Here is a 139,520-nt window from a genome sequence, read left to right as displayed (position 1 = left end):
GCTTTTTTAATTTTATAATTTACTTAATAATTTGGGAAAAATTTAAACAACGTGACATCAGGACGGACAAGGCGACAGCTGTTTCGATTATACCTTGTAAAGCTCTTCAAAGCCTTTTCTCCCGGGAGTGGGAGTCAAACCCGCACTCCTACGATAGTTGAAATGGTTAAAAACGCATTCAGCCACGTCATGCCTTAGTTGTTGTCGCAGAACGTCTCATCTACCCTATACAACAATACGCTCACACGCTCTATAATCTATTGCGATCTATCAATTTGTATTCCTACATTCCATCATTCGCTTTATGTGGTATCAAACGTTCCTGTACATACATGAACATAGCACGTATACATTTATAATTCATTTGAAGTTTACTCATACATTTATATATCCGTTTATGTGAATACATAATTCGCTTATTCTATTATATTCTATTTGTTTCCACAATGTAAAATTGAAGTCAGAAAAAACATACACATATGTACTTTCCCGTTACCTTGAATTCATGTGAAAATATAATATACAATTTTTGACGCTGTGAGCTTGCTCTGTTTGTACATGACTAATTCGAATTAATCGTTGGTCAGCAACCAGAGAAGACACAGCAAAATAAACCGTTCAGCGTACACGACGCATATCCATTAAAACTGAGTTTTATTGTACGCGTTAAATTTGCTAAATTAAGGACCAACGACTACAATTTTATTTTGCTTGTTAAAGTATAAGTCTTACGATTTTATTTTGCTTGTATAAATTCGCTAATTTTATTTTGCTTGTACAATTTTATTTTGCTTGTACAATTTATTTGTTTGGCAATTACAGAGGAATCAGGAGAAATTATAAGTGTTTCTGTAGCCATGGCAAGTCCCACTCAAATTGACGTACACACGTCTGTTGCCAACAATGCCGAAGCTGCCGAAGCTTCTGGAAATGCCACGCCGGGTATGCCATCCCACAATGTATTTGATTTCCACGCCATGGAACAACGACTTGCATCGTTTGAAAGCCAATTACAAGCCACGCAGGTACAGCTTAGGGATTGTGACGTGCAAAACGAGTCCCTTAGTGCAGCTCTTCAGAGAAGCGGTAGCTCCGCAGTCACATGCGCCAGCAGCGTAGTCGAGCAGTCGCAGCCAGCACTGCTTCCGTCAACGCAATCACCTCTGTTAGCCACGCAGCCGAATTTAAGTCAGCCAATTTCTCACCCTAGTTATGGTACCACGCCGCAGCCAATGATTTATAGTACAGCCAACAATATATATAGCGCATTTCATGTCAACGATGCATTCGTAAGGCACTCGCCGAATTTATATATGCCGCCTCTAACGCCAACGCACATACGTCGTATTCATCGCAAACAGTCTTTATGCCAAGAAAATTGTTAGACCTACCGGAGTTTAGTGGTCGCCCTGAAGAGTGGCCAATATTTTACACTGCATTTACCGAATCTACGTCAACGTATGGTTACACGAAGTTCGACAACAACCAACGTCTACAAAAGTGTTTGAAGGGTGATGCGCGCGAAGCTGTGAAGTCTTTATTGATACACCCAAACAATGTAAATTGCATAATAGAGCAATTGAAATGTAAATTCGGTCGCCCAGAGCAGCTCATCCGTAGCCAGCTGATGCAAGTAAGGGAAATTGCGCCAATTCCTGAAAACGCGTAAAACAAGTTGATTCCATTCGCGACTAAGGTAAAAAACATTTGTGCCTTCTTGCAATCAGCGAACGCCGACCATCATTTAGCCAATCCGACACTACTCGATGATTTGATCTCCAAACTTCCAATGAGCAAGCGCATTGAATGGGGAAGGTATGCCAACACCATACAGCCACGCGCCATCACAGTGCATTTCAGCGATTGGGTAAGTTCACTTGCCGATATTATTTGTTCGATACATGATGAAAACCACTTTGTCGCCCGTGATACAAAACGCCGAGTACTGCTCCATGTAGATGACAAACAGCCACGGAAGAAATGTCCGATATGCCAGAGCCAACATAAGCCCTATGACTGTAAACGCCTCATTGAAGCTTCCGTGAACGAAAGATGGGCTGAAGTCAAATCTCGCCGTTTGTGTTTTGCATGCCTCAATGCAGGTCACATCACGCGTGATTGTAAGCAACGAACAGCTTGTGGTATCGACGGATGCAGCCGCATTCATAACAAGCTCCTTCGCGAGAACAAGCCAGCTCAAACAAAATCGTCATCGAAGAAGGCCTCAACGCCTGTTGTAATAAACCAGTCTCCACCAGCAGTGCAAATGAATAGCCACCAGTCTAGCGAAAATGGAGCTGCAGTATTAAGTTGCGCCATCAATACGAAACAACATAAGCTCCTCTTCCGTATTCTTCCAGTAACGGTATATGAAGGACAGAAAAAAATCGATACGTATGCCCTTTTGGATGAAGGTTCATCTATCACTATGATCGACAAAAGCCTTGCCGAGCAATTAAATCTACGTGGACAACCACACAGTCTCAACGTCCAATGGTTTGGTGGACATGCCGTACAAGAGCCAACGACCCTAGTAGACCTATACATAAGCGGCGCAAGTGTGAAAAAGAAGTTTAAGATGCGCAGCGTTTACGCCGTCGAAAATCTTCAGTTACCAACACAAAGCCTTACTCACGCCGACCTACTTTGTGATACGAAACATCAGCTTCCTATACAGCCACAGTCTGGCGCTGTACCAAAGTTGCTCATCGGCATAGATAACTGCCATTTGGGAATTACATCCACGACTATCGCCATGCGAAAGAATGGACCGTACGCCGCCAATACAGAGCTGGGGTGGGTAGTGTTTGTTCCAACTAGCCCACGTCCGCCTGAGCAGTCCATATGTTTACATGTAGATAGAAGCGCTGATGATACACTGCACAACATGGTTGCTAAATTTTTTGAAATTGAAAGTTTTGGCGTACGCGCTGCCACGCCAGTTGAATGTAAAGACTATGTTCGAGCAAGAGCCATATTAGAATCTACAACCAGCCGCGTCGATGGAAGATTTCAAACCGGACTAATATGGAGGAAAGACGAAGTTTGTTTGCCAAACAGTTACAATATGGCGCTGAAGAGACTGGAAAGCGTTGAAAAACGCATGAGTCGGGACGAAAGTTTTGCTTCGGCAAATAAACTTATGATATCCTCATACGTCGAGAAAGGGTATGCCCGTAAGCTGACACCACTCGCTGCCGCTTCGATAACGCCTCGAACCTGGTACTTACCACACTTTGCAGTGGTGAACGCAAATAAACCAAACAAGATACGAATAGTTTTTGACGCTGCTGCGGAAGTCAATGGTGTATCCCTAAATCGCTATCTGCTCAAAGGCCGCAGGAATACAAATCTTTACCGTCAATTCTTTTCCATTTTCGTGAACGTGCCGTGGGCGTGTGCGGTGATATCAAAGAAATGTTTCACCAAGTGCTGATACGTCCAGAAGACAGATGTGCCCAGCGTTTCTTATGGAGAGATGGTGAGAACAAAAATTCGCCAGATGTGTATGAGATGTGTGTGATGACATTTGGAGCCGCTTGCTCACCTTGCGCGGCACAATACGTTAAGACGCGAAATGCGCTTGAATATAATGTCGAAGATCCATACGCAGCCCGTGCAGTAAAAGCTATATTAAATTTTCATTATGTGGATGATTTTGTTGACAGCTTCGACACCGAAAATGAAGCTATCGCCGTTGCAACAAAGGTACGAGATATACATTTAAATGCTGGCTTCGAGCTACGGAATTTTACATCGTTCTCCGCTAAGGTTGTCACCGCTTTGGACGGCGTGGATCAAACGAAAACCATGGGTATAAAAGAAGGTAAATTATTAGAAAAGGTGCTTGGGCTTCATTGGCAGCCGAGTATAGATTGTTTTAACTGCGTATTGAAATTTCACAAAGTAAATGCATCTGTTATTAAAGGTGACAGACCACCAACCAAAAGAGAGCTTCTTAGTGTGGTCATGTCAATATTTGATCCACTAGGGTTCATTAGTCACTACGTCATTGGTGCGAAGCTGCTAATGCGCGAAACGTGGCGTAAACAAACGCATTGGGATGAGCCATTGCCTGATAAGATAATTGAATCGTGGGAAAAATGGCGTAAACAATTACCAGCAGTGACAGCATTATCACGTTCCACGATTTTACTTTACCATTGGTAAACCAGAGGAATTGCAGCTGCATGACTTTGTGGACGCCAGCGAGACCGCATTCTCCGCTGTTGCCTACTGGAGAGCAAAAAACCATTACGATGAAATTAGTGTCGCCTTCGTCAGCGCAAATGTGCTCCACTAAAGCCCCTCACCGTACCACGCCTAGAACTCCAGGCAGCAGTCCTAGGAACTCGACTTATGTAGACCGTACGTGAAGAACACGAAGTAGTCATTAAACAGTTTTTCCTCTGGAGTGACTCAAAAACTGTCATAAACTGGATTCGAAGCGAAACAAGAAGATACAAGCCATTTGTTGAACATAGGATTTCCGAAATCCTAAATGCCACAAATTTAAATAATTAGAGATGGATACGTACAAATGAAAACGTAGCTGATGAAGCTACGCGAGTTAATCACAAAAGAACATTTGATCAGAACAGTCGCTGGGTAAATGACCCCTCATTTCTGCGCCAACCAGAAAGTGAATGGCCCTCTGAAGGCATTGGGGAAATTAACCTTGATCACGTCAATGATGAGCTTCGGCCGCAATACGCCTTGAACGTTGTAAGTTGCAAATTTATAAATTTTACTAATTTTTCTTCTCTCACCAGGTTGATAAGAACTACAGCCTGGGTGATCTTGTTTACCAAAATTTGTCGCCGCCAAGTTGAAAAACGAAATAATTGCTATGGTTTGACTGTCAGCGACTTGGAAGCCGCGAAACGGCTATTACATTGCATTGTTCAAAACGAAGCTTTCGGGATGGAAATACAGCAAATTCGTAGTGGGCAGGAAATATCTTGTCAAAGTTCTTTGCTACAGCTCTTGCCATATCTCGACGAAGAAGGGATCTTACGTGTATCAGGGCGCATCGAAGCCGACAGTTGGTTGCCAGTAAACATGAGACATCCCATCCGTCATGAGGTCATGGGGCACCAAAACACCGAAGCAACATTATGTGCCGTACGAAACAATTATTGGGTACCACGTCTAAGGAGTATTTTACGTAGCGTTGTCGCTAGTTGCCAAGTCTGCCGCATTCGAAAAACAAACCCTGTGCCTCCGCTAATGGGACCCCTTCCTGTCGACCGTCTTACACCATACGTTAGGCCATTTACGTACACTGGCCTAGACTATTTCGGTCCATTAAACGTCACTGTTCGACGCAGCACTGAAAAAAGGTGGGTGGCTATCTTTACTTGCCTTACTATAAGAGCGGTTCATTTGGAAATAGCTCATGATCTAAGCACCGACTCTTGTATAGCGGTCATAAGAAATTTCATAAACCGTAGAGGTGTGCCCTTAAGGATCCGATCAGATAACGGGAAAAATTTCATTGGCGTTAATAACGAAGCAAAACGATTCACCGAAGTCTTCGATTGCGAAAGGGTACAGGGCGAATTATCGAATCGGGGTGTCAAATGGGTTTTCAACTCAGTGTTTAACCCAGCTGAAGGAGGAGTTTGGGAACGACTGGTGCAATCAGTGAAGAACGTTTTGCGTCAAACCGTCAAAGAAGTTGCACCAAGAGAACATACCCTTAACTGTTTTTTGATCGAGGCGGAAAACATTGTCAACTCCCGTCCATTAACACATTTGCCAATCGATGCACAGCAAGAACAGCCCTTAACGCCAAACGATTTTTTGTTGCTATCGCCTAACATTGCACAGACGCCTGGAGCAGACGAAGTATTGACTGATACTTGCGCTTTACGACAGCAGTGGCGGATCGCTCGTCAGTTAAGAGATCATTTTTGGATACGTTGGATAGCAGAATATCTTCCAACACTGACCCGTCGTGTCAAATAGTGCCAAAGAAGAAACCCGATAAGCAAAGGAGACCTGGTATTCATATGTGATCCCAACGTACCACGAAGGGAATGGTGTCGTGGTGTTGTAGAGGAATTATATCCTGGCCGAGATGGTGAAATAAGACAAGTTGAGGTGCGAACAACAACAGGAGTGAAACGCCGAGCAGTGTCCAAGTTAGCCGTTCTGGACGTGGTCTGAAGTTAGTGAATCGTGGTGATTCACGGGGGTGGGAATGTCGCAGAACGTCTCATCTACTCTATACCACAATACGCTCACACGCTCTATAATCTATTGCGATCTATCAATTTGTATTCCTACATTCCATCATTCGCTTTATGTGGTATCAAACGTACCTATACATACATGAACATAGCACGTATACATTTATAATTCATTTGAAGTTTACTCATACATTTATATATCCGTTTATGTAAATACATAATTCGCTTATTCTATTATATTCTATTTGTTTCCACAATGTAAAATTGAAGTCAGAAAAAACATACACATATGTACTTTCCCGTTACCTTGAATTCATGTGAAAATATTATATACAATTTTTGACGCTGTGAGCTTGCTCTGTTTGTACATGACTAATTCGAATTAATCGTTGGTCAGCAACCAGAGAAGACACAGCAAATTAAACCGTTCAGCGTACACGACGCATATCCATTAAAACTGAGTTTTATTGTACGCGTTAAATTTGCTAAATTAAGGACCAACGATTACAGTTGTTGTAAAGTTTTTCCCAATTGCCTTCTTTTTGCATATTTTAATCTTTTACACATTGCATACTTCGTATGAAATTATGTGTTAAAGCTATGCTTGGTACGGCGGTTTTCAAAGAAACTTTGGTATTTTTGCTGCTTTTGTTCTATTTATAGAACTAAAATGAATTAACCAATTTTGTCTGTTTGTATGATTTAATTGGGGATTGCCCGTATTGCTTTTTTAAATGTATTTATTTGAAGCAATTTTTTAATTTTATAATTTAATAATTTGGGAGAAATTTAAACAACGTGACATCAGGACGAACAAAGCGACAGCTGTTTCGATTATACCTTGTAAATCTCTTCAAAGCCGTTTCTCTAAATTATAAAATTAAAAAATTGCTTCAAGTAAATGTTTTCATACTGTGACGAATTTGCTGCAAATCCTCTTACTTGCAATCCTCTGCTAAGTTCGAATCACTAAACTGTTGAATAAATAACTCCAATATTGAACAATGGAAAAATGGCCATTATTAAAGTATTTCACAATAACACTTATACTTTGCTACTCGCTGGCTTAATAACCAAACTGATTGATAACTCAAATGAAACTCTACTATTGGCCGCCAGATCGCGTGCTTAATCAAACTGATTGATAGCTCAACTCAAACTGACTTACAGCGCCTCTACATCTGTTGCCTTTTATACCCTTTGGTTTCCTCGTTCGCATTTTTCCAGAATGTACTAGCATTGTCCATGAGCTCTCAAACTTCTCAGCTATAACTAAAATTGCACAATTTTATACATCTTTTAGGCGCTTCCAGAATCTACTAGTCCAGTAGCTCTCAAACTTCTCAGATATATGCATGTGTTTGCGCATTGACTCTCCGCTGCTCGTATTCGTACATGGTACATATGTGTAGACGCAATTATTTATTCGTTTATGTAGATACATAAAGATTGAATTATTGATGTGAATGTTTGTAGTTTACAGTCTCTCGCGCGCACATAGGCGTATAAGTAAATGCATCTGTGTGTGACATCTCTCTGGGCTGCCTTATATATGTGTATACTTGATTTGATTATTAACGTAAATACTGCTTGGAATGGCCTTAGCATCGCCTTAGTGATGGGATAACTTAGTGATGCTAATATCCGTGACACTGCCCTCCACCTAAGTCTGATCGTCCCGATCAGACAAATCTCTCGATCTAAACGTTGCTAGCCTTTCCAAATAGACCACTTTCATTTTGGTTCGTGGTTTACCGATGGTTTGTATGCGGTACACTACATCGTTGATCCGTTTTACAACTTTGTATGGGCCTTCCCAATTACACTGCAATTTCGGGGACAAACCTTTTTTACGTTGTGGGTTGTATAACAGCACCAAATCTCCTTCCTGAAAACCTTCTGAATTAATTGCTTTATCATATCTGGCTTTCATCTTGCCACTCATAATCTTTGTTCGTTGCCTTATCAGATAATGTATTTCTCTTAGCTCTTCTTCCAAATCACTATTGGATTTCCTGACATTTCTCTCCGCATTGGCATCTATCCCAAACTTCAAATCAGCTGGCAGTCTAAGGTCATTGTCAAAAATTACTTTTGCAGGGGTTTGGCCCGTTGTCTCATGCACTGCTGATCGGTAAGCCATCAAGAATAATGGTATGCGGGTATCCCATTCTTTATGGTACTTGTCTACTACTTTCCTTAAGTGCTCCTCCAATGTTCTATTGAATCGTTCTACCATACCATCGGATTGAGGATGCAATGCAGTTGTCCGTGTTTTTCGAATGCCCAATGACTTACACATTTCCTGGAACACAGCTGATTCGAAATTCCTGCCTTGGTCAGAATGTAACTCCATTGGTACACCATACCTTGCAACCCATTCGTTTTTAACCACTTCTGCTACTGTTTCTGCTTCTTGGTTTGGGATTGGGTATACCTATGGCCATTTACTGAAATAATCCATAACCACCAGTACGTATTTGTTTCCGCGGTTGCTAGTAGGAAATGGACCTGCGACATCCATGGCGATCCTTTCAAATGGCGCACCTGAGTTATATTGCTTCATCTGGCCATGACTTCGTGTTCTGGGCCCTTTCGCTCTGCTGCAAACCTCGCAGTTCGCAATCCACTCAGTGACCGACTGACGGCAACCAACCCAATAGAATCTCTGTTTAATCTTCTCGAGCGTCTTCGTGATTCTAAGATGACCTCCGCTTGGACCATTATGCAGCTCGCTGAGCACGTCAGGAATCCTCTTTCTGGGAACAACTATCAGTTTATTTTTGTATTTACCATCCTCACTCTCCCATACTCGATGAAGGCAACCGGATATCAATTCTAAACTGTTCCACTGTGCCCAATATGACTTCGCAATGGGACTCTCTGCTGACATCTCTTCTCTGTTTGGTCTTTCATTTCGTTCGAGCCCTTGCATAACACGTGACAGATCAGCATCTTCTAGCTGGCACTTTCTTAGCTGTTCCTTGGCCCATTCATCTGTACATGTTATATTCATTAGCCGGACATCTATAATGTCTTCTTTAGCCTCGGCTTTTGAACAGTGCTTGCATTCCAAACTACATGGTCTTCGTGACATTGCATCAGCATTTCCATGAGTACTACCTTTTCAATGCTCAATGGGAAAGTCATAGCTTTGTAGTCGCTCGATCCACCGTGCCAATTGTCCTTCCGGATTACGGAACTGCAGAAGCCATTTTAGCGCTGCGTGATCTGTCCTGACACGGAATCGCTAGCCGTATTTGTGGTATTTGTGAAAATGTTTAATGCACTCTACCAATGCCAACAGCTCTCTCCGCGTAACGCAGTAGTTCCTCTCTGGTTTTCCAATCGAACGGCTGTAATATGCAACTACCTTCTCCTGTCCATCGACCAGTTGTGATAAAACGCCTCCTATAGCATATCCACTCGCATCTGTATCTAGAATAAATGTTGCTCCTGGAATCGGATATGCTAACATTGGGGCAGTGCACAAACGCTCCTTCAATGTTTGGAAAGCCACTTCTTGCTCCTTCTTCCATTCAAAAGCTTTTTTCTTCTTGGAAGCTCATGGAGGCTATGGGCTACGCTGGAAAAATTTGGTACAAATCGGCGGTAATATGTGCACAGCCTAAGAAAACTTCTCAATTCATGTAGGTTCTGTGGTCTTGGCCAATCCTTTACTGCCTCTATCTTTTCATTCGCTGTACAGACACCTTCTGTAGTTACCTTGTGGCCCAAATAATTTACTTCCTTTTTAAACAGCGTACACTTTTTGGGACTTAACTTCAGACCAGCGCCAGCTATTCTCTGGAAAACTTCCTCCAAGTTCTTAAGATGTTCATCAAAACTCTTTCCCAATACGATGATGTCGTCCAGGTACACCAAGCATGTTTTCCAATGTAGTCCTTTCAGTACCTGGTCCATGAGTCTCTCAAAAGTAGCTGGTGCATTACAAAGTCCAAAAGGCATCACTGCAAATTGCCAAAGACCATCACCGACACTGAAGGCTGTTTTCTTTTTATCTTCCTCCTTCACCTCAACTTGCCAGTAGCCGCTTTTCAAGTCCAGTGTAGAAAACCATTTCGTACCAGAGAGCGAGTCCAGAGTGTCGTCGATTCTTGGCAATCCTTTTTCGTAACGTCATTCAACTTCCGGTAGTCAACGCAAAACCTCATGTTTCCATCCTTCTTCTTTACAAGTACTACCGGTGAGCTCCAGGGACTAGCTGATGGTTCGATGACGCCGCTGTCGCTCATTTCTTGTATAATTTGACTCACCACTTCCCGCTTCGCCAGTGGAACACTACGTGGAGCTTGACGTATCGGCCTCGCGTCTCCAGTGTCAATTTGATGTTTCACAACATTGGTGCGGCCTGGTTTGGAACGATCCTGGTCAAATATGTTTGCGTACTTTAGGAGCAGTTGCTTTGCCTTACTGTGATAATCTTCCTCTAGCCCCTCCGTCCATTCCGTGATGTCATTTGAAAGATCAGTGTTACTAGATGAAACGTGTTCCTGGAGCTGTTCACAGTTAATAATTACTTCAGCCTCTTGGCATCTTCCCAAAATAGCTCCTTTAGTCAGTTTGAGTGGTGACTTGAACTCATTGAGTACTCTTACCGGAATACGTCCATCTTGTTTTGTCATAGCCAGGGTTTTTCCTACAAGTATGTTCAGTGCTGATTTGTTTGCTACTTCGACAACCCACAATTTGTTTGTCCCACAATCTCCATCAACCTTTGCCCAGATGACTGCTTCGGATTTTGGTGGTATTCGCTGACTCTCTTCCACCAGCACTCGTTTACTGCTGTAGCCTCTCTCGTAGCCGAAATTAAGTGGTACATCCATGTTCTTATATCGCATCGTCTTGCTTTGCATGTCGATCTTGATGCCCTGGTCGATTAAGAAGTCCACTCCAATTATGATTTCATCAACAATCTCTGCCACTATAAAATTGTGTACTACCGTGATGTTCCCAATTGCGACTTCACATGATACTTCTCCTAGAACCGTGCTGTCTTCTCCAGTGGCTGTACGCAATCTTGCTCCATGCAATGGTCTTATCTTCTTGTTGACTAAATCCGCTCGAATGATGGAATGAGATGCACCCGTATCTACAGTCAGTAAACGTTCCTTTCCATCCACATGTCCTCCGACAGTAAGATTGTTTGACCTTCTTCCAATTTGTGAGATAGAGATTATGGGGCATTCAATTGAGGGAGCCAGCTGTCGCTCCTTGCGGCTGACTCGCTTTAGTTTAACGATTGAGTGGACTTGGAGATTTGCTCATCTCCTTCAGCTCTGCGTTTACGGCCACCCACAATGTTGGAGCTATTAGGACCGCTGCTGCAATGTCGTGCAATATGACCTGGGTTGCCGCTCTTGAAACATTTAATAACTCCGGCATTTTTCTGTTGTGATCCCTTTAGTGCTTCCAAAATTGTGTCTACCCAATCTGGTCTTTCCACTTCCACACGATGAGCTTTGTATGCTGGTTTACTCAATAGTGAGGCCGTTTCGTGTGTCAATGCATGTGATACCGTTTCAGCAAATGTGAGCTTTGGGTTTGCGTATGTAGCTCGCTTCGTTTCCACGTCCCGTATGCCATTTATAAAACTCTGGATTTTTACCCTCTCGGTGTATTCCACGGGTGCATCCGCATTCGCGAGATGAGCCAACCTCTCAACATCCGAGGCAAACTCCTGCAAAGTCTCATTCGCTCTTTGGTGACGGTTTTGCAACTCAATTTGGAATATCTGTTTCCTATGCTCGCTTCCATAACGTCTCTCGACAGCGGCCATCAATGCTTCATAGTTGTTCCGCTCTCCTTCGGGAATCGTCTGTAGGATTTCGGCTGCTGGCCCTTTCAATGCCACGAACAGAGCTGCAACTTTATCTTCAGCATTCCAGCTGTTCGCTGCCGACGTCTTCTCAAATTGGAGCTTAAATACCTGGAATGGAACGGAACCATCAAACGTTGGGGATTTTACCTTCAGAGTAGACATTGAAGTGATTGGACGGTTCAATTGTAACTCCTGAATCCGATCCTTCAAAGCATCTATTTCGGCCTCCATTTTATCTTGTCGCCCACTGAACCCTTCCTGAAACTGCGTTAGTTTCTCTTCCATACGCGATTCTAGTTGTGCAGAGATCTGCGATGATATCTGTGTTGAAATTTGTGTCGACATTTCTGATATACGTGCCTCTTGTGCTTCAATTTTAGATGTTATTTCTGACGACATTTCTGAGATACGTGTCTCCTGTGATTCAATCTTCGCTGTTATATGTGTCTCTTGGGATTCCATCTGTGATGACATATACGTTTTCTGTTCTTCCAGTTGTGATGACAGTTGAGATGTTATTTCTGTCCTTTGCGATTCCAGTTGGGATGCCAATTGCGACGACATTGATGCTACTGTCGATGTTGGTGCAGATATTGCAGCCAATATCATGTTCAAGTCTGTGCTGCTAACCGTCTGCGATGTTTCGTTTTTCTCTTAAATTTTCGTTGTCTCCTCGCCATCAAGATGAAAGACATACTCTTCCACATCAATTCCTTCTGCTTCCATTGCCTCTCGTAGCCGTGCCTGAAGTTCAAGTTTAACGCCGCTTGTATTCAATCCACGGCTCTCCAACTCCTTCTTCAGTTGCTGGATCTTCAATTCACTGAACTTTGCCATGACCTTGTTGTCCTCTGGAATTTATCCAACAATTCCTCTTCTGACACCAATTGTAACGAATTTGCTGCAAATCCTCTTATTTGCAATCCTCTGCTAAGTTCGAATCACTAAACTGTTGAATAAATAACTCCAATATTGAACAATGGAAAAATGGCCTTTATTAAAGTACTTCACAATAACACTTATACTTTGCTACTCGCTGGCTTAATAACCAAACTGATTGATAACTCAAATGAAACTCTACTATTGGCCGCCAGATCGCGTGCTTAATCAAACTGATTGATAGCTCAACTCAAACTGAATTACAGCGCCTCTACATCTGTTGCCTTTTATACCCTTTGGTTTCCTTGTTCTCATTTTTCCAGAATGTACTAGCATTGTCCATGAGCTCTCAAACTTCTCAGCTATAACTAAAATTGCACAATTGTATACATCTTTTAGGCGCTTCCAGAATCTACTAGTCCAGTAGCTCTCAAACTTCTCAGATATATGCATGTGTTTGCGCATTGACTCTCCGCTGCTCGTATTCGTACATGGTACATATGTGTAGATACATAAAGATTGAATTATTGATGTGAATGTTTGTAGTTTACTGTCTCTCGCGCGCACATGGGCGTATAAGTAAATGCATCTGTGTGTGACATCTCTCTGGGCTGCCTTATATATGTGTATACTTGATTTGATTATTAACGTAAATACTGCTTGGCGTAGTGTTAGCATCGCCTTAGTGATGGGATAACTTAGTGATGCTAATATCCGTGACAATACATTTAAAAAAGCAATACGTGCAATCCCTAATAATTCGAAGCTTTTTGGCCAAAAAAAATGATTTTTTCAGTTGCGACCTCTTTAAAACCTGAGATACGACTTTATTAACGACTTCGCTCAGATACGGCCTTATTAACAAAGCTTTTAAGTTACGACCCTTCTATTAAAATAGGTCAATAAGTATACTTGTATATTTCAATGCATAAATGCATAAATATATAGGTAACAATCACACTAGCAGTCTATATAACGTTTAAAAGTGGTTTAACCAATTTTTTGACATTAATCGTGTAACTGCATGAAAAAGGCATCAAGTAATCGTCAAAGGCATAGGTGCATATAAAACCAATCGCGAATACTAGTAAAGTATTCGCTGCATTCAAGCAAATTCACCACAGGCAGTACATGCTTTGACATCAACAGTCACCAATACCACGATACGTGAATCATGCCTTGAATCGCACTCGCATTTTTGGTGCACAGTGCTGATTCACCAATCGTTTTTTTGGGAGTGGCCCATTTTGGCTTTTGATTGCAATCATACAGATCACTGGCATACACACTCCCTATGGAAACGCGAGTCACTCTAGCTCAAATTCGATCTGTAACAGGTTAAACTCTTACCTATCCAGAATCAACCCCGACATACAAAATGTATGTCCTGCTTGTAATGTGTCTCACATGACACCAAACATCTCTTCAATTGTAATGTGGAACCAACGCCTCTAACACCCCTTTCATTATGGTCCACCCGTGTTGAAACAGCAAGTTTCTTTGGACTCCCGTTAGAGGATATTGATGACAATTTGTGATCGGTCACACCTATTGGTTGGGCGAAGCACTGCTACAACAACAACGTGTACACGTACACATTAAAGCTAGCAACACTTATGTAGAAGGCGACGAAGAGCTATCTCACACACACAGATGTGGTCATCAGCCGAAGTAGTTACTCACACATACACACGTATATGGCTATAAATTACAAATATGCATGTATTCATATAACTAATTAACAAGCAGCAGATACAAGAGTTCTAGAAGGTGAAACGTCTAGACATTTGGAGAAATATGCGGACGAGGCAACAGAGAGTATAAAAACAGCGCAAGCTGAGTAATAACTAATCAGTTTTGATTTAAACACGCTATTGGTTGTGAAGTATAATTGTGGAGTATTACTCCCAAAGTAATCTAAATAAAGGCAGTTTGCAATACTGAATATTGGAGTGATTTATTCAACACTTTAGCGATACGAACGTTAGCAGAAGGTGCATAAAAATCTTAATTCCCCAGAATTCGTTACAATTGGTGTCAGAAGAGGAATTGTTGAATAAATTCCGAAGATTTCGAATACAACTTGGACATGGCTAAGTTAAGTGAATTGAACATCGAACAACTAAAAAAGGAATTGGAGAACCGGGGATTGAATACAACCGGCAATAAGATTGAACTTCAAGCACGGCTGCGAGAGGTTATGGAGTCGGAAGGAATTAATGTGGACGAGTATGTCCTTCCATCCTGAAGGGGGCGAGACATTAACCAAAATGGAAGAGAAAAATTAAACATCGCAGACAGTTACGAGCACAGACTTGAACATGGTATGGGCTGCAATATCTGCACAAACATCGACAGTGTCATCGCAACTGGAGGAACAAAAGACATTTCGTTAGCTTAATGTGAAAATGTGCTAAGTCACTTTTTTTGAAAAATTGTATTTTAATGCAGTTTTAAAACTGAATTCAAAATACATCGATCACAAAAAAAAAATATTTTTATTTTTCATTTTTACGTGCTGTTGGCAATGGTGTGTAAATGTGCTAAGTCGTCAGCTATTAAAAAGAATGTTCTAAGTCAACCTGTCAATAATATCAATCTGAATTGCTAGTCATTTCTTTGTGCGCGCATTTTATTTATTTATTTAATTCATTCAGTCTTTGGGGAGTGTTGCCGATGTTGATGGTCCTTTGCCGGATATGAACATCTCGGGAATGATTTATATGACCACATTAAAAATCGCGCGATTTTTTATTAAACATTTTCATGTTTTATGATACGAAAATTTAAGAAATATAATCAAAGAATATAAATGAAGTTTTATAATAGTAAATTAAAAAAAAAAAAAAGAATATTTGTATTTTTTTAACCAAAGGTCCCGCAGGCGAAACTTTTTAATAAAAAATCGCGCGAATTTTATCGTTTTATATATTGATATATATGTCATAATACTTATTTGGTCGAACCTCGTGAGGTAGTATCAAACGAACGTGTTCCGAATATTCTAAATTAACGGTTTATCCGGAACACTTCTATGAATACTTAAACAGAAAAGAGCTTTCCGAAATTTCAGAATAAAAAGGTAAATAGTACCTGTGTAGCAGGACAGCAACAAAAGCTTAACCCTTCTGTCAATGTCAAGGCCGGAATATAAAGTTCTAAGAAAATAAGCAGTTTTCTTTAATTTTTTTGTAGAGTATCACCTATGCCGGCTGCTAGTTCGAATTTGTCCTATCTCAAAATACTTTTTAAAAATTTCCCATTTCAGGATTTCACAGAAACGGCCTATATTAGAATTAGGTTGAAGAACACCTTATCTTAGAACGATTCTTATTTACTCCCTCTTATGTTAAAATCCATTAAACTTATGCTCAGGTAGGGAGTTTTTGAAACAAATTTTGAGATAGTGTATTTTTGAATAAAATCTGACATACGACATCCTTCAAACAAGTTCTGAAGGAGTGAACAAACCAATATAACTCTATATCTATTCACGAAATATTTAGTAGAAAATGAATTACTTCCCCCAAAACCTGTTGGCATTTACAAATTAATTATCACTACAAATATACTACAAAAGGTAATTTTCTAATAAAATTTTCGCTGAAGGCGATTGAATTATTCCCCTTTTTCCTTACTTCGTAAAAGCAACCCGTTCACATTTTTAAATTTGGGAGTGTCAAAGCTCTGTCATCATTGGAGAACAAACCTGTACTAATTGAATCATGGTGTAGCGCAACCCTCTCAAGGGGTTGCCAGCGCAATATATAGCTTCTCCTACCCAATTGTCAATCTCACCTACCCGTGGCGAATCCTGTTTCATTGACAACCGTGGCTCTGGCGATCCCAAATTCCCCATGGAACTAGGGGGTGGGGAGCGCGGGATGACCTGGAAGGTTTAATGTGGTCATATAAATCATTCCCGAGATGTTCGGGCTAGTACCTTAATAGTGCTTTGTTACCGGAACGTACCGGATATATATCCGGCAAAACACCATCAACATCGGCCACACTCCCCAAAGACTGAATGAATTAAATAAATAAATAAAATAATAATTTTAGTTGTTATATCGGCCTACTGGTTTGTAAGATCGCGGGTTCGAATCGAGCTCAAGGCCTAACAATAATTTTTTATCATTATTATTATGATAAATTTTTTCTTAATTGAAAATGTTACTAAATTAGAATAGAAGAAAGAAAAGATTTAGACAACTGCCAAGGCTCGTTGTATAGATCCATTTCGGGAACTGCTAAATTCCTTCATCGGAACCCTGCTATAACCATTCAGCCATCACAGCGGTTTTTTGTTTTTCTTCATTAATCCTACTTCTATTCTGGTTCGTGCCAATTGATATTCACAACACTGCGAAATCTGTTGCAGAATGGATGTGAAAATTGGACTTGTTTGATGGCAATGCTGCCATAGTGTCATATTTTATTGACACTTTTTCCCCGTGCTCTGGGATGTATTAACAATTTTTGTTGTTATATCGGACTACTGATTTGTAAGATCACGGGTTCGAATCGAGCTCAAGGCCTAACAATAATTTTTTATCATTATTATTGTTATGATACATTTTTTCTTAATTGAAAAAGTTTTTAAATTAGAATAGAAGAAAGAAAAAATTTAGACAACTGCCAAAGCTCGTTGTATAGATCCATTTCGGGAACTGCTAAATTCCTTCATCGGCAACGTTTAGGCGCCGCTGCTATAACCATTCAGCCATCACAGCAGTTTTTTGTTTGTCTTCATTAATCCTACTTCTATTCTTTTATCATAACAATAATAATGATAAAAAATTATTGTTCGGCCTTGAGCTCGATTCGAACCTGCGATCTTATAAATAAAATAATTTAAAAAAAATTTTAAGTTAAACGGGTTTATTGAAAACAATACTTACATTAATTAGTAATAATACTAAAAGATAGAAAATAATTAGGTAGGTCCTAGGTACTAGTCAGCACACTCATCACCAATCTAGAGCGTTGATCAGACAATTAAATAAAAGCGTATATATATATATTTATATATGCATACTTTCGATCATGTAGGATAATCCGCTATCCCGGCATTTAGCTTTATCCCAGTTTTCGGGAGCCCTAATATACATAGTGAACAGTGTACCTAATCTCGTACATATGTACGTTTGTTGTATGCCTGCCGTTCGCTTTACCTATTGAATTCAATCATTTGTGTTTATGCGTGTGTGCGCTGTCGCTTGGTTCTGCTGGTGCGTTGGCCTCGCTTGATGTTTTCGACTTCTGCTTATGGCGTGCGTTGGTGTGTCGTATGCTTCTACGTAAGTATGTATAGAAAAAGTCCAATTAGTAGCGGCGCTTATTTTGGCGACTTGCTGCTGATCTCCGTTTATTCAAATTATTATGTATGTTGTATTTGTAGTTGAGTGCACTGGATGCGCAAAGGGTTGGTTGACCGGCGCAATTTTATGTCTTGTGCGTATCCACTTCCCTTCCAAATGTTTTAGTGTATGTTAGGGTGACCTATATTTGTGGGCGAAAATGTAAATATTTTGCTTGTGTGCAAAAGTGTGCAAGTCTGGTTTGTCCTTCAATTTAGTAAATATTAATTCAATATACAACAGCATATATGTATTTTGACGTGTAATTCATAAGGATATAGCTTATGTCATAAAAATGTATAAATGTTAAATTCAGGGTTATAAATTCAATTATTGTATAAAATGTATGTGGAAAATGAATATGTAAGTATATGTTGTGAGGGTACAAAACCCTCGGTTTTGGGGTCCTCACACTTCCCCCTCACCTACCCCAGCGAAGCTTACGGTCACCATGCCGTTGCGCGTGATCCGTACGCGGAAGTAGTGCCCGCCCATTCTCCGTATTGTTTTGCCCTTCAGCGTCTCTGTATGCTACCAGCTGTTGGCTTGTACTTTGGCTCTCGCCTTGTTGTCTCTCGGTCTCTTCGCTGACTCGTGTAAGCGTACCACATGTGGCTACCTTGCTGTTCTCTCTCTGTTGTTGTACCCCGGAAATATTGTTTGCTGTTCGATTGGACGATATTGACGCGATTTGATGTTCACTAGCGTTCTTCTTGTTGCTCTGTTTATGACTTTGCTTCCTGGATTCCTTGTTGTTGGCGGCGTTGTTGCGTGGTATGCTTTCAGCTCACTTAAGTGGGCTGTCCTCCTCTTTCCTCGCTCCGTTGTCTGTGATTAATACCTTTGGAATGTCAAATCGTGCCAAACTCTCTCTCTAAATCCTCTTATTACGCTCTCTGTTGTTGCCTTTCTAATTGCCATTATCTCCACCCATTTTGAAAATCTGTCAACGAAAACTAATGCCATTGTATTATCATGTTTTGAGCGTGGCATTGGACCAACAAAGTTTGCACACACTGTTGACCACGGTTCTTCTGGAATTTTAGTTAGCATCTTACCAGCGGCCTGTTGTTGACTAGGCTTGTATACCTGACATCCATGACATTGTTGTACGTACTTTCTTATGTCTCTGAACATTCCGGGCCAGTAATATCGCGTCGTCGCTCGTGCAATCGATTTTCGAACGCCCATGTGTCCGGCGCTTGGTGTGTCATGAATTTCCGCCAGCACTCTGCGTCTCTGTGGGGTCGTTAAACATAGCTTTCACGGTACTGCGTCTTCACCACCAACTTGACTCTCTATTCTCCTGTATAGCTTTCCGTCCTCGATCACATAGTCTGGGAATTTCTCCGGAGCCTTTCTCATCTCTGCAATCTTCGTCTTTGCCTTGCTCTACCGTCAACGTGCTTAGTTGCTCGTCCATCGGTTGCCTCGAAAGTGCATCTGCCACCACGTGTAACTTTCCCTTTGGATTCTTCGGGTAACACCTTTGTTTTATGGGCGGTCGTCTCTCATCGCTACCTTGCGCGTGGCCACGTTGGATACACCTGACATTTCCTCGAACATTTGTAATACTTTGTTGAGAAATTTACTCACCGACACGTCTGTATTCGCAACTTTTAGGCTGTTATCTTTGTGACTACTTCCATTTCTACTTTCGACCATTGTTGTACATGTGACCGCTTCCTCCTGATTGTCTGCGTTCAAGGTTAGCGTTTGTTCTCCACATCTCATCTCCACGTTCACCTTCGCTAGGTAAGCCGTTCCAAACACTACTTCGTCGACTAGTCCTGGTAGGATTAGCAGTTCATTTCGCAGCACTTGGTTACCCATTCTCACTTCTGCATCTACCGCTTCTATGATCGTATTAGGTCTGCCATCTCCCAGTATCACTCGCGTTTCTGTCGTCTTGAATATAACTGTCTTCAGCCTTCTTGCCATTGTTCGTCTCACAAAGCTTGGCTCGCCCCTGTATCGATTGCGGCCACCACCTCCTCGCCATTCAACGTGATGTTTGCCAAGATCCGGCCCTTTGTCTGTCTTAACGTGTTTAGTTTTGCCGAGGTTGCGTTTGGGGAGACCACACTCCTCGGTGCCAATGAGGTCTCTGGCCGTTTCCCTGCGTTCGTCTACAACAGTTTCGTGTGCCTAGCTTTCCGCATGTCCAGCAGAATTCGATGCGAGCGCTACGGCAACCGTTTGCGACATGGCCGCCTCCTCCGCATCGTCTGTACTTGAATTGATGTATCTTGGGGCCGGGTCTGACTTCAGGGATGGTTGTTCCTCTGCTCGCTGTTCTCGCTCCTCCACCTGTATGTATTGGTAACGTTCTTCTGGAAGCCGTGGTACAAATGGTCTTGCCGTTGGTCGCATCGGATCTCTGTTAGGGGTGATATTTTCGTAATCCTCTAATAAACTTACCAATTCTTCCAGGCTGCTGATCTTGTCTCTTTTAACATACAGTTGGTCTTCTCTGTGGGAGTTGCGGTATATGCGGTTTAACTTCTGATCTTCGGTGTAGGCGGCATGTCGCATCAGCCCTTGTGGTGCTAGCACATAATCCTTGAACTTCTCTCCTGGTCTTTGCATGTGTGCTTGTATCTTGTCGTCCAACTGTTCGAAGTATCTGGAGCTGAGGAAAAATTTTAGGAAATCCTTCTTGAACGAGTCCCACTCTTTCCAGCTCCGGTTGTTATTTCAGTACCAAACCAACGCTTTGTCCTTGAGTAGTTCCGGCAATGCTCTTGGTATCGAGTTGACGTTTATTTCGTATCCCTCTGCTAGTTCTTCAACGAGTTCGATGAACCCTAGAGCATCCTTGCCCCCGTCGTATTTTAAACCCCATTTTCTTACCCGGTCCATAGTTGTTGCGTATGTGCCTGGTTGTTCCATCGCATATAGTGGTGGTTGTGGGACTCCGTGTTGGTTGGATGCGCCGCGTGTATTCTCGTCATCCGTTTTAGTAGCACTTGGAGATGTCGACCGACTACTTGCCTGTGGTATGTTTAGTGTAGATGTCGTCCGTGCGTGTTGTAGAGCTAGGTCTGTAAGCCTCTTCTGCCATTTATCGTTGTCCTTCTCTGCCTGTATGAACGTCGCCAGTCGCTTCCTTAGTTCGTCTACCGTTCCTGTATCATCCAGCCCGAACTACGAGTTGTAACTTACCAGCTCCTCTCGGGTGAGGTAATATACCCATTACACCTTTACCATTGTCTTATTTGTGTATACTTTCCAAGTTACTTTCTGTGCTTAGCCTTCGTTGTTTTGCTTTCCGTATATCCTTGGTACCTTGTTACTGCTCGGGCGCCATATGTGTTTTTGTGTATCGTCCCTGCTCGGGCGCCATATGTGACGGACTTATTTTTGCTGAGGTATGCCCAGTCCGTCCAGGGTTCCCATAGTTGGTGGGAGAACCTATTCCGATTGAAATAAATAAACAAAGGAGTTCTGAAAATACGTTATAAAATTTATTTAAAAATTCAATATCCCTTAATAGTCTCTGGCCCTGTCTCTATAAGGGTAGCTGAGGTAGAACCCCTCTGCTAAGCTCTCCGTCAGTTGGAGTAGAAACCACCTACTGAATATAAAACTAATCACGAAATGAAGTAGAAACCTTCAGGTCGTGTTCTGGTCAGTGGTAGAAGCCCACTGACTCATATGCCTATCTCCAGCTTCTGATCTTACAAGCCAATTTGTCGCTCTTATATACAATTTCGTACGCCGGCGGACGGTTATTTCCTAAAAACAATTCTTTAGCAACAATTCCTCCGTTATAAAATTATGTAGGACTGCGCGCAGGCAGTTAGTAATTTTACAATAACAATTATAACAATTATAAAAGGTAGAAATGCAAAAATCTAATACTAGTCTAACGCTACTTTCGCTGCATTCTATTAGTATATACATACGCTTACATGCTAACAGACGTTTTCCCTTCTTCCATTATCATGCTTATGGTTTGTACATATATATATATATATATTATCCCAGTTTTCGGGAGCCCTAATATACATAGCGAACAGTGTACCTAACCTCGTACATACGTTTGTTGTATGCCTGCCGTGTTTTCCAATCTTCGCTTTACCTATTGAATTAAATCATTTGTGTTTATGCGTGTGTGCGCGGTCGCTTGGTTCTACTGGTGCGTTGGCCTCGCTTGACGTTTTCGACTTCTGCTTATGGCGTGCGTTGGTGTGTCGTATGCTTGTACGTAAGTATGTATAGAGAAATTCCAATTAGTAGCGGCGCTTATTTTGGCGACTTGCTGCTGATCTCCGTTTATTCAAATTATTATGTATGTTGTATTTGTAGTTGAGTGCACAGGATGCGCAAAGGGTTGGTTGACCGGCGCAATTTTATGTCTTGTGCGTATCCACTTCCCTTCCAAATGTTTTAGTGTATGTTAGGGTGACCTATATTTGAAATTTATGTGGGCGAAAATGTAGACATTTTCCTTGTGTGCAAAATGCACAAGTTTGGTTTGCCCTTCAATTTAGTAAATAATAATTCAATATACAACAGCATATAAGTATTTTGACGTGTAATTCATAAAGATATAGTACATGTCATAAAAATGTATTATTGTATAAAATGTATGTTGAAAATGAATATGTAAGTATATGTTGTGAGGGTACAAAACCTTCGGTTTCCTCACAACATATATCCTCAACTTAAGTATGAGGTAAGAATCATTTCAAATGAGTGTTTATGCCCCTAGTACCTACTAAAGGATTTTGCATCACTGATTTCGCTTATTCTTTCAGCCAATCGCCAAATAAAATTTTTTTTAAACCGGCGCCTTTTTTGGGTATTTTGCTTTTTTAAACAACTTGAGGACAATTTGAAAACATTGTATTATGTGTTCCAAATATGAGCCAAATCGGACCACAAATACGATTTTTGTGAATATCTCGATCCATGCGCCACCTAGCGGCGATTTTTTTCTTATTATTGCATTGTCATCGGGTTCTGAACTATATTCCAAGCTTCAATCTTGTAGCTTATCGGGAAGTTACTTAAATTTTAATTACAAAAGGCCGTGCAGCCTGTCAAGTCAACCTAAATAAAACCGTTTAATAAATAAATAAAATGCGCGCACAAAGAAATGACTAGCAATTCAGATTAATATTATTGACAGGTTGACTTAGCACATTCTTTTTAACAGCCGACGACTTTAGCATGTATGACACTACTTATAACGTAGTGTCATATAGGTATTAGCACATTTACACATCATTGCCAAAAGCACGTAAAAATGAAAAATAAAAATATTTTTTTTTTGTGATCGATGTATTTTGAATTCAGGTTTAAAACTGCATTAAAATACAATTTTTCAAAAAAAGTGACTTAGCACATTTTCAAATTAAGCTAACGAAATGTCTTTTGTTCCTCCAGTTGTGATGACACTGTCGATGTTTGTGCAGATATTGCAGCCAATATCGTGTTCAAGTCTGTGCTCGTAACTGTCTGCGATGTTTCATTTTTCTCTTCCATTTTGGTTAATGTCTCGCCCCCTTCAGGATGGAAGACATACTCGTCCACATTAATTCCTTCCGACTCCATAACCTCTCGTAGCCGTGCTTTAAGTTCAATCTTATTGCCGGTTGTATTCAATCCCCGGTTCTCCAATTCCTTTTTTAGTTGTTCGATCTTCAATTCACTTAACTTCGCCATGTCCAAGTTGTATTCGAAATCTTCGGAATTTATTCAACAATTTCTCTTCTGACAGCAATTGTAACGAATTCTGGGGAATTCAGATTTTTATGCACCTTCTGCTAACGTTTGAATCGATAAACTGTTGAATAAATCCTTCCAATATTCAGTATTGCAAACTGGTATTTATTTAGATTACTTTGTGAGTAGTACTTCACAATTATACTTCACAACAAATACCGTGTTTAAATCAAAACTGATTAGTTATTACTCAGCTTGCGCTGCTTTTATACTCTCTGTTGCCTCGTCCGCATATTTCTCCAAAGGTCTAGATGTTTCACCTTCTAGAACTCTTTTGTATCTCCTGCCTGGTAGACAGCTATATACATGTAGCGATACCTGTTGGTTTTTAACTTGTTTTTCTCTTTTAATAATTTTATAATTTGATCAAATTACTTTTTGCTTGTAATTTTAAATTGAAAAAATAAAGTTAGTTGGATTTAAGATTTCAGAATATTTACAATAACTAATATTGGATACGTATCCTATAATTGGTGACCCCGAACGCTTTATCCAGCTACACAACTTTCCTCGGCAATTCAAAGTTCCTTAAGAGAATTGTCATCAACTTTTAATTATTTAATCTCCGTTTTCCTTTGTTCAACGTGATGTTCACATCTCCTCCAATGACCCGCAGCGTTACACGAGCACTGAATGCTTCAAGAGATCAGAATGCAGATCCAGAAGAAGAATTTTCTGATGCAAGCAACGTTGTGAATGCAGATTCACATCAAGCAAGCGGATTCGCAACTCGCTTTCTCGTTCCAAAATTACAAGGCTATGAAATCAATAACGTGGAATCATGGTTTCGGCGCTTATAATAATTTTTTATGCTTCAAGGAATCAGTTCTTTGCCATCATCACAACAAGATGATGAAAAGTTTCACCTGACAATCATCAATTTGGATGAGCGGTTATATGATCAAGCATATGATGTGATTACAAATCCTTCTACAAACGAAAAATGTAGGATGCTTAAAGATACAATTTTAGCCAAGTTTTCTTCATCGTCCGTCGCAAGTTTGGAGCAATTGGTATCAGGTATTCAACTCGGAGATAACAAACCCAGCCACATGCTAACCCAGCTGCAACGTACAAATGTAAGAAGAGACCAACAATTAATCAAGGATTTTTGGTTGCAGCGTCTGCCAACTGCTGCGCGTGCGGTCATCGCTGGCGTTGCTAAGAGCAGTCCAATGATGTCCATTGAAGATTTTGCTCTTGTAGCCGACGAAATTAATGACAACATTAAGAAGAATGAAATAGCTGAAATCGATTTTCAATCTTCCTCTTCGAACATCAAGGCCATTCGAGACAACAGCAGATCCTTATCCGAACGCATGGCAAAAATTGAAAATTCGTTAACTCGTTTGGAAAAGATGTTCAACAGTGATCAAGCTCATCCTGACACTCGAAGAGAATCAAAATCATATTCTCAGGAAGCTGAATCTAAAGTTTGCTGGTATCACAACAAATTCGGGGAAAGTGCAACACAATGCAAAGCACCGTGCTCTTTCAGCTCAAAAAACTGAATAGGTTGGCGATGTATGCTTCAAACATCGCCAAAGATAAAAAACACAACATTTAGTCAACAACAATAATCATCTCACTTCATCTATTCGCCTCTTCGTTAAAGATCGATCCTCGGAACGAAAGTTTTTAATTGATACTGGAGCAGACGTTTCCGTAGTCAGTGCATCTTCGTTTCAGAGCTCACATTCAAAAACATCATCATCTCAACTTTACGCAGCGAATAACACAGCTATTTCTACTTTTGGAACCACTCATTTATCAATTGACTTGGGTTTGGGGCAGTCTTTCCAGTGGAAATTTGTCATCGCACAATCCAATCACAACATCATTGGTGCAGGCTTTCTCTATTATTTTGGTTTACTAATTGATGTCAAAAATTCTCTTGATTGACAATCTCACCCAATTAAAAACAAGATGTCTTCATGCTTGTGGCATTGGAACAATATCAATAAAATCATTTGATTCATCGTGCAGGTATTCCGTTCTTTTATTGAAATTTCCTGATATTACTCAACTCAATAAGATTGCTGCGCTACCAGTTGAGTTTTCAACAACGCATGTGATCGAAACTCGCGGAGCACTTGTAACTGCCAAACCTCGAAGACTTACGGATGAAAAGCTGCAAGCGGCAAAGGAAGAATTTGCCTTTCTAACGAAAGTTGGCATTTGTAGACCATCAAAAAGTCCTTATGCATCACCCTTGCATATGGTTCGTAAATCTAATGGTACATGGCGTCCTTGCGGAGACTATCGTGCACTTAATGCACAAACTGTTCCAGATAAGTATCCACTTCCCCATATCCAGGATTTCAGCAACATAATGTACGGTAAGTCTATTTTTAGCAAAATAGATTTGAATAGAGCATATAATCAAATACCCATCCGTGAGCAAGATATTCCGAAGACAGCGATAATTACTCCGTTTGGTCTTTTTGAGTTTACGCATATGACATTCGGTCTCTGTAATGCTGCTCAAACTTTCCAGCGATTTATGAACGAAGTTTTGAGAGATTTAGACTTCACATTTTCATATCTTGATGATATCTGCATCGCATCTGAATCACCTTCTGAACATATCAACCATCTTCAACAAGTTTTTGAACGACTTCAAAATGTTCAGTTAACAGTTAATCCATCTAAGTGTGAGTTTGGATAAAGGGAACTAATTTTTTTAGGGCATCTCATCTCATCGGAAGAGATTCGTCCCTGTCCAAAAAAATTTATGTAATCAAAAATTATCCACTTCCTACAGTTGCTATGGAGCTAAAAATTTTTTAAATATGATAAACTTTTACAGAAGATTTATTCCTCGCGCTATTGAACATCAACAACCTCTCATTGATTTAATTAAGGGTAACAAAAAGAAGGACAAGACTCCAATTAAATGGGACTCGAAAACTCTTCAAAACTTTGATGCGTGCAAACAGGCACTAATTAATGCAACGCTTTTAGCACACCCCAAGTTGAATGCGGAGATCGTTTTATGCACAGATGCAAGTGAAACAGCTGTCGGGGCTGTTTTACATCAGATTAATGCTGGGTTAACTCAGCCTCTTGGGTTTTTCTCCAAGAAACTTTCGAATGCCCAAAAAAAGTATAGCACTTATGACCGCGAACTGCTTGCCATTTATCTTGGTATTAAGTACTTTCGGTTTGCATTTGAAGGCAGAGATTTTGAAATATGGACTGATCATAAGCCCCTTTCATTTGCTTTCACTAAAAAACATGACTTCATCTCCACGTCAAATTAGGCATCTCGATTTCATTGGACAGTTTTCTACTCGTATCGTATATGTACCAGGCGGAAAAAATATAACTGCGGATACGTTATCTCGCATCGAGTCTTTAAAATCAGATCGCGACGTTATTAATTTAGAACATATGGCAGATGCTCAGCGAAATTGTCCAGAATTACAGATTTTTCTTAACTCCTCTACCACTTCTCTAAAACTTAAATCTATTCAGCTGCCAAATTGTTCAAAACCAATTGTACGCGCGGCCTTTTGTTCCGAAGTCGTTCAGGGAGAAGGTTATATTGAAATTTCACAATATTGCACATACCAGCGCCAGATCCAATTTCAACACTATTCGACAATGTTTTGTATGGCCACATATGCAGGTTTGTAGATGGCGGCATTCAATGTCAACGGTCTAAGGTTAGTAGGCATTCTGCATCACCGTTTGGAAAATATTGTCTGCCATCACAAAGATTTAAACATATCAATATAGATCTTATTAGTCCACTGCCACCATCAAATGGTTTTCTATATTGCCTTACAATCATTGATCGCTATACCAGGTGGCCAGAAGCAATTCCTATCACAGATATTAGCGCAAGAACTGTTGCAAAAGCATTAATTGATGGTTGGATTTCACGTTTTGGAGTACCGGTTCGTTTAACTATTGATCAAGGAAGACAGTTCAGTTCAAATATTTTTAGTGAACTTTCTCTGATTCTCGGCATTGATCATCTTCGTACCACCGCTTACCATCCTCAGTCTAACGGAATTATTGAACGATGGCATAGAACTGTGAAAGCGTCGTTAATGTGTTTTAATAGGTTAAAATGGACTGAGCATTTACCGATTGTCCTGTTGGGATTAAGATCAACATTCAAGCCAGACATCGGATCAAGTCCATCACAAATGGTTTACGGGACTGTACTTAAATTACCTGGCGAAATGTTTATCGATAGTCATTTCAAACCACAGGAAGAGTTTGTTAAGGAATTTACTCAGCTAATCAAAACCATCCGACCTGCAGACGCAGCTCATCATTCGACTACAAAACCGTTTGTTAATGAAAAATTAAATGATGTGACGCATGTGTTTGTTCGTGTGGATAAAATACGTTCATCACTCACACCACCATACGACGGACCATATGAAATTAAAAAACGTTTTCCCAAGTTCTATACTATTTTGGTTGGAGATCGAAGTTTGAATATCTCTATTGACAGATTGAAGCCTGCTTTCATTACAATAGAAAAATCTGGAAGTCTGCAAGAAAGTTAATCAAACATTTCGACTTTCAAACATTTTATTTATTGAAAGTCTGGCGGGGAATACTGTTGCGATACCTGTTGGTTTTTAACTTGCTATTCTCTTTTAATAATTTTATAATTTGATCAAATTACTTTTTGCTTGTAATTTCAAATTGAAAAAATAAAGTTAGTTGGATTTAAGATTTCAGAATATTTACAATAATTCATATTGGATATGTATCCTATATAAATGCATATCTGTAGTCCACGCCTTTCCCATAGCCATATACGTGTGTATGTGTGAGTAACTACTTACATGTGTGTGTGTGAGATATCTCTTCGTTGAATTGTATGTATGTTTGTAAATGATGACTGATGTATTCATGTACACAAGTGTGGCTGCTTCATGTTTTTGTTGTTGCGTGATGTCAACATTCGCCACAGTATATTAAAAAGAAAATAATTAATTTTTTTAATAACTATTGTGACGAATTTAGGGAAATTCCGCTTATTTGAAACCTTCTGCTAACGTTCGAATCGCTAAACTGTTGAATAAATCACTCCAGTATTAAGTATAGCAAACTGCCTTTATTTAGATTACTTTGGGAGTACTACTTCACACTTATACTTCACAATCAATAGCGTGTTTAAATCAAAACTGATTAATTATTACTCAGCTTACGCTGCTTTCATACTCTCTGTTGCCTCGCCCGCATATTTCTCCAAAGGTCTAGACGTTTCACCTTCTAGAACTCTTGTATCTCCTGCTTGGTAAACAGCTATATACATGTATATCTGTTGTCCACGCCTCTCCCATAGCCATATGCGTGTGTATGTGTGAGTAACTACTTCGGCTGATGACCACATCTGTGTGTGTGAGATAGCTCTTCGTCGCCTTCTACATAAGTGTTGCTAGCTTTAATGTTTACGTGTACATGTTGTTGTTGTAGCAGAGCTTCGCCCCATCCAATAGGTGTGACCGATCACAAATTTTCATCAATATCCTCTAACGGGAGTCCAAGGAAACTTGCTATTTCAACACGGGTGTACCATAATGAGAGGGTTGTTAGAGGCGTTGGTTCCACATTACAATTGAAGAGATGGTTGGTGTCATGTGGGGACACATTGGAAGCAGGGCATACATTTTGTATGTCGGGGTTGATTCTGTATAGGTAAGAGTTTAACCTGTTACAGTATCCAGAAGGAAGTTGAGCTAGAGTGACTCGCGTTTCCCTAGGGAGTGTGTATTCCTCTTCTGCAAATTTAGGGTATTGTTCTTTGAGTACAGGATTCACCGGGCAATTCTGTAGAGGTCCGACGCCTGTTTATGGAGTTCACTGAGGACCTGCTTGTGTTGTTGTTGTAGCGATAAGGACACTCCCCGAAGGCCTGGGGGAGTGTTATCGAGTTGATGGTCCTTTGCCGGATGCAGATCCGGTACGTTCCGGTACCAAGCCCGACCATCTCGGGTAGGGATTCAAGGGGTTGTGTAGCTCAACCCTCTCAAGGGGTTGCCAGCGCAATATATAGCTTCTTCAACCCAATTGTCAACCTCACCTACCCGCGGCGAATCCTGTTTCATTAACAGACGAGGCTCTGGCGACCCCAAGCTCCTCATGGAACTATGGGGTGGCCTTGACGGTTTACTGTGGCCATATAAATCGTTCCCGAGAGCGTCGGGCTAGTGCCTAATAGTGCTTTTTTACCGGAACGTACCGGATCTATACCCGGCAAAGGACCATCAACATCGATAACACTCCCCAAAGCCTTCGGGGAGTGTTGTAGCGATAAGGTTGCTCTCCGAAGGCTTTGGGGAGTGTTATCAGTGTGATGGTCCTTTGTCGGATACACATCTGGTACGCTCCGGTACCACGGCACCATTAAGGTGCTAGCCCGACCATCTCGGGAACGATGTATGTGGCCACATTAAACCTTCAGGTCGCCTCTTACGATAGGCATACCTACCGCGGGTATATTCTGATCCCCTAACCCGCTCGGGGATTGTCTTTATCGTTAATACAACAACAACAATACCATCTCGGGAACGATTTGTTATGACCACATGCGACCTTCTAGGCCATCCCGCCATGGAATATAATAGAGTAGCCTTGCAACCGGATGCCATTATCCTTAAAATTGTGTGAGCCTAGGTAGACTCCATATCGTACCAAGATAAGACCTTGTGATGTTTGTATATACTACACCAGAGCAGCAGTAGCAATAAATGGGTGTCAATATGAATAGATTGCAGAGTCGAGTCAATGCTTAAAGAGTGATAGTAATGCTTTGAGCCATATATGAGCAAGTGGTATTTTAGAGCGCAGTTAATAGCAAAATAACAACTACGTACGAACAGCTTTTTGAAGCAGAGCGGTAGGGTATTGTCTTCCGTAGTTATTTCGGAATAATTTCAGTCACTCCTAGACGGTTTTAGAGACTATTTCGTTGTCATTTCGGGATGGTTGAGAGCCATATCGGGATGGTTGTAGGGACTGTCGGGATCATTTGGGGACTATTTCGTAGTACTTCTTTCGAGGTAAATTTGTGGTCTTTTTCTGTGTCATTTAGGGATCACTTTGTGGTAATTTCGGGATGATTTTTGAAAATATTTCGGGACTCTTCATGGTAGGTCAGAACGATTTTTAGAAAGATTAGAGGAATGGCCATTAGAAATAGTTTCAAAATGGTTAGAAATAATATCGAAATAAAAATCATAAATAATTCCGAACACGTTTGGTAATTAAAAGCCCTTAGTATTGTAACAAATTTACTGCAAATCCTCTTATTTGCCTTTTTGCTAAGTTCGTATCACTAAACTGTTGAATAAATAACTCCAATATTGAATAATGGAAAAATGGCCTTTATTGAAGTACTTCACAATATACTTATACTTTGCAACTAGCTTGCTTAATAACTAAATTGATTGATAGTTCAAATGAAACTTTACTATTGCCCGCCAGATTGCGTGCTTAATCAATAACTGCTTGATAGCTCAACTCAAACTGAATTTCAGCGCCTCTACATTTGCTGCCTTATATACTCTCTGATTTCAACGTTCGCATCTTCTAGGCGCTTCCAGAATCTACTAGTTTCCATTAGCTGTAACTACAATTGCACGATTTTATAGCTTTTCTCATTGCATACTTTCAGGAGTATCTCAGATATATGCATGGGTTTGTGCATTGACTCTCCGCTGCTCGTATACGTACGCGGTACATATGTGTAGACGCAATTATTGTTTCGTTTATGTAGGTACATAATGATTGAATTATTGATGTGAATTCGCGTCACTGCTTAGCCTTCCCAACTGCACCGATATTTGGATGGAACACCTTTCCGCCGGTAAGGGTTGTATAGCAGTACCAAATCTCCCTCCCGGAAACCTTCCAAATTATTTTCCTTGTCGTACCTGTGTTTCATCTTACTACTCATTATCCTGGATCGTTCCCTCGCACTCTGTTGCTTGGCCAATGAACTACTTCGTAGAGCTTGCGCTTGACGGATTGGCTTCGCATAATCAGTATCGTTCCCACGTTTCACAAAAGTAGTGCGCTCCGGCTTGAAACTACCCTCGCATTCTTTCTCGGAAATTCGTTGCTTCGTTTTCCTGCGTCTTTTAGGTTTTGCCAATGCCAGTGTTTCTCTCGCCGGTACTTTTAATTTTACTTTATTTGGCCCATTCGACCTATTAACCTTTGCCTTTGACTTCTGTGGTTTTTGTCGAGTTGTTGTTGTTGTTGTTGTAGCAATGCTCGCCCCACCTAATAGCCGCGACCGATCACAAATTGTCATCAATATCCTCTAACGGGAGTCCAAGGAAACTTGCCGTTTCAACAGGGGCGGACCATAAGGAAAGGGGTGTTAGAGGCGTTGGTTCCACATTACAATTAAAGAGATGGTTGGTGTCATGTGGGGACACATTGCAAGCGGGGCATACATTTTGTATGTCGGGGTTGATTCTGGATAGGTAAGAGTTTAACCTGTTACAGTATCCAGAACGAAGTTGAGCACGCGTGTCACGTTTCCCTGGGGAGTATGCGTTCCTCTTCCGCGAGTTCTGGATATTTTTCTTCAAGTACTGGATTCACCGGGCAATTCCCGACATAGAGGTCCGACGCCTGTCTATGGAGTTCACCAAGGACCTGCTTGTGTTTTTTCGCTTCATACGGCTGGGTTCTCAGGTGCCGTATTTCCTCAAAATGCTTACGGAGATGACTCCTTAGGCCCCTAGGCGGTGCTGGTTCGTCAATCAGATGTCTGTTGGGATGCCTAGGTTTCTGGGTATTCAACAGGAACTGTTTGGTCAGCATCTCATTTCTCTCCCTGATGGGGAGTATTCTCGCCTCATTATGCAGATGGTGTTCTGGGGACATAAGAAGACAGCCCGTGGCGATTCTGAGAGCAGTATTTTGGCAGGCCTGTAGTTTCTTCCAGTGGGTAGTTTTTAGGCTTTGGCGACCATATGGGTGACGCGTAGCACGTAATCAATAGGCTGGCTAATTGCTTTGTATGTGGTCATGAGCGTTTCTTTATCTTTTCCCCAGGTACTGCCAGCAAGGGATTTGAGGATTTTATTACGGCTCTGAATTCTCGGAACAATTGCGGTTGCGTGCGCACCAAAATGTAGATCCTGATCAAACGTCACACCCAAGATTTTGGGGTGTAGGACAGTCGGTAGCGTAGTGCCATCGACGTGGATGTTCAATATGGTCGACATTTGGGGCGTCCATGTTGTAAATAAGGTCGCGGAAGATTTAGTCGGTGACAATGCCAGGTTTCGCGAGGCGAAAAAACTGGAGAAATCAGGGAGATAGCCGTTTATTTTATTGCATAGCTCATCGATCTCTGGGCATGGGCCTGTGGCCATTATTGTGCAGTCATCGGCGTAGGAAACGATTGTGACTCCTTCCGGTGGTGAAGGTAGCTTAGATATGTAGAAATTAAACAAAAGTGGGGATAGGACACCACCCTGTGGCACCCCTTGTTTAATTCTCCTTGGTTTTGATGTTTCGTTTCTGAATTGCACCGATGCCTGCCGACTACCCAGATAATTTGCGGTCCACTTTTTAAGACATGGGGGAAGGGTAGACCCTTCCAGGTCTTGCAGTAATGAGCCATGGTTGACCGTATCAAAGGCTTTTGATAGGTCTAGCGCTACGAGTACTGTTCTATGGTGGGGGTATTGATTCAAACCGCAATTTATCTGGGTGCTAATGACATTTTGCGCGGAGGTAGTGCTATGTAGTTTTCTGAAGCCATGCTGATGAGGGGCTAGCTGCAAATGTGCTTGGAAATAAGGGAGCAAAATCGCTTCAATCGTCTTTGCCACTGGCGATAGGAGAGATATCGGACGATATGACTCACCTACGTTAGCTGGTTTCCCAGGCTTTAGTAGCGGGACCACCTTGGCCATTTTCCATTTCTCGGGTATGGCAAAGGTGGAGAGAGACAGGTTGAAGACATGCGCTAAATATTTGAAACCCTCTTTCCCTAGGTTTTTAAGCATCGGCATGGCTATGCCGTCTGGGCCCACTGCTTTGGATGGTTTAGCACGACCAATGGCGTCCTCAACCTCTCTAGCGGTGATGGTGATTGGTGACGCGCTGAATTTGTCGAGTCTTCTCCACCAGTACTCGATTACTACTGAACCCTTTCTCCAACTTGAAGTTAAGTGGTATATCCTGGTTCTCATAACGCATCACCCTTCTCTGCATATCGATCTTGATGTCATGGTCAACCAAGAAGTCCACTCCCAATATGACTTCTTCAACGATCTTCGCCACAACGAATTTGTGTAGAACCATGACCTTCCCAATTGGGACTTCACATATCACTTCTCCCTGGACTTGGTTATACTCGCCTGTGACCGTACGCAACCTTGCTCCAGGTAACGGTTTTACTCTCCTGTTGACTAAATCAGATCGAATCAAGGAATGAGATGCGCCCGTATCTACAGTCAGTACACGCTCCTTGCCATCCACATTCCCTCTGACGGTAAGACTGCTTGATTTCCTTCCAATTTGCGACACAGATATCACAGGAAATTCAATAGCTGGAGGTAGCTCTCGATTTTTACATCTGGCACGCTCTTGCTCATCTCCTCCAGCTGTGCGTTTGCGGCCACTCAAGTTGGAACTACCAGCACCAAGATCGGAATGACGTGCAATGTGACCGGGCTTCCCGCGCTTGAAACATTTCATAACTCCAGTTTTTCTGTTGTGATCCCTTCAGTGCTTCCAAAATTGTGTCCACCCAATCTGGTCTTTCTACTTCCACACGGCGTGCTTTGAAAACTGGCTTACACAGAAGCGACGCTGTTTCCTGAATGAGAGCTTGTGACACCGTTTCTGCGAATGTTGGCTTTGGGTTTGCGTATGTAGCTCACTTTGTTTCGGCGTCCCTTATGCCATTTATAAAACTCTGGATTTTTACCCTCTCGGTGTATTCCACGGGTGCGTCCGCATTTGCAAGATGAGCCAATCTTTCAATATCTGAAGCAAACTACTGCAATGTCTCATTTGCTTTTTAGTAGCGGTTTTGCAACTCAATTTGGAATATCTGTTTTCTATGCTCGCTTCCATAACGTCGTTCTACAGCAGCCATCAATGCTTCATAACTGTTCCGTTCGTACTCTGGAATCCTCTGTAAGATTTCGGCAGCTGGTCCTTTCAATGCTACGAATAGTGCAGCAACTTTATCTTCAGCACTCCAGTTGTTCACTGCTGCGGTCTTCTCAAACTGAAGCTTAAAGACCTGGAAAGGAATAGAACTGTCAAAGGATGGTGTTTTTATCTTTGGATTGCTTGCTGAAACAGCTGGACGATGTAATTGCAACTCCTGTATACGACCTCTCAAAGCATCCACCTCGGCTTCGATTTTTTCCTCAAACTGCGTTATTTTCTCGTCCATACGCGCTTCGAGTTTTGATGATATACACGCCTCCTGCGCTTCGAGTTGTACTGTTATACGTGGCTCTTGTTCTTTCAGTTGTGTTTCCATCTTTGATGTTATTCGTGTCTCTTGGGATTCCATCTGTGATGACATATACGTTTTCTGTTCTTCTAGTTGAGATGACATATAAGTTTTCTGTTCTTCTAGTTGAGATGCCAGTTGAGATGTTATATCTGTCTTTTGCGATTCCAGTTGAGAAGCCACTGTCGATGTTTGAGCAGATATTGCAGCCAAAATCATGTTCAAGTCTGTGCTCGTAACTGTCTGCGTAACTATCTCTTCCATTTTTGTTGTTTCCTCGCCTTCAAGATGAAAGTCATACTCTTCCACGTCAATTCCTTCTAATGCCTCTCGTAGTCGTGCCTGAAGTTCGAGTTTAATGCCGGTTGTATTCAATCCACGGCTCTCCAACTCCTTCTTCAGTTGCTGGATCTTCAATTCACTGAACTTTGCCATGTCCTAGTTGTATTCCCAATCTTCGGAATTTATTCAACAATTCCTCTTCTGACACCAATTGTAACGAATTTACTGCAAATCCTCTTATTTGCCCTTTTGCTAAGTTCGTATCACTAAACTGTTGAATAAATAACTCCAATATTGAATAATGGAAAAATGACCTTTATTAAAGTACTTCACAATAACACATACTTTGCAACTAGCTTGCTTAATAACCAAACTGATTGATAGTTCAAATGAAACTTTACTATTGCCCGCCAGATTGCGTGCTTAATCAATAACTGCTTGATAGCTCAACTCAAACTGAATTCCAGCGCCTCTACATTTGCTGCCTCATATACTCTCTGATTTCAACGTTCGCATCTTCTAGGCGCTTCCAGAATCTACTAGTTGCCATTAGCTCTCAAACTTCTCAGCTGTAACTACAATTGCACGATTTTATGGCTTTTCTCATTGCATACTTTCAGGAGTATCTCAGATATATGCATGTGTTTGTGCATTGACTCTCCGCTGCTCGTATACGTACACGGTACATATGTGTAGACGCAATTATTGTTTCTTTATGTAGATACATAATGATTGAATTATTGATATGAATTCGCGTCACTGCTTAGCATCGGCTTAGAGATAGCAGCACCCCTTAGTTTTGCTAATATTCGTAACAGTATGCAATACCGAAAAATATGCGATTTTGAAAATAGAATGATCGTTGAGTTGCGATTATTCGAATAATCTAAATAAATCAACTATTCGAATAGAGAAATCGTTCCCGAGATGGTCGGGCCAGCACCTTAATGATTCTGTGTTACCGGAGCGTACCGGATCTGTAAACGGCAAAGGACCATCACATCGATCACTCCCTAAACCATCGGGGAGCAACCGTATCGCTACAACAACAACAACAATAGAGAAATTCGATTAGTAAAAGTACAAAAATCTAAAATCGATAAATATAATATTAACAGGTTAAACTCTTATTGTCCAGAATCAACCCTGACATAGGTAATGTATGTCCTGCATGCGATGTGTCCCCACATGACACCAACCATCCTTTTAATTGTAATGTGGAACCTACGCATTTAACACCAATCTCCCTATGGTCCGCCCTTGTTGAAACTGCCAGTTTCCTTAGACTCCCGTTCGAGGAATTTGATGACAATTTGTGAGTGACCCTAAAAAATATGCTCAAATGGTGTATTTCGCTTTTTAGTTTTTTGTTCCTTGTCATTTTGATTTGAATATTTTTATTATTATATATTAATACAAAGAAGATGGTAGTAACAACTTATTTGGAAAAATTCTTCTTTATATCTTTGGGCTTAAATCGATCAAGTACAGATGACTTGCTGGCCTCAAGCGGTATAAAATCAACATCACTTGTTTGATGTTGTTTAACGACCGCTTTCTTTGATTTCTGAATACCCTTAAGAAACTCCTGTAAAATATTTAAAACACAAATGCATAAAGATTTGTTAGGCATTAGTTATTTGCTAGTACGTACTTTTCTTTTAAGGTCCTTAACAATTTGCTTGTTTCGTGATGCCTTCGCACTTCCTCCCCTTCCCTTCATTTTGTGACGTGATTTGAAGTCTAATTTAGGTGGTTTTAAATGGAATAATGCTCGCTTGGCATCTACTTTTTCTTGCAATGTAGGCACATCGACTGCAGCAATTTCATTTGGATCCAAAGTTATTAATTCTGGAGGTATCTTCTCTAATAGTGCGTGTACTTCATGTTCTCTTCGTTGTGACTTAGATTGGTATGGATTGTCTTCTAAAGCATCGTAATTTGGTTCACCAGACCCAGGAACAAGTAATGATTGGAACCCTTTTGCGGTAGATATGCCAAGGACATCTTCATATGGACAGAAACGCATTCCATGTACGAATGCATCACATCTCTGCCGTAGATATGGAGTTTTTGCCTTCTCGCCCAACAGTAAATCGGATTGTATCTCACAATAATAGCCCTTTAATGATAAATCTTATAAGTTTATGACCTTGTTTGCCAAAAGATAGTAGGGGGACTCATTAAACCTTATAAAGTGTGTAAACGTTAAAATTATCTAGTGCGTAAATGAACTGTCAACTGTTTATGAAAAATCGTTTACACAATTTGTATACATTTACGCGCACATTTCGTCGTGTAAACGCGGTAAACTCAAAGCAATGCAACCTTGCAGACATAACAGCAGTCATTTTCATGAGAAATCTCCAAAATCAGCACGTCATTCATCATACACCTTACAACTTTATATGCTCTAATGACTCCCCCTTCATTTGTGTACTTTACTCCTAGTCCGAAAATTAGTAACTAGACTTCCCATATAAATTTTTTACAGATGCCGATTTTTTTCTAAATTTATTTATTTATTAGTCTACAAATTTAGCAAGTAATCAGACTAAATATAGCTACGGATTTACTGTACAGACACATACAAAGTGAATAAAATTAATATTATAAAATAATATTATATGTAACCGCTCCCCTAGCTAGCTGGGGAGAAGGGGAAACGGTTGTGGCATGATTTACCCTTTAATTTGCCTGGACGACGGGCGGGTACCTTCGGGCTACTTGTCCCCCCATTCGCCCTGGTCAGGTGAGGATTGGCCCGCCATCCATACGACCACATGACCCCCTATCCACAGTTCTGGCTTCGGCCGTGAACCGATGCGTGCGCAGATGGGGCTGCCGCTGTGCCTTTAAGGTGCACTTCCCCTCCGCCCACGGATCGATCTTCGGAGTTTCGGCTGGAACCGCCCGCCCTCAATGAGCACCATCTGTCTAGTGTGTAGATATAGATGCGGCGCACAGTGTTTCGTGTAGAACAAGCTAGCTGGACAAAAACAAAGTTCTTATTCCAAAAAAAGTGTAATGAGAAATGAAAGAAAACAAACAAAATAACGGGATTTTTGCTTTTTTTGATATTTTTGCTCATATGTATTGAGTAATAGAAGTAAGAAGGCAGGAGTGGCCGTAAAATTCATTGATTAATTTGCAAAATTCTTGTTGAATATTAAGCTTCATATTTCTTTTATGTGTACACTTTTATATAATTTTTTGATGGATTCTAAGCTCGAAGGTAAGTAAAATTTTTTTAATAGTAAATCTTTCGCAATTAGAGTATTTTCAATATATTTAACAATCCGTTATTAAGAAGAAAAGGTATTTTTTCTCTATATTTTTAACTTTAGGGACAAAAAAGTTACATACATCCGCGGACATCCGGGCTAAATTTTACATATGGCAAGTATTCTCTAATAGTCGAAAGAAAAAACCATTGCGAATTCTTTGCACATCTATTTTTAATTTTTTTTTTTAGTTTTTTTAGCTTTCTCTACATATAAAATAGGATGTATGTACGTACCAGCTCCGACGAGAGATTTGAACCTTTAAAGCTGATCCACAAACGGCAAAACCAATTCCCAGGTACAGGGAACAAACACGTAGCCATAAAACACACAAAAATAAACGCGCAAGGTCAATAAGAGCACACCAAAAGCAAAAAGGCGAAGATCACTGACTTCAACCTGCCACAACCTACCGCACCAGTCACCAAGGCATAACAACAGGTACATACAAAGCAATTCTAATGCAGGTATAACCACACAGGAACGCTACACAAAACAACCCCATTTGGCCATATACGCCAATACCTGAATGTAATATAAATACTGCACAACTGATAACAAATCAGAACGATCAACGACACTTAAGATGGCAGCACAACAATCATCAACTATTCACCCTGTCGGAAAATCAACAACACAAAGCAGTTTAGTTATAACCGTACCAAGAACGGAGTTTTTTGACATTTGGGTTCAACATTCAAAAGAAACCAGATATAAAGAATTGTTTAGTTTTGTTGTACTTATGTACGATTTAAGCGAAACAGCCGAGTATTCGATAAATAGTTTAAGCTTACAAATATCGGCACATTCGTCGAAGCTGGATCAAAAGTGGAACACTTCTGGAAGACATAAGGAGCGATTTTTGAATAAAAACTCGGAGTGGCTTCCGGGTCCGGACTTCACATTTACAATAATGGTGGATTCAAAGTTGCCATCATACCAACCAACAACTTCTTCAGGTAACCCCGGAAGACGAAAGGACTTTGTTAGCTGCAGTGAAAAAACGGCGTCGAGTGGATGACCGCTTGCAATCTAGAAGTCCTAGTGAGTTACTTTATGCGGCAGAAGTATCAACGCGTATGTCCGGCAACAGAAATGTTGCTAACATTATAAAAAATTCACAGGAAACCACTCAAATATCCGGCAAAAAGATGACATGTGAGCCAGATGCAAGATGCTTGAGCAATGTAGAAGCTTTAGCATACTACGTAGATAGCAAATCAACGACTCATGGGTACAAAACGACTCGGAAGTGGAGCATGAAGGCAGGCCATAAGGTTTATCCATCATTTTATAGTCTAAGAAAAGCTAAGGCAGAGTGCTATCCAAATGAAATTGATGTGGGTGAAACACGTGCGGAAATTAAAGTCCAGTCCGATAAAACTGTTGAGCGTTTAGTTTTAGCAAATCAAGAAGTTTTTGTTAGTTTATTACCTACAAATTTGACGTATACTTTAATCAGCAAGTGGGGTTGCGATGGCAGCTCTGGCCATATCACATATAAGCAAAAGTTTACATGCAGTTCTGACACTGATGAGTTTTTGTTTATATTTTCTTTCGTTCCTCTTCAATTACAGGATGAAAAAGGTAACATTGTTTGGCAGAATCCTCGACCTTCTTCTACCATGTATTGCAGTCCAATTAAATTGATTTTTTCTAAAGAAACAAAAGATTTTATTGTTTTTGAAACGAACAAAGTTTTAGAGGAAATAAATGCGTTGTTGCCAACAAAGAACATGCTCGAAGAATACGAAGTTTCCGTAAATCACAATATGCTTCTAACAATGATTGACGGAAAAGTTTGCAATGGTTTGACTGAAACTTCTTCCGCACAAAAGTGTTATATTTGTGGTGCCACTCCAAAAGATATGAATAATGAGTTACGGGACTTTACGCCTAACCGAGATAATCTTGGTTTTGGTTTGTCTACTCTCCATGCATAGATAAGATGTTTTGAATGCTTGCTTCACATAAGTTATCGCCTCGAAGTAAAAAAAAAGCAGCTTAGGAATGAGGCAGATAAAGAGAGTGTAAAGCTACGTTCCAACGAAATCCAGAATAAATTTAAAAGTGTACTTGGATTGATAGTAGATAAACCAAAACCAGGTTTCGGCAATACCAATAACGGCAACACTGCTCGTAGGTTTTTCGAAAATTCTGAGGCTAGTGCTGAGATAACAAGATTGCATGTAACGCTTATCAAAAAATTCGACACTCTCCTTCGCGCATTAGCATCTGGGTACAATATAAATATCCAAAGATTTGAAAAATTTGCGGTCGAGACTAAAAAACATTACATAGATCTCTATCCATGATTTAATATGCCTGTTACAGTTCATAAAATCTTAGTGCATAGTACTGATATTACAAAATCAGCAATTTTACCTATTGGTCAACTTTCTGAGGAAGCACAGGAAGCCCGTAACAAAGATTTGAGACGATTCAGAGATGATAACACACAAAAGCAGTCACGTGAAGCCACGAATAGAGATCTTATGAATATGTTGCTTATAACATCGGATCCTTTAGTTAACAGTTTTAGGGAGATACCTAAGAAAAAATTTAAAAGTCTGACCTCAGAAGTCTTAAATTTACTGTCCCCCGATAATGTTGAGGAGTCAATGAATACCCCAGTTGTTTCACAGTAGTGTTGCTGATGCTCATGACTATTCCACAAGTGACTCATCGAATGAAAGTGATGATAGCGAATAATAACATAATTATAAAAGATAACCTACCCTATAACTTTTTGTTGGATCAGGTTTTATTTAATTTAAATCTATTGTCTTTTCTACTTTGTATGATACTTTACTTTTAAGTTTTTGTAATAAGTAATTTTCACATAATGAATTTAATTATTTACATTGTTATTATTATTATTGTAATTCACTTTTACATTCCTGACTGGTACTATAAAATAATTTTGTAAAAATTGTAGTGCCAGGATAAATACTCAAATAAATACAAAATATGTATGTACATATGTACAGTCACTCACATAAATAAATAGACACCCTTTTTTGGACAATTCTTACAATTTTCGCTTTCTCAAATTTATTTTAACTAATTTCCCATACGAAAATTTGTCACGATCTCTAACAAAAACTAAATTATATTTAAAAAATGTTTGAAAAATTCGACGAATTTTCATAAAAAATTTTAATTTTTTTCCGAATTTTTAGAATTTTTTAAAGTATTGAGATTTGTAGTCCATTCAATTTGAGTACAATAAAGTAATATTCTTAAGTCCTTTAAATTTTTTTGGATCTATGTCACTTATTCACATGAGTTACTGTATATGAAATAAGCAAATGCATGCATATGAAGTAAAATTTTGGAAAAAAATAAAAAAAAGAACATATGGCTGAAAAAAATGACGTAGTTGTAATAAATGACTGCATATGAAACGGAAAATCTCATAAAATAATTTTGTCCAGCTAGCTTGTTCTACACGAAACACTGTGCGGCGTGTGCAGCGGTGAGTCAGCAATAATGGAGTCTTTGCAGTAGTTTTAGATCACCGACCCGACCATACCACCGACGACTCCTCATGAAGAAGCAACCGGCCGCTGCAAAGGTAAAACACATCACGGGTATTCGTCCCCTTCCCACTCCGCGCAGGTACGCGCTCCGTAGCCCACTGCCACCGCTATCACATCGTCGCCCGTCCGTTGCCGCCATTGTTAACATACCGCTGTGCTGATCTCGAACCCTCTGCTGCTTCGAAGAACTTTGGCCGTCCTCTACCATATCACCGCGCTGATTTTTTCGCTGCTACGACGACCGTTGGCCATCCACTACCATACCGCCGTGCTGATTCCACCACTGCTACGACGACCATTGGCCGTCCGCTACGTTGCCACAGTTCAGCTGCCGTGCTGATCCCGCGACTGCTACGACGCCAGTTGGCCGTCCGCTAACCTACCGCCGTTCAGTCATCGTGCTGATCCCGCCACTGCTACGACGACCGTTGCCCGCGTCCGCTCCTTCCTTCCCCGTCCCCTTGGCAAATACTAGAAGTTTTAGCTTAACTGCCGCCTCGAGATCCGACCACTCTGCCGCTCCTTATAGCTGGAGCCTTGACCTGGCGAGCACAGGACACGAACACAGAACGTGCTCAACCGTTTCTTCCGGCAGCTCGCACTTGCTACATCTGTGGCTACTAACGAGGCCTAACATATAAGCATGTAAAGCCAGATGGCAGTGTCTAGTTAGTAAGGCCATCGTGAGCCTTAGGTCTTCTCTCTTCAGAGATATAAGCCACTTTGTGAATCTAATATCGTAGGATTTGCACATGATCTTAGAAATTTTGCAGCTTCGCGCTTCAGTCCACGTCTTTCCTGCTTGATGGATCATATGCAACTCCTGTCTCTTTTTGATTTCTCCCAAACGGATTGGGACGTCTACCGTCGATTCAGCGAGCGCTGCACTCACCTTTTCCAACTCGTCGGCCTTTTCGTTATCTTCTATCCCTTTATGGCCAGGACCCCAGTATAGATGTATGGTCGGGCCTGAGCGAAGATTTCCAATTCTTTTTGGCATTCCAGGACACTTCTGGATGAAGTGCTGTGTGAGATTATTGCCTTAATTGCCGCCACTTCCTCTACGGCTATAATTTCCGCCCGAAAGACGCTGCAGTAATCTGACAGCCTGTAGGATCTACTTATTTCTGGATCAACACAGTAAACAGCAGACCCGACCCCTTTCGTTAGTTTAGAACCATCGGTATACATAAGTATATTTCTGCACCCTGGCGCCAACCCTCGGCTCAATTGTTTCCCCAATATCTCTTTCAAGCTCATGCACGGGACCATATACCCCGTTTGCCTGATATTAGATGGCGCTTTACTACCATGGCCATATGGTTTACACTCAAGCTACACCGAGGCTTCAAGCCTTGTTGCAGCTGCTAACGATTTTTGGCCATTAGATCTGCAGGCAGGGTGTGTAGAATGGCACGCAATGCTGCTGTCGGGGTAGTTTTCAGGGCTCCCATTATGCCAATCATTGATGATCTGCATACCACCTCTAGCTACATGGTATGTCCACTTTTGTGTGTGGTTGTCCACCAAACAAGGACCTCATATTTAGTAAAGTATGGGTTTAAAAATTGTAAATACCAAATGAAAGAGTTTGGGTGATGGGCCCACGTGTATCCTAGCATCCTCCTGCATGCATTCAGTGCCGTCGAGGCCATGATTCAATTAAACAAGGTTTCGGATGTAGCTTTTATAAAAATTTGACACTCCGCAATCATGGTTATTTTCAAGGAGAGAAGTGGTAAAAATTAAATCCCCATTTTCAAAAAAATTCTACAAAAATATATGAAAAATAGTATGTAGGATTATCTTAAAATAAAATATAAATTTTGAATTTAAAAGAGTGAACTAGCAAAACAGCAAGTTATCTTTTTAACTCAGAAGGACTTAGAGGGCAACCAATAGAGCTAATAATGGAATACAGTGAAGCATTAAATCGCGTTTAGGAAATTTGCACTGTAAAATTTTAGTTGCAACTTTTTATTTTTAATTTTGCAAGAGTATTTCATCCACTTTTGAGAAAGAAAGATTAATAAAGCTTTAGCCAAGGGCTTTGTTAGAGACTGTGGCCGAAGTAAACTACCTGTCACATTTGACACAGAGTTGCTATGGAGGGAAAATGCTGGTGTAAATTCTAAGATGTATATATATATACATACGTACGACCGACGAGCTTGCAAATATGAAGCCAAAAACACAAGCAGGTCCTCAGTGAACTCTACAAACAGGCGTCGGACCTTTATGCCAGGAATTGCCCGGTGAATCCAGTACTCAAAGAACAATACCCAAAACTTGCGGAATAGGAACGCACACTCCCCAGGGAAACGCGAGTCACTCTAGCTCAACTTCGATCTGGATACTGTAAGAGGTTAAACTCTTATCTATCCAGAATCAACCCCGACATACAAAATGTATGCCCTGGTTGCAATCAATATATCCCCACATGACACCAACCATCTCTTTAATTGTAATGTGGAACCAACGCCTCTAACACCCCTCTCATTATGGTCCACGCCTGTTGAAACAGCAAGTTTCCTTTTGACGAATGTTATTAAAATAAACAATCAAAACGGAGGGGAGGGGGCGCTTTAGTCATTTAGTCCCCACTAATTCGTGTGTGCATTTCTCTGCGCTCCCTTTCACCATGAATCAATTTCGTCATAACTATAAAGACCATCTTACTTATAGCAACCCAACAATCTATTTGTGCGCACATTCGGGGAACTAAATTCCTAATGGAAGGCTCCTCTTCAAAAACTCTGTGTACAGAGTGTATTTCGCCGTCAAAACGAGTTCTGCGCTTTCCAATTCGGAGGGACAGTGTAGACAAAAAGGTCCCTCCTCTATACCGCGCTTATGTAGATATTCCTTGAAGCCGCCGTGCCCGCTCAATATCTGTGTGAACATCCTGCTTAGTTTGCCGTGTTTTTGCTCGTACCATTCCGCTATATTCCGAGCTAACATGAAGGTCCAGCGCCCATTTCTCGATTCTTCCCACCGTTCTTGCAACCCAACTATTGTTCGTGACCTTGCGCTTTTCTTAGCATCTTCACATAGTCGGCTGGTTCCAACGCATACCTATCGGCCATTTCATCTGAGAGTAGATCTACTGGGATTTTCCTGGATAAAACATGGATCGCGTCGTCGGACACCTTCCGATAAGCACATGCTATTCGTATAGCAGTAATACGGTAGGCTCCTGGTATAAACTTTTTGGTGGACCATTTTAGATTCGTGCCATACTGGTGCTACATATATTATTATCGAACTGGTTACGTTGGATAATAGCTGACGGGTAGCTTCGCCTGTGCCGCCGATGTTGGGCATTATTCCCGTTAGTAACTCTAGAAACTCTCTTCCCCACCGCCCTGAAGTGCTCCTTAAAAATTAGTTTTGAGTCAATGTCTACTCATAGATATTTTAAGAAAAGCTTTGAATTTATTCGATAATCTCCTATGGCAGTTTCGCCACCGAACTGTCAAGCCGTACGGTCGCATTTAATTCGTTTGGGATTTATACTCTCCACTTTCTGTTCGCGCTACTTAATCTAAATTTGCTTTTTAAAAGTTTTCCACGAGCTTTTTTTATTCTTTTGATAAAACTTTAAATTTAAAATTTTATTTAATAAAGTCGTAACATCCATCAAAATGCCCCTCGGGGCCAACAAGCTGGGGGATAATAGGTTTGCACCTTTATCTCCAGCTCCTAAAAACAAAAGGAAAAAATCAATAACCTCAACATTTTACTTGTTGCCGGAATTACCTATAACAAAGAGGGATGATCCTAAGTATCTGGTAATAAAATCAAAGGACGACAAAAAACCGATCTCATCCACGTCTTGTTTTGCTGTCTACAAAGGTATACAATCAATTAGTAAAGACGTCAACAACATCACATCTCTTCGAGATGGTAGTCTACTACTACTCGTAAAAAACCAAAAAATTGCCGACAAATTTCTCTCAACTAAACACCTGCCCGGCGCTGGTGCTGTTGAAATTTCACTTTATCACTCACTTAATTCAGTAAAGGGAACGATTTATGTTCCATTTATCTGCCAACTTGCTGATAAGGAAATAATTGATAAAGATCAAGGCGTTACTGTAGTTCACAAATTCACCAAACTAAACAATGGCAAGCGGGAGCCTACTGCCGCAATACTTCTAACATTTGATAAATACACTTTGCCTAGTCGTATTGAAGTTGCCTGGCGACCCCGTCCCTATTACTCAAATCCCATGCGCTGCAAAAATTGCCAATTGTTAAGTCACACTACCAAACGCTGCAACAATACCCCATCCTGCATGATCTGCAACCTTCCCCCTAACCATTCCTCCCCCTCTGATTATACTAGGGTGAAATGTGCAAATTTCGGTGGTGAACATCCTGCTTCTTCTAATGACTGTCTAAAATTTGTCCAATCTAAGGAAATACTCAAAATTAAAACTATTCACAAATGCTCAATTAGCGAAGCCATCAGCCTATATAACACTCAAACTCCAACTTCTCCTACACAATTTTCTTACGCCAACATAACTGCTCCGAGCAACAATTCCACCAAAAATAAAAACCACTTACAATAGCTTTTATTTAAGAAAACAACTTACTCTCAAACGACTCCAACCTCAACATTATAGCTAAAACTTCAAACAACAACAACACCCTATCTAATTCCAACAACCATTCAATGCCTACAGAATGCATTAATACTCCATATCCCTCAGTATACTCCCTCAATAACTATCCTTCCCCTCCCTTCTCTCCACTCTCCCTATCCTCATCTCCTGCCATTAATTTGCCTCCGCCTCTGTGCCTTCACCATCTCCCTTTCCCACCTCAAACATCCCATCGCTCATGGAAACATAATTCTTGACTAATTGTTCTTTTCTTTTTCTTTTCGTGATGTTAACTGTCTTTCAATGGAACATTAACGGTTACATAAATAACTACTTTGAACTTTAATTAAAGAACACAACCCCTCTGTTATACTATTAAATGAAATACATATAGCAAACAATAAAACAGCTAATACTCCAAAATCCTAGATTGATCACTTCTATAACCTTCCGTCTAACACATCAAGCAAGCAAGGTATCGCAATCCTGATTAGAAGGAACATCCCACATAACATTCTCCCTACATCTCCTTCGAACATCTTGTCCCTTTCCCTTGATATGTCCTCCCCTTTAAAATCAATCTAATTTGTGGCTATTCCCCGCCACACCAAACACTTACTTCACCCGATTTCCTGAACCTTCTCCCACCTGGCTCTACTCCTTTCTTTCGTGCTGGTGACTTCAATACCTGATGTCCTCTTTGGGGTTCTCCCTCAACTAACATCAAAGGCCGAGCAATTGAAGCTGTACTTAGCTCCGACTGTTTCGTACTTAACGATGGTTCTCCTACTCACTTTTCAACTCATTCCACTTTTACTCATATTGACCTTACATTCTGTTCTACCTCACTATCCCCCAAAGTTGATAGACGTCGTATAGATGATCTACATGGAAGCGATCATTTTCCTATCAAAGCTAACGTTTCCTACCAAAATTCAACTTTCTCTAAACCCAGAATATTCATTAAAACTTTGTCAGCTAACTGGCATAAATTCGAAGAATTTTGTTTGAAGTACTCAGATACTCTTCCTTCTTCTAATAACATAAATCAAGAAACTTCCAGGATTCAAAAAATTATAAGATCTGCAGCCAACCAATCCATTCCACAATCCTCTCCTAAACCCCGTAATTACAACGCTCCTTGGGGGATAATGAACTTTCTTCTCATAGACTTCACAAACAAAAAGCTTGGCATCATTACAAACATAACCGCTCCCCATCGAATCTTGTAGCATTCTTGTAGCAAACATCAATAAAACAATTAGGGTCCTTCATATACAAGCAAAAGGCCGACTCAACGTACTCGAAAACATGGAAATCTACAAACAGAAAACATTCGACGGAATAATAAACGAACAGATAAACACAATTTCTGACACAATATTTGAGCCTTTAAAACTTGTTTACAAGAAACAAAGTAATCACACAGATACAACAGACGAAAACACAACAACATATAAGCACAAAACAATAAACGCACCAAAACAACAAACACACAAAGAAGGTCAAACGACTAGAATTACTAACTTTTACCTGTCTCAGTCAGCCACACAAATCGCTCAGTAAAAACGACCCTCGGTTATGAATGAACACACAGTACATGCATCAATTTTGACAATACCTGCTCATGTACCTACGAACTATAAATACAAGACAAACGACAACAACAGATCAGAACGAAAATCGACACTGATGATGGCACAACGCCGAAACCGGTTTGTCTCGAAACCAAATTTGACAAACGATGACGGAAAATATATAATAATAATATACATCATTTATCCACCCAGTCGGAAATTCAACAAAACAAAATAAGTCATAAAAGGAATACATAGATTTACATAAGTGCGCCACTTATCATAGCAGTGCGTCTATCAGTACATTAGTATCTTCGACTAATGAAAACATAATAACTGCATCTGTAGAAGCGAAAGAAGCTTCTACTTCGTCTGGTATTTATTACAGTGATTATGTTGCATACGTTCAAAGACACTTAACACAGAAGGCGCCTACAATTTTAGTCGAGGTGCATCTAATTGTAACAACAGGCATTCATTACCGTTTACATCGGTCAAAAAACATACGCGCTAACAGCACAAATTTTAATAAATCTATAGGATCGGCACTACCAGCAACAACACAGCGTATCAGTATCAGTACGAGCAGTAGTAGCAGCAGTAGCTCAGGCAAACGAAATAGTAATTTACTAAACTATTTTCGAAAAACACGTAGAATAAGTCATAACCGTAACTCAGCGTCCAACAAACGAATAGCTGAAGGAACAATTTTCGTAGAAGACAGTGCTGATAATAGCAGTGTTAATCAATTACAGATACATGTCCATCACCAGTATCAAAAAAAAAAAGCAATGCCGAAAGTCAAATACAACAATAATATTGTGACGAATATTAGTATCACTAAGCGATACTGCCATCACTAAGCTGATACTAAGCAGTATGTACATAAACAAATCAATCATCATCTACACACATACATATAAGCAACAGAGAGATACTCACAAACGCATATCATCATCAACCGAAGTAGTACTTACATATGCACAAGCATATGGATAAAAATTACAAATATACATGTGTATAGCTGGTAAACAAGCATAAAGTTCACGAAATCACTAGACCTTAGGAGAAATGGGTGAACGAGGAAACCGAAGAGTATAAAAGCAGCACAAGCTGAGGCATGACTAAGCAGTTTGACTTAAGCACGCTATTGGTAGCAGAGTATAAGTGTCATTGTGAAATACTTTAATAAAGACCATTTTGCATTATTGAATATTGGAGTTATTTATTCAACAATTTAGCGATACGAACGTTAGTAGAAGGTGTAAAATAAGCAGAATTCCCCAAAAGTCGTTGCAATATTACCCAACACTAAAGAAGAATCAAATGCCATTGCATGATGAAATCCACAACAATAACTACAAATAAACATTGTGATTTATTAAATTTGGTGAGCTTTATCATTAATTATATCTAATTACTAGAAGACCCGGCAGACGTTGTCCTGTCCTAAATTTGGCCTATCTGCATATATTTTAATAAGCTTTTTCCGTCTGACCCTGCCCTCCCCCCTCTTCACTTTTTCTAATCCTTTTATTCACTCCTCCCTTCGTCTTTTTCGCTTCATCTATCTCCATCTTCGTCTCATTCTATCTCTTTCTCAATCTCCTCTCTTTTCTCTTCTCTCAATTCCTTCTCATTCTTCTTCCCTGTCCCAGAGGGTGGTATGTATTTTATTCCAGTCCCGGTGCCAGTCCCACTCCGAGTCTCAGTCCCAGTCCGTCTCTGGATAATATATTACTCTGTACCAAAGCACTCATCAACAGCTTTCATTTGATATCCATATTGTATAAACACGGTCTAGGCATTCACTGGCCCACGTTTTGGCCTATATCTCGAGACCCTGTACCTATAATAACCACCGCGTGAGGTTTACGCAACTTGTGTGAAAGTTTGAACAAAATCGACCGACGCATCTCTTCAAACACCGGCGACCAACTAACACACATTTTAGCCTTTCTTTATATATATATAGATTTTTATTTTTCACACTTCACTATAATATTAAAACGAAATGCAGATTTTCATTGCTTTTGAAATTCGGCTTAAAAATTGCACATGGAACAACTAAAGACTCTCCTATATTAAAAAAAAATGTCATAGTACCTCTAAGTCGCGGCCCCCTCAGAACCCCCCCCCCCCCCCCCCCCCCCCTCCTCTCGAAGGGCCTGGTGATGTGCTATACTTGAATCATTCGCTATATTTTTTATTGATAAGCAGGTTGCTTAATTAAACACCAAGCAATTACACGGAAGTATATCCGCACCACCTGAAAATATGAGTGCCACTGCGTATACGTAACATTTTATTATTACTTATAAACAAAAAAAATTGCAATAAAATAATATTGCGACTATAAACTGAGATGTAACCTATCCTATATTTCAAGTTAGATCAAACCACACACGGGGTGCAAAACAAATTCAAAATCGGTTCAGTAGTTTAGGAGTCCATTGGCCTCAAACCTGTGACACGTGATTTTTATATATTAAGATATATATACATATATTGAATATTTGATATGTTAATACATATTGCAGTGTTGGAAAAAATAAGAGGGACAAATATCAAATCCATTGTTTAAGTGACTTAAACTATGCACATTTTTTCGTTCGTTTGTTTCATTAGCCATTGAGTGTGCTTGTAATTCTCAACTGGTTAGTGAAATATTCTAAAGACATAGCTTAAATTTTTTATCCCAAAGCGGAGTTTTTCAAAGCAAAACAAGGTGGCTGAACCCGCAGCCAATACATACAAGGTGTAACAGACGCATAGCGACCTCTCTCTAAACAATAAAATAATATACAGTCCACTAAAAATAACAGAATAATATAACTATAAAATAACCGATTCGCCCGCCGAATCACCAAAGCATACACATCCAATATATCAGCAGTACTTCAATGTGTTTCTTAGCTTGGTGCACCCTATAACATAACAGTTAAAGGTTATTCTTTTGTAATAAATTGTATTCCGCCAGTTTGTCTTATTTGCCAAAAACTGAACCATTCCAGGTTTAGACTGGAAAAATAAAACGGGACAACAAATTTTTGTTAAAATTTTGTTTTAAATGGTAAAAAGTTCGTTTTTGAAGCTTCTTATAATGTATTTAATGCATGTTAAGTAAATTAAAATAATAATATAGGTTATTGAACCATAAAATATAATTAAACACTGCACAATAAAAGATAAGAATTTAGTTAATAAGTCTAAGGTAAAAAGACAATGAGATGAGTAAGATATCAGATATGGTGAACTGTTTCAAAAAGGTAATGGTCACTTCCGGTCATAGCGAAAAAAAACCAAAAACATGAAGTAAAAATCGAAGGATCTCTGCTCGCGATAAAAGGAATTTAATTCTCCATTACGAAGCTAACCCATTTTTGTCCTCTAAAGAGCTGAAAACAGAATTGAATTTAAACTGATAAAGCCGAATGATTATGTACAAATTAGCGGCTGCCAAACTTTCAGCCAGAAATCCTGGAATGGGTCTTGTACTGAGCCTTATAAACAAAAACCAAAAGACTTGGTCTTATCGGAATGCATTTTTTTCGCTAAAATTGAAGATTACGTTGACAAATGTGTATTCTGGTAAAAAAAAAAAAGTCTACTGGTTTTTGTTTATAAGGCTCAGTAGGAGTCCCATAATAGAATTTCTGACTGAAAGTTTGGCATCCGCCGATTTGTACATGATCGTTCGGCTTATTTAAATTAAATTAAGTTATGTTTTCAGCTCTTTAGAGGACAAAAAAGGGTTAGCTTTACAATGGCGAATTAAATTTCTTTCAACGCCGGTAGAGATTTTTCGATTTTTATTTCGTGCTTTTTGGTTTGAAACAGTTCACCATATCTGATATCTTACGCATCTCATTGTCTTTTTTCCTTGGACTTATTAACTAAATTTTTATCTTTTACTGTGCAGTGTTTAATTCGGCTTATTTACTTATATTTTATGGTTCAACAATCTATATTATTATTTTAATTTACTTAACATGCATTAAATACATTATAAGAAGCTCCAAAAACGAACTTTTTACTATTTAAAGTGCAAAAATATTAACAAAAATTTGTTGTTCCTATTTCTTTTTCCAGGCTAAACCTGGAATGGTTCAGTTTTTCGCAAATAAGACAAACTGGCGGAATACAATTTTGCCACATTTTTGGACAAGTTGCCCACAAGCATGGTTTATTCATGCGGAAATGCAGTTTAGTATTAAAAATATAACACAGGAAACGACAAAACTGTACTTCCACAAACACTTCGGTCAGTGTCTAACTATTGTGGAACTCAGTGGAGCCTAGGTGTCAAAATTACCGGGGTTGCTGTCGTGGAAAGCGACGCAGGGAAACAAAAAAGGAGCGGAATATCAGATATGGGTTGCTGTGATGGTAAATTTTTTTGAACGAATTTAGTATGAAAATGTAGTGCACCTATATGGGTCCTACAGAAATTTATACAAAAGTCTTGAATTGGGGTATCTGAGGACGCGTAGTTATTCCAGTATTAAGAATACAAACACGGGTGCTAAGTTTTTCTACCCGTTCAAAAGCTCTCCGCGAAAAACAGTTTGAAACCGAGGTCGACTGCAATAACCCGTCCAAAAATATGGAAAGAGAAATGAAAAGACGCGTTTTGTCCTGTTATCAATAGTCCAAAGAGAAAAAGTATCCGAATTATTGGAATCGAGGCAAAAACGCGTATATTAATACCTCCCCCGATGGTTTTGGTCGTGTTTTAGCAATCGTCCCCAGTAATAAAGTATCACAATTTTTTATTAAAATTGTCCACAACATATGGATTTTAAAGAGATTTGTAATTAAGTGCTCGTTTGAAAGTAAATAAGGATATTTCTTTGTAATATAACAATACAAATTTTACGCAGTTTTCGTTAGCAGCTACTACAGTTTTCTTGGACATAAGAACTGTTGTACTTCTTCCAAATAGCACCCACAAAAAAAAACTAACAAGAACATGCATTTTCGGATATCGGTGCTTCCAGTGACAAAATTTCCTTCCACAAAACGTTCGTCAGATTTAATTCTTACTGCAGCTAACGGTTCAACGATTTCAACGTATGGTAAACAACTTTTAAACATCAATTTGGGTTTACGTCGTGAGTTTCCGTTTACGCTTTGATAGCTGATATAGCGAAACGAATTATTGGTGCAGATTTTTAATCCAAATAAGGTCTTTTAGTTGACATCAGATGTAAACATTTGGTTGACCCAGTAACAAATCTTTCAGTTAATACAATTTCATGCGCTTGTAATATATCGCTTCCAAAAATGTTTGTTGTTGATACCAAATATACTAACTTGTTAAAAGAGTTTCCTTCACTGTTTGCTGAACCAGGTTATTCACAACCAGTTAAACATTCAACAGTCATAGGCTAGGTACTAAAGGAAATCTTCCATACTCTAAACCCAGGCGTTTAGATCCTATTAAATTCTAAGTAGCCAAACCGGGTACGATTTTTTGGTAAAGACAGGGATATGTAGACCTTCAAATTCATCTGTGGCATCTCCACTTCATCTTGTATCTAAAAATGAATTAAACGACTGGCGTCCTTGTGGTGACTTTCGAAGATTAAATGTTGTTACTGTGCCGGATCGTAACTCTTTGCCTCATGTTCATGATTTCAACATGAATCTCAGAAATAAGACCTCGACATGAGATTTGGTAAGAGCTTATCACCAAATTCCTATGGCAGAAAAAGATATCTATAAAACTGCCATTACGACACTTTTTGGTATGTTCGAATTTGTACGAAAGCCTTTCGGTCTTAGAAATTCGGCACAAACTTTTCAACGATTCCTTAATGATGTAGTCAATGGTTTAGATTTTGTTTTTACATATATCGATGATCTCCTAGTCGCGAGTGAAAATGAGGAACAACATTTTGAAGATCTTAGAATACTTTTTCAACGTCTTACAGAGTACGGTTTGAATATTAAACTAAGCAAATGTACTTTTGGCGTTACTAATGTTGATTTTTTTAGCACATAGTAACTCTGCAACGGGAATTAAACCCTAGAAGAAAAAGTAACAGCTATTCGCAATTTTGAATGCCCAAAATCTATTAAACAAGCTCAAAAGTTTATTAGTATGGTAAATTATTACCACCGATATATACCAAAATTAGCAGAGTTTGCGACAGTTATCTATGATTTAATCAATCGGACAAGTAAGAAACGAGAAAAGACTTTAATTTGGGACGACACATCTAATAAAGCCTTTGACAAAGATGCAAAACTCTCTTTAAACGTAGATGCATCTAATTCGGCAATTGGTGGTGTCATACATCAAACATTTAATGGTAAATCAGAACCACTTGCATTTTTTTCCAAGAAACGGTCTACATCCCAAATTCAATATAGTGCATTTGACAGGGAACTATTAGCTATTTACTTGAATATAAAACATTTTCGCTATCTTTTAGAAGGACGACAATTTACAGTTTTCACAGATCACAAACCATTGGTATTTGTTTTAAATTCAAAAACGGAACGTAGTCCAAGACAAACTAGACATATTGCTCAATTCACAAATGATATTAGATGCATTAAGGGACAAGAAAATGTTGTAATTGATACATTATCTCGTGCGTTCGAAGTAGATGCAATTAAAAATTCAGAACTTAATTTCAAAATTTTGCAAACTGCACAACAACAAGATATTAATTCAATTATATCCCAGCAAACATTTCAAAACCTTAAATTAATCGAAATTCCTCTTCTAAAGTTTAATATATGTGGTGAAGTGTCAGGAGAAAATCCTAGACCTTTTTTTGCAATTAATTTACGCAAAATTGTATTTGATATGTTACACGAAACTGGAGCCACACGCCGTATGATAGCTAAGAAATACTTTTGGCCAAATATGAACAAAGAAATAAACATTTGGCCAAAAGAATGTATAAGTTGCCAAAAATCAAAACTCTATCGCTACATGAAATCTCCAGTTAATAAAGTTCCAATTCCAAAAAGAGGATTCGAACACATTAATTTAGGATATTGTAGGACCTCTGCCCATTTCAAAAGGATATCGTTACATTTTAACAATTATTGATAGGTTTACACGTTGGCCAGAGGCATACGCGATAAGAGACATTACTGCATCTACGATTTCAAATAAATTTGTAAATGAGTATATATCTCGTTTTGGTGTGCCGTTAGAAATAACTTCAGATCAAGGTACACAGTTTATGTCTATTTGTTCTCAGAATTAACAAAATTACTTGGCAGTCATCATATTACAACGTCTTCATTATCATCCACAAGGAAATGGTGTGGTGAAACGTTTCCATAGACAATTGAAATCTTCAATTATGGCTAAAAATGGAATCAGAAATTGGTATGAGGAGTTATCTATTGTTCTGTAAGGATTACGATCGACCTTTAAAGAACATATTTTGGCTACACCAGATGAAATGGTTTTTGGACAAAGTATACGTTTACCCGGTGAATTAATTGTTTCAACTACTGAACAGTTTTCATCAAATGAAATTTTGAATATATTACGCGAACGTTTTAGAAATGTTGGTTCAAATTTGAAACATCATCAAAATTTAGACACTGGAATATATGTAATTGGAAATTTGTGTTTGTACGAATCTATAAATCTTATAAAATAAAGTCGCTAAATGTCGTTGTACGCACATCACTTCACACAGAATGCTCCCATTTTAAAACGGGTTTTTGCATTTGAAAGCTTAGCTACGTGAGATGGATATTTTCAAAATAAAGAAGATATATATTATAGGGGCGTGGAAAATTTCCAAAATGCAGTAAAAAATCATATAATTTTTGTATACACAGCTATCTCATAAACGGATGGATGGATTTGAAAAATTCTACTTTGCAGCAAAACTTTGAAATATTTACCTTCGTTCTGCATCAAAAAAAAAAAAAATAATACTTGATTCCTTTCTTATATCAGCCAAATTGTTTAAACAAAGGTAAAATGTTTACCAAAAAATACGTACATGTGGTTGTTCGCTGTCAACTGTGCGCGCAAATTGCTTTTGAGTGAAGCATGATGCGACACATACGTACATACCAATGAACTGCAAAAATCGAACACAACAACCTTCGATTACATTCGGCAACATGATTGTGTTCAATGATCCAACTTGCTTAAACGAACATAATCGACATTGATTTAAAATCAAACAACTTATTGCATGCGTGAATATAATCAATTCAGGCGTTTGATCGTTTGCCTCAACGGTGATTACATTCATTGGAATGAAAAGGCAAATATGAAAACACCATGCGTCTGAATATTTGAACGATTCTTCTGCCCTTACGTCACGGCGACAAGCTACATATAAATATACATATAAACATACATATAAACATTGCTTACGATTGTGTTTGTTTGCCGAACTAAACGATACTAATTCTCGTGCTTTGATTTTATTCTCCGCTTGCCTTCGTTTGATCAATACAATCGTACGCAAAACCTGTTCGGTCATTCGATCGCAATCATGCTAACAGAGTTTTGTAAAGACAGATGCTGAGTATATTCAATTACGAGTTTATTCAATTATGAGTTTATTCAATATGAGTTTATTCGCATGATTGAATGTGAATGCAAGTTTTAGTGTTTGATTAAATCAAGAAAATTGTGATTTTTGCAGTTCTCTGGTACATACATAGCATTCGCTGCGTTATTTAACTTCGGGCGTAGGTTTACAGGTATGTAAGGATGTACATATGTATCACCCTTATCGCGAAGTTCACGCGGAAAAGTGTTCGCCTTCACTTCTTTTGTTCGGGTGAACTTTTTCCGCCTATCGGCAATTTCGGGCGAACAAAAGCTCACTTCGAAACAGCTGATGCTCTATTGTGAATTAGCAATGAACAAATAATTTACTTACACTTGTGTAAATTTTGTAACCAAGTATATACTTCCTTAAAATACAACAAAAATAGAAATAAAAAATTTATAAAATAATGTTTAGTATTGCAATTAGGTTGGTATTGATCGAGCGCGAGGAGAATATAAATGTGAAAGCGATTCGGAGGCAATAAATGGACAGTTCTAACCCTTTGGAGCTAATTGATTCACTTTAAGCTAAAAATTGCTATTGTAAGCAATTTTGAATAAAAAGTTAATTTTTTTCAATTAGCTTTCGCCAATATTACAAGCCGGCATTCTAATATTGGCTAGATATTCTTACCAACTCCTTGCCACCATTGAAGAAAAAATTTGGAGTTCCACAAATTGTAAAGTTGAGTAAATGTATTCGTTTTTTCGCATAGGGAAGAGGCGTTGGGAAGGACGAAATGGGTCTTAGCCAATCATGTTTCAGTGAGGTGTACAACATTTTGGAACCGTCGCTTTGTCCACAATGGATAACTTGGCCGACTGACACGTTGTCATAAAAAATTGAATTTACATACTTAACAATACAGGAATTTAACTTTTTTCCACTCAGCTTCTGATTGTGTATTATTTATTGATTTATTTCTAATAATAAAAGTGCATATAATTATAAGTGTATCAAATTTCAAAACAAAAAATTACTTAACATTTTCTTTTCTCTCGTTCGCCTGTAAAATATATGTGAACAAATTTGGGTTTCCCCGCTGTTAATTTCGTCCGAACAAAGAGTTGCCGATAAGGTGAAATAATTGTTTTTGTTTTTATCGGCCTATTGATAAATCATTCAAGGTTCGAATCGAGCTCAAGGCCAGAACAATAATTTTTTTCTAATGATAATTATTGTTATTTTTTAATTTTTCTAAATTTGAAAAATTGTATTTTGTTTTTGGAATAGTATAGCTAAATGGTTAGCGCAGCATGCCTAAAGCGTACTGATGATGAAGGCTTAGCACCCTTCGAAATGGATCTATCTGCGCAGCTATGGCAGGTTGTCTGAAAAATTTTCTAATTACTATTCCAAAAACAAAATAAAATTTTTCAAATTTAGAAAAATTAAAAAAAACAGTAATTATCATTAGAAAAAAATTATTGTTCTGGCCTTGAGCTCGATTCGAACCTTGAATGATAAGGTGAAATCTTTTTCGAACACAAAGAATTTTTTCGCCAATCTCTGCGATAGGGTGAACAAAAACTGTGAATATTTTCGGGTGAAAACAAAGCTCGCGATAAGGGTGTATGTATTTTCATATCATATCAGCTTGACATATGTATGTACATTAACCTGGGTCGATTTGTATGGAGGAAAGTTAACCGAAACCGAAAGCCATCGATTTTTCGATAGGATTTGGGTTGGGAAAAAAACTTTTTTTATAATGTACGTACATATTTATGCGTGTTGCCAAGTTAATGCAACATAAATGGTTAAGAATGCTAACATCTCTTGTAAAATACTCTTTCGTTAAAAATATTGAACATTTCCTTAAAATTCTCAAACATGTATCACTATCATCACTACATAGTATAAAACAAAGTCGTTTTTCTGTCCCTATGCCCCTTTGAATGCTTAAACCTTTAAAACTACGTAACGGATTTTGATGCGCGAAGGAGCGACTGGCGCGCCTTGTTGGACGGCCATAACCTTTTAGACGGTAAAGCGCCAATTAAGTAAAGTAAGTAAGTTTATACTCAGTTGAGCAGAGCTCACAGAGTATATTAAGTTTGATTGGATAACGGTTGGTTGTACAGGTATAAAGGAATCGAGATAGATATAGACTTCCATATATCAAAATCATCAGGATCGAAAAAAAATTTGATTGAGCCATGTCCGTCCGTCCGTGCGTTAACACGATAACTTGAGTCAATGATGAATGAACGATATCGGACTATAACCACGCCCACTTTTTCGATATCGAAAATTTCGAAAAACCGAAAAAGTGCGATAATTCATTACCAAAGACAGATAAAGCGATGAAACTTGGTAGGTGGGTTGAACTTATGACGCAGAATAGAAAATTAGTAAAATTTTGGACAATGGGCGTGGCACCGCCCACTTTTAAAAGAAGGTAATTTAAAACTTTTGCAAGCTGTAATTTGGCAGTCGTTGAAGATATCATGATGAAATTTGGCAGGAACGTTACTCCTACTACTATATGTACGCTTAATAAAAATTAGCAAAATCGGAGAAGGACCACGCTCACTTTTAAAAAAAAATTTGTTTAAAGTAAAATTTTAACAAAAAATTTAATATCTTTACAGTATATGAGTAAATTATGTCAACATTCAACTTCAGTAATGATATGGTGCAACAAAATACAAAAATAAAAGAAAATTTCAAAATGGTCGTGGCTCCGGCCTTTTTCATTTAATTTGTCTAGGATACTTTTAATGCCATAAGTCGAACAAAAATTTACCAATCCTTTTGAAATTTGGTAGGGGCATAGATTTTATGACGTTAACTGTTTTCTGGGCGAAATCGGTTGAACCCACGCCCAGTTTTTATACACAGTCGTCCTTCCACATGGACCTTAACACGATAACTGAGCAAAAATCAACATATCTTTACTGAACTTAGTTCACGTACTTATCTGAACTCACTTTATCTTGGTATAAAAAATGAACGAAATCCGACTATGACCACGCCCACTTTTTCGATATCGAAAATTAGGAAAAATGAAAAAATTGCCATAATTCTATACCAAATACGAAAAAAGGAATGAAACATGGTAATTGGATTGGTTTATTGACGCGAAATATAACTTTAGAAAAAACTTTGTAAAATGGTTGTGACACCTACCATATTAAGTAGAAGAAAATGAAAAAGTTCTGCAGTGCTAAATAAAAACCCCTTGAAATCTTGGCAGGTATTACATATATAAATAAATTAGCGGTATCCAACAGATGATGTTCTGGGTCGCCCTGGTCCACATTTTGGTCGATATCTGGCAAACGCCTTCACATATACAACTACCCCCACTCCCTTTTAAAACTGTCATTAATACCTTTAATTTCATACCAATATCGTACAAACACATTCTAGAGTCACCCCTGGTCCACCTTTATGGCGATATCTCGAAAAGGCGTCCACCTATAGAACTAAGCCCCACGCCTTTTAAAATACTCATTAACACCTTTCATTTGATACCCATATCGTACAAACAAAGTCTAAGTTGCGATACCTCGAAAAGGCGTCCACTTATAGAACTAAGGCCCACTCCCTTTTAAAATACTCATTAACACCTTTCTTTTGTCAAATCATGCGGGATCCAACGCGAACAAATTTTTTTCACAGCTAAATATTCATGCAATATCTTATAGATGCTCGTCATACTAAGCGCAGGGATGCCTCAATCTCACGATAAGTCGTATGGTGATCTTGCAATATAAGTTCGCCCACAGCATCAATGTTTTGTTGCGCAACAACTGATTTTGGACGACTTTCACGACTTTCGTCCCTGAGCGAACGGCGGCCACGATGGAATTCGTTATACCAGCGTTTCACAGTGGCAAGGATGGGGCTTCATCACCAAAAGTGGAAGTAAGTTGTTCAAAGCACTCCTGTCTTGATAATCCACGTCGAAAGTCATAAAAAAACATCGCACGAAAATTTTCACGAGCTAATTCCATGTTTTCGCTGAGATACAATCTTTAAGTTACTGTAGTAAACAACACAAGTTGTGCTCAAATGTCAAAATTTTCTGAAGGTTATGCTTAAAAACGTCAAACTTTCAATTGAAAACGTCAGATGGCGCCGGCAAACAATTAGTGTTGGGAAGGCTCAAAATATAAATAGCAATCCTCGTATGTATAATAACATCCATTATATAGTGGAGAAATACTGTTATTTTTGAAGTTTCTAATGTGATGTATATATATAAGAAAGTGGTGTTAGTTACACTATTTATAACTCAAGAACGGATGAACAGATTTGGCTGAAAATTGGTGGAGGGGTAGCTTAGAACCAGGAGACATAGGATACCTTTTATCCCGTTCTAGCTAGGGTCTTGAGATCAAAACGTGGACCTGGGTAATCATGGGATATGTTTGTACAATATGGGTATCAAATGGAAGCTGTTTCTGAGTACTTTGATACGGGGTATTTTTCGTACCCGTGGGTGACTATGTTCTCGAGATATAGGCGAAAACATGGACGCGGGTACACCTAGAATGTGTTTATAGAATATGGATAACAAATTAAAGCTGTTGCTGAGAGCTTTAAAGTAATTTTCTTTGTGATATTCGATTTAGTCACATCAACCTAGCAAAACTGCGAGGCCGAAATAAGGACATGAATTAATAATACCCACATACCTATTTACATATCTCCTATTCGATTTGACTGAAACTTGGTATATAAATTTGCCTATATTAGTATTTACGATCCTTTTTTCTGGGAAGTAGACCAGAGACGGGCTGGGACTGGGATTAGGACTAGGGCTGGGACTGAGACTCGGAGTAGGACTGGAACAAAATACATACCACCCTCTGGGACCAGCAATAAGGGATGAAGAAGAATGGGAAAAAGCGAAAAAGACGGAGGGAGGAGTGAATAAAAGGATTAAGAAAAAGTGAAATTTAGGGCAGAACAACGTCTGATGGGTCTGTTAGTCTATATATATTGTGACGAATATTAGCAACACTAAGGGATAATATCATCTCTAAGCCGATACTAAGCAGTCACTTGTATGTACATAAACAAATCAATCATTATGTCTACACATATGTACATACAAGCAGCGGAGAGATACGCACGAACACATGCATATATCTGAGATACTCACAAAAGTATGCAATCATCATTACTCACATATACACGCGCATATGGCTATGCGAGAGGCTATAAACTACAGATACACACGCGACGTGTACAGCTGGTAACCAAGTAGAAAATTCTAGCAGAAGAAACGCCTAGAAGTATGCGAACGAGACAGCAGAGAGTATAAAAGGAGCGAAAGCTGAGTATGCAGTAATCAGTTTGATTTAAGCACGCTATTGATTCTGAAGTCAAGTGTTATTGTGAAGTACTTTCAACGTAGTCTAATAAAGACCATTTTTGCATTATTGAATATTGGAGTTATTTATTCAACAGTTTAGGCAGAAGATTTGGAATAAGCGGAGTTTCCCGAAATTCGTTACAATATGAAAGAAAGTGGTTTTAGTTACACTATTTGTAACTCAAGAACGGATGAACCGATTTAGCTGAAAATTGGTGGAAAGGTAGCTTTGAACCAGGAGGCGGACATAGGATACTTTTTATCCCGTTCTGGCTAGGATCTTGAGATCAAAACGCGGACCTGGGTAATCCTGGGATGTGTTTGTACAATATGGGTATCAAATGGAAGCTGTTTCTGAGTACTTTTATACGGGGTATTTTTCGTACCCGTGGGTGACTACGGTCTCGAGATATAGGCCAAAACGTGGATCAGGGTGTGTTTTTACATTATGAGCATCAAATTGAAGCTGTTGGTGAGTGCTTTAGTACAGGGTAGTTTTCATACCTATTGGTGACTAGGGTCTTGAGATATAGGCCAAAACGTGGATCAGGGTAGCACTAGGATGTGTTTTTATATTATGGGTATCAAATTGAAGCTGTTGATGTGTGCTGCGAGTAGAACATAAGTTATTTTATGAAACAAAAGGGTGTGGAAATTAGCTATGAATTAAAACAAAAACTTTTAGAACTTATTTGGTTTTACAATAACGAAGAACCTTTGCCCGAAGAATTAATAGAGGAGAGTTGGTTCAAAGCTAATGCAGATGCATGTGAGCGTAATCGTAAATTATGGAAAGATGGTGAGTTAGCTGAGCAGCTATTTGGATAATTACAACCAAAAGCAGCCAAATCATATGCAGCGCTTATAAGAGGCATGGCTCTAAGTATTTTCAAGAAAAATCAAATTTTTATATTTATTTCATTGTTTTGTTGTTGTTGTTGGTAAAATAATAATGCTTCGTTTCATCCAAAAGGCGGGATTATTCAATAGTTGTTATTGTGATTGCAGAACAGTTCACAGGTCCAAGTGGCTTTTACGGTTATGGGCAAATCCCGGTTCCACAGGAAAGAGCATTTTAGTTATAGTATGAACTCCGTTGAAGTTTTTTTACCTCCATACCTACTGCGCATTTTAGTCACACGGTAAAGACACTGTTGTTGTTGTTGTATATATATTGTCCAATAGGTGCGACCGATCACAAATTGTCATCAATGAGCCCAAGGAAACTTGCTGTTTGAACAGGGTGGACCATAGTGAGAGGAGTATTAGAGGCGTTGGTTCCACATTACAATTGAAGACATGGTTAATGTCATGTGGGGACACATTGCAAGCAGGACATATGTACATTTTATATGTTGAGGTTGATTCTAGATAGGTAAGAGTTTTACCTGTTACAGTACACAGATCTAAGTTGAGCTAGAGTGATGCGCGTTTCCCTAGGGAGAGTGCGTTCCTTCTCTGCTAGTTCTGGGTATTTTTCTTTAAGTACTGGATTCGCCGGGCAATTCCTGGCATAGAGGTCCGACGCCTGTTTGTGGATATCACTGAGGACCTGCTTGTGCTTTTTTGCATCATACGGGTGTGTTCTCCGGTGCCGTATTCCCTTATAATGCTTCCGGAGATGACTCCTTAAGCCCCTTGGCGGTGTAGGCTCATCAATGAGATGTCTGTTGGGATGTCCATGTTTCTGGGTATTCAACAAAAACTGTTTGGTTAGCATTTCATTTCTCTCCCAAATGGCGAGTACTCTCGCCTTATAATACAGATGGTGTTCTGGGGGCATAAGACAGCCCATAGCGGTTCTGAGGGCAGTATTTTGGCAGACCTGTATTTTCTTCCAGTGAGTAACCTTTAGGCTTGGCGACCATATCGGGGACGCGTAGCGTAGTCGTAGTAGTGTAATGAGTATTTCTTTGCCTTTACCCCAAGTGATGCTGGCAAGAGATTTGAAGATTATATTGCGGCTCTGGATTTTAGGAACAAATGCGGTTGCGTGCTCTCCAAAATGTATATCCTGATCGAACGTAACACCTAGGATGTTTGGGTGTAAGACATTTGGCGCGTCCATGTTGTAAATGAGGAGATTGTTGTTTATTTTATTAGCTAGCTCATCGATGGGTGGGCCTGGCCCTGTGGCCCTTATTGTGCAGTCATCGGCGTAGGAAACGATAGTGACTCCTTCTGGTGGTGAAGGTAGCTTCGATATGTAGAAGTTAAACAGAAGCGAGGATAGGACACCACCCTGTGGTACCACTTGTTTAATGGGCTTAGATGTGCGTTCCTGAATTGTACCAATGTTTGCCGACAGATAATTTGCGATACACCTTTTAATTTACTACGTTGGTGGATAATCACTGATTTATAAGCAGGGACGGAAAATAATAATTATTTTTTTTTTGGAGTCGAAAAAGTCCAGCTCAAAAAATTGTCCTAGGGAAAAATGTTTGAGTTCCCAGGTATCCCTATAGCAATATCATGCCGAATCATGCATCCTTTTTATTTTTCGAATTTTTTCCATAAAAGTCCACATGTAAAAGTAAAATCTGTATTTTTATTTTTTTAGTCCGATAGAACTAGTTAAACTCGCACTTTTAAAAATAAAAGTCCGGAAATAAAAGTTAAATCCGGACTTTTATTTTTTAAGGCCAAAATAAAAGTCCCGCTTGATAACAAAGAAACGGCTTATCCGAATTAAAAAAAATGTTTGTTTTATTTTGGCCTTAAAAAATAAAAGTCCGGATTTAAATTTTATTTCCGGACTTTTATTTTTAAAAGTCCGAGTTTAACTAGTTCTATCGGACTAAAAAAATAAAAATCCGAAAATAATTTTTATCTTGATCCAAATATATTAAAAGTCCAAGGAATTATATTATAAAAGGAATAACAGTTTCGGTCCCTGTTTATAAGAAAATTAAAAAAAAAGTAGCACGGAGTAATAATTATTATAGTTATTAAAAAATCCACAATAAAATTATTATTTTTATTTTCCTATTACTCAGAATTAGTTTTTGACATAAAACTAAGAAAATAAGGATCGTGACGAAAGACAGTGACAAAACTATGGTATAACTATTGGTTATAATCACTCTAATTTTAATAGGTATTTTTTTTACTCGTAAAAGTTCTTTTAAAAACTTGGTGAAAGTGTATGGGATTCCGGGGATACCCATAGGATTTTTATGACGAATCATGCATCCCATTTAAAAAAACCACAAAAAAACTAAAATCCGAACATTTATTTTATAAGGCCGAAAATAAAAGTTATATCCAGACTTCTATTTTTTAAGAATAGGTTAAAAGTGCGACCCCATAACTAAGATTCGGTTCGTCGAAATGAAATGAATTTTTTACCAATCCATTCTCGTAAATATCTGGATTTGAAACCTGTAGCGACACTACAATTTTTTCTACTAACACTAGAAACTTGTTATCGAAAAACCATACCCAATTGTTGTTGTTGTTGTAGCGATAAAGAAACTCCCCCCCTGAAGGTTTCGGGGAATGTTATCGATGTTGATGGTCCTTTACCGGATATATATATATAAAGTAATAACAGTTTAGGTCCCTGACTATATTTTTTATAGGTTTCGCTTATGTTTGTTTTTTTATTGCTGTAAAATTTAACGAAATATGCATCCACATTGAACGAAGCTCTAAATATAACCTTTATCAGCTGTCTATGGAAAATTTCAATCTTTTTTTCATGAAATGTGAAGATTCTTCAGTTTTTACTCAAAAATGATAAAAAAACGACAATAAAAAAATTAAGTGAATGAAGCAAACGCGACCCAGAAGCAAGTGAATATTTTGACAGCAAAAATGAGTGTTCGTGACACTTTGCGTCGCTATATAATACGAAAAAACGTAAGACAATCACCTGCAGTCACCGATAGTCACCGAGAGTCACTGAAGTGAATGAATAGTCTTATATGATACTGTGGGTTTCTTTGTCGGCGGAATTATTCCAACAAATGATGGTTTCTAATGAAACGCTTTATCGCTGCCGAATCAAGGAAACACACTGTATAACTTTGTATAAATATTTCTTGATTTTATTCGCGGATGAACTACAATGTTTGCGATTTAGTTTTTACAATTTTATGATGAATGCGTGCGCTTGTCACGGCAGCTCGAACAAAGAGAAAAAAAGTATAAAACTCATTTTGACATTTATCATTGACTGACATGTGAATCGTGTCGCGAAGTAAAATGACTCTCATTGACTATTGTAAAAAGGCTAGTTAGTAAACCGCCACATACTCCCCCACCAGTGATCCACCGATCACGTTGAAAAAGTTACAAAACGATTGGGCTTTCTAATCAGTCTTCCTGATCGTGTTCTAACTTCTGTGGGTACACAGTTAACGTTATTGGATTTTTTGGCATGTTCAAATTTTTGACTAAGAGGTTCATTGTTTTCTTTAACATTATTTTTTACAATAAAATTTTTGGTATTCGTTTCATTATTATCCTTATATGATACAGCTGCTTTTAAACGGTCACATGATACCGTTACCAATCTTCCATTTACCCGAATGTCGAAATTTTTTTCTTTTCGTTTAACAACTTCAAATGGGCCATCATATGGCTGTTTAAATGGTGCTCTAACGGAATCATCACGTAGGAATACATGTGTGCAATTCGAAAGTTCTTTTTGAATGAAACAATGGTTCACAGAGTGATTCGAAGTGACAATGGTTTTGATTTGGTTCATGACGTTTTTTAGATTTTTAACAAAATCTGTCGAGAGATCAGTAGTTTTGTCATCGAGAAAATCGCCTGGCAATCTTAAAGTTGTGCCGTATAACAATTCAGCTGGACAAGCTTGTAAATCATTTTTAATTGTCGTTCTTAATGCGAGCATGATTAAAGGTAACACGTCATACCAAGTTTCGTTTTGATGACACATGATTGATGCCTTCAGAGTTCTATGGAAACGTTCAATCAAGCCGTTGGCTTGTGGATGATAGGGAGTGGTACGGATGTGTTTACAACCAAGAAGACGATTCAATTCTTTGAATACATTCGATTCGAATTGTCGACCTTGATCGGTTGTGACATATAATGGTACGCCATAGTGTGAAATCCATCCACGAATGAGTGCATTGGCTACCGTTTCAGCTGTCATGTTTTCGATGGGGATTGTAACTGGCCAGCGTGAGAAACGATCAATGCATGTTAAGCAATAACGGAATCCTTTGGATAACGGCAAAGGTCCAATGATATCAATATTTATGTGTTTGAAACGACCGTCAGGTGCATTGAAATTAGCTAAAGCAGTTTTGTTATGTTTGTGAACTTTGCTTTTTTGGCAATTAACACATTCACTTGACCATTTAGAGACATCCGATTTGATGTTTGGCCATACATAACGTTCGGTTAATAAATTGACAGAAGCCCTTTTACCAGGATGCGAGATGTTGTGCACCAGATTGAAAATTCTCTTTCGCATGTTACCGACGATAAAGGGTCTGATTTGCTTAGAAGATGTGTCGCAATAAACGTGCAGATTAGAACCAGGAAGATAAATTTTGTTCAAATTTAAAGAACATGGGATTTTTCTTTCCAGAATGTCATTTAGTTCGTTGTCGTTTATTTGAGAATTTGCTAGAAGTTCTAAGCTGATATCGTTGACTTTGATTTCTTCAATGCGCGACAATAAGTCTGCAACAACGTTATCTTTGCCGGAAATGTGACGAATGTCCGTTGTGAATTGACCAATGAAATCAAGTTGACGTGCTTGTCTGGGTGAAGCTTTGTCGGGATTTTGTCGAAAGGCAAATGTTAATGGTTTATGGTCAGTATACACAATGCAATTGCGTCCGTCGATCATAAATTTGTTGTGCTTGATTGCCTGAAAGATTGCCAAAAGTTCACGATCATAGGTGCTATAACGCTTTTGGGTATCGGTTAATCGTTTGGAATAGAAACTTAATGGTTGAAGTTGACCATTGTTGATTTGGTGAAGGGCTGCGCCTATTGCGTGATTACTAGCATCCACGTGTAATGCCAAAGTTGTATTGGGAATTGGGTGAGCTAACAGGACAGCGTTGGCGATATCAGCTTTACATTTTTCAAATGCTAAAGATGCATCGTCGTTCCAAGCAATTTGCGAATTATCTTTTTTTTTGTTGCCTTTTATTAGCAGCTGAAGTTTGCCTTGGATTTGAGCAGCATTTGGTAGAAAGCGACGATATGAGTTAAGGATTGCCAAAAAACTACGGAGTTCGTGTGCTTTTTCAGGTTTTTTGAAATTTTTAATGACGTCAACTTTTTCAGTTTTTGGTAAAATGCCATCTTTTGTGACGATGTGACTGAGAAAAGTGATTTTTTGTTGTCCAAATTCGCATTTGGCAAGGTTGATTTTAATGTTTTTTTCTTTAAGACGTTGTAGGACAATTTTTAAATGTTTTCGATGTTCGCTCATGTCATTTGAAGCTATGCAAATGTCATCGATGTAGACAACGACGAAATCAAGATCGTGAAAAATACTGTTCATGAAACGTTGAAAAGTTTGAGATGCGTTTCTGAGACCAAAAGTCATCACATTGAATTCAAATAAGCCGAAGGGTGTAATGATTGCAGTTTTCTCTTTGTCTTCTTCTGCTATTGGGATTTGATTGTATGCGCTAACGAGATCGATTTTTGAAAAAATTTGTTTGTTTGCAAATATGTGTGTTACATCTTGGATGTGAGGTAAGGGATATCGATCAGGAATTGTAACGGCATTTAAAGCACGATAATCACCGCAAAAACGCCATGTGCCGCCTTTTTTGGGTACTATGTGCAATGGGCTTGCCCAAGGACTTTTACTTGGTTGACAAATTCCCGCTTTTAGCATTGCTTCGAACTCAACTTTAGCTAGTTTAAGTTTTTCAGGGTTTAAACGACGTGCTCGTGAAAAAGTGGGACGACCCGTTGTAATAATTTGATGTTTTACCGTACTAGGTTTCAAATTATCACGTTTATTGAAAGTTGGAGGCAGAGTGAGATCTACAAATTCATTTATTATTTCGCTGAAATCAGAGTTGCAATGAACCGAAGAGACTCTTTGATAATGTGTAAGATGAGAATTGCATTTAGTTCGTAAATTTGTATGAACATCGATCAATTGTTTATTTTTTATATCAACCAGCAATCCGTATTCATCAAGAAAATCAGCGCCAAGAATGGGTTTGGACACATTTGCTATCAAAAATGTCCAAATGAAATCACGTCTTAGTCCTAAATTGACATTGCAAGTAATGCTACCGAAAGTTTCTATGGGTGTGCCGTTTGCGGCGAAAAGTTTATAGGAATTTGGTTTATTTAATTATTGAATAAATTTTTTGGCAAAATTGATAAGTCTGCGCCAGTGTCGACTAAAAATTTGCGATGATTTGATTGATCAGTGACGAAGAGACGGCGAGTGAGATTTGATTCCACTTCGTGTACCGTCGGTGGCGAAGTGGTTTTTAGTTTTCCGAATTATCGTTTGAACTGCCTTCAGGTTTTTTGAACCGGCAAGGTTGTTCACATTTGCGAGCAAGTGCCCCGAATTTGTAATGATAACGGCAATATGGATGTTTTCTATTTGATTTAGATCGAGAACGTCTGTTACTGTTGTTGTTTCGGTTGGGACTTTTACTTCGACTTGCCCTAAAGTCATTAAACGATTTTGTGAGTTCATCAATTTGTGCTTTTAATTGTGACAAAGAAGGGTTTATTTCCGTTTTGATTTCGGAGATTTGTTTCGAAGAAGTTAATTCCACTACTTTATCGGCCAAAGTGGCGCATGTGTTCAAATTATCGTTAGAAATGGCTACAACCGCTCTCACATTTTCGGGTAGACGATCGATCCAAAGTGATTTTAATGCTTCATCACTCATAGAACTTCGTGCTAAATCACGCATTTTACGCAATAAATGAGATGGTTTGTCATCACCGAGTTCGATTTCTGTTAACAAAACTTTTAATTTCTTTTGATCAGATGCTGTATATTCATTAATTAAACGCGCTTTTAATGTTTCATATTTTGTGCCGTCGTCCGGCGGATTACGAATCAAATCAGAAACCATTGACAAATATTGAGGATCGAGTGCAGCAATGACATGATTATATTTAGCGTTATCTCTAGTGATTCCACCGTTGGTAAATTGAGCTTCCATTTGAATAAAAAATAAATCCGGTTCATTTTTTACGAACGTCGGTGCCTTTATTGTAATTCTACTAATTTCAGGTAAAGGAAAATTGCTAGCGGTACTTACGTTTGATGCTGATTGTCCATTTGAATTGTTCGATTCGTCCATCTTGAATATCATCCGAAAGCTCCGGTTGAAATCGTCAAGATACTGGTTATCTTCCACTTTGGCTTCTGTTGGGCACGTTTCCCAAATCAATTTTTTGGATAATAATGTTTTTGTGTTGCAAACAATTTAATTTTGTTGCGCACAAGTGACGTAATGTGTGAATCAGCTGGTGAAATTTGTGCGTTTTTAATTTTTTGACTTTTGCAAAAAAACGATTTTGATTGCACTTTTCTAATTAAATTCACTTTTGGTTTTGTGAAAATATCGATGCTTTAATGTTTTTGGTAAGTTCATTCCATTCCCGAGTCGATAAACGATGAGGGCAATGCGAATATGTATTTGCACCTTGTTCACTGTATTGTATTTGTTGTATGTCGGGGTCACCAATGTGGGTTTCTTTGTCGGCGGAATTATTCCAACAAATGATGGTTTCTAATGAAACGCTTTATCGCTGCCGAATCAAGGAAACACACTGTATAACTTTGTATAAATATTTCTTGATTTTATTCGCGGATGAACCACAATGTTTGCGATTTAGTTTTTACAATTTTATGATGAATGCGTGCGCTTGTCACGGCAGCTCGAACAAAGAGAAAAAAAGTATAAAACTCATTTTGACATTTATCATTGAATGACATGTGAATCGTGTCGCGAAGTAAAATGACTCTCATTGACTATTGTAAAAAGGCTAGTTAGTAAACCGCAACAATACGAACTTGGTTTCACTTGGGTGAAAGTGACTCCTCGCGTCGCTTTGCGTTATACATAATAACGACGTAACATATATAAAAGTTGTGAATATGCAAATACGGACTCAACATACCGCCGCCCTTGAACTATCTAAGTATATGCAAACGAATAGGCTCAAAATTTAAGATGACAATAGATTATTTAAAAAATTTACAATAGAAAAATATTGATACGCAAAGAAAGGATTACAATTTGACTTATGACTATTCGTCGCAAAAAAGATCAGCCTTTGTTGGTAGTAGACATAGTTTAGCAACTGATCGCACGCACTCTCCATTGGTCGTCTTCACTGTCACGACTCGTACGGGACCGTCAGTTCCGAGATGATTTTGAATTACCCTTGCGAATTTCAACTTTGTCGGAGGGGTAGCTTCGTTAAAAATAGCTACAACATCACCTTCTTCAAAGTTTCGGGACGGCCGAAACCACTTGCTACGACGTTGTAAGCTGACGAGATATTCGTCTCTCCAACGGCGCCGGAAGTGTCGTCTCAAGTTTAAAATTAGCTGCCACCGTTCGTGAAGACTTCCCCGGAATCCTTGACCTTCAGGCTCCGGGATAGACTTAATCGGTTCACTGATGATAAAATGCCCTGGCGTAAGCGCTTCGAGATCAGTCGCATTTGTCGAAACTTCGCATAATGGGCGCGAGTTCATACAAGCGTCCACTTCCGTCAAGAAAGTGTTGAATTCTTCGTAGGATAGTAGGGTTTCTCCTAAAACGCGTTTTAAATGGTATTTTATACGTTTTTTACCAGTTTCCCAGTATCCGCCCATGTGTGGCGCGGTTGATGGATTGAAGCGCCATTCTATATTGGACTCCGCAAAATCTGACTGCGGCGTATTGTCTGCCAAGCACTTGTACATTGCACGCAGCTGTTTCTCAGCTCCGACGAAATTCGTGCCATTATCGGAGAACATTGTTTTGCAAAAACCTCTACGATTGATGAATCGTTTGAAAGCGTTTAAGAACGCGGGTGTGGATAGGTCTCCGACGAATTCTAGGTGCATTGTACCAGTGCACATACAAATAAAGGAGCAAATGTATCCTTTCGTAGATTTTGCCCCTCTTCCATGCCTGAACTTGTACGAATAGGGGCCAGCGAAGTCTACGGCGGTGCGTGTGAAGCAGCGAACAAAGCTAATACGAGCGGCAGGAAGATCACCCATTGACTGCGTAGAGGTGCGACGATTGAGGCAGGTACATTTTACGCACTTGTGATAAATGCTGCGAATTAGGTTACGAGCACCAGTAACCCAATAGCGACGTTGCAAAACCACCTGCATTATAAGTGGTCCAGCGTGTAAAGTGAAACGATGAATGTCGCAAATAATGAGACGTGATAGCGGCGACTTTTTGGGTAAAATTATTGGATGCTTGACATCCTGCGCGGCTTCTGCGGATTTCAGTCACCCACCTACGAGAAGAATTCCATTTGAGTCGAGAAACGGCTGTAAGCGCAAAAGGCTACTTCGCAACGGGATCGGTCTTTTTGCGCTACAACGAGATATTTCGTTAAAAAAGTAAACATTTTGATTATACTTAATTAAGCTGCGTTCCGCTTCTACTAACTCCAAACCACTTAGAGATTCATATCGTCTTTCAGCGTGACGTTTGATAGCAGCGCGAGCGTTGAAAATAAACCTTAAGGTGTAAGCTGTGATTCGGCGCAACTTTAAAAGCGATGAATATTTTGTGATGACTGGCCAGTATTCGTCTGAGTTCGCCACATGGGCTACAACTTTGTTACGAACGCCCAAATCTGTTCATAGAAGTTTCTTGCCAGGACTGATGTGTACCCTTCAGAAAATCGGGCCCGTCACACCACAGATCATGACGCAGTAGTTCGGATGGCGATATTCCCCTAGAAGCACAATCAGCTGGGTTCAATTCAGATCACACATGATTCCAACATTTTGGAGGCAAGATCTCTTGAATGTCGGCAACGCGATTAGCAGTAAAGGTCATCCATCTGCTGGGATGTGCTTGTAGCCAGGCTAAGGTAATGGTTGAATCAGTCCAACCATACAGCGGATAACGGAGATTACACCAACTGGTCAAAATGTTTCTCACTAGTGTCAAAGCCAGATGCGTTGCACAAAGTTCGAGACGAGGCAGAGTTGTTGTCTTAAGCGGTGCCACCTTGGTTTTCGCCGAGATAAGAGATTGTGATTGTGCCATCCTGTTGCAAGGTACGGGCGTAGACAGCAGCAGCATAAGCGCGCTCGGACGCTTCAGCGAAGACATGAAGTTCCGTAAACGAACCAACCGATCCGCATCCTAGCCAGCGTCTAACCTTCAACTCTTTCAGTTTCTGCAACTCATAACGATGATTCAGCCATGGCTTTGAGATTGCGCCAGGTGTCTTGTCGTCCCATCCAACTGGAGAGCGCTAAACGTCTTGGAACCAGATTTTGGAGTTAATTGTCACAGGAGCGAGCAGGCCTAGAGGGTCAAAAAGCGTGCTGGCATCTGAAAGAAAAGTTCTCTTGGTCAAATTCGCAGGTTCTTTCTTAACGTTAACTTCAAAAGTGAATATATCTCCCTCGGTGTCCCACAATAAACCCAAAGCATGAACATCCTTGCCATCGACTACGTAATGCGCTACGCTTCTAGCGGCTTCAGCGATATTTTCGTGCAACTCCTTTGTAGCGACTGGAGTTCAGCTTGGCAAGATGCACCAGTAAGAAGATCATCCATGTAGAAGTAGTTTAAGATGACGGAAGTGGCCTTTTCGCAGGTGTTCGAAGAATCCTTTGCGGTTTGTTGTAAGGCCTTTACAGCTAAATGAGACGCAGCTGCGACACCATTCGTTATGCGTAGCATGCGGTAATCTTGAATTGGCGAAGACGGATGATTACGCCAAACTATAAGATGCAAGTCAACGTGCTTTGGCGAGACGCAGACCTGGCGGTACATCTTCGCTACATCAGCCGTTACAGCGAAACGATGAACTCGAAAACGCAGCAATATTAAATAAAGATCTTGTTGCAGCTGGGGGCCATCAAACAACGCGTCGTTTAGGGAGTTTCCGGATGTTGTTTAGCTGAAGCGTTAAAAACGACCCTTAGCTTCGTCGTAACGCTGGACTCTTTCAAGACTGGATGATGCGGCATATAGTAGACACCCTTGCTCGTTGATTCGGATACAGGTTCCATATGGCTCATATCTAAAAGTTCTTCCATGAATTCATTATAGCGGCATTGCAAGTCGTTATCACGAGCAAGCCTTTGCTCGATGCGTAGCAGACTGCGGACTGCAAAATCGCGCGAATCACCCAATGGTACATCAACTTTCAGTGGTGACTCCACTAGAAAACGACCATCAGGTGACCTTTGATGTGTAGAAGCGAAATGATCTTCGCAAAAGCGCTCTTCATGTGTAAAATAGGTTTTACGCGGAGACTCCTCAAGCTCCCATAGTCTGGTTAAAGCTCGATCTATTCGCAAGTCACAGTGCAGCGACTGTACTTTATACGTTGACGACGAAGTATTGACACTTCCCAACAAGGTCCATCCAAACACGGTTTTTTGTGCTATGGGTGTGCCAGGTGGTCCTTTACGAAGCTCGGAACAGATGAGAGAAGACATAAAATCCATTCCGACCAGAATGTCTATGCGACCTGGTTTCATGAACTGCGGGTCCACCAGAACCAATCCCCGAATATGAGGCCATTCAGGAATGTCTAGCGTTTGTGACGGCAAGTCACCTGTGATTTTTGGCAGAATTAAAGTGTCTACAGAGTAGCAGTCATCCGAAAAACGCGTCAACAGTAGAAGTGATGTCTCAATTCTGCATTTACCTCCCTGAGATGAACCAATTCCAGTGGCGAATACGGAAGACGATGTGCGGGATAGTCCTAAGCGCTGAACACAAGCCTCGGTTACGAACGAGGCATGTGACCCCGAATCAAATAATAGGCGAGCTGTCTGCCATCGATCGGAGCAATCGCGAACCTTCACAGAAGCGGTGGCCAACAAGAAGGTGTGTTGCCTCACAGGTAGCGGGTCGGTTTCGGAACTCAGACACGATGAGACAGAATTGGCAGCAGTATTCGACGGAGAACTAATGGGAGAGGATTGAGGATTGGTTAAAGCAGTTGGCTGGACTATGGTAGACGGAGCAACCAAAATGGTGCGGGGGGCCTCAGCGATGTAATGAGCAGATGTGGTGTTAGCGGTACACGCTCCTATACCATGGAGCAGCGTATGATGTAGTTGATGACATATTCGGCAAGTGGATGTGCTATTGCAGCGATCTTTGAAGTGCCCTGGACTCAAACAGGTTAAACAAGCTTCAGAATCTTTAAGAAACTTGGACTTGGCAGTGGAATCTAAAATGCGGAATTTGTCACAAGTATAAATCTTGTGCGCTGTTTTACAATACATACAACGTGTGCTTGCGGGTTCAGAAATTGCGTGAAAAAATTTTTCTGATTTTCCAGCTGGCTTTGACTATAGGTACTTGAGCAACCGGCGTAGTAAGCATCGCTAACGAACGACATCTTATTTCCAAAAACGTAGTAAGCTGCTCAAGTGTTGGTGGTTCTTCCGTAACTAGGGACAACTCCCACTGCTTTCGGGTATCGAACTCTAATTTGCTGACTATCTCGTGAACCAACCAATCGTCCCAAAACTCGACCGGCCTTCCTAACGCCTTGAGCTCCCGTATATGCTGATGATATGAGTTAAGAACGCCCTTTATAGCATCAGCAGTATCAGCTGTGGCTTTTTTGACGTTAGCCATTGCCCGAAGATGTGCTTCGACAATGACGCGCGTAACTTTGTAGCGCGACTTAAGCAGGTTCCACGCCTCTGTATAATTAGCGTCGCTAATCTTGAACCCACTAATTAAGCAAAGTGCTTCTCCCTTTAAACAACTACGCAGATAATGTAGCTTTTGTCCGCCTGACAAAGTAGAATTGTTGTCCACTAACGAACAAAAAGCATCGTAAAAAGCGATCCATTCAGTGGAATCACCAGCGAATGATGGAAGATCCATTTTAGGCAGTCGTATGGATGCAGGTACGTTTGCTGACGATGACATTGGTTGCGATACAGATTCAGCCTACATTTCTGCACGCGCTTAAAATTGGCTAACGCCATGCAATACCAGGTTTCGGCCTGTATGCGAGCATTTTCCTCCACCTCAATATTGTCGGCTCCACACGAAACTTCTACTGCATCTTGCGCGGTGTTAAAACGAGCCCATTGCTCACCCAACAATGTAAGCTAACTCTCAACATTCTCGACATCCAAAATAAAAGCGTCGTCCTTACTTTTCGTCATATACCGCTTAATGGCGTTAAGGGCAGAATCACGCGTTTTGACGAAAGTAGACATTGTACTTCGCAGCAAAAAAAATTATAAAAATGGAAGGGTCTAATGTACGTATGTAACTTATGTATGTATATATTTCTCCGGAAGTTTGTTTGCTGCTGCTTGCAGGGGGCAACTCAAAGGCGATACGAATTACAGGATTAAAAAGATGAAAAAAAAAACGTATATCGAAATCTGTAGTAGCGGTCAAATTAATGTAACGGCGGATTTCCAATGTAAGATTGTGACACCTACTTAAATCTCCGATGCGACGACCCGTATGTGGCTTGCAAATATATTTAAATGCGAATATTTTTCTTTATATATACTTGCACAGCTTAGCAGATTCGGCTCGTAAGGATCAAAAAATGTTGTTGCGGATTGTGTTGTGGACTGTATGCGGACCATCCAATCCTGATGCACTGCTCCAGGTTGCTTTAAAAGAGCGGCTTACCAATTGGCGATAACTCAAGTCTGAAATAATACGCGGGTGGTTAAATCAAATATGACTTTAATTCCGAGTTCAATTATTACAATATAACCACTAAAACTAATTTAATTATTAATCACAAAATAGAGCGGGCGGTCGAATATGCAGCAATAAGAATGATAATAATAAGAAAACAAAAACAAAGAATGGCAATATAGAACAAATGTCAAAACTATTTGATAGATTGTGTTTGAGTATTAACCCTTTCGACACTAACATATATAAAAGTTGTGAATATGCAAATACGGACTCAACAGTACTTTTATTGTATTGTTCTTGTTATTTTAACTTTAATACAACTTAACTCATGTTTAACTTTGAATTGTATTAATATTTATCAAGCTGTTTAAATATCTATTTTCAGATTTTTCTTTCAAAAATTTTCATTCAGTTGTAAAATATAAAATAAAAATGATAACATAATTTTAGGAATGAGCAAATAAAATTCCTTTTTAATTTAAATAGTGGTAAATTTTTAACCACTACAACGTCCTTTCCCAGCTATCCTCTTGGTCCCTCTCATCGGCCGCTTCAATATCGTACTCTAAATCTAAATCATTCCACATTTGTAGAAAACAAGATTGTAATTTTCCACCAATTTTATTTAATAATGGAAATATTCCATGTCCTCCTACACTTAAGTTTCTTGGATTAGTTCTAGATAGTAAGTATGTATTTAAAGATCACTGTCAGTATATAAGAAATAGAATTATTAAAAACTCAAATATTGTTAAGTACCTATCATGTAAACGCTCGCTCATTGGCCCAGCTCAACTCAAAGAACCATCTTAAAATGATTGCTGCCCCATATCACTCAGCTATAAGAAGATCGCTTCGTGTTTTGCAACATCTCCTATCAAAAATTTATTAGCTGAATCTGGTCTTCCCTTCCGAAGGGATTTAATTTAATTTAATTTATTTATTATTACGGCTGTTTAGGCCTAAAACTTAAACTACTACTACTAAGTACAATTCATTGTTATAATCACTTATTTCTATTGAATATTGTAACGAATTTACTGGAAATCCTCTTGTTCGCAACCTTCTACTAACGTTCGTATCGCTAAACTATTGAATAAATAACTCCAATATTTAATAATGCAAAAATGGTCTTTATTAAAGTACTTCACAATAACACTTATACTTTGCAACCAATAGCTTGCTTAAACCAAACTGATTTTCGCGCATCTACTGTTGTCGCCTTTTATACTGTCTGGTTTCCTCGTTGCATACTTCTAGGCTTTTCCATTCCAGAACTTACTAGTTGGTTATCAGCTACAAAATCACCACCCACAACTACGTTCATAGCTTCTCATATGCGCGTGAGTAATACTTGCAAAAATTATTGCCCTCTCTTTTCAGCACCTCAGATAAGATATATGCATGCGTTTGTGCGTTGCTTCTCTGCTGCGTGTGCGTACATATGTGTAGACATAATGATTGAATTATTGATGTGCATCAAGTCACTGCTTAGCATCGGCTTAGAGATGATAGTATCCCCGATCAGACAAATCTCTCGATCTAAACGCTGCCAGCCTTTCCAAATGAACCACTTTCATTTTGGTTCGTGGTTTGCCAATGGTTTGTATCCGGTACACTACATCGTTGATCCGTTTTACAACTTTGTATGGGCCTTCCCAATTACACTGCAATTTCGGGGACAAACCTTTTTTTCATTGTGGGTTGTATAACAGCACCAAATCTCCTTCCTGAAACCCTTCCGAATTAATTGCTTTATCGTACCTCGCTTTCATCTTGTCACTCATAATCTTTGATCGTTGCCTTACAAGATCGTGTATCTCTCTCAGCTCTTCTTCCAAGACACCAGTGGATTTCTTGACATTTCTCTCCGCATCGGCATCTATCCCAAACTTCAATTCAGCTGGCAGTCGAAGGTCATTGCCAAAAATTACTTTTGCGGGAGTTTGGCCCGTTGTCTCATCCTCACTCTCCTATACTCGATGAAGGCAACCGGACATCAATTCTAAACTGTTCCACTGTGCCCAATATGACTTCGCAATGGGACTCTCTGCTGACATCTCTTCTCTGTTTGGTCTTTCGTTTCGTTCGGGCCCTTGCATAACATGTGACATATCTGTATCTTCTAGCTGACACTTCCTTAGCTGTTCCTTGTCCCATTCATCTGTACATGTTATAGTCATTAGCCGGACATCTATAATGTCTTCTTTAACCTCGGCCTTTGAACAGTGTTTGCATTCCAAACTACATGGTCTTCGTGACATTGCATCAGCATTTCCATGGGTACTACCTTTTCGATGCTCAATGGAAAAGTCATAGCTTTGTAGTCGCTCGATCCACCGTGCCAATTGTCGTTCCGGATTACGGAACTGCAGAAGCCATTTCAACGCTGCGTGATCTGTCCTGACGCGGAATCGCTGGCCGTAGAGTTATTTCTGGAAATGTTTAATGCACTATACCAATGCCAACAGCTCTCTCCGTGTAACGCAATAGTTCCTCTCTGGTTTTCCAACGGATAGGCTGTAATATGCAACTACCTTCTCCTGTCCATCGACCAGTTGTGATAAAACGCCTCCTATAGCATATCCGCTCGCATCTGTATCTATAATAAACGTTGCTCCTGGAATCGGATATGCCAACATTAGGGCAGTGCACAAACGCTCTTCCAATGTTTGGAAAGCTACTTCTTGCTCCTTCTTCCATTCAAAAGCTTTATTTTTTCTTGTTATCTCGTGGAGACGCTGGCAAAATTTGGTACAAATCGGCGGTAATATGTGCACAGCCCAAGGAAACTTCTCAATTCATGCAGATTCTGTGGTCTTGGCCAATCCTTCACTGCTTCTATATTTTCATTCGCGGTGTCGATGCCCTCCGTCGTTACTTTATGACCCAAGTAACTAACTTGCTTCTTGAGCAGAGAACACTTTTTGGGACTAAGTTTCAGACCAGCACCAGCTATTCTTTGGGAAACCTCCTCCAAGTTCTTCAGATGTTCTTCGAAGTTCTTTCCAATACGATGACGTCGTCTAGGTACACTAAGCATGTTTTCCAATGTAGTCCTTTCAGTACCTGATCCATGAGTCTTTCAAAAGTAGCTGGTGCATTACATAGTCCAAAGGGCATCACTGTAAATTGCCAAAGACCATCACCGACACTGAAGGCTGTTTTCTCCTTGTCTTCCTCCTTCACTTCCACTTGCCAGTAGCCGCTTTTCAAGTCCAGTGTGGAAAACCATTTCGTACCTGAGGGCGAGTCCAGAGTGTCGTCAATTCTTGGCAATGGGTAGCTATGCTTTTTCGTAACGTCATTCAACTTCCGGTAGTCCACGCAAAACCTCATTTTTCCATCCTTCTTCTTTACAAGTACTACCGGTGAGCTCCATGGACTAGCTGATGGTTCGATGACGCCGCTGTCGCTCATTTCTTGTATGATTTGACTCACAACTTCCCGCTTCGCCAGTGGAACACTACGTGGAGCTTGACGGATCGGCCTCGCATCTCCAGTGTCAATTTGATGTTTCACAACGTTGGTGCGGCCTGGTTTGGAACCATCCTGGTCAAATATGTTCGCGTACTTTAGGAGCAGTTGTTTTGCCTTAATCTGATAGGCTTCCTCTAACCCCTGCGTCCATGCCGTGATGTCATTTGAAAGATCAGTATTACTAGATGAAACGTGTTCCTGGAGCTGTTCACAGTTAATAACTATTCAGCCTCTTGGCATCTTCCCAAAATAGCTCCTTTGGTCAGTTTGAGTGGTCACTTGAACTCATTGAGTACTCTTACCGGAATACGTCCATCTTGTTTTGTCATAGCCAGGGTTTTTCCCACAAGTATATTCAGTGCTGATGTGTTTGCTGCTTCTACAACCCACAATTTGTTTGTCCCACAATCTCCATCAATCTTTGCCCAGATGACTGCTTCGGATTTTGGTGGTATTTGCTGACTCTCTTCCACCAGCACTCGTTTACTGCTGCAGCCTCTCTCGTAGCCGAAATTAAGTGGCACATCCATGTTCTTATATCGCATCGTCTTGCTTTGCATATCGATCTTGATGCCTTGGTCGATTAAGAAGTCCACTCCAATTATGATTTCATCAACAATCTCTGCCACTATAAAATTGTGTAGTACCGTGACGTTCCCAATTGCTACTTCACATGCTACTTCTCCAATTACCTGCGTGTCCTCTCCCGTGGCTGTACGTAATCTTGCTCCAACCAATGGTCTTATCTTCTTGTTGACTAAATCTGATCGAATGATGGAATGGGATGCACCCGTATCTACAGTCAGTAAACGTTCCTTTCCATCCACATGCCCTCCAACAGTAAGATTGCCTGACCTTCTTCCAATTTGCGAGATAGAGATTATTGGGCATTCAATTAAGGAAGCCAGCTGTCGCCCCTTGCGGCTGACTCTCTTTAGTTTAACGATTGAGTGGACTTGGAGATGTGTTCACCTTCAGCTCTGCGTTTACGACCACCCACATTGTTGGAACTGTTAGGGTTGGTGTTGCAATAGCGCGCAATGTGCCCTGGCTTTCCACACTTAAAACATTTGACTGCATCATTATTATTCTGCTGTGTACCCTTCAATGCTTCCAAAATTGTGTCTACCCACTCTGGTCTTTCTACTTCCATACGGTGAGCCTTATATGCTGGTTTACTCAATAGGGAGGCACTTTCCTGAGTCAATGCCTGTGATACCGTTTCGGCAAATGTTGGCTTTGGGTTTGCGTATGTGGCTCGCTTCGTTTCGACGTCCCGTATGCCATTTATAAAACTCTGGATTTTTACCCTCTCGGTGTATTCCACGGGTGCGTCCGCATTTGCCAAATGAGCCGACCTTTCAACATCCGAATAAAACTCTTGCAAAGTCTCATTAGCTTTTTGGTAACGAGTTTGCAATTCTATTTGATATATCTGTTTCCTGTGTTCGCTTTCGTATCGCCGTTCTACAGCAGCCATCAATGCGTCATAACTGTTCCGTTCGTACTCTGGAATAGTCTGTAAGATTTCGGCAGCTGGTCCTTTCAATGCTACGAAGAGTGCAGCAACTTTATCTTCAGTATTCCAGTTGTTCACTGTTGCGGTTTTCTCAAATTGTAGCTTAAAGACCTGTAAAGGAACAGAAACGTCAAAGGATGGTGTTTTTACCTTTGGATTACTCGTTGAAACTGCTGGGCGATTTAGTTGCAACTGCTCGATACGTCCTCTCAAAGCATCCACCTCGGCCTCGATTTTTTCTTCAAACTGTAAAATTTTTGTATCTTGCGCCTCCAACTTCGAGGAAATACGTTCTTCTTGCTCTTCCAGTTGAGCAGAGATCTGCGATGATATCTGTGCTGAAATTTGCGCCGACATTTCGGATATTCGTGCCTCTTGTGCTTCAATCTTCGCTGTTATTTCAGATGACATTTCTGCGATTCCAGTTGAGATGCAATTTGCGACGACATTGATGTTACTGTCGATGTTTGTGCAGATATTGCAGCCAATATCATGTTCAAGTCTGTGCTCGTAACTGTCTGCGATGCTTCATTTTTCTCTTAAATTTTTGTTGTCTCCCCTCCATCAAGAGGAAAGACATACCCTTCCACGTTAATTCCTTCTGCTTCCATTGCCTCTCGTAGTCGTGCTTGAAGTTCGATTTTAATGCCGCTTGTATTCAATCCACGGCTCTCCAGCTCCTTCTTCAGCTGCTGGATCTTCAATTCACTCCACTCTACCATGTCCAAGTTGTATTCGAAGTCTTAGGAATTTATGCCTCTATTACCGTTTACAACTCAACTCTGGTTGTGTTGAAATTTCGCAATTTGGTATTACAGATTACAACTCAACCTGTCAAAAAAATGTCGGTTGAGTTGTCTAGTCTAACAACTTTATGTGGCATTACCGTTTACAACCTTGTCTTAGTCTAGTTGTCAAAGACGTCAAAATCTTACAACTGATTACTAGCAGTTGTCTCATACAATTTTTCAGTTGTTTGGAAAAAATGTAACTTTTACAAGACGGTTCACCATTTAATTTTTAACAAAAATTTTCAAATTTGGTGTCAAAAGGCACGTTTCGACCTCCGATTTAAGAATCCGAAAACAAATATTAAAAATTCAATTTCTGTCATATCATATATTTCGGTTCAATTTTGCATTTGGTTGTTGTATTTTGCCAGATTTTTTGTACACACTAATGCAGTAAGGCGTTGGACCCACCCCGGTTTATTTTTACAAATCGCGGCCAAAGGCCGCCAACGCAGAAAGATGTACTGTGCAAAAAAACTGGATCGGGTTCATATTTCGGACCCTTTCTGGGCCATTTTGTGGGTTTATGTAAATATTTTTCGACAGAAATAAAATTTTTAATTTCCGCTTTCGAATCCTAAAAACAGAGATCGAAGCGAGTCTTTTGACACCACCCTTGATAAGAGTTAGATGGTGCTGGGCTCATAAAACGTTACAAAAAAACACAAAAAACTTAAAGCCGGTAGTTAAACTTTTTTTAATCAAACAATAATCCACAATTTTGTACACATTTGTAGGAGAAACTACGTTTAAACGAAGGATTGCATTGAATAACTTTTTGACTTTATGGAGCGACATTCCGAAGTTGGACGAGGCTGGCCGCAGTTCGGATGCAGCCAAAAGAGGTGAAATTATGCGAACGTGAGTCCCATCGATACTAATCACTACTCCTGGGAATCCTGTTTTAGAATAAAATATAATTTCTGCTGTTTGGGTTTTAATCCACTTCGCACAAATATTCTCCTCAATAATATCTAAAACCAGTCCAACACCAAAATCATTTCCACAGCATTTTTGATAGCTGCCGTCAGCAAGGAATCGGAGTGTGGCGCATAATTTTAAAATACGAACGCGTATGCGGAAATGGTCCTTAATTTTGTTTAGTAATGAGCAAAATGCCTCCTTTCAAATCTGCAAAAATAACTTCATTAGAAGCTCATCATTTGTCACTTAAACATTTTCTTACTTGCTGCTAGGTGGTTCCAAGGGATTGGAATGATCACGCGAATGTTTTCCGTATTCGTGACATGTCAATCACTAACATTTTCGCCATTATAAAATATATTGCATATAATACCCGTTTTGCTTTTAATAACAAATCACTTTTGGAAATGCTTAAGTTTCCGCCACAAATTGATCAGCTGTTCATTTATCTGTTAAATCATCACTTTCTGAAATTGGCAACTCAATTCAACTTCAACTGAAATAAGTTGTAATTCGTAATACCAAACAGGAGTTTAGTTGTCTTAAAGTTGAGTTGTTTTAATTGCAACCCAACTAAGTTGAGTTGTAAACGGCAATAGGGGCATTATTCAACAATTCCTCTTCCAATTGTAACGAATTTACTGGAAATCCTCTTATTCGCAACCTTCTACTAACGTTCGTATCGCTAAACTGTTAAATAAATAATTCCAATATTTAATAATGCATGTTTAAGGGGGTTGGCAGGATAAAATTTACCTTCCTTTTCTTCTTGTGGGATATAGCTGTGGTGGAGGTGGCGACGACGGCGATGATGTGGCGGCAGTAGCAGCGCGTTGCATTTTTATGGTGCTGCAAGTGCACTTCCCTTTTTTTGGATGTGGATGTGGCTCTTTCGGCGGCGGTTGCAGTAGATTCTAAATGTTCTCATTAATGGGTTTCAATAAGTGTTGAAAAGGCTTCACGAATGAGACCGGCAAAATGTAGTAACACCGGACTATAATTTAAAGAAAAATCGCCCTTAACACGTCGCTACTGAACGCGGAGAACGCTATACTAGTTTGTATAATTATTTCGATCCGCACGACTATGAACTCACGAATTATCCAGAAAATAAGGCACTTTTTCTATTTAAAAGGGTTCATTTAAGATTTTGGTCACACACCGGGAGAGATAGAATTCGAATTAATAAGATAAATCAAATGTCAAAAAAATAATAAATATATGCATGTGTGTACATAGTCACATCTGTCAACCCATTGTTGGGGTTGCCAGAGAGGTGAAATACGCTTGCGTGTTAGCGTACAATACAAACATTTCAAATACTTAAATTTAATAAAGAATATGTACGTAATATAGGATATACGTATTTGTACGTGCAAATAATTCAGAATGCGTACTTATACACCAAAGGTACATATGTAAGCAAATTCAATAATTCAATTAAATTGAGATAAATTCATTTAAATTCATTTTGTTGGAAAGAAAAATATGGTTGACTGCGAACGACTGCGGCAGTCGCTCAGCCATCGTCCCCGCCCTAGGCGCGTTCAGCGACTAGAGCCTCCTGTAGCTCCTTAAGGGTCTGCAATGCATCTCGCACGAGGATTTGGGACACTTTTCCTCTAGCGTTGGCGGTCTGCAGCCCTTGTGCGGTGCATCGAATGGTGCGTCGTGCGATGCTGGGTGCTGCTGAGGGAATGTTGTTTCCCGGGCGAGAACGGGGTTGCCCGGCGGCGGCAGGGGGTGCCGGTACGGCGGATCTGCCAGGCCAGGGTGCCTGGATGGCGCGTTGGGCGTTTGGGGTAGCGTCCCGCCGATGGAGTACGGAGTGATGTCGCGCTCCACAGATCCGGCATCTGTCGTACGAGCTGCACTCGCTGGTGATGTGAGATAATGCCAAGCAATTCAGGCAAAACTTATGGGCTCGTGCAAGCATCCATCTCTGGGGTGGTTTCATTTTTTTGAATATGACGCAGTTCCGAAGAGCGTGCTGACGGGTGCATATGCGGCACCGTCGGTAATCCGTTATTAGTGTCGAGCTGCGTGATTCATTGGCGCGGTTGGGAGCAACGATCTCCGACCGCACTGGTCTTCGTGACGACGATGGATTTGCACGATCCATAGCGATTTGTAATTACAGTTGTAAAAGTATTTTAGTGGAGAGAAATACTGATACAGGGGGTTTCAGCTGGCATTATGTTGCGAAATACGACATATTAGTGATGGTGATGTGGTAAGAGTGGGCAGAGGTGGTTTGAGAGTAGCTACGAATTCTCGGGGTTTGCCCGAGATTATGGGCTTTCAGTCTGAGGGAGGAAACAGAGCTTAACAAGTGGTCGTGTGAGGGTGCCGGTTTGCGTACGAACGTCAACAACACGTATATGGCCGTCAAGACCTGGATGTATTTTTTATATACGTTCAAGGCGCCATTCAGTCGGGGGAAGTGAGTCGTCGTGAATGCAAACACACTCACCGACCTTGGGTTCGGGTTGTGGATTTTTCTACTTTTGCCTTTTCTGGAGATCCTTTAGGTAGTCTTCCTTCCAACTTTTGCTGAATTGATGATGTAAGCTTTTTACCCTGTCCCATCGGTTTATAAGAGATAAATCCGCGTGATCCACTTCAGGGATAGCGAGGAGGGGGCCATCTCTGAGAAAGTGGCCGGGGGTCAGCGCGGTAAACTCGGTGGGATCTTGGGATAAAGGTGAGGGACGAGAGTTCAATACGGCTTCTATTCTTACCAAGAGGGTGGTAAATTCTTCAAATGTGAACTTGTGGGCTCATGCAGTCCTCTTGAAGTGCAGTTTGAAACACTTCACTGCAGACTCCCACAAGCCGCCCATGTGAGGAGCTCCGGGCGGAATGAATTTCCAATTGATACCCTGGGGAGAGTATTTTGCGATTACTTCTTGAGAGGCAGTTTTCATGAAGTCAACGAACTCCTTTTCGGTCGCTCTTTTAGCTCCAATAAACGTTTTGCCGTTGCCACTCATCATTGTGGCAGGATATCCATGACGTCCGACGAAGCGAGCAAATGCTGCCAGAAAGGCATTGGTTGTTAAGTCCGAGCACAGCTCAAGGTGGGTAGCTTTTGTCACGAAACAGACAAAAACGGTCACGTAGCCTTTCAGTAAGGTGTGAGACCTTAGCAAGGCGGCTTTTATTTGAAAAGGCCCCGCAAAGTCGACACCGGTAGTGGTAAAAGGCGGAGCGTATGTGCATCGTTCCGGGGGCAAAGCCGCCATGATTTGCGATCGCATTTGCTGCTTGTGGAGGGTACAAGTTTTGTACTGATGGATGCATCTCTTGATGAGGGGTTTGAGTCGTGGAATATAGAGATCCTGTCTGAGGCATTGCTGCATTAGACGTATTTCTGGGATAATACCGGGATGTTTTTCATTGTAAGTCAACGTCGAATGAACCAATCTACCGTGAACCCTGAGGAGCCCGTTTTCATCGAGGTATGGGTTGAGGGTTAGTAGAGAGCTTCTTTTATCAATTGGTTTTGCATTTTCCAAGCATGCTCTTTCGCGAGGAAAATATCGGGTTTGCGTTAACGTCACAAGTTTATTTTTCGTTTTGCGGAGACCTTTATGAGACAGAGAGGGAGTGTAAGCGGGTTTAATGCCTCGAATTCGGTCCTTGAGATTATTACTGAACCTGAAGGCATATGCCATGACTCTGAGGGCGCGAGGAAAAGAGGAAAATCGATCCAATACATCGGGGTCATCTTCAGCTGAGTGTAGTGCTTCGACTCGGCGCATTTCAGGCGGGTTGATGTTGCGGGTAGATGGTTTTGGCCAGGCTTCGGGGGGCTGGGTCAGCCACGCAGGGCCATTCCACCACAGCGAAGAATTTGCCAAGTCCATGGGGTTGCATCCTCTTGTGCCCATATCTGCTGGATTGTCGCGACTGCCTTCATGCTTCCAGGAGGCGCTTCCGACGAGATCCATAATTTCAGCTGTTCGATTGGATACGAAAGTTTTCCAAGCGTGGGGAGGCTTTTCGACCCATGCTAACACAATTTTTGAGTCAGACCACATGTAAAGATTTTTAAGAGAGAGCTCGAGATGGGATTGTACGACGGCGATTAGTCGGGCAAGGAGTAGAGCTGCACATAGTTCTAGTCTTGGAAGACTGGTAGTGCGAAGAGGGGCAACCTTGCCTTTAGCGCCCAGAAGGTGAGATGGCGTGGTGACACCGTGGGTTGTTCGCAGATATATAGTGGCGCAATATGCCTTTTCTGACGCATCGCAGAAAGCATGCAGCTCAACCTGCTGGTTCGGGATGTAGTCAACCCATTGAGGTATCTTTATATTTGAGATGTTGGGTAAATTTTTTGCGAACTGCGTCCATTTAATGAATCGGAGGGGCTTCGCTGGTTCGTCCCAGCCGGTTCCGTCTATCCATAACTCTGAGTAAAATCTTGGCCTGAATCATAATCGGCGTAAGCCACCCTGCGGGGTCAAAAAGTTTTGTGACCGAGGAGAGAATTTGTCGATTTGTACTAGCGGACGAGAGCGGTATTGAGTCCACTGTATACGAAAACGTGTCGGTCAGGGCGTTCCACTGTATGCCGAGAGTTTTGGTATTGCTTGCTTTCTCGAATTCCAAAAGATTGGTGTCTAGCAAGTCCTCTTCTTTGATGTTTTTTATTATACTGGGGTGATTGGCCGTTATTTTCCGTAATGGAAATCCTGCTGACGCTAAAGCCCCCATTACTGATACTTAGCATAGACTTGACTTGACTTGGCGTAAACTTGGCAACTTAGCCACGATTATACTCCACTTGGCGCATAAAATCTGGCATCATAATCAGCGGTGAAATTTATTTTTAAATAAATGTCAATTTGTATGACAAAATGTCAAAATGAAATGGAAACAAACAAATGGCAAAATGTAAACGTCACTTAGAACTTACATAGAAAATCAAAATTCAACAGACTTCTAAGTCAAGTTAAGTTTGGAGTAATCAGTAACATGCAATGTTCATTTAACAGAAATGTAAGTGACAGTTCGCAAGCCAAGTCAAGTCTATGCTAAGTATCAGTAATGGAGCCTTAACACTTGGATGACTTGGGAGAGAGATGTTTCAGCAGAGAGAATTTCATGGCTGCCAGAGAGAATGTCATCTACATATGTTTCTTTCGTCAAAACAGGGACGGCTTTGGGGAAAGTTTCTTCTACATCTTTGGCCAGTTGGTGAAGAGTACGTATGGCGAGGTAGGGGGCACAGTGCACACCAAATGTGACTGTTTTCAGACGATAGTCTTTTATGGGGTCGCTCGGATATGAGCGAAAGACGATCCTCTGATATTCTCTGTCGGCTTCGTGCATTATAATTTGACGATACATTTTCTCTACGTCTCCGTTGAAAACAAACTGGTATGTCCGCCACTTGAGAATCAGAAGCATCAGATCGGGTTGGAGGGTAGGGCCGGTATAAAGAACGTCGTTAAGCGCATGTCCAGATGCCGACTTCTTTGAGGCGTTAAACACGACCCGCACCTTTGATATCTTTTTCTCGGGCTTAATAACTGCGTGATGGGGAAGATAAAATGAGATATTTCAAATCTAGAGGGTTTGAATGGGAGTTTGAGTCTATCTTGGGCTCTGGTCGAGATAGAGGTTCGTTCAGATCCCTGATCTACAAGAGCTCTTAGTTTAAAAATTTCTCGTTTATGCTCTACGGGTACGATAGCCGTGGGTAAAATTATTTCACAATCGTTTTCGGAATAAAACGATTGGACTTGGCTTTTCTGCGAGCATGAAGAGCTGTCATCCAGGGCATTGGCTTGATCGGGAGTATTACCTGGTGAGACTGTGGAATTCGTGGTGGTGGCTTGCGAGGCTGTCTTTTGAGATGTGTCTTCGTGAAGAACTGAGTTGTGCCGATCTTGACATTGATTGCAAGTTTGAGTACTGGAACAGTCTTTCAATATGTGTGACTGAGAGAGGTAATTGAAACACATATTGTTTTCTCTCACGAACCTTCTGCGATCAGAGGTCGACAGCTTCTTAAATTTGAAGCAACTTATAAGGGGGTGAGATAAGGTTTTACACATAGCGCACTTGTACATTGTCCGCTGCTCTGTCATATGAGACTGGGTGTGGAAGGTCGATCTATTTTGAAATGGATGAGACTGCTGGGGTTTAAATGATGGCCTAGTTTTGGGGATGGCTTTAAATTTATTTGGTCGCCATTGATCGACTCGCTCTACGACTTCATATCGAGTTGTGAGGAACTGGTCCATTTGGGACCAGGTAGGAAGTTCTCTTCTTGAAGTCAGAGACTGCTCCCATAACGTGACTGTATTTTCAGGGAGTTTAGAGGTCACAAGATAAATAAGTATGTAGTCCCAGTTATCTGTGGATACTTGTTGCGTAGCGAGAATTTGTAGGCAATTATTTACCGACGATTGCAACCTTTGTATATCCTCACTGTTTTCGGTAGTGATGGTTTTTAAGTTCATCAGGGCCCGTATTTGGTTGTCTACGAGAACTCGTCTGTTTTCGTATCGAGACTTTAGGACTTCCCACGCTAAGGCAAAATTGTCATCAGTCAAGGGAAATTGGTTGACTATTTGAGCTGCTTTTCCTTGGGTTTTGTATCTGAGGTGATAGAATTTTTGCGCTTGGGAGAGTTTGGGATGGTTAATGTAAACGGCTGTGAACATGTCACGGAATGAGGGCCATTTTTCATAACCACCATAAAATATTTCGGTATCGCAGGGAGCAATTTTTAGCGAAATACCGGAGTTGTCAGATGGAGCTGGTGTGACGGTAGGGGGAGCGGGGGCATTTTCTTGTTTAAGCAACTGAAGCTGGTCTTCTCTCTGGGGTTTTGTGTATTCATACGCTATGAGACAGGACCTTTGCTATTAGCAGATGTTGGAAAATCTTCGGGCATGTCCTGATCTGGGGTTTCGACAATCTTATCAAAGACGTGTTGGACTCTATTCCAGAATTTTTCTATGTTTCAGTTTTTTATGTTAAGTGAGGACTCAGTATTGTCTTGGAGCGACGTCGACCTAAACCGAGCACAATATTCCATAAAATTGTCCGTTTCGGATATAAACTTTTTGGGGGCAGACGAGAGTTTAAATCTTTTAACTCCTTGAGTTTTGGAGCCACTTTGTTTGGTTTCATCGTCACTCATTTTTGAGCTTATTTTATGACGCTTACAAATGAGAATTAACAAAAATTTAGCTTCAGAGAGAAAAAACTTTTTTTTTTTGAATAGAGAGTATTTGCTTTTAACTATGTGAGGGAGTTACGTTTAAATATTCACGTTAAATAGCAAGAGAATAATTTTCAAAACCAAAAAAAGTTTTTAAGTTAAATTTATTTGAGGGTGCGACTGAGCAAATTTGACCACTGTGCTGCGTTTGCACTATATTTAATATATTTAATATGTATATGAGATGGTTTAAATATACGTGGAAAAAATTATGTGAGATATATGTATATATACGTATTAAAAAGTATCTCGGGGGTAATTATTATAATTTTGATACGGGAAATTAATTCGTATGAGATTATCTAATAAATGTTTTTTTTTTTTTGTGTTTTTGGTGTGACTTCGATTTGTTGGACTGTAACGGAGTTTTGCTGAGTAGCTTATCGAAATTCGTAATGAGGATTGAGAATTTATAGCGTGCAAATTTAATGCGAGAAAAGTGCTATTACACGCAATGCACCACTCTTGTACCACTGTTCACGAGATTTTATTTCACCGCTTATGTCGTTTTCTTTCTTTTGTATATCCGTATGTATGTATACGCAAGTATGGAGATTTAAAAATATTTTTTGCGTTTTGTATTAATTTAAATAGGGATAAATAAGAAAACTTTAGAGGTTTTGCTATGATAAACAGCAAGAGAAGACACTGTATCGATTTAAGAGGGTTTAAATAATTTTAGAGCGATATGCAAATGTAATGCCGAAAAAAATTATTTGAGAGGTAAAATCGATATGCGTTCCCACTGTATCTAGCTTAGTTTTTCTTATTATGTTTTGCACATATACCGTACTGAGTTTTGCAATATGAGGTTATTGCTGTATATATATATATATATATATATATATATATATGTATGTATATATACGAAGTGGTATGTGCAAGTTTTGGCGGGAAATTCTAATCCTCGAAAAATGAAATTGCCTTAATTTTTCGTGATGGGGGTGTATTATATCATTTAATACTAACGTTTGGGATGGGTATTTTATTCTTGGTTCTTTTTATTATTGGTCGCTTGTTGCTCTAGTGGCGTCGAAGGACCACTGTTTAAGGGGGTTGGCAGGATAAAATTTACCTTCCTTTTATTCTTGTGGGATATAGCTGTGGTGGAGGCGGCGACGATGGCGATGATGTGGCGGCAATAGCAGCGCGTTGCACTTTTATGGTGCTGCAAGTGCACTTCCCTTTTTTTGGATGTGGATGTGGATGTGGCTCTTTCGGCGGCGGTGGCAGTAGATTCTAAATATTCTCATTAATGGGTTTCAATAAGTGTTGAAAAGGCTTCACGAATGAGACCGGCAAAATGCAGTAACACCGGACTATAATGTAAAGAAAAATCGCACTTAACACGTCGCTACTGAACGCGGAGAACGCTATACTAGTTTGTATAATTATTTCGATCCGCACGACTATGAACTCAGCCAATGCAAAAATAGCCTTTATTAAAGTACTTCACAATAACACTTATATTTTGCAACCAATAGCTTGCTTAAACCAAACTGATTTTCGCGCCTCTACTGTTGTCGCCTTTTATACTGTCTGGTTTCCTCGTTGCATACTTCTAGGCTTTTCCATTCCAGAACTTACTAGTTGGTTATCAGCTACAACATCACCACCCACAACTACGTTTATAGCTTCTCATATGCGCGTGAGTAATACTTGCACAAATTATTGCCCTCTCTTGTGAGCACCTCAGATAAGATATATGCATGTGTTTGTGCGTTTCTTCTCCGCTGCGTGTACGAACATATGTGTAGACATAATGATTATTGATGTGCATCAAGTCACTGCTTAGCATCGGCTTAGAGATGATAGTATCCCTTAGTGCTGCTAATATTCGTTACGATATGCTGTTGGAATGCCATGTGATTCCGATCAGCATATTTACTAGCGTGACAAACGGGTTAAATTGTTACAAAGCCACCTGTATAGGGAGTTCAAGTCTTCCTGAATTTTGCTCCTAGCTAACATGATATCAATTTCACTTACTTCGAGCAATGCGTCATCCGCAAACAGACTTATTTTACTATGTTTAAGGGCCGAAGATATATCATTTATATATATTGTCACGGATATTAGCATCACTAAATTATCCCATCACTAAGGCGATGCTAAGGCCATGCCAAGCAGTATTTACGTTAATAATTAAATCAAGTATACACATATATAAGGCAGCCCAGAGAGATGTCACACACAGATGCATTTACTTATATGCCTATGTGCGCAAACTACAAACATTCACATCAATAATTCAATATTTATGTATCTACATATACGAATAAATAATTGCGTCTACACATATGTACGTATATGAGCAGCGGAGCGGCAATGCACAAACACGTGCATATATCTTATCTGAGTTGTCACAAGAGAGAGCAATAATTTGTGCACGTAGTTGTGGCTGGCGATTTTGTAGCCGAAACAACTAGTAAGTTCTGGAAATCGAAGAGCCTAGAAGTATGCAGCGTAAACTATAAAAGCGGGGCAAGCGAGTAAGAAGTAATTCAGTTTGATTTGAGTTGTCAAGCAGTTTGATTAAGACGTTATCTAGCGAGCAATAGCAGTGTTATTTTGAATAGTAGAGTTTCATTGAGCTATCAATCAGTGTGGTTATTAAGCAAGCTATTCGTTGCACAGTTTGTTATTGTGAAGTACTTTAATAAAGGCCGTTTTGCATTATTACAAATTGGAGTTATTTATTCAACAGTTTAGTGATTCGAACTTAGCAGAGGATTGCAAATAAGAGGATTTACAAGCAAATTCGTTACAATTGGTGTCAGAAGAGGAATTGTTGAATAAATTCCAAAGGACAACAAGGACATGGCAAAGTTCGGTGAATTGAAGATCCAGCAACTAAAGAAGGAGTTGGAGACCCGTGGATTGAATACAAGCGGCGTTAAACTTGAACTCAGGCATGCTTAACCAACGAACCGATATCATTTCGTTACGATAATTAACGTTAATAAACGAAACAAAGTCATTTCGTTTCGTTTATTAACGTTAAGAACGTCAAATTAACGAAATGTTTTCGTTTCGTTTTCTGCCATATCAAAACGAAATCAAATCGTTTATGTTGATTATTAATTTCAAACTATGCTGGCAAAGCTGATTGATGGCGGAGTCATTAAAGGTGAAAGCATTAGCCAAGCTGATTGCAACTTTTCTCATGAATTTTGACAGTACGAACATTTCTCAGAGTATTTTTGACTTCCCACCAACGAATTATACAAACAAAATACATGGAGTTTGTGTGTGTGTGTGCGCTCGTTGTTACCACCTTACGGCTTCACCATGGCTATAGCATTGCCAGCACAATTCAAACATAATGTATCACGTTTTTGTTAACGTTTTTAACGTTAACGAAAGCTTTTCGTTTCGGTTAAAATCGAGATACAATTTATCTTGATAATTTCTTTATCGATAATATTTCGAAGTGTTTCAACGGAAACGGTGGAAATTTTTTGATAAACGATTTGCTTAACGTTAAGGTGCATCCCTGCTTAAACTTCAGGCATGGCTACGAGAGGCAATAGAAGCAGAAGGAATTGATGTGGAAGAGCATGTCTTTCATCTTGATAGCGAGGAGACAACAAAAATTGAAGAGAAAAACGAAACATCGCAGACGGTTACCAGTACAGACTTGAACATGATTTTAGCTGCAATATCTGCACAAACATCGACAGTGTCATCTCAACTGGCAGAACAGCAAACATATATGGAATCGCAGGAGAACCGAATAACATCGAAGATTGAAGCACAGGAAACAAAAATTTCTTCACAACTTGAAGAACAGAAGACGTATATGGTATCCCAACTGGAGTCGCAGGAAACCCGTATAACATCCAAGATGGAAACGCAATTGGAAGAACAGAAGACATATATGGCATCCCAACTGGAATCGCAGGAGACACGCATAACATCAAAGATGGAAGAACAAGAAGAGCGCTTATCATTACAGGTGGCACAAATGTCTTCACAGTTAGAAGCACAGGAAGCAAGGGTAACATCAAAGCTGGAAGCGTAGGATGCAAAAATCGCTCAATTTCAGGCAGAAGTCGATGATTTGAAGGGTCGTATGGAGCAGTTACAATTAAATCGTCCAGCAGTTTCAGCGAGTAATCCAAAGGTAAAAACACCATCCTTTGACGGTTCTGTTCCTTTCCAGGTCTTTAAGCTACAGTTTGAGAAGACCGCAGCAGTGAACAACTGGAATGTGGAAGATAAAGTTGCCGCGCTCTTCGTAGCATTGAAAGGACCAGCTGCCGAAATCTTACAGACTATTCCAGAGTACGAACGGAACAGTTATGACGCATTGATGGCTGCTGTAGAACGACGTTATGGAAGCGAGCATAGAAAACAGATATTCCAAATTGAGTTGCAAAACCGCTACCAAAAAGCAAATGAGACATTGCAGGAGTTTGCTTCAGATGTTGAAAGGTTGGCTCATCTCGCAAATGCGGACGCACCCGTGGAATACACCGAGAGGGTAAAAATCCAGAGTTTTATAAATGGCATACGAGACGTGGAAACGAAGCGAGCTACATACGCGAACCCAAAACTGACATTTGCTGAAACGGTATCACATGCATTGACTCAGGAAACTGCCTCCCTATTAAGTAAACCAGCATATAAGGCTCATCGTGTAGAAGTAGAAAGGCCAGAATGGGTAGACACAATTTTGGAAGCACTGAAGGGATCACAACAGAAAAATGCCGGAGTTATTAAATGTTTCAAGTGCGGCAACCCAGGTCATATTGCACGACATTGCAGCACCGGTCCCAATAGCTCCAACAATGTGGGTGGTCGTAAACGCAGAGCTGAAGGAGATGAGCAAATCTCCAAGTCCACTCAATCGTTAAACTAAAGTGAGTCAGCCGCAAGGGGCGACAGCTGGCTCCCTCAATTGAATGCCCCATAATCTCTATCTCACAAATTGGAAGAAGGTCAAACAATCTTACTGTCGGAGGACATGTGGATGGAAAGGAACGTTTACTGACTGTAGATACGGGTGCATCTCATTCCATCATTCGAGCGGATTTAGTCAACAAGAAGATAACACCATTGCATGGAGCAAGATTGCGTACAGCTACTGGAGATGACAGCACGGTTCTAGGAGAAGTATCATGTGAAGTCGCAATTGGGAACGTCACGGTAGTACACAATTTTATAGTGGCAGAGATTGTTGATGAAATCATAATTGGAGTGGACTTCTTAATCGACCAGGGCATCAAGATCGACATGCAAAGCAAGACGATGCGATATAAGAACATGGATGTACCACTTAATTTCGGCTACGAGAGGCTACAGCAGTAAACGAGTGCTGGTGGAAGAGAGTCAGCGAATACCACCAAAATCCGAAGCAGTCATCTGGGCAAAGGTTGATGGAGATTGTGGGACAAACAAATTGTAGGTTGTCGAAGCAGCAAACAAATCAGCACTGAACATACTTGTAGGAAAAACCCTGGCTATGACAAAACAAGATGGACGTGTTCCAGTAAGAGTACTCAATGAGTTCAATTCACCACTCAAACTGACTAAAGGAGCTATTTTGGGAAGATGCCAAGAGCCTGAAGTAGTTATTAATTGTGAACAGCTCCAGGAACACGTTTCAGCTAGTAATACTAATCTTTCAAATGACATCACGGCATGGACGCAGGGGCTAGAGGAAGCATATCAGAGTAAGGCAAAACAACTGCTCCTAAAGTACGCGAACATATTTGACCAGGATGGTTCTAAACCAGGCCGCACCAACGTTGTGAAACATCAAATTGACACTGGAGATGCGAGGCCGATCCGTCAAGCTCCACGTAGTGTTCCACTGGCGAAGCGGCAAGTTGTGAGTCAAATTATACAAGAAATGAGCGACAGCGGCGTCATCGAACCATCAGCTAGTCCCTGGAGCTCACCGGTAGTACTTGTAAAGAAGAAGGATGGAAAAATGAGGTTTTGCGTGGACTACCGGAAGTTGAATGACGTTACGAAAAAGGATAGCTACCCATTGCCAAGAATTGACGACACTCTGGACTCGCTCTCTGGTACGAAATGGTTTTCCACACTGGACTTGAAAAGCGGCTACTGGCAAGTGGAGGTAAAGGAGGAAGACAAAGAGAAAACAGCCTTCAGCGTCGGAGATGGTCTTTGGCAATTTACAGTAATGCCCTTTGGACTATGTAATGCACCAGCTACTTTCGAGAGACTCATGGATCAGGTATTGAAAGGACTACATTGGAAAACATGCTTGGTGTACCTGGACGACATCATCGTATTGGGCAAGAATTTCGATGAACATCTTAAGAACTTGGAGGAAGTTTTCCAAAGAATAGCTGGCGCTGGTCTGAAGTTAAGTCCCAAAAAGTGTGCGCTGTTTAAAAAGGAAGTAAATTATTTGGGTCACAAGGTAACGACAGAGGGCATCTGCACTGCGAACGAAAAGATAGAGGCTGTAAAGGATTGGCCAAGACCACAGAACCTACATGAATTAAGAAGTTTCCTTGGGCTGTGCACATATTACCGCCGATTTGTACAAAATTTTTCCAGCGTAGCCCATAGCCTCCATGAGCTTACAAGAAAAAATAAAGCTTTTGAATGGAAAAAGGAGCAAGAAGTGGCTTTCCAAACATTGAAGGAGCGTTTGTGCACTGCCCCAATGTTAGCATATCCGATTCCAGGAGCAACATTTATTCTATATACAGATGCGAGTGGATATGCTATAGGAGGCGTTTTATCACAACTGGTCGATGGACAGGAGAAGGTAGTTGCATATTACAGCCGTTCGATTGGAAAACCAGAGAGGAACTACTGCGTTACGCGGAGAGAGCTGTTGGCATTGGTAGAGTGCGTTAAACATTTTCACAAATACCTCTACGGCCAGCGATTCCGAGTCAGGACAGATCACGCAGCTTTAAAATGGCTACTGCAGTTCCGTAATCCGGAAGGACAATTGGCACCGTGGATCGAGCGACTACAAAGCTATGACTTTTCCATTAAGCATCGAAAAGGTAGTACCCATGGAAATGCCGATGCAATGTCACGAAGACCATGTAGTTTGGAATGCAAGCACTGTTCAAAAGCCGAGGCTAAAGAAGACATTATAGATGTCCGGCTAATGACTATAACATGTAAAGATGAATGGGACAAGGAACAGCTAAGAAAGTGCCAGCTAGAAGATGCAGATCTGTCACGTTTTATGCAAGGGCTCGAACGAAATGAAAGACCAAACAGAGAAGAGATGTCAGCAGAGAGTCCCATTGCGAAGTCATATTGGGCAGAGTGGAACAGTTTGGAATTGATATCCGGTTGCCTTCATCGAGTATGAGAGAGTGAGGATGGTAAATACAAGAATAAACTGATAGTTGTTCCCAGAAAGAGGATCCCTGATGTGCTCAGCGAGCTGCATAATGGTCCAAGCGGAGGTCATCTTGGAATCATGAAGACGCTCGAGAAGATTAAACAGAGATTCTATTGGGTTGGTTGCCGTCAGTCGGTCACTGAGTGGATTGCGAACTGCTAGGTTTGCAGCAGAGCGAAAGGGCCCAGAACACGAAGTCATGGCCAGATGAAGCAATATAACTCAGGTGCGCCATTTGAAAGGATCGCTATGGATGTCGCCGGTCCATTTCCTACTAGCAACGGCGGAAACAAATATGTACTGGTAGTTATGGATTATTTCAGCAAATGGCCAGAGGTATACCCAATCCCAAATCAAGAAGCGGAAACGGTAGCAGAAGTTTTTATAAACAATTGGGTTGCAAGGTATGGTGTACCAATGGAGTTACATTCTGGACAAGGCAGGAATTTCGAATCAGCTGTGTTCCAGGAAATGTGTAAGTCATTGGGCATTCGAAAAACACGGACAACTGCATTGCATCCTCAATCCGATGGTATGGTAGAACGATTCAATATAACATTGGAGGAGCACTTAAGGAAAGTAGTGGACAAGTACCATAAAGAATGGGATACCCGCATACCATTATTCTTGATGGCTTACCGATCAGCAGTGCATGAGACAACGGGCCAAACCCCTGCAAAAGTAATTTTTGGCAATGACCTTAGACTGCCAGCTGATTTGAAGTTTGGGAAAGATGCCAATGCGGAGAGAAATGTCAGGAAATCCACTAGTGATTTGGAAGAAGAGCTAAGAGAAATACATGATCTGATAAGGCAACGAACAAAGATTATGAGTGACAAAATGAGAGCCAGATATGATAAAGCAATTAATTCAGAAGGTTTTCAGGAAGGAGATTTGGTGCTGTTATACAACCCACAACGTAAAAAAGGTTTGTCCCCGAAATTGCAGTGTAATTGGGAAGGCCCATACAAAGTTGTAAAACGGATCAACGATGTAGTGTACCGCATACAAACCATCGGTAAACCACGAACCAAAATGAAGGTGGTCCATTTGGAAAGGCTAGCAACGTTTAGATCGAGAGATTTGTCTGATCGGGACGATCAGACTTAGGTGGAGGGCAGTGTCACGGATATTAGCATCACTAAATTATCCCATCACTAAGGCGATGCTAAGGCCATGCCAAGCAGTATTTACGTTAATAATTAAATCAAGTATACACATATATAAGGCAGCCCAGAGAGATGTCACACACAGATGCATTTACTTATATGCCTATGTGCGCAAACTACAAACATTCACATCAATAATTCAATCTTTATGTATCTACATAAACGAATAAATAATTGCGTCTACACATATGTACGTATACGAGCAGCGGAGCGGCAATGCACAAACACGTGCATATATCTTATCTGATTTGTCACAAGAGAGAGCAATAATTTGTGCACGTAGTTGTGGCTGGCGATTTTGTAGCCGAAACAACTAGTAAGTTCTGGAAATCGAAGAGCCTAGAAGTATGCAGCGTAAACTATAAAAGCGGGGCAAGCGAGTAAGAAGTAATTCAGTTTGATTTGAGTTGTCAAGCTGTTTGATTAAGACGATATCTAGCGAGCAATAGCAGTGTTATTTTGAATAGTAGAGTTTCATTGAGCTATCAATCAGTGTGGTTATTAAGCAAGCTATTCGTTGCACAGTTTGTTATTGTGAAGTACTTTAATAAAGGCCATTTTGCATTATTACAAATTGGAGTTATTTATTCAACAGTTTAGTGATTCGAACTTAGCAGAGGATTGCAAATAAGAGGATTTACAAGCAAATTCGTTACAATATGTTAAATAGGACCGGTGCCAAAACCGATTCTTGTGGCAATCCAATTTCTGTCAATACCTCATCCGAGACAACCGACTCAATGGCTGTTTTTTGTCTTCGGTTACCTAAAAAGCTCTGAAACCACTGCAGCTCGTTGCCCCTAATTCCAATTTTTTCTAATTTTTTAATCATTATATTTTGTCTTATAGTTTCTGTCTATAGTTTCAAATGCTCTCTTTAAGTCGATAAAAACCGCAAGTATACTTTTCTTTTGATTTAGTTCTTCTTTCCAACTCGATATTACGTAATTTAAAGCCGTTTCACAAGAGTGGCCTTCTCTGAAACCGGATTGTTCTTTAATTAGTATTTTATTTATTTCCAAGTAACTCACGAGCTGATTTTTTACTACTGTTTCTAGAATTTTTTCGATATTCGGCAACGTGTTGATCGGTCTAAGATCTTCTGCCTTTAATGAATTTTTTATCTTCTTTATTGGTACTAGTGTTTATATTTTCCATGCGTCGGGCACTATTCCCTCTACTAATGATTTATTTATGATATCCGCATAGAAATGTCCCATGTATGACACCGAATCTTTAGTTACTCCTTCTGATAGTAAATTTGTTCCTCCGATTTTATTTTTTAACCTTTTAGCTACCAATATGACATCATCAACCATAATTTCTTGGAATTTCAGACATGTGCTAACCGTGTATTGCACACTGTCGCCCCTATCAAAATTTTCGATTTCTCGATTTATATCAACAATACTATCAACAAAGAAGGAATTCAAGGCTTGAGCTATATCTTCGGGTGTTCCATATGTTATTCCATTTACAATCACTGTCAGGATATTGTCTCGCACCTCAGTTAAGTTTACTGCTTGCTTAAGGTGTTTCCACATTAATTTGCTATCATAGGAATTTACGGCGATATTTTTCTCCATATACTTAATCTTTTTAATTTTGATTAGTTTCTTATAATACTTCGCAACCGTATTATATTCCGAAAATTTACCAGAGGATCTGGCTTGTGAGTGCAATTGGATTTTTAATTTGTTAATTTCGGTCAGTTCATGATCGTACCACTTATTTCTCAACCTCACTATCCTGTCTTGTTCTGATGTTAATAAACCCATGCAGTGTGATAAGCAGGTATTTATATAATCAACCGGTAAGAGTTTAACCTGTTACAGTATCCGGAACGAAGTTGAGCCAGAGTGACTCGCGTTTCCCTGGGGAGTATGCGTTCCTCCTCCTAAAGTTTTGGGTACTGTTCCCTGAGTACTGGATTCACCGGGCAAGTCCCGGCATAGAGGTCCTACGCCTGTTTGTGGAGTTCACCAAGGACCTGCTTGTGTTTTTTTGCTTCATACGGCTGAGTTCTCAGGTGCCGTATTTCCTCAAAATTCTTACGGAGATGACTCCTTAAGTCCCTATGGGCTGCTTTTCCCTTTCTGTTCTATATTTATTGCTAAGGTCTCCGCAATTTTCCACGCCGTTCTACATGCTTCTAAAAACTTTGGAAAATACGTAATATGTACCGACAGCTTATCATGTTTTCAAGCTATAAAAAACTGCAATAACCACACTAATGTCATCAATTCAATTAGAAAATATCTTAATCTATATCAACAGAAAATTAAGCTAATGTGGGTTCCAAGCCACACTGGTATAACAGAAAATTCTTACGCTGATGAATTAGTAAAATATACATCTAACGTGCCCACATTAACACTCAGCTTCTTTACAAAATCTGACATATATCGTCTCATCAACGAAAAGAGGCACTCTTAAACTGGCCATCGATTGGATTTCTTATAATCACCATTATGCAATAGTCAACTCAGCAAGGATCAAACCAGCATATCCTTCAACAATACCAGCTAACTTTCTCACTCCATACATACGTCTCCGGATAGGACACACAATAGCTACGTATGCTCACCTCCTTAGTAGCATAAGAACCAATTACTGTCCATTTTGCAACGACACTCAACTGTCCTCCACATATTAGAATTTTGCCCAATGCTTCGAGGTAAAAGAAAATGCAACTTTAATACGGATCCTATTTCCCTCCTTTCCAACCCAACTGAGGAAAACATAAAAACCATACATCATTTTCTAAAAGATTGCGATCTATTGCGAAGAATTTAACACAAATCGTTTATTCAACGGACAGCTGATTGCCTCTGATGCTAGCGCTGCATCTTTTAATTTTGTACATATGTTAACTAACATTGTATAAACTTTTATAAATAAATAAATAAAAATCTCCTATGGTTAGGACTAACTCATCCACAGTCCGCTTTGAGCTCACCAAAACCACTTCTGTCTTATTGCTAGCCATTTCTAGCCCCATGTTCGTCAGCCATTCCTTTATTCTTCCCACGGTGTCATTACATAATGCTTGGAGCAGATCAAGTTTCTTGGCCACAGCTACTACGACAATATCATAGCCGACATTTTCCGTGCCTCCGGGAAAGGTCGACTTGTAGCAAACAGTCACACATCGCATTCCATAGCGGTGAACCTAGAACAGATCCCTGAGGGACACCGTCCGTGATATTTAGATTTCTTGATTCCTCATCCGTATCAAAAAGGAGTACTCTGTCGCATATATAGCTACCCAATTATTCTGAGCAGGTAAGCAGGTGTGCCAAAACTTCGTAACGCTGTCATTATCTGCATCCAGTAAGCGGTGTTAAAAGCATTTCTAATATCCAGTTATCAGTGCACAGAGCTTCCTTTTACTTTGGCCTCCGGTTATGGCTCCGCGGGCTATATTGAAAACTGTTTGTATTGCATCTATCGTGGATCTTGATTTTCGAAATCCAAACTGACTATTTGACAAGCCACCTGGGCTTTTCAGGGTCTGCTGCAGACGCTCACAAATAATACGTTCGATAATCTTTCCTATTGAATCAAACATACAAATTGGCCTATATGAAGATGGCTGGTCGGGCATCTTACCAGGTTTCAGCAAAAGAGCCAGTCTTTGACGTTTCCATGAGCGGGGAAAAACGCCTACGATACAGGCGTTGAAGAGATCCGTATATACCGATGTTCTAGACCTTATCGGCACTCCATCCGGTCCTAGAGACCGGTCTTTGGGCTATGTTGGTGTGAGTAGCTCATCATATCGTGGCGACGAGCGTGCCCTCTGTGCCCTTGTTGTTGTTGTTGTAGCGATAAGGACACTCCCCGAAAGCCCCTCCGCTTTTTCCTCGTCCCACCAATATACCGCAGTCGGATTTATTTTTGCGCAACTTCTGGGCATGGCAGCATCACACGCCATACTTAATGACATATATGCGACAGATCTTCCGCATGTGTCCTTCGTATTATGGCATCATTCCATACAACATCAAACGCTTCTGGTTCAAAAAGGTGTTGTTTCCATCTTCTTCTCTGCAGTTGGTTTGAAGCTGTACTTGGTGAAGTTTCCACTAGCTCTAGGCTAATAGCTTTGTGGTCGCTGTGTGTATAGACGTTACTGATGGACCATTTTGCTCGTCTCGCTATTTCGCTTCTAGCAAACGTGAGATCTTTAACGGAGCGTCTATTGCCAGTGTCGGATGTATATTTCCCTGGCTCATTTAGAAGTTCTAGCCTTTGGGGTGTAAGGATTTCGAGAAGAACTCTACCTCTATCGTTAGTTCTACTACTACCCCATACAGTTGACCATGCATTGAAGTCTCTACATATTCTAAGCGGGTGTTTACCCTGTGCTTCTATGGTCACCCCAAGAATCATGTTCTCAAACTCTGTGCTAGTCATGCTCGGAGGTGCATAGCAACTAAAAATGTATATTCCTTTGTTTTGCACACGTGAATCCAGCCACTGTCGGTGCCTTTTTTCCTGCGGATGAAGTTATCCTAGTACCTAGCTTTCCCAGCCTTGCTCCTGCTTATTTCTGTACGGCTCTGAGAGAACCGCTATATCAAATCCTCCTTCAAACATTGTTTGGGATAAGAGGTCTTGGGCCGCTTCACAGTAAATGGAGTTGCAACAATCTCATAGTGCAATCTGGTTGCGTCCTTCCCGTTGTGGGCATCTAAAACTGCCTGCCGAATGATCTTCCCCACATAACGCACATTTCGGTACGACCGAGATGGTCGGCCTAGTACGAACTTGGCTGTTAAAGAAACAGGATTCGCCACGGGTGGGTGAGGTTGACAATTGGGTTGGAGAAAATATATATTGCACTGGCAACCCCCTGAAAGGATTGCGCTACACATCCCCTTGAATCAATATGGTATTTCAGTCGCCCCTTGTGACAGGCATACATGCCGCGGGTATATTCTAAACCCCCTAACCCAAAGGGAGAAAGGACCATCAACATCGATAACGCTCCCCAAAATCTTCGGGGAGTGTACTTATCGCTACAACAACCACAACAAGGTAGGCATTTCATAAAGACGCTTACAATTCACGCGTGAAAAGAAACTTTTGAGGAAAACGACTACTTTTATCCAAAGCGCGCTTGATACCTACGCTTCTCGCTGTGAGATTTTTACTAAGTGTGACTCTGTGAGTAAACAAATCTTCATGTTGCTTAAAATAGCATTGTCAGATTCGTTTATGGGCTGAATAGACATACTACCTACGAATGTGATTTGGTCCTCAATGTCCTGACTTTGCCGTAGTTACCGCGATAACATGTTGTTGTTGTTGTTGTAGCGATAAGGACACTCCCCGAAGGCCTTGGGGAGTGGTATCGATGTTGATGGTCCTTTGCCGGATGCAGATCCGGTACGTTCCGGTACCACAGCACCATTAAGGTAGTAGCCCAACCATCTCGAGAACGATTTGGTATGAAACCTTCTAAGCCCTCCCAAGGCAGTCGGTTCTATGTACCGGAGCGACTCGGGATTTTTCCCGACCAAGGCTTGTCATTTCAGTGTGACCCCATCTAATTTGTTTCGTCCCTCCCACAAATTGTCATCCTCCCAGCAGCTCCTTGCAGCAGGACTGCTCCACATTCTCTTACTCCGGGTGGCATCGAATCCAATCCGGGTCCGTCTCCTGACCCTGGTCCTGAGAAATGGTTTTGCTGCATCTGCCGGAAAAGAATCTTTTTAGGACGGTCATACTCTGTTCAGTGTCTCGTGTCGGTGTGTCAGTGTGTCTCGTGCATCGGACAGGTTGTCCACGTCGTGACGTCCACGTAACTTTTATAAATCTTTTGTGGCTCCTTGCTGTTCACGCCCAAGGCCGCCCCGTAGTGTACGCCTAAGCGCTCCCCCCCCCCCCCCACTACCTTCCAGCAACCCCGCTGCTCAGCAAGCCACAACAAGTACCCGCTGCTGCTCGCGCCCCACGGCGCCAACAACTCAAACAGCTGATACCACTCATAACTACTACCTTCGTAGTAGAGTTGGTAGCAATGCTGAGCATCGGCCCCTTCCCCCGTCTTCTCCACCTCTTTTCCGGCAGCAATCGTGCAGGTCAGGGAAACAGACTCTTAGTCCCTACCTCCGTTTGCACCGTCTGCGACATCCGCCCAATGCAGCTCCTGCCTTGGGTGGTGCCACTTTCCTAGATGTTCTGGGCTTCGCGACGGCAACCCCCCCACGGGTTTCATCTCGCCATGTTGCCAGGTCGCAAACCCAAATCATCCGGGTACCCCAATGCTTGCCCAAGGACGCACAGTCCCAGGGCCACAACAGCAATTCCGTCCTGGCCTTCCACAATCCAGGCGTAGTCACCCGTCACTTACCCCCAGAGTGGCGGCGTCTCCCCTTATGCACTTCAGAATTCTGCAGTTAAACTGTAATGGACTAACTGGGAAGATTACGGAGACAGTCGATTTCATGAAGCGGCACAACATCCGCATTGCTGCGATTCAAGAGACTAAACTCACAGCAAGATCTGCATTGCAGACCTGCTCTGGGTATAATGTCCACAGGAAAGACCGCGAGAGCGGAAATGGAGGCGGTCTCGCGTTTATCATACACCACTCTGTGCAATATTATATATTTGATCCTGGCATCGACCGCAGGGACAATGTCTTAGAACGTCAAGGCCTATCTGTCCGGTCAGGCGATGCAAACCTAGAAATCATCAACATCTACATCCCTCCTGCCACCTGTTGCCCAGTGGATACCGCCCTAATATCAGGGCCTTACTCACTGGCAACAATCGCATTATCTTAGGCGATTTCAATGCCCATCATGATCTATGGCATTCAAACTTGCGGGCAGACAGTAGGGGTGAGATGTTGGCGGATCAAATAGAAGAAACGACGTTCTGCACAATAAACGGAGACGCCCCCACACGTATGGTAGGAAGCTGTCACAGCTCGCCAGATATCTCAATCCTGAGCGCAGAACTCGTAAACTGCGTCAACTGGCAGCCGATGGTAACATTGGCATCCGACCACCTGCCCATACTTATTTCGCTCGAGCGTACCGCCGACTTCATCGTCACTGAACCGACATCGTCTGCCGACAATATATAATGCATCATACGATCGACAAAGATAGACGGAGAGCCAATAGACACGCACATAAACACAAATTCAGCGCGTCACCAATCACCATCACCGCTAAAGAGGTTGAGGTTGAGGTCGTGCTAAACCATACAAAGCAGTGGGCCCAGACGGCATAACCATGCCGATGCTTAAAAGCCTAGGGAAAGAGGGTTCCAAATATTTAGCGCATGTCTTCAATCTGTCTCTTTCCACCTTTGTCATGCCAGAGAAATAGAAAATGGCCAAGGTGGTCCCGCTACTAAAGCCTGGGAAACCAGCTAACATAGGTGAGTCGTATCGTCCGATATCTCTCCTAAAGACGCTTGAAGCCATTTTGCTCTCTTATTTCCAAGCAAATTTGCAGCTAGCCCCTCATCAGCATGGCTTCAGAAAACTCCATAGCACTACCACCGCGCTAAATGCCTTTAGCACCCAGATAAATTGCGGTTTAAATCACTACCCCCACCATGGAACAGTACTCGTAGCGCTAGACCTATCAAAAGCTTTTGATATGGTCAACCATGGCTCGTTACTGCAAGACCTGGAAGGGTCTACCATTCCCCCATGTCTTAAAAGGTGGACCGCAAATTATCTGGGTGGTCGGCAGGCATCGGTGCAATTTAGAAACGAAACATCAAAACCAAGGAGAATTAAACAAGGGGTGCCACAGGGTGGTGTCCTATCCCCACTTTTGTTTAATTTCTACATATCTAAGCTACCTTCACCACCGGAAGGAGTCACAATCGTTTCCTACGCCGATGACTGCACAATAATGGCCACAGGCCCAGGCCCAAAGATCGATGCGCTATGCAATAAAATAAACGTCTACCTCCCTGATCTCTCCAGTTTTTTCGCCTCGCGAAACCTGGAATTATCACCGACTAAATCTTCCGCGACCATTTTGAACATCCACGTCGATGGCACTACGCTACAGACTGTCCTACACCCCAAAATCTTGGGTGTGACGTTTGATCAGGATCTACATTTTGGTGAGCACGCAGCCGCAATTGTTCCGAGAATTCAGAGCCGTAACAAAATCCTCAAATCCCTCGCTGGCAGTACTTGGGGAAAAGATAAAGAAACGCTCATGAGTACATACAAGGCAATTAGCCAGCCGATTACGTGCTACGCGTCACCCATATGGTCGCCAAGCCTAAAAATCACCCACTGGAAGAAACTACAGGCCTGCCAAAATACTGCTCTCAGAATCGCCACGGGCTGTCTTCTTATGTCCCCAGAACACCATCTGCATAATGAGGCGAGAATACTCCCATCAGGGAGAGAAATGAGATGCTGACCAAACAGTTTCTGTTGAATACCCAGAAACCTGGGCATCCCAACAGACATGTGATTGATGAACCAGCACCGCCTAGGGGCTTAAGGAGTCATCTCCGTAAGCATTTTGAGAAAATACGGCACCTGAGAACCCAGCCGTATGAAGTGAAAAAACACAAGCAGGTCCTTGGTGAACTCCATAAACAGACGTCGGACCTTTATGCCGGGAATTGCCCGGTGAATCAAATACTTAAAGAAAATTATCCAAAACTCGCGGAAGAGGAACGCATACTCCCCAGGGAAAAGCGTGTCACTCTTGCTCAACTTCGTTCTGGATACTGTAACCGGTTAAACTCTTACCTATCCAGAATCAACCCCGACATACAAAATGTATGCCCCGCTTGCAATGTGTCCCCACATGACACCAACCATCTCTTCAATTGTAATGTGGAACCAACGCCTCTAACACCCCTTTCCTTATGGTCCACCCCTGTTGAAACGGCAAGTTTCCTTGGACTCCCGTTAGAGGATATTGATGACAATTTGTGATCGGTCGCGGCTATTAGGTGGGGCGAGCATTGCTACAACGACAACAACAACAACAGCCATCCCGTCCTCCCATCCCCTAGATCCATCAGGAGTACGGGGTGGCCACGTGTAGGTGAGGTTGACAATTGGGTTGGAGAAGGTATATATTGCGCTGAGAGGCTTGGGCTATACAACCTCTTGTATCAATTGGGTATTTTAAGCTGCCAGATCACTGTAGCGCTTTCAGGCGGAAGTAGTAGGAGTAACCAAAGCAGTAGAAAAACTGTTGACGGTGTTGATCTCATGAAATATTAATAATTTAATAATTTTAAGTAAAAATTTAACACACCATTAAACATGCAAACATAAATATGTAAAACTGAACCCGAGTTTAAAAAAAAGATTATTATTCGCAATGAAAAAGGAACTTCTCGAAAAACAAATCTACATAACACACAAGTTAATATAGAGACAAAATGTCTCATTAGTGTTGTTAGTATAAAAATGAGATAAACTGGAATAAGCAAGAAAACAAAGACAAGCAGGGTAGCCTAGTGGTTAAACTACTGCAGTGTTTTTCGCGGTTCGAATCTCCGTGAAACCTTTCATAACATCACAAAATTGCCTGATTGATGACTATGTGGCGGTTTTAGAAATGGTACCATCGCATATGTCAGTAAATGTTTCTTTCTTTTCAGTTTCTCTTTAACAAAAATAATAATTGAATATTCAATTATTAAAGCCGGAGTTAGGTTAGGTTTGCTTGAACTGGCCGGTTCATGAGGACCTCACATAGACTAAATGTGTTCGTAGTGTTACCAGAAGTTTGTTTTAATGACCAAACTGAAAAACCCTATCAAAAACCAGGACCTATGTTATAAAATAACTCCGTCCTCTTGGCAAATACTAGAAGCTTTCTAGGACTTAAGCCACTTGCTGCTTCTAGATTTTACAGCTGTATCACTCCTAATAGGCAAGCGCAGGGCACGAGCACAAAACGTAAGGCAATAGTTGTTGTTGTTGCTGTAGCGATAAGGTTGCTCCCCGAAGGCTTTGGGGAGTGTTATCGATGTGATGGTCCTTTGCCGGATACAGACCCGGTCCGGCTCCGGTACCACAGCACCATTAAGGTGCTAGCCCGACCATATCGGGAACGATTTATGTGGCCACATTAAACCTTCAGGCCATCCCCTCCCTCCCCAACCCCAAGTTCCATGAGGAGCTTAGGGTCGCCAGAGCCTCGTCTGTTAGTGAAACAGGATTCGCCGCGGATAGGTGAGGTTGACAATTGGTTTTGGAGAAGCTATATATTGCGCTGGCAACGTGAAGTGTTGCGCTACACAGCCCCTTGAATCTGGTATTTTAGTCGCCTCCTGCCGAGGGTATATTCTGACCCCATAACCCGCTGGGGGGATAATGGCGCATATCCCGAAGTTTGGTCCGTATACGTAAGAATTAGATTCCGCGAGATTAAGTGTAATAAGCTATGTGCACGTGTGCGTGTACTTGATACTCATATGTCCGGACTACTCGGAATCGGGCACTTTTATTTAGACTATAAGTTTCACAAAATTTCGGCCTTCGAAAAAGGGTTTTGCGGCGCACTTTAGAAATATGATCTTATACCAGGTGCGTCAAAGTTGTTTTCGATATTGGATCTGGTGTCTTCGCTTGGGTAATATGCCAAACATTACTCCTCCCGCAGTAAAACGTGGTTTGAGCAAGGGCTCCCCCGCCGCGAAAACACAAAAAGTTGATGGGGCTGCAGCTATCACCCTCTCAGCAGTGTACAACACCCTGAAGGAATTCGAGTCGAAGGTGCATCAACAGACTGCCCAGTTGCGGCTTTTGGTAGAGGGCGTCTCTCAAAGATTAGATGAAGTGGAGAAACAAATAAATAAACGTATCGAAGAGATCTCGTTACTTACCAACACTCTGTCTGCCTCATCCACGCAGATTTCTTTGTTGATGGAGAGATTAGAAAAGTGCGAGTCCGAAATAGAAAATCTCAAAAAAGAGTTGGCAAAAGGACTTCAGCAAAAACTGACTGCTGATGTCGCTGCTGATGCTGTCGCTTTTGGTGTCCCGTATAAGGAGGGCGAAAACCTAAAAAGTATTTTTAACGTGGTGTGCATGTCCATTGATTTTCAGTCACCGCAAATAAGGGACATTTTCCGCACGAGACCCTCACGTGCAGGCAACAACGGTGCGATTGTGATCAAGTTCCATTCGCCGCTGGATCGCAATCGTACTCTCCGTGCGTTTGGGGAGCACCGTAGGCGTATGAAAAGCGCTGTTTCTCTGGAACCCCTTGGTATCCAGGGAAACTTCCACCTATACGAGAGCCTTACCAAGGAAAATAGGCTTTTGCTACAAGCGGCTATCCAATTAAGGCGGCAGGGAAAGCTGCAGGCGGCATTCACGCTCCGTGGCTGCGTCTACGTTAGGCATGGACTTGATACATCCGCACAGCCAACAAAAGTTACCAGTGAGGCTGATCTGGATCGATTTCGCCAACCTTAAGTTCATATGCTTATTCATTGTTTTTTGTTATGTAAAGATGGCGCAAACATTAATTTATTTTTTTTCTTTTACTTCGGCTTTGTCTATAACTTACTTTAAAGTTGCTTTTAATTCGATTGTACTCAGTGTTTGGAGATAGTAGAAATGCGAATGGTATTGCGAATAATAGCCTAGCTTTGCTTAATGTCCTATGCAGGCACCATAAAGGTTTCAACGTGGTGCACTTTAATGCTCGTAGTTTAAATGCTGAAAAGATGGATGTAGTCAGAGCGATATTTGAACAATCTAGTGTTGATATCATTTGTGTTTCCGAGACTTGGTTTAAACCTGAAATACTTGATGACCATTTTGGCATAAAGGGATACGTACTCTATAGGATGGATAGAAAGGTAAAGAAAGGTGGTGGTGTTGCTATGTATTGTAAAAAACATCTCAAGTCGAGAATCATATCAAGTATAGCTGTTGGCGTCACTGAGAACTTGCTAGTTGAAGTGTCTAGTTCAATGTCCAAAGTCCTTTTTTCGTGCGTATATAACCCTAATAAATTGTGCAACGTGAAGGAATATTTTACAATGTTTTCCTCGGTCGCAGTTGATTACACTGATATAATTATCTGCGGAGATTTTAATGTTAATCTCTTATGTAGTGACCCGTATACCTGCCGTTTGTTAGAAGATGTTTCAAGTGTTGGTCTTGAAGTGGTTAATGTGTGCGTACCAACAAGGTATGGACAGAACTGCTGCCCCAGCCTTCTTGACTATTTCATTGTGTCCGATACGTCTAAAGTCTTAAAGTTTGATCAATTATCCTTTATCTCAGACCATGATCTAATTTTCTGTTCATTTGATGTAGTGCTCGATAACCACAGTGCAGTAGCTAGACCATCCATTTCACCAGATTATCGACGACTGGACGTAAATAACCTTCTTGGAGACATCTCCAGCATAAATTGGTCTACTTGTTGGAGCTTGAGTTCGGTGCATGAAAAGCTGAGATTTTTAAATGAAATTATTTTATACCTCTATACAACTCACGTTCCATCTCGGGTATATAGCAACAGATCTTCCTCTTGCCTTTGGTTTAAAAGATCCGTCCGTGCTATGATTATCAAGCGCAATAAGCTTTATTCCCTTTGGAAGAAAAACCGAAGCGACGCAAATTGGCGTGCATACAAACTTACACGAAATGAGACCACAGCCTATATTAGGAGAGAAAAATGCAGATACTATAGTAAAATGTTGAATATATCGTTGCCTAATCATGTTTTGTGGCGTAATCTGAAAAAACCTCGTGTACATGTGAGTGAGAGTTCTGACTGTTCCCTTAATCCTGAAGATCTTAATGCAGCTTTTGTGAGCCAAGCTAACCCGTCTTGTCTTAATACCAGTTTCTCAACCCCTCCCTTATATGTGGTTCCTGTTTGTCAAGTATTTGAGTTTACAGCTGTTTCGGAACTTGATGTGGCGAGATGCATAAATAGAATAAGGTTCAACGCAATCGGTCAGGACAATATACCGCTCAAATTTGTTAAAATAATTGCCCCGTACATTCTTCCTACATTGACGCATATTATCAAGCACAGTATTACTACCTCCTGCTTCCCTGATATGTGGAAGATTGCCACGGTTATACCTATTGCAAAAACTAAGTTTGCAGATTGTCCTAGTGACTTTCGGCCTATCAGCATTTTGCCAGCACTCTCGAAAGTCTTTGAGATATGGTTGTCGGAACAAATTCAAGACCATGTTTGCAAACATAGTCTGCTATCACCATTCCAGTCAGGCTTCCGATCAAAGCACAGTTGCTCCACAGCTATCATAAAAATTTTAGACGACGTCAGGGCACCCTTTGACAAAAACCAGTTGACTTTATTATGCCTGCTTGACTTCTCAAAAGCCTTCGACTCTGTGAACCATGACCTGCTGTGCTCAAAATTAAAAAATTATTTTGGTTTTGATGACTCCGCAGTGCGGCTCATGCGAAGTTATCTGACGGGTAGATCCCAGCTTGTCAAAGTCGGCTCCGAAACTTCAGGTCTAAAACCACTATTGGCAGGGGTACCCCAAGGCTCTATCTTGGGTCCACTACTTTTTAGTATTTTTATTAATGACATATTTAATGCATGCCAGCATGCTCATATGCATGCATATGCTGATGATGTCCGACTATATTTGTCGGGAAATCATGAGGGGACAAACGATTTATGCTCAAGATTGAATAATGACTTAACATCCATATTTGAATGGGCTAGGAAAAATTACTTATGCATGAACAGTGAGAAATCATACGTGTTGCCTATATCTAAAAAACGAATAAGTTTCTCAAGTATTCCGCCCTTGCGCGTTGCCAGTAAATGTCTCAAACTCGTTTCAAAAGTGACTAATCTTGGTTTTGTTATTAACACGACGTTGTCCTGTGATGATCATGTAAATTCGGTGGTTAAGAAAGTATACTATATCTTAAGAAACTTACGAATGTCTGCTATTTATACTCCGGTCAATGTTAGAAGAAAACTTGCAATTCAATTGATTATGCCGATCATTTGCTACTCTGAGCTAGTGTACAGTAAACTGAGCTCCCAGTCTGCTCATAAAATTGATGTAGCATTTAATCATGTTACACGTAATGTATTCGGCTTAGCCAGATTTGATCATATATCCAGCTGGAGAGCGCGTCTACTGGGCTGCGAAATCTTCGAATATCTGAAAGCTAGGAACAGCATTTTCCTTTGTCAACTTATCATGTATAAGGAGCCTAGTTACCTATATGATAAGCTAATATTCCCCAGGTCTGCTCGAATCAACGACCTAATAGTACCAACTTATAACTATCTAACATCTGGACGGCTATTCTTTGTCAATGTCACCCGCCTATGGAACTCTATTCCAGTATCCGTACGTAGTAGTCTAAATAAAAGCAACTTTAAAAATGTTCTTTATGCTCATTTTAGTTGAAACCATTATACTTCTTGAGTTTTCGCCATCAATATGTATGAGTGTATACAATGTTTTGTTATTGAATTTAATTATTTGTTTATTTTAGATACTAGTAAATTACGATAATTATCTATGTTTGATGTGATTATTTAACCTACATAACCCTCTGTTATGACTTTTGTTCTTTTTTACATTGCGATTTATCTTTTTGTTGTACTATAAAAGATCCTAGATCTTATTGTACTAATACTATTTTTGCAATAAATGATGATGATGAAATGATGATGATATGCATTAATAAATTTCTTATTTTCAGCCTTACCTGTGAATAAGCTAAAGTACCACGTTGAGACACTTCAATTTGATTAGCGGGTAATTTTAACTGGTAACTGAAGAGAGGCCCATTTAAAGACCTTACGTCCCACACTTTAATTCTTCGCTCTTGTCCTGCTGTTACCATATATTTTCCTGTTGGATCTACCGTCAAAGCACTCATTGGTGTAGAATGGCATAACAATTTCGCAAGTGGTTCACGTACTTTAGGTGACCACATGGATACCACACCTTTTGCTCCACCTATACACATTACCCCATTAGAAGGATTTTGTTGCATAAGTCGTATGGCCCCAAGTTTGGTGTTAAAATTACACACTAATTCACCGATAGATACATCCAACCAAGATACGTAACCATCCTTATTTCCAGTTGCCAGCAGAAAGTGGTATGGTAAAAACTCCATACAATTAACCCGATATAACCTTTTTAGGCAATGTAATTGAGTACCTTGATTATCGTACATATATACATAATCTTTTTGGGCACACGCAAACATGGTATGAACGTGTAACCATGAGACGTCGACAACTTCCTCCATTACATTCATTTCACAAAGTAGCTTTTTTGTTATCCAATCAAAGGCTGTTACATGGCCACGACGGCCACCAAGGAGTAAGTGACGTCCATTTTTAGTGTATCGCATGGAATATGGACCGAAATCTAGGTTTAATTTAAAATGCTTTGATGCTGCAAGAATATCGACCTTCAAAGAAATTTTTAAAGTAAAGCACTTTATCGCAAACTTCGGGGATCTGGGGACCATTTCACCAAAAAATAAATGTCTTGTAATACAAATGAATTTGTTCAGACAAATTTTTCTTTTCAAAAGATGCTTACTTGTAATAAAAGTCGTTTATGTTTAGTGAAACGTGCTCAGCTCTTTGTACGGATCCGTATAAAGGGGGGGAAAATATTGCATTTGAATTTTACGCCTCGTTAGTTAAAAAAATATAGGAAGGAGTGTTAGGCAGTAGTTTTGGACTCAGCATCGCGAATCCGAAATTGGTAATTCAAAATTTTGCTTCTGATAAAGGATATTTCAAACAAGTAAGGAAGGCTAAGTTCGGGTGTAACCGAACATTACATACTCCGCTGAGAGCTATGGAGACAAAATAAGTGAAAATCACCATGTAGGAAAATGAACCTAGGGTAACCCTGGAATGTGGTTGTATGGCATGTGTATCAAATGGAAGGTATTAAAGAGTATTTTAAGAGAGAGTAGGCCATAGTTCTATAGGTGGACGCCATTTAGGGATACCGCCATAAAGGTGGACCAGGGCTGAATCTAGAATTTGTTTGTACGATATGGGTATCAAATGAAAGATGTTAAAGAGAATTTTAAAAGGCGTGGGCTTAGTTCTATAGGTGGACGCCTTTTCAAGATATCGCCATAAAGGTGGACCAGGGGTGACTCTAGAATTTGTTTGTACGATATGGGTATCAAATGAAAGGTGTTAATGAGTATATTAAAAGCGCGTGGGCCTTAGTTGTATAGGTGGGCGCCTTTTCGATATATCGCCATAAAGGTGGACCAGGGGTGACTCTAGAATTTGTTTGTGCGATATGGGTATCAAATGAAAGGTGTTAATGAGTATTTTAAAAGGGAGTGGGCCTTAGTTCTATAGGTGGACGCCTTTTAGAGTAATCGCCATAAAGGTGGACAAGGGGTGACTCTAGAATGCGTTTGTACAAGATGGGTATCAAACGAAAGGTGATAATGAATATTTTAAAAGGGAGTGGGCCTTAGTTCTATAGGTGGACGCCTTTTCTAAATATCGCCATAAAGGTGGACCAGGGGTGACTCTAGAATTTGTTTGTGCGATATGGGTATCAAATGAAAGGTGTTAATGAGTATTTTAAAAGCGCGTGGGCCTTAGTTGTATAGGTGGACGCCTTTTCGATATATCGCCATAAAGGTGGACCAGGGGTGACTCTAGAATTTGTTTGTACGATATGGGTATCAAATGAAAGGTGTTAATGAGTATTTTAAAAGGTAGTGGGCCTTAGTTCTATGGGTGGACGCCTTTTCGAGATATCGCCATAAAGGGAGTGGGCCTTAGTTCTATAGGTGGACGCCTTTTCGAGATATCGCCATAAAGGTGGACCAGGGGTGACTCTAGAATTTTTTGTACGATATGAGTATCGAATGAAAGGTGTTAATGAGAATTTATAAAAGGGAGTGGGCATTAGTTCTATAGGTGGACGCCTTTTCGAGATATCGTTATAAAGGTGGACCAGGGTTGACTTTAGAATGCGTTTGTACAATATGGGTATCAAAGGAAAGGTGATAATGAGTATTTTAAAAGGGAGTGGGCCTTAGTTCTATAGGTGGACGCCTTTTCTAAATATCGCCATAAAGGTGGACCAGGGGTGACTCTAGAATTTGTTTGTGCGATATGGGTATCAAATGAAAGGTGTTAATGAGTATTTTAAAAGGTAGTGGGCCTTAGTTCTATGGGTGGACGCCTTTTCGAGATATCGCCATAAAGGTGGACCAGGGGTGACTCTAGAATTTTTTGTAGGATATGAGTATCGAATGAAAGGTGTTAATGAGAATTTATAAAAGGGAGAGGGCATTAGTTCTATAGGTGGACGCCTTTTCGAGATATCGTTATAAAGGTGGACCAGGGTTGACTTTAGAATGCGTTTGTACAATATGGGTATCAAACGAAAGGTGATAATGAGTATTTTAAAAGGGAGTGGGCCTTAGTTCCAGGGGTGACTCTAGAATTTTTTGCACGATATGAGTATCGAATGAAAGGTGTTAATGAGAATTTATAAAAGGGAGTGGGCCTTAGTTCTATAGGTGGACGCCTTTTCAAGATATCGCCATAAAGGTGGACCAGGGGTGACTCTAGAATTTGTTTGTACGATATGGGTATCAAATGAAAGGTGTTAATGAGTATTTTAAAAGCGCGTGGGCCTTAGTTGTATACGTGGACGCCTTTTCGATATATCGCCATAAAGGTGGACCAGGGGTGACTCTAGAATTTGTTTGTGCGATATGGGTATCAAATGAAAGGTGTTAATGAGTATTTTAAAAGGTAGTGGGCCTTAGTTCTATGGGTGGACGCCTTTTCGAGATATCGCCATAAAGGGAGTGGGCCTTAGTTCTATAGGTGGACGCCTTTTCGAGATATCGCCATAAAGGTGGACCAGGGGTGACTCTAGAATTTTTTGTACGATATGAGTATCGAATGAAAGGTGTTAATGAGAATTTATAAAAGGGAGTGGGCATTAGTTCTATAGGTGGACGCCTTTTCGAGATATCGTTATAAAGGTGGACCAGGGTTGACTTTAGAATGCGTTTGTACAATATGGGTATCAAACGAAAGGTGATAATGAGTATTTTAAAAGGGAGTGGGCCTTAGTTCTATAGGTGGACGCCTTTTCTAAATATCGCCATAAAGGTGGACCAGGGGTGACTCTATAAAGTGTTTGTACGATGTGGGTATCGAATTAAATGTATTAATAATAATAATAATAATAAAAGGGAGTGGTGGTAGTTGTATATGTGAAGGCGTTTTCGAGATATCGACCAAAATGTGGACCAGGGTGTCCCAGAACATCATCTGTCGGGTGCCGCTAATTTATTTATATATGTAATACCACAAACAGTATTCCTGCCATGATTCCAAGGGCTTTTGATTTCGCCCTGCAGAACTTAATATGTTAGGTGTCACACCCATTTTACAAAGTTTTTTTCTAAAGTTATATTTTGCATCAATAAACCAATCCAATTACCATGTTTCATCCCTTTTTTCGTATTTGGTATAGAATTATGGTATTTTTTTAATTTTTCGTAATTTTCGAAATCGAAGAAGTGGGCGTGGTCATAGTCGGATTACAAAGTGAGTTCAGATAAGTACGTGAACTGAGTTTAGTAAAGATATATCGATTTTTGCTCAAGTCATCGTGTTAACGGCCGAGCGGAAGGACAGAAGGTCGACAGTGTATAAAAAATGGGCGTGGCATCAACTGATTCCGCCCTTTTTCACAGAAAACAGTTATCGTCCTAGAATCTAAGCCCCTACCAAATTTCACAAGGATTGGTAAATTTTTGTTCGACTTATGGCAATAAAAGTATCCTAGACAAATTAAATGAAAAAGGGCGGAGCCACGCCCATTTTGAAATTTTCTTTTATTTTTGTATTTTGTTGCACCATATATAATTTACTTATATACTGTAAAGATATTAAATTTTTTGTTAAAATTTGACTTAAAAAAATTTTTTTTAAAGTGGGCGTGGTCGTTCTCCGATTTTGCTATTTTTTATTAAGCTATAGTAATAGGGGTAATTTTCCTGCCAAATTTCATCATGATATCTTCAACGACTGCCAAATTACAGCTTGCAAAACTTTTAAATTACCTTCTTTTAAAAGTGGGCGGTGCCACGGCCATTGGCAAAATTTTACTAATTTTCTATTCTGAGTCACAAGTTCAACTAACCTACCAAGTTTCATCGCTTTATCCGTCTTTGGTAATTATCGCACTTTTTGTGTTTTTCGAAATTTTCGATATCGAAAAAGTGGGCGTGGTTATAGTCCGATTTTGTTCATTTTAAATAGCGATCTGAGATGAGTGCCCAGGAACCTACATACCAAATTTCATCAAGATACCTCAAAATTTACTCAAGTTATCATGTTAACGGGCGGACGGACGGACATGGCTCAATCAATTTTTTTTCGATACTGATGATTTTGATATATGGAAGTCTATATCTATCTCGATTCCTTTATACCTGTACAACCAACCGTTATCCAATAAAAGTTATAATACTCTGTGAGCTCTGCTCAACTGAGTATAAAAAATGAGAGCATAAGCCCAGACCGATAATGGGGGTGGGATCCATAATAGTTGTGCGCATAACAACTTCTTCATTGGCTGTCTTCGGCCGGGGTAAAAGTCTAGAACAGCGGTCAATTGCCAATACGCGTCCAAAAATATCGGACGAGGTCTCAAAAGACGAAAACTCTAAAAATTACCCCGATTTTATTCTGTATAAATTTTGTCTACTATTATTTGCTCTGTTGCTGTCAATTTCAGAAATCCACGTGGGCCAGATGTATCATTTTTTAAATTACAACTTTTGAATCCCCATCCTGGGTCCAGAATCTTTATTTTCACCCTCCCCCTATATTGGACGTGTATTGTGGGTCGTGCTGTCATTCTTATACCATGGAATTACCTTAATTAATTCTCCCTATACCGCAAGGTCATTTGAATCCGCATCGGCTCGTTTTATTCCCGGTGAACGAATCCCGGAAATTCGGGCACATTTTTCAGCGGAGGCCGCAACTCTAGCAAGAGAACGTGACCTTATAAGACAGCACCACCCCGGTGATGCCCAAATAAGGGATATAAACCAACGCGTCAGATTGCTTGTGGATGAACGCAAGTGGGCGAAACGGGAGAACTTAAAAAATGGTAAAATTGTGTAGGTGAGCTATGGTGCACCGTAAAGTCTCTCTCGAAACCGACTAAGCACAATGACAAAATCTCTATCGTCCTTGGCGATAAAGTGCTGTCGGATGCGAAAAAATGCGCGAGCGATTTCTGCCGACAATATATAATGCATTCTACGGTTTACAAAGCCAGACGGTGGACTAACAGACCCCCAGCGGGTTAGGGGGTCAGAATATACCCGCGGTAGGTATGCCTGAGGCGACTAAAATACCAGATTCAAGGGGCTGTGTAGCGCAACCCTTCAGGTTGCCGGCGCAATATACAGCTTCTTTAAGCCCAATTGTCACCCTCAGCTATCCGCGGCGAATCCTGTTTCACTAACAGACGAGGCTCTGGGGACCCCAAGCTCCTCATGGAACTTGGGGGTTGGGAGGGAGGGATGGCCTGAATGTTTAATGTGGCCATGTAAATCGTTCCCGAGATGGTCGGGCTAGCACCTTAATGGCGCTGAGTTACCGGAGCGTACCGGATCTGTATCCGGCAAAGGACCATCACTTCGATAACACTCCCCAAAGCCTTCGGGGAGCAACCTTATCGCTACAACAACAACAACAACAACAGCGGGCTAACAGACACGCGCACAAGCATAAATTATGTGCGTCCACAATTACCATCACCACCAAAGAGTTGAAGATGCCTTCGTTCATGATAAGTCATATAAATCAGTAGGCCCAGACGGCATAGCCACGCCGATGCTTAAAAACCTAGGCAAAGAGGGATTTAATTGCAATTCAGGAACATAACATCTAAACCCAGAAGAATAAAACCATGTGTACCACAGGGTGGTGTCCTATCCCCACTTCTGTTTAACTTCTACATATCGAAGCTACCTTCACAACCAGAAGGGCCCACACATCGATGACCTTTGTAATAAAATAAACAGCTATCTCCCTGATCTCTCCAGTTTTTTTTTCGCCTGGCGACCTTATTTACAACATGGACCCACCAAATGTCGACCATATTGAACATCCATGTTACTGGCATTACGCTACCGACTATCTTACACCCAAACATTTTGGGTGTGACTTTCGATCAGGATCTACATTTTGGAGAGCATGCACCCGCAATTGTTCCTAAAATCCAGAGCCATATTAAAATCTTCAAATCTATTGCCGGCAGCACTTGGGGCAAAGAAACGCTCATTACCACTTACAAAGCAATTGGCCGGCCGATTGCATGCTACAAGCCCCGATATGGTCCCCAAGCCTAAAGGTTACTCACTGGAAGAAAAGACAGGCCTTCCAAAATACTGCAATCCGAACCGCTACGGGCTGTCTTCTTATGTCCCCAGCATACACAATGAGGCCAGATAACTCCCCATTAGGGAGAGAAATGAAATTCTGAACAAACAGTTTCTGTTGAATACCCAGAAATCTAGGCATCCCAACAGACATCTGATTGGCGAGGCTACAACTCCCAGAGGCCTAAGGGGTCATCTCCGTAAGCATTATGAGGAAATACGGCACCTGAGAACACAGCCGTATGAAGCGCCACAGCCGTATGAAGCAAAAAAAGCACAAGCAGGTCCTCAGTGATATCCACAAACAGGCGTCGGACCTTTTTGCCAGGAATTGCCCGGAGAATCCAGTACTTAAAGAAAACTACCCAGAACTAGGAGAAGAGGAACGCACTCTCCCTAGGGAAAGGCGAATCACTCTAGCTTAACTTCGATCTGGATACTGTAACAGGTTATACTCTTACCTATCCAGAATCAAGCCCGACATACAAAATGTTTGTCCTGCTTGCAATGTGCTCCCACATGACACCAACCATTTCTTTAACTGTATTGTGGAACCAACGCCTCTAACACCCCTCTCGTTATGGTCCCCCCTGTTGAAACAGCAAGTTTTCCTGGACTCCCGTTAGAGGACATTGATGACAATTTGTGCTTGGTCGCACCTATTGGAATGGGGGAAGCACTGCTACAACAACAACAATATCAGAACTAAATTCATCTGAAACCTACGTACCACACCCACGTGAAAGTTTTAAACTTCGTCATTTTAATTTTCGATTTCGGAATAGCATTACTGGATCCAAAACATTTATTTTCACACCCCTGCCGAAATTGGACGTGCCATTCTTATACATTGGATTGGTAATTCTATACGACAACATGACACTGCTAATACGCGTCAAAAAATATCGAGAGAGGTGTCAAAAGACGCGTATTAATCTCGAGAAAAATTTTAACTCGTTCAAAAGATATTAACGAAAAACCGAAAAAAGACCCGCGGGCACCTCCGAAACCGGGGGTGGGATCCATAGTATTTTTGTCTAGTTGAGGGGTCGACTGCTAATACGCTACCAAAAATATCAAGAGAGGTGTCAAAAGACGCGTATTAATCTCGAGAACAAAAATCCGATGGCGGAAAAGAAAAATTTTATCTATGTCCGGAGATTTTTGCAGTTGAAGTTGGCGATTTTCATGTGGTTGCTGTTGTGTTAGTACCACCAAAAAAAATTGTGCATCACCGTGGCGGTAGCCACGGTTATACCACACACCCGCATGGCGTAGCCCAGGGTTATTTTTATAGGTAATAGTGAGCAGAAAGGTGTTCTGCGCAAAAATACTATGGATCCCATGCCCGGTTTCGGAAGTACCCGCGGGTCTTTTTTCGGTTTTTCGTTAATATCTTTTGAACGTGTAAAAAAAGTTAACTTCCGCTTTCAGATTCTTGATCTAGACGTGAATGCGCGTCTTTTGAATCCTCACTCAAAAAAAAGACCCAATTTTAGGGTGGACCCCTAAACTGCACAATTACCGCTATTTGTTGTTAAAGTATGCAAATTTAGCAAATTTCTATAGCACATTAAATTACAATTTACATATCTTTCAAAACCTTAATCCACATACATATCTATATAAATTGGCAACGATAAACTTAAATTGCATTTTTGTATATTTCACATTACATTTTTGCATTGTTTTTACTTATTATAAATGTTTTTTTAAATCAATCGCGCTTTTGTAGCAACATGCACATATATATATATATATATATTTTATTGATGACATTACAAAGCTGTGCTGCCACATAAACAAAAAAAAAAACAAATATAAATATTACCTTACCACCTTTCAGTTAATAATGAAAAAGGAAAATATATATTTTTACTACTCATTTTGAGAAGTTGAAGCACCCTTCCGCGTAGGCGGCCTTCGGCCGAGCTTATATACCGCCACGGTTATACCACACATCCGGACTTGGCATGGCGTAGCCCAGGGTTATTTTTTATAAGCGCGGCCGAAGGCCGCCTATGCAGAAAGGTGTTCTACGCCACGGTGATGCACAATTTTTTTTTGTGGGTACGAACACAACAACAACCACATGGAAATCGCCAACTTCAACTGCAAATATCTCCGGACAGAGATAAAATTTTTCTTTTCCGCCTTCGGATTATTACGCGTATTTTGACACCTCACTCGATATTTTTGGTAGCGTATTAGCAGTCGACCCCTCAAATAGACTATTACCCATAAGAGATATAAGGTAATATCAGCTCGTTCACGAATGCAAGAAAGAGCTTTTTCAAATTTTTGGTAAATAAAGACTACAAAGGTTTAAGATATATATATGTTATGTCCTATAAAGGAATAAATGTACGCGCTTGATTTTAAGTTATACTATATAATAAAAACTTCAATTTATTTGTATGAGGAATTTTACATCATAGCTATAGCAGTAGTAATTATATCAATATATGAAAAAGGGGAAAGAGTATATATGTATATATAATAATAATGACAGTAGGAAAAAGAGGGCTGCGAACTGTTGGTAAATACATAACAGTCTCCCACGCTTAATAGAGAACATGGTCATCTAAGCGTGCCGGAGGTCTTCGGACCATACTCGATTTTCTTACAGTTTCGTCAGGCGTTGATACTGGATTGGGTTGTACCATTGGTATTTGTTGTGTAGTCGGAGTGGTAACGGTACTCTCAATGTAGATTTCCTCCTTTTTTGAATTTTCTTGCACGGGAGGTTCAGCAAACGTTACATGCTTTTTAGGTTGATCAATACCAGACTTGTACAATTGGTTTATATGTCGTTTCAACTCATAACCGTCATCCAGCTTAACTTGATAGTGGAGATGTCCGAATTTGCGTTACACAACACCAAATTTCCAGCTAGGTTTATTCCTGTGAAACCACCGCACTTGAACTCTATCGCCTACACTTAGATGACGCACTTTTGGATTATGTGTTGCTGATTTCAATTGTTTGACTGGCCGCATAGCATCCAATTTAATTCTTAATTCACGTCCTAAATACATTTGGGCTGGGGTTTGACCATTTGCCAAAGGCGTTGCCCTGAATCGAAACAGGATTTCTCGTAGTTTGATATTCAATGGTAATTTTTCATCATCCATCGCTGTTAGCTTCCTTTTCAGAATTTGGACGTACCTTTCAGCCAATCCGTTTGTTGCTGGGTGTCCAGGGGCTATAAACTTCTGAATAATTCCATTTTCGCAACAAAATTCTCTAAACATTGCACTTTGGAATATCGTTGCATTGTCTGATACAATGGCTTGTGGTAATCCGTGTGTCGCACAAATATCTTGTATTAAATCTATAGTCTTTTCAGAGGTTGGGGCATCCCTTATTATTCGAATTTCCGGCCATTTCGATTTCGCATCTACTAGTATGAAAAAATAGTGATTTCGAAATGGTCCTGCGTAATCAATGTGCACTCTTTGAAAATGTTCGGTTGGTTGATCCCAATGGTGCGTTACAACTTTTGGAGGACTTTTTTTCACGTCCGCACAACTAGGACACGATTTTACCACTCGCTCTATATCCGCGTCGATGCCCTTCCAAAAACAGTACTTCCTAGCGAGCTGTTTCATTTTTACTATGCCCACATGTGTGTAATGTAGCTCTTTTAAAATTTCTGCACGTAATCTTGCTGGTATAACAACACGGTCACCTTTAAATATGACGCCATCTTGCAACGAATAATTGAGATCATAATTCTTGCCATCCAGTAAGTCCTTCTTTAATTTTGCTAGTTCAGCATCACGCTCTGTTTCGTTTGAAATAGTAGTGGCGTTGATTGAAAATGTCGATATTTGATTGATCGTCCCGTCCTGAATATTGCGTACTTCTGCATCCAAAAAATGTTTAAACGTCGATATTTCGCTGTTAGGTGCTCTCGATAAACAATCCGCGTTCACATTATCTTCAGCTTTACGATGTTGTATTTTGTAGTTGAATCCCTGCAAGAATGAAGCATAACGAAGTAGTCTTGCTGAGGTCATGGATGGTGTTTTTGCACTCTGATGAAATATTCTTGTTAGAGGACGATTATCTGTCAGTAATGTAAATTCTCTTCCGTATAAATACATAAAAAACTTATCAACGGCAAAAATAATTGCTAACGCTTCTCTGTCAAGCTGGCTGTAATTTTGTTCTGCTTTTGTTAATGCTCTTGAAATAAATGCGACGGGGCGTTCTTCTCCTTCAACAATATGAGATAGTACTGCAGCTATGCCCGTTGGGCTTGCGTCGCACGCTAATGTTATCGGCAAAGCTTCGTTGAATGGTACTATAACCCTGTCTTTAAGAATTTCTTGTTTAAGCTTTTTAAATGATTCTTCGCATTGTGTTGTCCAATTAAACTTTTTATTTTTTTCTAAAAGCTTGCGTAAAGGGAATGTAATTGTCGAAATATCCGGTAGAAACTTTGAATAATATGTAATCATTCCAAGGAATCTTTTTAATTGCTCCACATTTTGAGGTTTTGGCATGTCTATAATCGCCTTTACTATATCTGGACATTTTCTATTTTGTTATGACTTACTATATATCCATGGTATTTAATTTTTTCTTTAAAATATTCACATTTTCTTTTGTTGACATGCAGTTGATATTTATTCAATCTTTCAAAGCATTTGATCAGATGTTCTTCACATTCTTTCAACGTTGCACCATGTATAATTATATCGTCAAAATAAGATACTGTACCTTCGAGGCCTTGTAGTATTTGATCTAAAATACGGTTAAACTCACTCGGAGCAGTTTTAATTCTAAAAGATAATCTATTCATTTGGTACGTACCTCGGTGCGTTGAAATAGTTTGCACTTCTTTGCTGTAATCATCAACTCGTACATGCAGATATGCTTTGTATAAGTCTAACTTGCAAAAATATTTAGAATTCTTTAAACTGTTAAAAATTTCATCGACTCTTTTGATTGGATAATGAGCGATTTCCAACTGAGGGTTAACAGCTACTTTAAAGTCGATGCATAGTCGTACATTACCACCAGGTTTTGGAATTACCACCAAAGGTGAACCCCAATTGCTAGTATTAATTTTTGTAATTATGCCGTCTCGTTCTAAATTATCCAGTTCACGTTCTACTTTTTCGCGTATGGCAAAAGGCACTGGCCTTTCTTTTAAGAACACTGGCTTTGCACCCTGGCGTAGTTTTAAACTACAAACCAAATCTGGAATGCATCCAACACGTTCTTCGAAAATTTCTGAAAATTGCTGTTCGATTTCTGATATAGAATTTATGTTGTTGAGGCTTATGTCGTTTTTAGAACTGTCTTCGTCAATTTCATGTAGATTAATTTTCAAATGGCGTATCCATACACGTCCCAGTAATGCGGTACGTTTCGACGATACAATTTACAAATCTTCTTTTGATTTCCTATTTTTGTACTTTACGTCCACAGTAACGACTCCTATTGGCACAAAAATATCATCTGTATAAACGCGGAAGGCAATATTTGTTTTCCTTAGCGGTGTTTTGATATTTAATTTCATAAATTGATTTTCTGGCAGTAACGTGTAGCCGGCACCTGAGTCGACTTCGAAGGTTTGCTTTCTTCCATTAATTAACACATCTGTATAAAATTTGTCTGCGTCCATACGTGATATTTTTGCAGTGCTATGTTCATAAATGCCGATAACTTGATTCACACCATAATATTCCTCTTCTGTTGTGAACGATTCAATAGCATTTGATGTAGTGGTGTTATTGGTTGCAATTTTCGATTTCTTTTGCTTTATTCTATCTTGAATGCAGACCTTTTTGACATGACCAGTTTTGCCACATGAATTACATTTTAACTTGCCTTTCTCTACATTGCATTCTTTTGATAAATGATTATTACGGCCGCATCTTAGACACAATCCTTCTATTCCTAATTCGCCGTAATTAACTCTTGTCGATGACTTTGAATTTCTATTTCTAGAGAAACTTCCATTACGATTTCTACTACGACGATAGTTATGATTACTAACATGTTGACGGATTTGCTGAACATCGCTTGTTGAACCTGTTGCCTTGTTTGCGATCACGTTATTATTTATTTTAGCAGCTTCCAAAGTTGTTGCTTTTTCAACTATGTGCTTGAATGTTGCTTTCGGATTCTGTAGCAGCTGTTCTCGAATATGCCCATCGCGTATACATCAGATTAGTTGGGCTCTTAGAAAAATATCTGAGATGGACTTCCCACATTCACATAAAAATCCACACTCCATTGCTCTTTTCTGTAGGGCAATTAAAAATTCTGCCAACGACTGTTCTCTATTTTGGATTTCACAAAGAAATTTGTGTTGCTCTACTAAAATGTTCTTTTCGAGACAAAAGTGTTTTTCCAGTAATGCCACTATTTCATCATATTTCAGCAAATTAATTTTTTTAGGTGAAGCCAACGTTGCTAAACGGGAATACGCCGCTGGTCCGATGTATTTTAATAGTAGTTTTGCACACATCTCTTTGTCCTCAAGAACTTTTTTAATATGGAAATGATTATCCAGACGCTCTTTATATGTTTTAAATGATTCTATTTTTGGATCGAATGCTTCGAAACTTGACATGATGTTTACGTTGGTACTACTCGTTTGATGATTTGCCGCAATTTGCTGTTGCTGCTGCTGCATCGTTGTCGTCATGGCGGTTATTGCCTGTAGCAATTGTTGAATTTGAGCCTCCATTTTATTTTGAGGTTATGTTCGTGCACGTTTAGTAAAATTTTTGGACCGTCTATCTAAATAATTATTTTCCGATTTTACTACTCGTCGCCATTTCTATTGTTATGTCCTATAAAGGAATAAATGCACGCGCTTGATTTTAAGTTATACTATATAATAAGAACTTCAATTTATTTGTATGAGGAGTTTTACATCATAGCTATAGCAGTAGTAATAGTTGCGTTCCATTGAGACTTGAACGAGATACGGATAGAAATTTAACATGCAAATGCAACAACAACGTTGTGATCCTGATATTTATCTGGTTCATTTCTGATCCGTATAGCAGTTCTGTTCGTTTCGTTTTCTGTAATAGATTTTTTGACAGCTAACCACTTTTGAGTTGGTAGCACTTATGGCTCAACTATATGGTTGGCTCATCTCTACAGCAATAACATACCTTTGTTCACATTGCCAAAATTAGCGTGATGGTGTTAGACGAATGGAATGGAATGAAAACATAAAACTTAGCAGCATTTGTAAGTAGTAAGAAAATGTTGTAAATTCGTTGGTTTCTTTTTAAGTTTGCCATATCCTTCTGACAATCCCTACTCCAGTGAAATGAAAAAAATAAAATCAGCTGGTGAGATGAGCCAACCATATAGTTGAGCCATTGTAGCACTGAACTAAATACGTGTACATTTGTGTATACATAAAAGATCTCGCCATATTTAAAGCAAGAACACTGAAAGAGTAAACAACTTGAAGATGATGTAAGGAAAATAAACAGTTTGCTTACGTGCGAAACTATTTAAATGGTAATAATTCTATCAGTATCTTAAAATATTGTGTACGTTTCTTCTTATTTTCTACAAAACAGATGTTTTATATTAGTGCTGCCAGCTCTCATAAAGTTGATCCAGATCGTTCCAATGAGATTTGAGCCAGAGCGAGAGCTCGATAAACCAATGGAACGGTCCTAATTATATCAATATATGAAAAAGGGGAAAGAGTATATATGTATATATAATAATAATGACAGTAGGAAAAAGAGGGCTGCCAACTGTTGGTAAATACATAACAATATACATCAGATGAAAGGTATTTTTATAAGTTATTTTTCGATTCTGCACTTGTTCCGTTTTTTAGATGTGGCAGCACAGATTTGTAGTGTCATAAAATATATATACGTATACCCATATAAAAGTTGTATAGAAATTTGCAAACTTTAACAACAAATAACTTTTAAATTATAAGTATTCGCGGTAATAGTCTAGTTGAAGAGTCGACTGCTAATACGCGTCAAAAAATATCGAGATGAGTGTCAAAAGACGCGTTTTAATGTCGAGAACAATAATCCGAAGGCGGAAAAAAAAATTGTGTCTCTGTCCGGAGCTATTTGGAGTTGAAGTTTGCGATTTTCATGTGGTTGTTGTTGTGTTAGTACCCCCAAAAAAATTTGTGCATCACCGTGGCGGTAGCCACGGTTATACCACACACCCGGACTGGCATGGCGTAGCCCAGGGTTATTTTTTATAACAGCGGCCGAAAGACGCCAACGCAGAAAGGTGTTCTGCGCAAAAATAATATGGATCCCACCCCCGGTTTCGGAGGTACCCACGGGACTTTTTCCGGTTTTTCGTTAATATCTTTTGAACGAGTTAAAATTTTTATTCTCCGCCTTCGGATTATTAATACTGATGTCAAGACGCGTCGTTTGGCACCTCTCTCGATAATTTTGGTAGCGTATTAGCAGTCGACCCCTCAACTTGCCGTTTTCGCTTTTTAAGATATATATATTTGTGATCGGGAGAACTCCCTCTTTCATTTGATACCAAGTTAAACCCCGAACTCGGGGGGTGCTAAACTAAATCGCTGCCTTTGATCGAGTTAAAACTTTTATTTTCCGGTTTCGGATTATTAATACTGTTGTCAAGGCGCGTTTAACACCTTTCCCGATATTTTTGGACGCGTATTAGCAGTGTCATGCTCTACATGTTGGGACTCGATAAGGAAGACGGGTAGTAGTGCAGTTTACGGTACCCACCCTAAAGTTGGGCCAAGATTTTCGAGTGAGGTATCAAAAGACGCGTTTTAATCTCGAGAACAACAATCCGAAGGCGAAAAAGAAAAATTTTATCTCTGTCCGGAGATATTTGCAGTTGAATTTGGCGATTTTAATGTGGTTGTTGTTGTGCTTGTACCCACAAAAAAAATTGTGCATCACCGTGGCGGTAGCCACGGTTATACCACACACCCGGACTTGGCATGGCGTAGCCCAGGGTTATTTTTTATAAGCGCAGAAAGGGGTTCTGCGCAAAAATACTATGGATCCCACCCCCGGTTTCGGAGGAACCCGCGGGTCTTTTTTCGGTTTTTGTTAATATCTTTTGAACGGGTAAAAAAAGTTAACTTCCGCTTTCGGATCCTTGATCTTGACGTGAATACGCATCTTTTGATACCTCACTCGAAAATTTTGGCCCAAATTTCGGTGGGTACCGTAAACTGCACTATTACCGGAAGACGTAATATATATTTGCCTCCGCATTTATTCGAACCCGTATAACCTAAATTCCAAACATTTTAATACATTGCTTACATTTTGTGCAATTTCTGACTGCCTGTATTCTGCTGTCACCTCATCCTCTTCTGGTTCAATAAAACCTTGTTGTTCCTTAAGCAATATTTCGGTACGTGCTGCCTGCTCCGTTGCATATTCCAAGTAAATTTCTTTGCGCTGTTGCTTTTCTTTGAAAAATTTTGTTTTCACTCCATGCAACTTCACTTTTGTACCTATAGAATATTTTTCCAGACGTTCTCTTGGAATTTTTACACTTTTCTCCAACTCTGAAGGAGCATTTTGTGTGGTTGTTTTCAAACTCCCCCTTCCTTTATATATTTTCTTGAAATTGAGTTGTTTATTCTGTTCAACTTTGATAATTTCACCGGAGAAATTTTGCGAATTAGCTTTCTTTAGTTTAATTGGCTGCATTTCTTTCTCTGAAACTGTGGAGTGGAAGTACCTTGTTGGTACCTTCTTCTCTGACTGAGCTACTGAACCGACTTTTATTTCGGCGTCCTCGGACATCTCGGACGGAGTCCAGACCAAATCATAAAATGAAAAATTTTATTCATTGTGGACAATAAGGCTGAGTAACACAGCACTGTGCTGTGTTATTGTGTTAACACTTAGTAATAAGGCTGAGTAACACAGCACTGTGCTGTGTTATTGTGTTAACACTTAGTAATGTGCGACACGCAGACGCCCACTTATCGATTAATTTATAACACAGTGACACACTCGAAGGCAGAAAGCTGACTGTGCAATGCCGCTTAAACTGGTAAATGCTCATAACACAGTAGGGGAACTCATGTAACCATATAAATGCCTTATAAAGTGTGTAAACGTATAAATTTATCTAATGCGTAAACAAGCTGTCAAATTTTGTATGAAAAATCATTTACACAATTTGTATAAATTTACGGGCACATTTCATTGTGTAAACGCGGTAAACTCAAAGGAATGCAACCTTGCAGACATTACAGCAGGCATTTTCATCAGAAATCTCCAACATCAGCAAGTAAAGGCGTTCTAGCTTTGATTTTTCACTTAATCATGGCATTTTTTAATTTGTATAACAATCAAAAAAATTTTGTTTGGCAATAATACAGCTGATAAACAATCAAGTTTATCAAGAGTATTACTAGGTGCGTTCATATAACAGCGTGTGTAAATGGATATAATTTTACACCTTATAAGTTTATATGCTTTCATGAGTCCCCCTAGTAATACTAATTTCACACAGACGGCTTATTGAATAATAAAGGCAATTTTCTACATTAAGACGCTTATTGAGCTCAATCTTCCCTACAAAATTCGAATCTATTATTATTTCATTAGTAGCTAATCGAATGCCGAATGAAGTCAAAAGCACAATGCAACTCTGTTGGCATGTTCCGCTTCCGTTTCCGCTTCTTAGTTTTCAAAGCAAATGTCATTGTCTGCATGGCGGAACGATACAAGGTGGCCGCATCGAACAGCTGATTATAACCTTCTTTATTTGATTTGATACATCAACTGCCGGCGCAGTACGATTTTGACATTTGTCCATCGAATTTACAAGTACATGGAATTTTTTTTTGTTTGTAGGTATGTCACCATGCTCCCACCTTGTATCGTTCCGCCATAATTGCCTGTCTCATCCTTCATACTAATCGAGCAGTTACTTCTGTGTGAAAGCAAAAAATTTACGATTTCATTAGCAGGTGAAATGGGATAATTAAGTTTCTGTGTGAAAACAGTATAACAGGCTCTATAGCAGAGCCGGCCGCACAAATACTAAAACAATTGCATAAGTGTGTCAAAAAATTGAGTGACAACTCCCCACAGTGTGCTAAAAGAAAATGTGGACTGTGAAGTTCGAAATTAAAAAGGACTCTGGTTATTTGATTTCAAGCTAATCCTAACAATATTTACTTACATTCATATAACTAAGAACACGGAGGTCGAGCTAGCCAGATAAACTTTTTTATAAAAGAAGGTATGGTGTTTCTTCAATGCAAAATTTACTTAAAAAAATCACTTTTTCATTAAGAAAGAACTATAAAACAAAGTAAATGTAAAGATAGGAATATATATTTTCAAAACATAAAGTTATTCAATAAAAAAAAATGTATAAAAATTAATAAAACTAAGTAGAACGTATACAAAGTTAGTTATATTAAATTGTCAATATTAATATGTATGTTCAAAGGAACTTAATAATACTAACTAAAACGTATTAAAATTCACTTTAACATTGCAGCATATTGCTTTTATTATGTGCCCAAAAAGTAGCATGGACTTTTCCTTTTGCATTCACAGTTGATTTTTGTGAGTGACAAGCGAATGCAAACGATCGCGACCGCACATCGTTAGTGTCTGTGTGAAAACACGAACTCAAATTGCACAATGTGCAACTTTTGGCTGGATCTGCTTTATAGCACAGAGAATGACACTCAGATCGTAAGTGCACATACATACATAGTCCATTGTGCTTGTGTGTTGATTGTATTGCTTTCCAATGACACTTCACTCAAAACATATCTATACACTTGATACAAATATTACAAGATAAAACCGGTGAGAGGATAATGACATTTAAAAAGATTTTAAAATTCTCACTGCGCTCTCATAATTTTTATTTTATTTTGATTTTTTCATAAAAAAAATGGTGTCCACAGGGCCATTTACTATCCTCTTGATCAGCTGATATGACTGAAAACTTGGGGTATGAAAGAAGATAAATGTTGCCATGATTTACTTTTCTGAATGGCGTCAAACGTGGCGTTACAGGTAAGTAACACAGTACTGTGCTCGGATGTTGTGCCTACACTCATATCGACTTTCGATAATCATTTATAACACAATTGTGTGAACACAATGTGTTAACATTGCAAAGTGTGCCTGTGCTACTGTGTTAACACTCAAAAAATAGCGTCATTACCCACCACTACTTAGTAATGTGCGGCACGCAGACGCACACTTATCGATTAATTTATAACACATTGGCACACTCGATGGCAGAAAGCTGACTGTCCAATGCCGCTCAAACTGGTAAATGCTTATAACACAGTAACACGCTCTATAGCAGAGCCGGCCGTACAAATACTAAAACAATTGCATAAGTGTGTCAAAAAATTTAGTGACAACTCCCCACAGTGTGCTAAAAGAAAATGTGGACTGTGAAGTTCGAAATTAAAAAGGACTCTGGTTATTTGATTTCAAGCTAATCCTAACAATATTTACTTACATTCATATAACTAAGAACACGGAGATCGAGCTAGCTAGATAAACTTTTTTATAAAAGACGGTATGGTGTTTCTTCAATGCAAAATTTACTTAAAAAAATCACTTTTTCATTAAGAAAGAACTATAAAACAAAGTAAATGTAAAGATAGAAATATATATTTCCAAAACATAAAGTTATTCATTAAAAAAAAATTTATAAAAATTAATAAAACTAAGTAGAACGTATACAAAGTTACTTATATTAAATTGTCAATATTAATATGTATGTTCAAAGGAACTTAATAATACTAACTAAAACGTATTAAATTTCACTTTAACATTGCAGCATATTGCTTTTATTATGTGCCCAAAAAGTAGCATGGACTTTTCCTTTTGCTTTCACTGTTGATTTTAGTGAGTGACAAGCGAAAGCAAACGATCGTGACCGCACATCGTTAGTATGTGTGTGAAAACACGAACTCAAATTGCACAATGTGCAACTTTTGGGCCGGCTCTGCTTTATAGCACAGAGAATGACACTCATATCGTAAGTGCACATATATACATAGTCCATTGTGCTTGTGTGTTGATTGTATTGCTTTCCAATGACACTTCACTCAAAACATATCTATACACTTGATACAAATATTACAAGATAAAACCGGTGAGAGGATAATGACATTTAAAAAGATTTTAAAATTCTCACTGCGCTCTCATAATTTTTATTTTATTTTGATTTTTTCATAAAAAAAATGGCGTCCACAGGGCCACTTACTATCCTCTTGATCAGCTGTTATGACTTTGAAAACTTGGAGTATGAAAGAAGATAAATGTTGCCATGGTTTACTCTTCTGAATGGCGTCAAACGTGGCGTTAGAGGTAAGTAACACCGTACTGTGCTCTGATGTTGTGCCTACATTCATATCGACTTTCGATAATCAGTTATAACACAATTGTGTTAACACTGCAAAGTGTGCCTGTGCTACTGTGTTAACACTCAAAAAATAGTGTCATTACCCACCACTAGTGGACAAGTACACAATCCTTAAATTGAGGTTATTTTGCGAATAGAGTAGAGGACCAAGGAGAATTTATACCAGGTGGTGGCAAAGCGAATTCAATCAATTCGCCGTTCAGAAGAATGTCAAGTCAAAAGAAAATTTTTAATAGATTTCGATTAACTGACATTTTGTTGTACAAGGTTTTGTGTCGAAAATTATTGAGAAGAAGCAATCAGTACCTCTAAAAGCACATCCGAGCATTTTTCAAGCGGAAGTATTCGCCATAAGTTAGTGCGCTAAGCTGAACCTTCAGCGCTGATACCCCAAAACACAGTGTACCTATACAAGTGTGGCAACTAAGCGATAAACGTCAAAACTACAAACAGCCTCGCTTACCTGATGCAAATCTCAGGTCTAGAGTTGCATTTTTGGTACGTAAGAGTACTTCAAGCTGAGTTGCATTTGATAGTTTAATAAAACTTTGTAGTATTTACAGATGAAATAGTTGCATATATTTCCGTGGAAATGAGAATACTAGAAGATTTGTAGCCTGCGACAATGCGGAAACATACGGAAAGCAAAATGTATTTAAATTAGAGTCAAAATATAAAGCACCACACGTGTAACATGGAAAATTTTCACTTCTAAGGCTGTTTACACAAATGCATAAGAGCAAAATTATATAAACACTTTGGTCGCTTCAAAGCAAAGGTAAGGTACAGCGTTTCATTGTTTTTCGTATGGCCTTGTCAAAACGTAGGCACGCAACCAAAGCATTTATGTAAATTTTTGGACACTTCGCCCGACAGATGAATTAATGAATGCAACACAACCAAAGCGTCTGTGTAAATCCGCCATACAAGCCAACCTAATAAAACCGTACTGCGTTTTTTAGCGCACGCAAACAACCGGCGTTTTTGCCATAACCCATATAAGCATGCGTTGCGACAATGTAAAGCATGTGTGCAAACGTCAAATCTAAATGTCACGCAGAACAAAAATAGGAAATCGAGTTAGGTTTTCACGCAGCAAATTCAATTTGGGTTGCTCTCATACAAGTTGTATGTGCATGAGACATTTTTGACAGAAAATGACTTGCGTGAATTTATATTAGGTTGACTTGTTAATTTTTGTAGCTGTGAAAGTCTCCTGCAAATAAAATGGTACTGTAAGTGCAAACAAATCAAACTCCTATATGACACTACTTTATTTTCTATGTATTTTTCTTGTATTTTCTCTTATATTTTTTGTTGAGGGAGCTATGAACTATATTTAAAAAAACTAACGAAATACAAGAAAAATACAACGTAGTTCATTAAAAACAAACAAGCCAGTTTGTATTTCATAGGGTTTTTTGCCATTAGGCCGTTTTTTCTTTATTTTTTCTGACAAATGAAAATTTTGTGCATAAAAACAATTAAATTCAAAATGTAAATTGTGTGTGCAAATGAGTTTTAATAAGTGTACATTTTTCAGTCTTTCATAGTCAAGGAATTGACCTCCAGATTCTTGTGTTACACAAATATAGTGAACTTGGGTACAGAAATTCAAATTAAAAATTTTTTCACAATAATTTAAAAAAATCTACGTTTTCTCTGCTTTTTACACTTAAAGGGGTAACCGTCCGTAATAAATTAAACTTTTAATGAAAATCAATAACTCTGAACTGAATGCTTTTCGCCATGATATAAAATTAAAATGCTGTGGAACAGGAGCAGCACTTTTGTGACAACATAAACCCTGTTTCAATCTTTCACGTCTCTGCACAGAACCCTAATTGACCATTTCCAACCGAAACAACAATGGCAACCCAGATTTTCCCGTTATGCTCACTTAAGCGAGTGCCTGTCAGAAAGAAGTCAACACACTTGTACTTGTACACTATGCCCCAAAACAATTGCCATACTCAGTCATACAGTCAGGCCCCACTAAAGGCATTTGCGGCGTTCGAAATAAAGTCAGCACTGGTCCTTCAGTGCGTAGAAAAGCTAAATCAATTAGGAGCACACAACGTAGTACTGTTGCCCTGGGCCCTAGGCCACAGGGGAGTAGAGGGTAATGAGCAGGCGGACTCAGTGTTTAATTTGTTGCGTCCCTCCCACAAATTGTCATCCTCCCAGCAGATCCTTGCAGCGGGTCTGCGCCATACCCTTCTCTTCCGGGAAGGTATCGACCCCAATCCGGGCCCTTCTCCTGACCCCGGTCCTGAGAAATGAGTTTGCTGCGCTTGCCGGAAAAGAATCTTTTAAGGACGGTCATATATATAAGCGCCTGAAATATTTCAATGAACTTCCTAAAGTAGTAATAACTTCAATACTTTAAAAAAATTTTATTGGAGCATTGTAAAACCCTTCCAATATGATAAAGTGTATCTCCTCTTATTTTTTACATGATATATCCGATACTGGAGCGCGAAAAGGGGATGGTAATATTGGAAGCAGCAATATACAATGCATCCGGCCCTAAGGAAAAGAAACTCCAGACAGTTCCAACAACTAATTTCGCTGGAATTCGGTATTTCCAGCCGATATTTTCTGTTGCTGATCGGAATCACTCGCATTCCGACAGCATCAATATAACAATAAAATTATATAATGTGTAACAAAAATAACGAAAATAAGGCCAAACAAAAGCTGGAGCAGGGGGGATTGGAAACACGTCCTTTTCAACCTCCCATTATATGTTGAGCTGTGCTGATCGGAATCTTCATGCATTCCGACAGCGTCTTTACTAAACAAAGTTGAGGGGTTATTTTCAATTTCCAACATCCAAAAACATGTTTAGCTGTGTTGATCGGACTAGATCCCAAAATCCAGCGTCCTCGTAACTTTTATAAATCTTTTGAGGCTCTTGTTGTTCACGGCCTCATTACATTATGAGGAAATACGGCACCTGAGAACACAGCCGTATGAAGCTAAAAAACACAAGCATGTCTTCACTGAACTCCACAAACAGGCGTCGGACCTCTATGCCGGTGATTTCTGTACTCAAAGAACAAAACTCAGAGGAGGAACGCACTCTCTCTAGGGAAACGCTATTAGTCACTCTAGCTCAACTTCGAGCTGGATAACGTAACATGTTAAACTCTTACCTATCCAGAATCAATTCCGACATACAAAACATTGTCCTGCTCGTAATATGTCCCCACATGACACCAACCATCTCTTTAACTGTATTGTGGAACCAATGCCTCTAAGACTCCTCTCGATATGGTCCACCCCTGTTGAAACAGAAAGTTTCCTTGGACTCCCGTTAGAAGGCATTGATGACAATTTGTGATCGGTCGCACCTATTTGATGGGGCGAAGCACTGCTACAACAACAACAGCAGGCGGACAACCCGGAAAGAGAGCCAGCAACTGCATGACCCATCGATCCCGAGCCGTTCCTGCCAGTTGGCTCACTCAATAAATGCCCCTATTAGTAGAAGGGAGGGAAAAGAGAGAAGAACACTGGCTCAATATGCCAGGCCCGAGTCAATCTAAGTTACTGTTAGGGGGTTACAGCACAACTCGATATAGGGCATTAATAGGCCTCTCGAAAGATAACCTAAGAATCCTAACAGCTATTCTTAAAGGACACTGTAGACTGAACAGTCACATGCAAAAGCTGGGTATAATATCGAACAACACATGCCGATTTTGTGATGGATCAGCAGACGGCGGACCATATCCTTCTAGAATGCGACGCATTCTCAAGACGTAGGGCTAAGTTTATGGGCTCACCATGGCCAGAGCATTCCCAAATTTAATCCCTCAAGCCAAGAACACTGCTAGGGTTCGTCAAGGAAGTCGGCAGGATGAGGTGCTTTGAAGGAGATGTGCAAGTCACTGTGCAATCCTCAATAAATTATCTATCTACGTTTCGGTAACAAGCACCATTGAGGTACTAGCCCCACCATCTCGGGAACTATTGATATGACTACATTAAACCTTCTAGGGATTGAATATTAATAATGACCGCAATGCGAAAGTCTGCTAAAATATACCATTCTCCATGGAATGCTCGATATATAACTTTCCACGTTTTGAAACAGTGATGAAAAGAGCAAAATTTACTAAAATTTTAACTGGCTGTGGGTAATAAGGTGTTGATGTCCTCTCCTAACGCAATGTAATGACAACTGCGACGCAGGGAAAATGATAAAAATCTTGTAAATCCACTCATAATAGTTAATTAATTCCTGCCCTTCTATGCAGTTCTATGCATACATACATATGTATTTTGCTCTCCAAACGCTAATTAAAAAAATCAATTGGTATTTACATGAACTTCGAACTCTGTCGTATTTACATTCTTTAGTTGATTATCAACAAAAGCATGACAAATTATCACTAACAAATTCATACATGTTGTTTATATATTTAATATGGTAGACAATTTACTTACCCTTTCTGGTGCGATGATTCCTGGACAATCGGGCCTCACTAGACGCGATTTTTTTGCCTTAACAGAGCGTGTTTAACGCGAACCATATCATGTTATGACACACCTATGGCGATGCAAAAAAATCAAAGAAATTTCTGCTTCTAATGCTTCTAGGATAGCAGCAGCAGCTCCCGGTGGCGCCACATAAATAACAGTTGCATGCGGATCAGTTGCCTGATTTGTTACGGCTACTTATTCAATTTTAATTCACATTACATTATCTACTATTGCAATTTTTATTCAATACAAATCAATATAAATTACCGAAGCAA

General features: G+C 40.1%; 1 protein-coding gene across 1 annotated transcript; it reads right to left on the bottom strand.

The window, feature by feature from the left end:
• Positions 1–37,113: 37,113 nt before the first annotated feature.
• On the bottom strand, positions 37,114–131,230 carry LOC137250214 (uncharacterized). The gene is made up of 4 exons (XM_067782636.1): positions 130,650–131,230; positions 114,646–115,362; positions 37,412–37,879; positions 37,114–37,345 (listed from the first exon to the last, which is right to left on the bottom strand). Exons 1-4 carry the CDS (start codon positions 131,136–131,138, stop codon positions 37,196–37,198), a joined length of 1,824 nt encoding a protein of 607 aa, XP_067638737.1. The 5' UTR covers positions 131,139–131,230; the 3' UTR covers positions 37,114–37,195.
• Positions 131,231–139,520: the final 8,290 nt, after the last annotated feature.

This window comes from Eurosta solidaginis, chromosome 4, assembly GCF_040869045.1.
Source record: "Eurosta solidaginis isolate ZX-2024a chromosome 4, ASM4086904v1, whole genome shotgun sequence".
NCBI classification, from domain to species: Eukaryota; Metazoa; Arthropoda; class Insecta; order Diptera; family Tephritidae; genus Eurosta; species Eurosta solidaginis.
Note: the sequence above shows the minus strand (reverse complement) of the source record. Positions and strands in the feature narration are given on the sequence as shown.

Coding starts and splice junctions, on each gene's coding strand:
- LOC137250214 (XM_067782636.1), bottom strand. CDS start 131,138: ATGTCCGAGGACGCCGAAATAAAAGTCGGTTCAGTAGCTCAGTCAGAG. Junction 115,363..130,649: donor AGTCAGAAATTGCACAAAAT/GTAAGCAATGTA, acceptor ATTTCTTTGAAG/GTCGATATTCTTGCAGCATC. Junction 37,346..37,411: donor TTAAGGACCTTAAAAGAAAA/GTACGTACTAGC, acceptor AATATTTTACAG/GAGTTTCTTAAGGGTATTCA.